Source organism: Eleutherodactylus coqui, chromosome 2, assembly GCF_035609145.1.
Source record: "Eleutherodactylus coqui strain aEleCoq1 chromosome 2, aEleCoq1.hap1, whole genome shotgun sequence".
In the NCBI taxonomy this organism is placed as follows: domain Eukaryota; kingdom Metazoa; phylum Chordata; class Amphibia; order Anura; family Eleutherodactylidae; genus Eleutherodactylus; species Eleutherodactylus coqui.
Genome location: NC_089838.1, coordinates 172,306,387 through 172,450,565, shown reverse-complemented (window position 1 = coordinate 172,450,565; position 144,179 = coordinate 172,306,387). Strand labels below are relative to the sequence as shown.

The following is a 144,179-nucleotide window of genomic DNA, read 5'->3' as shown; positions in this document are numbered from 1 at the left end:
TATGTCTGCGGCTAACATGTTACTATGCCGCCCTGCACGCATATTAACATCTTCTAATGCACTTATGCACGCAGTTTACAGCAGTCTTCACGCTCTACGTCCTTTCCTCGCATCACCAGCGTCCCACGCGGCCTCGGACGTCCACAAGGTATCACGTGACGAGCATCCGTGCGCGGACTACATTTCCCAGGCTGCACAGCGGCCGCCACTCCCATTGGCGCCTGCGCAATTTCTTGAGTCCTTGATTGCAGGAAGTCCAGACAGGGAGCAGAGTGGGTCACATCTACGAAAGCAAAATGCACAGTTGGAGCCGCGTGTATTGCACCTTACGCAAGGTAATGCAAGAAGGGAAGGAACCGATGCTGGATGACCTTTACTGTGCGGATACAGCGCCCCTTCCGGCTCCTGTCAGTCACAGTATGTGACAGCTGGGCCTAGAGCACTAGTAGTACCTGTCCCGGAGCCCTGGTCACTGCTGACCTTCAGTACTTGTGCTCTCCGGTGCTGCAGTGACTGGAGTGAGTTCTAGTCAGTGACAGGCAGCAGTGGATGTGAGCAGGGTGCAGGCTGCATGGCTGCTGTACTCCATAGTGACGAGCTGTGACTATAGCCCAACTATTCCTTATTGGCACCCCACGAATGGTTTTTCATCCTCTCCGTATCCGCCGCTGACGCGACCGTTCGCCGCCCTGACGTCTTCGGATGTTCTCTTCAGCTTCATCTTGGGCCGATCTATTAGAAAATTGTGTGCCGCCTCCTTACGGGATGACTTAAAATGAAGGATGGCTCCTTAGAACCAAAGTGTAGGTCACATGGTCTGCGCACGAGTCATGTTGTATCCCCCCGTTACACCTTCGATTCTCCCTTCTTGTTTTTGGAGCTGAGAAGCGGAATTAAATGTTTACCGTTTCCTTCCCCCTCCCCCCCCCATTGATTAAAGAGAAAAAAGTTTTCTTTGCTTTCTTTCTGTTCGGTTTCTGTCTATTAAACAGAACAATAGCGCGGTCTGCAGCGCCATTTGTTTTATTAAAGGAAACCAGACAGAAATCTTTTTTTTTATTTTTTTTTAATAAAGCTCCACTGAAATCACTGGGGAGAAAACAGAAATGTTTAATTCCGTTTTTCTGCTGCAACAACGGAACAGAGAAACGGAGCTCCGTACCGCTGGTGTGAACGAGCCCTCACATCTGGGTGGTAGATTGTGTGAGGCGGACTTCACGCAGGGCGGTACGCTTAGACACGACTTTGCTCTGGACATCCAGAGTGACGAAATCTGCGGCTGGCGAGACGTAACGTTACGTGTATAGCAGAGCGTTTCTCTGCCTTCTGTACAACTCTGAAGTCACACAATCACTCCGTGAGCGATCTGTGGTCACTGTGTGCGCTGGCTCATTATATCTCACGCCTTCCCATTGTACGGTCATACATGTGTGCGCTGCGTACTGGAAGGCATTGTCTCACCTCTAGAGCCCCCAAAGGTGCGATGACCGTAGAACGGGCTGCTGCTATAATCAGTAAGGCCGTTGGTATCTGCGCAGTACGTGCTGCATCACCCCACACCGCCAGGTACTCTGTGCAGAGGGACCACCATCACCTCTAAGCTGCTGTAATGAGATCTTTTGTTGAGTAATTAATTGTTCTTGCTGTAACGCTCATCAAAAGAATCTTTATTTCTGTGTGCAGCACTAAAGGCTGGTTTAGACACAACGCTATCGCTCAAAAAATCTTTTGAGCGATAATCGTTGTGTGCTTTGCAGTGCAAAGTGATCACTCAAACGTTGAGCAATCGCCTTGCGCTCCGAGTGGAGGATGCAGAAGACAAGCTAGCCGCTTGCCTTCTGCATCCAGCTGTTCCCCACTCGGAGCGCCTGGTTGTTATACAGCCGAGTGCCCTGAGCGGAGAATGCCGAAGACAAGTGGGGCTGCTTGCCTTCTGCATCCAGCTGTTCCTGCTCGGAGCGCCCGGCTGTTATACAGCTGAGCGCTCTGAATGGAGGATGCAGAAGACAAGCGGGGTGGCCCCGCTTGTTTTCTGCATCCAGCTGTTCTCTGCTTGGAGCGCCCGGCTGTTATACAGCCGAGTGCTCCGAGCGGGGGATGAAGAACACAGCTCTGTTCTTCGTACCCCGCCTATCTTCAGGGAGCGGGATACAACTTAAACAATAGTATCAGCTGTATCCCGCTGTGAATTCCTGATAACTGATCACTTATCTTTCAGTACGCTGAAAGACAACGATCAGCGACTGCTTAACGAAAACTGCAGGATGTCAGTGCAGTTACATGCACCAATTATCGCTTAACAGATCGTTTTGAGCGAAAATTGTGTCTAAATCAGACTTTAGAGGCCCTCTTCGCTGTCTGGAGGTGTCACGCTTCCTCATAAAATCCCCATTTTGGAGCTTCTTCTTCGATCTCCGCGTTGTACTGTTGTTGTTGCTCTAGTATATGTAAATTGTATACGGTTACTATTGGGGAAGCATTTCCCTACACACTCAGGCTGCATTTACATGGGCGAGGGTCGTGTCCGTCTGAGACACTTGGACCAATATCGCACTTGTACGCCAGCAATTTTGCGGAAAAAAACTGACTTATTTTACTTTCTCCTTCCATCGGAACTGATGGGCACTGCTTGTGCAAAATTTCTCAAAAATAGGTAAATCATAGCGTATCTTATCTCGGACCACTGGTCCAAGAAAAAATATTACTCCTGTAAATAGACACATTGAAAGGAATGTGTTATTTTCACATTTGCGTTGTGCCCAAATCGCTATTGGATAGGAGTTGCCCGTGTTAGTATGGCCTTGGCATACTGTCACAGGAACCGTCTTTTTGCAGTGTGTTATGCGATTGTGAATTGCCAAGGCTTCACAATCCGATCTTCGCTCGGCCCACGGCCACAAAGCCATGTCAGTTTGTGGTATTTGGCCATACGTATCAAAGTGCGCTTGTGTTGTGCCGTCAGATCCTGACAGTAGCAGCGGTGTAGGGACACAGCCATATTGAATAGGGAATGGTAACAGCCAGTCGTCAATTTATACATACATTTCACAGAGGAGTAACAGAGGAACAGCAATGTGGAGAACTTTGAAAAGATGCTCCAGTATTGTGAATGGATAGTAATGCAAGTATTGATGTAAATAGAGTATGCCTTTCTGTTTAAGCCCCATAAATTGTTATGGGGTTCAAAACTGAGGGAATGAGGAGTCCAGAGAGCTGCTTTTTATTCTCACTTTGGCCCCCATTCCAGCACTGTGACCCTGAGAAGCTGCACATAGCATGATCTTCAGAAGGCATGTGCTCGTCTCTTGGGGCACAGTGCTGGAACGGGGGGCCCGGGGAGAATAAAAAGCAGCTCCCCAGGACTCCCTGTTCCCTCATCTTTGAGCCCCATAAGATAGTTTATGGGACTCAAAGGTGCTGATAGGTTCCCTTAAAGGGATTTTCTGGGATGTAGATATTGATGACCGATCATTTGGATAAGCCATCAGTATGAGATCAGTAGGGCCAACTCCTGGCACTCCCATCAATCTTCTGTTTGAAGGGGCTGCCGCGTTCGGTTGATAACTTACCCTAAGGCTAGGTCATCAATAGATAAGTCCTGGAGAACCCCTTTAAGCATGTATGTAATAGATGGCACATTGATATTTTTATATTTGTGTATTTAGAAGATTCACGTAAGTCACGTCAGCCCTGGATTGAAAAGAATCTGTGCGGTGCCGCTCCGAACCTACACAGACCAACCAGGTAAGCTCTCTGAAGTTGTCTTATGATCCCAGCTAGAAGAATGTATTGAGTAGTAGCTTACATAGCAGTCCCATAATGTCACTAACAGCATTTTTCCTATTTAAGCTACATTCACACGGGCGAGCGCGATATGTGGCCAAGAAACTCGGCCTGATATGGTGCTTGCCAACGTTCGTTTTTCACATGGATGCTAGGCGTTTTTGATTCAAAGACCCCTCGCATCACTTCTGTGAAAATGCCATCCTCAGGCGAATCGGAGGATCGCAAGTTTTTCCTTTTGATTTCAATGGGAAACCTCACATGTCTTTTAAGGTCCCATTGAAAACGGTGGGGAGGGCGTTCCGAGAAAACGACAAAAGATAGAACATGCTGCAATTTTTATCCTCACAGCATCGCTATGAGAAAAATAAATCACACGTGTTAATAAGTCCATTCAAAAGAATGGAGTTTATATTCATGCATCTTACCCTTTATCAGGCCTGAGCAAGGTACAAAAGGTGGCGGAGGGGACCCGTTGTTTATGTAGAAGTCCAATGGGCTGCAGTTACCCTTGTACCTCACTCGGCTTCTCTCAGCTTACTGGATCTTATATACCTGTTGAAGGGTCAATGCACCCGAGATACTAAATATATGTCTGTGAAATGCCTGAAGATCACTTCTGGTGGATTTCTTAAAGGGCCGGTCATATCTACTCAAATATCCGTTTTAATAATCCTTCACATTCCCAATCAGATAGCCGCTCTGGAGCATCTTTTCTGATAAGATTGCGCCATTCTTTTGTTATGCTTTCTGCAAAACAACGGTTTATTCTCACTGTCATTGGGGTTTGGGACAGTATAGTCTGACACTATATATGCTTTCAGTGCTGACGGTATAGGGAAACTGCATTTTGACAAGGGGAATTTTAACACCTAGTTGTCAATTTATTCATAACCTTTTCAGAAGGAATATTAGAGGAACGGCACAATTCTGAGTACTGAGAAAGGTGCTGCAGAATTATTTCACGAAGTATGCAATTATTTACTTAGACAAGCTTGTCAGGAGGTGACGGGTCCTCTTAAGCGATCCAAACCCAGGGTTCTATGTTGCAAGCTTGGGTTTCCAGTTAGGATACATGCCGGGCCATTGGGAATAACTATGGTGACCGAGTTTTTGTGTCAAATGAAACGTGCTTCGATATAATTTTTTTTCTTTGCCTTAAAGTGGATGCTGATATCACAGTCATTGGATCTGGTCCGGGAGGTTATGTCGCTGCCATCAAAGCTGCCCAGCTGGGCTTCCAGGTGAGTTTTGTATAGTGGCACATGTATTCCATGGTACACAGATATGTGATGGGGTGTGCTTGAGCTCAGTTTGCTCTTAAAGGAATTGCCTGTGACATGTATGAAAGTAATAAAAGTATTACTCACCTTGGTAAATCCCCTGCCACATCAGTGGACCCTCCGGTCTTTGTTGCTGTCTTGTAGTGATGCTGATCTGACTGCTGCAGCCAATCACAATCTTCACCGTTGATGGTAGGACTGTGTGCAGGACCGCTGAGGACAGTGGTTAGCTGCGGTGGTATTGTGTGGGTAGTCAGAACATTGTCTGTACAGTACAAGGAGCGGCTGGATTAGCGGGCAATTTACTAGATGAGTAGTACTTTTGATATATTATCACATCCCCTGTTTTCAGCCAGTTTTAAATGTCCCTGATAAATTCTGTAAAGGCCCGATGATCACTCAAACGACGGTTTTAGTGACAGCTTTGAGCAATCATTTTGCATAAACTTTTAAGTAGCTACTTAAGAGCAATTAAGTGTGCAAATGAAGCCTTAGCTGAAAGCAGTTAAGAGCCCTAGGCCTCTTATCTGCTTTCAGTTCCTTTGCTCTCAGACGGGAAACAATGCTATCAGCACTACCTACAGAGAACTACTGATAAGGCTGAAGGATGATTTTTAGGTTGGACTGAATTTATCCATCAACTAGCAGCCCGAAAAGTGCATGATGGCCGCGCGTTTAGACGCATGGATTATCGCTCAAATTATTGTTTTTTAGCGATCATCGCTCCGTGTAAATGGGCCTTTAGGACCACAAACTGCTTAATTTTTCTATTTTGGCATTTAGACTTTTTTTCTTGCCTTGTAAGGAAGAGAATCAGTCCATCCTTTCTTAAAACTTTCCCACTGATATCATGGGGCCGTGTCAAAAGTTTGGATTGCTGGAGGTCCAGCTGCCTTACCTGTCACTAGAACAAGTCAGCCAAATCGCTCACCTCAGCACGGTCACTGCTCACTCGCTGAAGACAAGCCCATAGACATCCTATTAAGCCTGTCTTGTATTGATGCGGCTGTATAAGGCCCTCTCTGTTTTGTTTAGAAATCTGTATACTGAGATCTATACATTATATACAATTTTACATGTATAATTTTTTATAGCCTATGTTGTTGTAGTTCTTCGTACACCGGCTTATGAGAGTTATTTTTATGAGGGTTATTTTGATCTGTTAAAATGTCTCTCGACCCCTTCTGACGTGCTGTTTATGTACGATGTAAGTTGCCGGAGAACGCATGGAGCCGACACCCACATGGAATGGCTTTAAAGGGGTTCTGACATGAATAATTTTTTTATGCTTTAGCAGCCATTGTTCCCTGGTCTGCCTAATGGACCCAGGGAACCCATGGGTTAATAGCTGCTAAAGCATAAAAATCTTATACTTACCTGTTCTCCTGTTGTTGTTGACATCGGGGGGTCATCTCCCGGCAGCATATTAGCACTTTCTGCTTAGGTTAAGCAGCCTGACTAGAGCCACCTGATTGGTGCACGCTGTGCAGTCACGTGGTGCCGAAGAGCCAATCAGGTGGCTCTAATCAGCAGCGCTGCTTAACCTAAGCAGAAAGTGCTAGTATGCCTCCCGGCAGGCAGTCTTCTTCCTCCAGCAGCCGCGCCGCTCCGGGATCGCGCGCATGCGCAGTGGAGAGGTGCCCTCTGACAGGAGTCAGGACGGGCCGCGTCTCCACTGCGCATGCGCAGCACTCCGGAGTTCAGCCAGGACGGACGGGCCGCCCACAGCAAGCACTGCTTGTGACGTGCTTGCTGTGGCGGTCCGTCCGTTGACCTCGGAAGTGCCTGACGGACGGACCAGAGCAGGAAGCGGTCTTTTTGACCGCTCCTGCTCTGCTTTAAAGGCACAGAAGAAGATGCCGGCTGGAGGGGACATGCCTGGCGATCGGGCCAGGCCAGGCGAGTACAATTTTTTTTTTTCATGTCAGAACCCCTTTAATAGGAGTGTACGTAAATCCTGGCCATTTTACTCTTCAGATGCAGCTGTCACCAGCGATTAAGCTTGTAGGGGGCTTCAGCTGCCACTCCATTGTGCCCCCTCTCCTCTGTGACATGATTGTGGTTTGTTGCTGGGTTGTAATGGCAGCGGGAGGTGCTTAATGTCCCCAAGGCTGCTATAATACTAGTATACCAAAGGTAGGTAGCTAACTCTGATGGCACCATACAGTGATCACATGCTCGAGTCTACTGGTGGGACCAAAAGCCAAAAAGTGAGAAAAGGATAAACCTCTTAACAAATTATGACTGATATAGCTGCCATAGTCACAAAAGGTTGTATGAAGTGAGCTGTTTATGACAGCTGGCAATGTCTGTGGTTAGCTGTGCTCATGGCCATTTAACTGCTAAGGTACTAGGGGGCTGACATGACAGCCCAGAGCCTCGTGAAGGCTCCTATTGCTGCCATGTATTGCAGTTTATTAAATCCTGTCAGAGGGTTAATGTTAATACAATATACTGAGAACTTGATCAGACAATCACAAGATTCAGTGCCCTATAGGGACTTTAAATTTTCAGTAAAGAAGAAGAAATAAATATGACCGCTTCAACATGCCCCTTTTTGCAGTTAACATGTAACAAAATCAAATAAAAGGTCAAAATCTAGTATTTGAATGGAACTAATAAACTGGCAGTGGCGAAGGCATCACACTCCAGGTTAAAGCAAATAGGAAGTGAGCAAAGGTTTGGGAAACTCCTTTTATTTAATAAAGTACGTGATTAGCTTATGAAAACGCGTTTCGGGGATAACCCCTTCGTCAGTTCAGCTGGTGTTTAAAACATACAAGCTATAAAATACACAGAGGGCAGAGGGGGAGGTAGAGGGTGGGAGAGTAGAAGAAAAAAAAGGGACAAAAACATATTCTATATATTTGTTATATAAACGCATGCGGGTGAAAAGTGTGTGTGTGTGTGTGTGTGTGTGTGTGTATATATCATACAGTCCTACAACACCTTAGTACATTGGTATATGTAGAAAAATCATATATGCATAATGCTAGTTGAAAAAAAAAAAAAAAAATCGGTCTAAAATCAATGATCCTGGGTATAGTAAAAGACTTCTCCAAAACTATGTGATACGGTGGAAGTACATAGAAATTATGAATATATAAAAATATTATAAAATAAACGAAACATATAATATTTATATATGTATACATATTTTCTATGTACTTCCACCTTATCACATAGTTTTGGTGAAGTCTTTTACTATACCTAGGGTCATTGATTTTAGACCCCTCTTTTTCCTCCTCGTCCACAAAATCTAGTATTTATCATTCATGGCGATGCTGTCACAAGAGGAAACAACTTAATTCGGAATTTATTTTGTATCCCTCCCTCGCACAAATTATTGAATGAAATGTGATCCAAAAAATGTATGTATTCCATGTTGATGCTAATAAATCTACACGTTTTGCAAATTATCTCCTATTTGGTTTATCAACCGAGAAAAAGATTCTAGATAAAGACTTAGAGGCTATGTCAGGATAACTAAAATCTCAAATAATTAAGTGCCCCATTATTTTGTTCAGCCGCTTCAATTTTTTGCAACATGTCATCCTCAGTCTGTTCAGCTATAATTTGCGGCTTATAACAAATTCCTGTTAGTAGTGTCCTATTATTGCCCGCTGCATGGATATTTACTAGAGATGAGCGAACGTACTCGGATAGGCACTACTCGTCCGAGTAATGTGCCTTATCCGAGTACCGCTGTGTTCGTGCTGAAAGATTCGGGGCGCTCCGCTGCTGACAGGTGAGTCGCAGCGGGGAGCGGGGCAGAGCGGCCGGGAGAGAAGGAGAGAAAGATCTCCCCTCTGTTCCTCCCCGCTCTCCCCTGCAGCTCCCCGCTCCGCAGCACGTCCCGAATCTTTCAGCACGAGTACAGCGGTACTCGGATAAGGCACATTACTCGGACGAGTAGTGCCTATCCGAGTACGTTCGCTCATCTCTAATATTTACCCATATGTTCTCCACACTGTCACAGCTTTTCCCAATATCGTCCTTCAGTACAGGTCTTAAATTGGATTTTACAGAGACAAACCCCTCTCCCTTTCTACAGTGTTACCCAGTCATGGCTCTCATCCAGCCAGGTTTCAGTTACACCCACTGTATAACTGTGGTCAGTTTATAAACTCAATATATATATTTCTTTCCCCTAGGGATACTTTCATAAAGATCAACAGCTAAATGGGTATTGAAAACGAGTATATATCACTTCTATCACTGTGGTCTGTTTGATGGCAGGTTCCCTTTAAATTCACTTCCCATTTATCCGAGCTGTTTCATCTGTTGGTAGTCATGTAGGCATATTCTTGACTTACACTGAATAAATCTATGAAATTTGTTTTAGACTGTTTGTGTGGAGAAGAATGAGACTCTTGGTGGAACCTGTCTGAACGTGGGATGTATTCCATCTAAGGTATGGCTAATTATAATAAGTAACATATATTCAGATTTTTCTGTGAATTTGCAAGAAAACCTGTGATGGAACATATCTATCACTTTGAGGCATCAAATTTCTGGCTTGAAAAATATATAATTTTTTTTAACCCCTTAAGGACTTGGCCTATTTTGGGCTTTGGGACGCAACGATTTTTGGCGGATTTTCATCTCCATTTTTCTAAAGCCATAACTTTTTTATCTTTCCATTGACATGGCCGTATAAGGGTTTGTTTTTTGCATGGCAAACTGTATTGCTGCCCTTTTTAGGTACATAGACTATTGTAAAACTTTTATAAATAGTTTTTTTATGATGGCAGGGAGAGAAGACAAATCAATTCTGCCATAGATTTTTGGGTTTTTCTTTTTACAGCGTTAATCATGCAGCATATATGACACAATACATTTTTTTTCTGTGGAACGGTACAATTACAACAATACCCAAATTCTTTTTTTTTTTTTTTTGTAGGTTTTTCCACTTTTTCACAATAAAAACCCCCTTTTTGGAAATATTTTTTTTCCTAAATTGCTGCATGCAAAGTCCTATAACTTTTTTGACCACTTTTATTGTGTTTTTTTTGGGAGGCAAAATTCTAAAAATTAGCATTTTTGCTAGGTTTTTTTTTTTTGCTTTTTGCCATGCAGGGTAAAAAGAGTGTTCAGCTTATTGTTCGCGTCGTTACAGATACGACGATACCAAATATATGGGATTTTAATTTCTTTAAAACATTTTTTATTATAATATGAGAAAAAGCACAAAAAAAGTGTTTTTTTAATATTTTTATTTTAATACATTTTTCTTCCCTTTTTGTCCCCTTCAACAAACATTGCCAAAGTTCTGCAACACTCCACCCACTTTTCAAAAGTGCTGTGAGGCATAGAAATGCACAAATACAGTATGAAACATTCCAAAAAAAGTGGTGTAAATGCTTTGCTGAATTTCCCTCCATCTCTTACAGGCTTTGCTGAACAATTCCTACCTGTATCATTTAGCTCATGGCAAAGATTTTGCAAGCAGAGGAATTGAAGGTTGGTTAGATCTAATGGTTTTGGTAGCATTTAGACTGATACACCATTCACATTGTGCTGACTAGTGTCTTACAGTATGAACACCCTATACATGGCATGTTTAATAGTTTACGTCTTTTTCTTTGCAGTGACTGGGATTCATTTAAATCTGGAAAAAATGATGGAACAGAAAAGCGGGGCCGTGAAGTCCCTTACAGGGGGCATTGCTCATCTGTTTAAACAGAATAAGGTCTGATTATTACACCTATTATATATGCATTTATCCATTTTATGAATATACATTGAAAGGGAGACTGTCGGTAGTTTAGTTTGACCCGGGTACGAGTTGGCGGTGCTAGATAGGAGACCCAGCAACCTGCTTGAACATATCTCAGTTAATGGTTTTAGCAGCAACCTTACTGAGAAAGTTAACTTTTAATCCAGCTTGCGCCTGTCTGCAAGTTTCTGCTCGGCGGACCCTCGCACTCCTCTGCTTTAGTGATTGGGTGCCAAACTATGTGTTCATATCCGTACTCACCAGCTATGTATCTTGTGCAGGTTACACATGTTCAAGGCTTTGGAAAAATTACAGGGAAAAACCAAGTCACTGCCACAAAAGCTGATGGCAGCACTCAGGTCATCAACACAAAGAACATCCTAATAGCGACTGGATCCGAGGTTACTCCTTTCCCAGGAATTGAGGTATTGTAATTTTAACATGCAAAACGGATTAAAATGTTATAAGTACATTATATATGGAGTTTAATGAATGAACTTCCACAGATTGATGAAGAAACTGTAGTATCATCCACTGGTGCATTATCTCTGAAGAAAGTGCCTGAGAAGATGGTGGTCATTGGTGGTGGTGTAATTGGAGTTGAATTGGTATGTTAAATCTTGTCTGTGTGTGTACACTTTATTTATTTTATATAGTAGTTACATACTGGCAACCGGCGTCTTTAACGTTTGCTAACTTCTTACTACAGTCAAACCTCTAGTTTCGTTGGTAATCCGTCTGAAAGCAATCGGCTAAACTTGAAACCGATGAAACTCGAGGCAATTATTTCCATAGGAATTAATCTAAATCCAATGAATTCATTCTAGACATTCCAAAAAAACACATTTAACCCCTTCCCTCCCCATGATGTAAGGGTACGTCATGGGAGCGGGGTACTTCCCGCAAAATGACGTACCCTTAAGTCATAGGGATAGCGCGAGATCATAGCAGATCTCGCGCTATCCTGCAGCGGGAGGCGGCTGTCACTAGTAGACGGTCTCCCGCTGCGACAGCGGGGGGCCATCGGAGATGCGCCCACATGCTGTCACCCGCTCCCTCTGTGACTTCAGCCGGCTCTCGTAATATAATCGCGAGAGCCCGGCTGGTTGCTATGGCAACAGGACGCCAGATACCAGCGTCCTGTATTGCCATTGACTAAGATAGCTATAATAAGCAATAAGGCATGGCAGAAGAGAAGTCCTGCCATGCCTAATCGTAGTGATCTTCAGTCTTGCAGTGTAAGTCCTCCAGAGGGACACAGAATGTGTAAAAAGAAGAGAAAAATAAAGTACAAAAAATAAAAAATGTTAAAAAAAAAGCTAAACCCTTTTTTATGCTTTCTCATATTGGTATAAAAAAAAATAAAAATCGCACATATTTGGTATAGACGCATCCGTAACGACGTGTGCAATAAATTGAACACACTTTTATCCTGCACGGAAAAAAGCGTAAAATAAAAACGCTAAAAAACTAAGACAAAATGCAAATTTTTAGCATTTCGCCTCCCAAAAAAACGCAACAAGGGCTCAGTCAGACGGGCGTTTTTTCGCGCGATTTGCGCATGCGTCCGGCGATTTTATAAAACCACTAGCTTACCCGTCACTCGTTGCTGCGAAGACAGACATACATGCATTTGTTTTTATATATAGATGACATCAGGAGGTGAGAAAATTAGATTCCATACATAAAATTTGGACGCCAATTCTTTTGCGCTTAGAATTAAATAATCAATGCTCGTGCCAAATTTCAAGTTTCTATGACATTGGGAAGTGAGAAAATTAGATTCCGTACATAAAATTTGGATGCTCATTCTTTGGTGCTTAGAATTGAATAATCGAGTTGGGACCCTTGAACTTTTCCTATTTATGACATAATCAATGGTCGTTCTAAATTTCAAGTTTCTATGACATTGGGAAGTAAGAAAATTATATTCCGTACGTAAAATTCGGACGCTAATTCTTTGGCGCTTAGAATTAAAAAATGGAGTTGGGACCCATTAGCTTTTCCTATTTATGACATAATGCTCGTGCCAAATTTCAAGTTTCTATGCCATTGGGAAGTGAGAGAATTAGATTCCGTAAGTACAATTTGGACGCTAATTCCTTGGCGCTTAGAATTAAATAATCGAGTTGGGACCCATTAACTTTTCCTATTTATGACATAATCAATGCTCGTGAGTAATTTCAAGTTTCTATGACATTGGAAAGTGAGAGAATTAGATTTCGTACGTAAAATTTGGACGCTAATTCTTTGGCGCTTAGAATTGAATAATCGAGTTGCGACCCATTAACTTTTCCTATTTCTGACGTAATCAATGCGCGTGCCAAATTTAACGTTTCTATGACATTGGGAAGGGAGAAAATTAGATTCTGTACGTAAAATTCGGACGCCAATTCTTTTGCGCATAGAATTGAATAATCGACTTGGGACTCATTAGCTTTTCCTATTTATGACATAATCAATGATCGTGCCAAATTTCATGTTTCTACGACATCGGGAAGTGAGAAAAATAGTGGCAATGATGGAAATCGAACGATCTACGTGGGGGGGGGGCGTAACTGTCGACGACACTCACATGCGCGCCATTTATCATAGCATAAATGTACTATGCCTATAATCTTCCCAGGAGTGTACTCAACAACTTCCCAAAGTTTCATGGCGATCAGATGAATGGTGTAGTAGCGCATAAAGGACAGACAGACAGACAGACAGACACGCACGCAGACAGACATACATTCAATTTTATATATATAGATTGCTTTGCAATGGTATTGGACACATGAGCGCTTCTTATGCGCTCGTCCGATAAATTATAGAACAGAAATCGCAGATCGCACCGATCTGCGATTCCTGTTCCCTTCTCTATATGCGCTCAATGGGGCCGGCGGCAGCAGCGCCGACCCCATTGAGAACATATAGTAGACAAATCATTCTCCTCTGCCACAGCTGTAACAGCTGGGGCAGAGAAGCATGATGTTTGCCCATTGAATTCAATGGAGCCGGCAATACAGCCGGCTCCATTGAAAGCAATGGGCTGCCGGCGATCGCGGGATGAATTTTCGGGAAGAGCTTAAATATATAAGCCCTTCCCTGAAATTCATCCAGAAATGTGTAAAAAACAAACAAAAATATATATACTCACCTTGTCCCGGCAGACGGAGTTCAGCCGCGGCCGGCGGCAGTTCTCCTGAACTGCTCAGAGTAGTATTCAGCAGCCGGGGATTTAAAATCCACGCCTGCTGAATGAGCTGCCTCTGATTGGTCACAGCCTGACCAATCAGAGGCAGCTCTCACTCACACCCATTCATGAATTCCTGAGTGAGTGCTGCCTCTGATTGGCTCAGCGCAGGGACCAATCAGGGGCAGCTCATTCAGCAGGCGGGGATTTTAAATCCCCGGCTGCTGAATACTACTCTGAGCAGTTCAGGAGAACTGCCGCCGGCCGCGCTGAACTCCGTCTGCCGGGACAAGGTGAGTATATATATTTTTTCTGTTTTTACACATTTCTGGATGCATTTCCGGGAAGGGCTTATATATTTAAGCCCTTCCCGAAAATTCATCCCGCGATCGCCTGCAGCGCATTGCTTTCAATGGAGCCGGCTGTATTGCCGGCTCCATTGAATTCAATGCGCTGGACAGCTCCGGCCCGTTTCTATTGAAACGCGGCTAGGAGCAGTATTTTCGGGCGATTTTTTTTTTTTTTTTTTTTTTTTTTTTTTTTTTTTTTTTTTTTTTTTCCCCGGTCACGCGATTTGCGGATGCGCATCCGTCATGCGATCCACAAATCGCGGGAAAAAACGCCCGTGTGACTAAGGCCTAAAAGTGATAAAAACGTATGTACCCCAAAATGGTACAAATAAAAATTACAGCTTGTCTCGCAAAAAATAAGCCCTCAGAGCTCCGTCCATAGAAAAATAAAAAAGTTACAGTACTTTGAATATAACGATTTGGAAAAAAAATAATAAAAAAAAAGGGGTTTTTAATTGTGGAAAAACATAAAAAAATAAGAATTTTGGTATCGTTGTAACCATACCGGTCCGCAGAAAAAAATGTAGTGTGTCATTTATGCTGGATAATTAACGCTTTAAAAAAAAAAAAATATTGTAGAATTATTGCATTTTCTCTCCCTACGATCATCAAAATAATAATAAAAGTTTTACAATATAGTCTATGTACCCAAAAAATGGTTCTACTAAAAACTACAGTTTGCCACACAAGAAACAAGCCCTCACACGGCCGCGTCGACGGAAAAATAAAAAAATTATGGCTTTTGAAAAATGGAGATGAAAAAATACCAAAAATCGTTTGGTCCTCAACGCCAAAATAGGCCGTGTCATTAAGGGGTTAATAGAGACTAAATATGGTTTTTAATAATGAATATAAGACTACTGTAAAGAATAAATATACTTTAACATGTTACTGTGTTTTATCTGTCCTGTTACATAGGACTGCAGATGACCACCACTACATTATCTGAATAATAAAATGTAGACCAGGCAGCATCAGTTGTGGTTTTAAATAATCTTCAAATCTTTATTCCTCCATGAACAGAAACCCAGCGACGTTTCGGCCACTGCTTTGGCCTTTTTCAAGCTTGGTTAACCAACATACAATGACACATATATATACCAATACCTTAATAACAAATGCTAATCAGGTGCAGGCAACACATCTCAGCAATTACTGAACTATTTAACCCTATACATACATACACATACATACCTCACAGTGTTACAAACCATTCAGGTTCAAATGGAGACATCCAAAAGACAACGCATGGGTTAAAATGGGTTGGAATTAACTATCGACACCCAATATAGAGTATCATGTGACTTGTTCATCTTTTATATACAAAAAATTTTTTTGATCTATCTTCACATCCATCAATATATTCACATCCCCTAAGGGTCCATATAAGCACTAATGTTATCATGCCTTTGGCGTGATGTTTATCACCATATTGTGTGCGATATGTCCGATTTTTACATGGGGGTGTATCCATATCAGTTACCGGTGAGATCACATTCAAGCGCATCACAGCGCCCACAGAGTGACGTGTATAGTCATATTCAAAACAGCTGCTCATTCACGTGATCACCGACGTCCTCATGTACGTCACCTCGCACACATTCCCGTGATCAATCACGTCGACGACGCACTATGCGTCATCACGTAATGAATCTCACATTCAGTGTTAATACATCTAGTCCGTGTGATAGAGCAGGGGGCGTATCATTACACCATTTCACATCGTGACGCGCCTAGTCACGTGTACAATCATATTCAAATCAAATGCCCACCCATGTGATCGCCGATGTCACAACGTAACCATTCACGTGATCCAAGCCGTCATCACGTCCATAACGCATTATCCTCACCCTTATAGTGAGTGTTACACTCAATGTTAATGCAACAAGCCTATATGATAAGCCAAGGGGCGTATCCCTTCAGATGCCTTAACCCTAGATGTAATCCTAATGTTATGCATCATAACGCTCATATAGTGATACACATAATCCTGTGGATAGCCATATATCTAATCCTATTCCCTCTTAGGTATAGTTGTCTTTATATCTATAATTACCAATTTCAAGGGGAAAAGATCCATCATACACCATTTCCTTATTTAAGTACTGATCAAGCTATCAATGCTCATGGGGCATATAAAGTATATAGTTCAGGTCTCCAATAAGATACTATAGCCAATATGTATGATGTCATGAAATTTAAATGTGTATAAAGTAACTATCAATTAAATCCTTAGTCCAGTTATCAATCTATCCAGCTATATTTACCAACTATTAATATCCAATTCCAGGGAGTACAATACCTAACAACCAATATAGTGAAGGGGGAGGGACATTCTCCCCCGAATGCCCAATAAAAAAACATTCCTAAAAGGAAATATTATTTTGAACCCTTTAAGGAACAGAATCATCGACAAATAATGTCAAATGCCACATTTTATTAATTACTCAGGTCATCAAGACACAAAGTCACAGCAAAAAAAATATTATTCTTTCATATAAGCCAGCACAGTCAATGAGAATGTCACCATATGGAGCAGGAATAGTCCAGCAACCTTTGAATATGTAAAAAACATGAAATTGAAGTTACTTTTATGAAGTGCAAACAGTTAAAATAATCTAAAAAATGTATAATCCATCATCATACATTGGTAAATACTCCAATTAAGAACCTATACTATATCAATGTCGAGGATCTAGAACCCCTTATATTTTTCAAAGTTTTTCATGATCTTATATGTGGGGTGCTACATGGTATTCTATATTCAGGCCTTTTGGCTGTAAAGTGTCTAGTGTGTAAATCCACTTAAGCTCCTTCTTTTTCAGTAACAATTCTGTCACCTCTCCTCTCGAGTGGGGGAACATGATCTATAATTTTATATCTGAGTTGGCTCACGGAATGTTTATACTCAAGGAAGTGTTTAACAATGGGTAAATCTTTGACTTCAGTTCTAATTGTACTTTTATGTTTATTTATCCAAGAACGTATTTCTTGTATCGTTTCTCCAACGTAAGCTTTCCCGCAAGGACAAGTAATCAAATAGATTACAAATCTTAATCTGCAGGTAAAAGGTTCTTTAATTTTAAACGTACGACCTGTGTGGGGATGTTGAAACATGTCACCTTTAATAAGGTTGCTACAATTCGAACAATTCAGACATGGGTAATTCCCCGGTCTGAGGGGTCCCAAAGTTCTTTGTATGGTCCTTTCTTTTGTTTTGAACAATGGTGTCACTTGTTGATCCCGTAAATTATGTGATCTCCTATACGCCATTATTGGGAAATCTGCAAATTCTGGTACATTTTCACAAGTCCTCGTCAGAATAGACCAATTCTTATATAGGATATCCCTAATTCTTCCACTATCAGCCCTGTGTGTCGAGACAAAAGGAACCCTTTTTAATTTACTATCCCTAATCCGTGGAGTCAGAAGCTCATCTCTCTGTTTCAATAAGGCCTTATTCATTTGGTCACGGGTTAGGGAAGGTGGGTATCCCCTATCTACAAATTTTCGATCATTTCCTCCATCCTTCTCTGTACCTAGGTGTCATCCGTATTTCTCCTCACTCTCAAAAATTGACTAAATGGCAACGACTCCAGCATCCGTCTAGGGTGATCACTGTCAAATCTTAAAAGATTATTTCTACATTATCTGTCCTTGGCCTTATCACTGTTCTCTGTGCTGTTACATAGGACTGCAGGTGGCATCCACTACATTATCTGTCCTTAGCGTTATCACTGTTCTCTGTGTGTTATATAGCACTGCAGGTGACCTCATTATCTGTCCTCAGCCTTATCACTGTGTGTTATCTGTGGTGTTAAATAGGACTGCAGGTGACCACACTGTGTTATCTGGGTAAACATGGCCACTTACATTACACTACAGTACTGTTTTACTAGCGCCCACAGCGATGCTGGAAAAGGGTGAGTAGCGTTTCAACATCAAGAGATCACGTGGGTCGCGTCAGCAGTGACGCCATGTGGGCCGGCGGCCGCCAGTAAAACTAGAGGCGAAATTCTGGCTTGAAAAATCTGAAACTGGAAACCGGCTAAACTAGAAGACAATGAAACTAGAGGTTTGACTGTATTTGTATACCATCCCACACATCAGTGTATCCTGCAGGGCTGCAACATGGTGTAATTAATAATCTGATTGTAGCTGAGGTTTCCTACTCTTCTCCTTTCTCAGGGATCTGTGTGGCAACGATTGGGAGCAGATGTTACAGCAGTTGAATTTTTAGGACATGTTGGTGGAATAGGGATTGACATGGAAATCTCCAAAAATTTCCAGAGGATTCTTCAAAAACAGGGCCTGAAATTTAAGCTGAACACAAAGGTCACTGGTGCAACTAGGACATCGGATGGGAAAATTGATGTTTCGTAAGTGTGGCTTAATGCTATAATAAGCATCAGGATCACTGTAGAATGAGATTCAAAAATGGATTTATTGAAATATAACATGGTTGCCCATCTGTACTTTACGGCATGAAGAATGGTGTATGCTTTTAACCCTTTGAGAAAAAAAGCCACATCCTTATTTTTAGTTATTCCTCCCCATTTTCAAAAAAATCATAACTTTTATGTATCTATCAACGTAAATGTCTGAAGGCTTGTTTTGTATGCGGCTTCCATGCCTTTACCTCAGGATGTATTGCTCTGGTACTGCAATTTTGATCCTTTTTATTTTTCTAATCTTTTTTTTTTTTCCTTGGCTTTAACCCCTTCCCGCTCCAGGACGTACATTTACGTCCTGGAGTGTCGCGGGGTATGTATGTAGAGAGGTCACGGGGCGACCTCTCTTCATACAGTGTGGGCGTCAGGTGTGCATTACAGCTGACACCTGCAGGCAATAGCTGCAATCGGCCGTATGGCCGATCACGTCTTTTAACCCTTTAAATGATGTCATTTCTGACAGCGGCATTTAAATCCCCCAAATGATGTTTGGGGGTCCCGTACGGCCTCACCGTGGTGAGATCGAGGGAGCCGTGCAGGTTTCATGGCAGTCGGGGGGGCCTTCTAAAAGGCCCCAGGGCTTCCTTGGAAGTCTGCCTATCAAGCCATACCCGTGGATGCCTGTCAGAATACTGCCTGTCAGAATGCAGTATGACGTAATGCTATAGCATTACGTCATACTGCAGGAACGATCAAAGCATGGCATGTTGTAGTCCCCCAGGGGGGCTTAAAAGTAATGTAAAAAAAATCAATAAATTTTTTTTAATTGTAAAAAAAAAAAGTAATAAAAGTTTAAATCACCCCCCTTTTGCCATATCTGTAATTAAAAAATCTAAATCCTAAAATAAAAATATATATTTGGTATCGCCGCGTCCTTAAAAGTCCGATCTATTAAAGTAGCACATTATTTACTCCGCACAGTGAACATCGTCTGAAAAAAATAAAAATAAAAAAAATGGCAGAAATGCACTTTTTGAATCACTCGGTCTCCCAGAAAAAAACGCAATAAAAATTAATCAAAAAGTCGTATGTATTCCGAATTAGTACTAACGGAAGATACTGGACATCCCGCAAAAAAGTGAGCTCTCGCTGAACTACCGACGACTGAAAACTAAAGTTATTGTGCGCACAAGATGACCACAGAAAACATTTTTAAAAAATTAAATCCCTTTGAAAAAAAAATTAGTATAGTAAAAAAAAAAAAAACTATACAAGTTTGGTATGGTAGCAATACCATAGAATAAAGTTATCATGTCGTTTTTGTTGCAGTTTGTACGCCGTAGAAACGAGACGCACTGAAAGATGGCGAAATGTCTGTTTTCTTTTTCATTTTACTCCACTTACAATTTTAAAAAAGTTTTTCAGTACATTCTATGATACATTAAATAGCCCCATTGAAAACTACAATTCGTCTCGCAAAACACAAGCCTTCGTACAGTGACGTCGATGGATAAATAAAGGAGTTATGATTTTTTTTTTAAAGGGGGGGTGAATGAAAATGGGGGGGGAGGGAGGGCCGCGTCATTAAGGGGTTAAAACAAGACCAAGATGGGTGCTCTAGCTTTGATACAGCCTTTTAGCTATTTGTAGAAAGGACATATCTCAAATGTCCCTGGCTACCTGGCTATTCTTTTTTTCCCCTTTCTTTGCAAGGAGAAACATCCTTAGCTGGGAAAGGGTTAAATTCTTCTGCCTAGCAATTTCTTTTCTAACTTCATTTGGAAAGACTTGTCCACACATATATGACTTTCTTTCTCCTTTTGGGCTAAGGTTCTATGACAATTATTTTTGCAATTATAAAATTGTGAAAAAAGTTGCGAGTGACTTGCCATTGTTGCACAACCTTTACGATAATGCTGAGGTTGTGTGCTGGTTGACGTAATTTGTAGTCATTACCTTTTAAACACAATTTGCAGTGCAGCCTTGTCCTTAGTAGGGAAAATTGGGATGGGATCCATTACACCACCCTTTACTCAATACATTCTTGATCTTGGAATTGCAATTGGGCAGATTGCATCACCTGGAATAAGGAAATAAGAATTGTAGCAGTTAAGTTGGGAAAATTTTATCCTCCTTCCATTTGCATGGAATTTTTTTTAAAAAGGGGGGAAACTTGAATGTTATGCTGGTAAACATGAACTCTGCCTCAAGGCTTTTTGTTTCTCTCTCACAGATATGTTATCTCCAGAAGTAAATACCTCCTTATCACTGTTATTTAACAAACATGAAATAAATGCATGATGTCTGCTGACTTATCAATTATGTTGACAGCATTGAAGCAGCAGCGGGTGGCAAGGCTGAGGTAATAGCCTGTGACGTTTTGCTTGTGTGCATTGGCCGCCGTCCCTTCACTCAAAACCTTGGTTTGCAAGAGCTTGGAATAGAGCTGGATAACAGGGGGAGGATTCCAATCAACACTAGATTCCAGACAAAAATCCCAAAGTAAGTAAAACAATGGCGTTCAGAGTTACAGGGATTAATTAATGTAAAAGACACATGTAAACCTCTGGCACAGTAAACGTTCATAGGAGCCTGATACAGGGCAACTCGTATTAAAGGGTGTCCTTATTTTAGACCACCTGTGGGACCTATCCCTAGGTGCTTCATCAGGGCAGAGCGCGAATAGAGAGGTGACAGTGAATGTGCGCAGGTTTCTCTATTCAATCATTTAGAAGCTGCAAAAAAAAGATGAGTTGTGACTACTTTAAACGTGAATGGAGAGTCCTGTGCACACGTGTAGCCGTCTCCCCGCCGCCTCTTCATCTGCATGCAGTGGCTGCTTTCCCAGGGAGTTGGGGGAATCCCTCCTCTAGAGATGGATGCAGGTTCTACTCTGGGACCCACCTGTATCCGACAGATATGCCACAAATATCGAAGATGGGAACATCCCTCTAATCTAAAAGTCGAAAGATAAATGACTCTATACTTCCTGTCTAATTTTTGTCTAATGGAAAAGTAAGACCAATTTAGTTTTAACAGATATGAACACCAAACATGTTGTATTGAATTAACGCTGAAATTATTGATGCGCACTAAAATGTATCGTTTATTTTCAACAGTATATTTGCAATTGGTGATGTAGTAGCTGGACCAATGTTGGCCCATAAAGCTGAAGATGAAGGTATAATCTGTGTTGAAGGGATGGCTGGTGGAGCAGTCCATATTGACTACAACTGTGTGCCATCTGTGATCTATACTCACCCTGAGGTGGCTTGGGTTGGAAAATCAGAAGAGCAGTTAAAAGAGGAGGTATTGTTATAAATTACCTTTTAAAGGGATATATATTTATTATATTTTTTTTTTTACTAATTAACCCCTATCCAACAAGTGACGTACATGTATGACACAAAGACAGTAGTCCACATCCCACTGTACAAGTATAGCGCTAGTTATGAGGCTGCTCAGAAACTGAGCGCTCCCCTGTAACCATAGTGGGGATTGAAGTTAAAGGGCTATTCTTATCTTAGCCTTTCATGGCAGAGATGGGAAAACATGGAGGCTTTGTTCCACTCACTTGTCGGAAGGAGCTGTGTGCGTAGTGCAGCGCTGTTTCTGTAGCATTGAAGTGCGTTTGAAGCATTGAAGTTCTATGCTGTTTCGGTAGCTCCCGTTACTTCAATGAGCACCATGGAAAGAGTGCTGCTCTAAGCATTCGGCTCTCTCTAAAGGCTCTGGTCTTTAACTCTGATTCTCACCACTTAATCCCTTAAAAGTCATAGTCCTCATTGACCCCTGCATTTAAACAGTGTGGAGCACCCTACTCATTCAGTTGACAACCTCATCCCCCCCCCCCTGCAATGTTGTTGCCATGGTCGTATGCCACCTATAGTGGTTGCCATGGGGGCGGAGCCTGACTGGGGATGTGAGCGGACACACCTCAGCTTGGCTCCGCACCTCATCCTGATTAATACCCTGCAACCGGGACTTTAAAAAGCTGGAAAGTGCTGTGCGCAGAGCCCACACACAGTGGAGTCTAGCGGGGGCAGACCAGGTGACAGTAACAGTTATGGCGCGTGGGAAAGACAGGGGAAAGAGCGGGGAAGACAGCGGTCGAGTAATCCAAGATGGCACCGGTGCGCGAGAGCAGAGGATGCTGATTCCCCGGCACCACAGCAGCAGCGAGACAGTAAAGAAACTTGCAAGGTATGCCAGGGGGGACAGGGAGAAGAGGCAATGCATACTCATGAGGCAAGGGAGCAGCACGGTGATGCAGGAAAGATCTCATGTAATGAAACAGCTTACAGACACAGCAGAAGGGGAGGATGAGATACCCTGTGGAGCAAATCAAGCAACAAGACAGAGTGAAGAACGTGACAACCATATACAAGACAGCAGCAACAGTATAGCTGAGCCTACTCTGAAAGATATCTTTGGTGAAGTTACTAAATGCAATGCAACTCTGGATACCCTCAACACTCAGATGGGATCGATGCAAGCAAATATGAGACTGTTACGCGATGATATGCAAAAGATATCGGAATGCCAGACGGAAATACGGAGTGATATGGAGGATGTGGTGCAGCCGCTCCAGCGAGAGGTTGTAAGTACATCACGCAATATGCTAGCTCTCCAAAATAAGATTGACTATTTGGAACAACGTACGAATAGTGGGAATCCCTGAAAAAGCAGAGGGTAACAATCCATCAGAATTTTTTGAAACCTGGCTTCCTGAGATCTTTGGCAAACACTCGTTTACAACTTTTTTTGCTATAAAAAGAGCCCACCATGCGCCTGAAAGACCCCCCCCCCCCCCCACCACCCACCCTGGAGCTCCCGCAAGACCCATATTTCTTAAACTGCTGCATTTCACAGACCGCGATGTTATCCTGCAAAAAGCCCGCGAAAAGGGCAAAATCTGGTTTAATGGGGCCAGAATTTCATTCTTTCCAGACTTCTCGACTGAACCACAAAAGAAGCGTGCGACATTCATTGAAATTAGGAGGAGGCTACGGAACATGCATATCCCATACGCAATGATATACCCTGCTAAATTCAGGGTTGCTGCCTTAGGAACAACGCACTTCTTCGAAAGCCCGAGAGAAGCTAACTCCTGGTTAGAACGCAACGAAGACCAAATCCGAATTAAAAGGTCACCACGCGGATCTCCAAGCAGAAATGATATCAATTGAGGAAGAGGGATCCTGCTGAAATACGGTTCTTGTTACCCGGGATACTATAAGGAGCAGCGGAAAGATGAAGCGAAAATCATTTGAGTTTAAGATTTACGCTACGTTCCCTGGACTATGGAGAACTGGTACCCCGGTCTGTTGGTGATACGACGGATCTGTGAGTTTTTTTGTTGGGGATGTTCATTGTTTGGTCTCTCTCTCATGTATATTAACAGTGGTTAGTTCACGGATAGGAGGGGAATGTCGTTTGGTGGAAACACCTCAAATATTATGTTGTGTGCAGAATTTGTTCTTTCTCAATTATTTACCTGCACCAAGATCGATTGTTTATTACAGATAGTGTACGAGGACTTTACCCTACAGGTGAGATTTAAAACAAATAGCCAAATCACTGATTGGTTACGTTGATCTCGAGGCAAGCTAAATATAACAAATCTAAATATGTTTGAGATGAAAGGGAAAAGAGGTGCGGGTGCCATGTCATCCGACCTGTGTAATGGTGGAATTGCAATATTTGCGTACGTCTTATGTACGCCAACTGGGGTCACTGACCCCCATCCTGATACTCCCATCACGTATGGGCCCATGGTGGGGGGAGGAATTGACTGACAGTGCACAGTACGGACGATACCGCAGCAATAAGCAAAGAAAATAGATCAAGAAAAAACCCACCGCGTGGTTATTCTATTATAAAACTGAAAAAATGTGAAAAATCAAAACAAGAGATTTTACACTTATGCATGATCTGTACTATTTTTCTCCATACATATCTATATATCTATCTATCAACCTGGAAGTGGTAATCTGTATTGTGCAGGCGTGCGGTGTCCCTCCTGATATTGATGGGGGATATGGATTCTCCCAGTGTGACTGCCTTGTACGAGCAGTGGATACAAGATTTTCTCGGAGCGTGTTAATTTTGGGTAATGTAGTACATAACGAAAATGAGTAGAAAGGTTAGATTTATCTCCTGGAATGTGAGGGGGCTGGGTGACCTGGTAAAGCGTTCAGCGGGACTCCGGGCAACTAGAGAGCAGGGTCCAGTGTTTTTATGTTTACAGGAAACTCATCTGTCCATAGAGACCTTTAAAGTGTGTGTGTGTATGTGTGTGTGTGGGACGGTTTGTCTGCCTTCACTCCAAATTATATAATTATGTTTGCGTCCTTATGTCAGTGCATATATACCACCCCCATATAATAGTGTGGTTGTGCGCCAGGTACTGGGGTTCGGGGCTGAAACACCAGATACCCTGGTTCTTATTATTGGTAACTTCAACTGTCATTGACCCATCACAGGACAGGATGCGCACAGACAATATTCCCGGAGAGAGTGGTTTGACACCACTAGGTCGTCTATTGGGGGAGGTGCTATTGTTAGACTTGTGGCGGACAAGTCACCCTACGGATAGGCGCTACTCCTGTCACTCTACCACATACAATCTCTATCAAGAATTGATCTGCAGTGGGGAACACCAAATTATACAATGACATGGTGTCAGGGCTTAGTCACATGGGCGCATCGGCTCCATTGCCGGTCATGTGTTCTTTCTTCCGGCGCTGCGGAGAGACGTCCGTCTTGAAGTGCGGCCGTCTTCTTCGTGCCGATGCGCCCGTGTGACTAAGCCCTCAATCAAATATTTGCCAAGGGTCGTGTCTGATCACTCCCCATTGCTGCTGGATATACAACACTGTAGTGATAGCGGTTATATTTATAGGAGGTGAAAATTAATCTCACATTGGCTAACAATATTAGATAAAAGTATAAAGGAATTATTAATAGAATATTTTAAATTAAACAGGTGAAGAACAAACACGATTATGTGCTGGGAGGCCATGAAAGCTTATATTAGAGGGATGTTTGTGCAGAAAATTATTCAAGCCAAAAACCGACATAGAGAAATAAGGCAAGTGTTACAGGAGTGATTGATAGATACTGAAGCAAATTTGTGGAAGAAGGTACCATAGTAGCCTTAGATACATGGAAAAAGGCCCAAGAGGCACTTAACACATATTCCCTAGATACAGCGGCCACTAAGAACGGATTTCGTAAACAAGCTTACTATGAGGAAGGGGAGCATACGGGACACATGCTGGCCGAATAGCCCATGCACAGAATAATCCTACTTATATCATAGAATTGAAAAATGCACAGGGCAATATTATTAGGGATACACCCTCTATTAGAGAAACTGCTCGGAAGTTTTATGCCTTCCTGTACTCCTCCAAGTTAAACAAGTCAGCTGAGCAAATTGAACAGTATTTGGCAGGAACAGTGACACCCTCTCTGTCGGATGAACAGCGGGATTTACTTGATGCACTGCTAGAATTGCAGGAAGCGGTAAATGACATGCAGAATAATAAGGCTCCTGGAGATGATGGGCTCCCTATGGAATACTACAAACATTCTCACCCCCCCCCCCCCCCCACCGCCTAACATGCTCCCATTAACCCCCCCCCCCCCACTGCCTTACATGCTCCCATTAACCCACCGCCTAACATGCTCCCATTAACCCCCTCCCCACCGCCTAACATGCTCCTATTTGGGGGGTTATGTGTGTATTGTGTACATATGTCTTCGTGTGTCTAAAGACGTAAAAATGTTTAATAAACACATTTAATTAAAAAAAAGTGGTTGCCACGTTTCGCTAAAAAAATGGCACTACAAGAAAAAGTAAAATTGGTATGAAAAATGCTTTTATTGTGCAGTAGTTACTGTAGTAAAAAAACGATATTACCTTGGTATTGCTGTAGTCATACGTGCCCACAGAATAAGGTTACCCTTTATGAAGGCTCTACACCAGAATTCTTGTGTAGAAAAGTTGCAAATTGTTGCGAAAAACCCACTTGCACAAAGATTTTACAACTTTTCCTCTTTCTTCACCAGCCTCGCAACTTTTCTGACAAGTGAATGGTGCTGGTCAGGAGAAGTGGCTGCTGCCCAGACCGATAGATTTATGTATAATTTATGCCAGAAACTGGTGTAAATTTATATCAGAAATGTACGCTAGGTCGGACCTGGCATATGTTTCTGATAAGGAGCATGGGGGTGCTGAAGATGCCCAAATACATGAAGAGATTATTTAAGTGCACCGTGTGCTGGGGTAAATTGTACTAAGACCAGTGTTGGAAATGGCGGTCTTGGCAAATTTCCCCCATTGTTTATACTGCACAACGAAAGACGGATGAAAAAGAACTTTTAAAAGAGAAAAAAACAGCCCTGGGCAGAGTTGCGATGTTTTGTACAGATGGCAAAAAATGCAATAAAAATTGATTTACAAAGCTGTACATCAAAATGGTACCAATGGCACAAGTGGTGCGTCTAACATTGATTTTACAATTATCGTGCCTCAGCAAGTTAGCAATTGAATTAATTTGCTTGCCCAACCCTATTTACAAAATGCTGTGCAGATGAGTTAAAATTAATATTTCTCTTCACTTTTCAGGGGTTTTTATTCTTATGGCGTTTAGACCTCTGATTTAGGCCTCCTTCCCACGAACGGATTTCCGCCGCGTAATTTGCGGCGAAAATCCGCTGCGTTGCCCGCAGCTATTAGGTTCTATTGAACCTAATAACTCAGGGCACACAGTGCAGAATTCCACCGTGGAATTCCGCACCGTGAAATCTCCCGTCCTCACCCGCGGCATGCTCTATTTGCCGCGGGTGTACGCGCCGACTGCTTCCATTGCAGTCAATGGAAGCCGTCCGTTCACGCTATCTCCCGCTGTAACACAGCGGAAGATAGCGTGAAAACGCTTTGCCGCCTACCACCGCCGTTATATGAAGCGGCTGGCGCGTCACATGACACGGTCGCCTGCGGGGAAGGATCATGCGGGAGCGAAAACGCCGGATCCGCTGGTAAGTATGGGGTCTCTGGGGGGCGCCGTGACTGGCTTCGCCGCAGAATATTCTGCGGCGGAGCCAGTCACGCTCGTGTGCAGCCGGCCTTAGTGTAATCTGGAATTCCTCTACTGAATGATCTAGTCTCCTAATCTTGTTTCCATCTATCCATGACGTCTGTCATGGTTTCCCCTTGATCCAGCTGACCAAATATACCATGTTAATGTTGATAGTTTGTGACTTACAAGTTTTTGCAGTTCACATTTCCTCTAATTTACTATTGCTTCTAGTCCTTTGCCCTGCCAGTGCCCAGACATTCTGAGAGGAATATGAAGAAAGTGATTTAGGTAATTGGTAAACGTTTTACCGTTACTTCATACTAGATCACTTTACCATTTTATATGCCTCCTTAAAGGGGTTCTGACATGAAAAAAAAAAAATTGTACTCACCTTGCCTGGCCTGGCCCGATCGCCAGGCATGTCCCCTCCAGCCGGCATCTTCTTCTGTGCCTTTAAAGCAGAGCAGGAGCGGTCAAAAAGACCGCTTCCTGCTCTGGTCCGTCCGTCAGGCACTTCCGAGGTCAACGGACGGACCGCCACAGCAAGCACGTCACAAGCAGTGCTTGCTGTGGGCGGCCCGTCCGTCCGGCTGAACTCCGGAGTGCTGCGCATGCGCAGTGGAGACGCAGCCCGTCCTGACTCCTGTCAGAGGGCACCTCTCCACTGCGCATGCGCGCGATCCCGGAGCGGCACGGCTGCTGGAGGAAGAAGACTGCCCGCCGGGAGGCATACTAGCACTTTCTGCTTAGGTTAAGCAGCGCTGCTGATTAGAGCCACCTGATTGGCTCTTCGGCACCACGTGACTGCACAGCGTGCACCAATCAGGTGGCTCTAGTCAGGCTGCTTAACCTAAGCATAAAGTGCTAATATGCTGCCGGGAGATGACCCCCCGATGTCAACAACAACAGGAGACAAGGTAAGTATAAGATTTTTATGCTTTAGCAGCCATTAACCCATAGGTTCCCTGGGTCCATTAGGTAGACCAGGGAACAATGGCTGCTAAAGCATAAAAAAATTATTCATGTCAGAACCCCTTTAAAGGTCCTTAATTCCCAAGTTACTTTGACCGGCGATGGGAGAGTTGGCCTTGTCCTAGGAATATCACAAAATTTTAACCATTTTGTAAATTACAAAATCGACTTGATGTTTGCAATGCGAATATAAAATGTTTGGGAAAATGGTTGTAAATGTTTTAAGAGCTGTCGGGCCGAGGATTTGGCTTGAACTGTACGCCGGCCACGGCTTGGTCTTCTGTGTTTTGGGGACATGGCAACAGTTAAACTGGTCAGCACTTCCTATCAACGTCACTTGACTTTCCCTGGCGCCGCTGTTGGCTGAAGCACCGCTAGACTTAACATAGGAACTTTTGACCTGGCCTGACGGGTCACTTAATGTATCAAACTCAAATGTTATGATTTTACGGCAGTGGTGAGGTTGTCACAAATCTAACGACACCAAAATCATCCATCAAAGGGGTCAAAGTGTGGTGCAAGATTAGAGGTATCTAGATTTTTACAAACATGATTCTAGCTTATCAAAGTAATTTTATCATCATTAGATGTTAAAGCTTTCTTGGAATTTCGGGCTTCAGCATATGCAGTAACATGCTTAAAGTATGGGGTCTTACTATGGTCTGTTCCTCTTCAATATTTCTCTTTTTTTTTTAGTGGAAATTATTGTAGGTTGATTTGTTTTCAAGTAGAAAAAAAACTTCTAGTTTAAGATTAATTCGATGTTTTTTTTTTGTACAGGGTGTAGAATATAAAGTTGGCAAGTTTCCATTTGCTGCCAATAGCAGGGCTAAGACCAACGCAGACACAGATGGTTTGGTGAAAATTCTGAGTCATAAGTCAACTGACAGATTACTGGGAGCGCATATTCTTGGATCGGTAAGTTTCCTTCACTCATATCACAGTTCATTGCGACTGGAGGTCTAGCAGATTGGTTATAAAGAGAAGCCAAAGTGTTTGTCCACTTACTACATATTCTTGGAATGTCTGAACATAATAGCCCTTATTTTTGAATGCGTTTGTGACAAATTTGTGTCTAAAACTGCGCCAGAATAAAGGTGCATAGAGTTTTAGATGAATTTATAAATAGTTTGTGCCAAAAAGAAGAGACAAGTTTATTGATTTTGTTTTCTTCAAAAGTGCGCATGACAGGCATTCCATCTATCTTTCTGACACATTTATGAAGCGTTACAAGATAGTTGTTCGTTTTGGGGTTTTTTTGGCTAAAAAGTACTGCAAATAAAACCTGATGAAAGTTGGTGTACATGAAGAGGCATTTGGTGCAAATCTTTGGTGCGCACTTGTTTTGATGCATTTTTTGGCACAAATCCAACTATACCACTTACTATTATAATATAGTGAAAGGGATTGGAGTTGGTCACAGGTCCTAAACCAGCAGAGCTGGACAGCAGCTGTGTGCTTACAGGAACTGAGGATCTCAGTCATGTGATCAGTTACCGGGGCTTTGAGCTCCTCCCCTGATAACATGACGGGGACGTCATCACAGGTCCTGTAAATACACGACTGCTGTCAGGCTCTGCATGTTTTAGGACCTATAATGACTAGAGAGGAGCGAGCACCAAAATGCTCGGGTGCTCGTTACTCGGGACGAACTTTTCGCGATGCTCGAGGGTTCGTTTCGAGTAACGAACCCCATTGAAGTCAATGGGCGACCCGAGCATTTTTGTATATCGCCGATGCTCGCTAAGGTTTTCATTTGTAAAAATCTGGGCAATTCAAGAAAGTGATGGGAACGACACAGAAACGGATAGGGCAGGCGAGGGGCTACATGTTGGGCTGCATCTCAAGTTCCCAGGTCCCACTATTAAGCCACAATAGCGGCAAGAGTGGGCCCCCCCCCCCCCCAACAACTTTTACTTCTGAAAAGCCCTCACTAGCAATGCATACCTTAGCTAAGCACCACACTACCTCCAACAAAGCACAATCACTGCCTGCATGATACTCCGCTGCCACTTCTCCTGGGTTACATGCCGCCCAACCCCCCCCCCCCACGACCCAGTGTCCACAGCGCACACCAAACTGTCCCTGCCCAGCCTTCAGCTGCCCTCATGCCACGCCACCCTCATGTCTATTTATAAGTGCATCTGCCATGAGGAGGAACCGCAGGCACACACTGCAGAGGCTTGGCACGTCTAGGCAGCGACCCTCTTTAAAAGGGGCGGGGCAATAGCCCACAATGCTGTACAGAAGCAATGAGAAATCCAATCCTGTGCCACCTCCATCAGGAGCTGCACACGTGGGCATAGCAATGGGGAACCTATGTGCCACACACTATTCATTCTGTCAAGGTGTCTGCATGCCCCAGTCAGACCGCGGTTTTTTATAAATAGTCACAGGCAGGTACAACTCCGCAATGGGAATTCCGTGTGCACCCACAGCATGGGTGGCTCCCTGGAACCCACCGGCTGTACATTAATGTATCCCATTGCAGTGCCCATCACAGCTGTGGTAACGTCCGATTAAATGCAGGTGGGCTTCGGCCCACACTGCATGCCCCAGTCAGACTGGGGTTCTTTAGAAGTGGACACATGCAGTTACAACTCCCTGTGGACCCACAGCATGGGTGGGTGCCAGGAAGCCACCGGCGGTTCATAAATATATCCCATTGCAGTGCCCAACACAACTGAGGTAATGTCGTGCTTAATGCAGGTGGGCTTCGGCCCACACTGCATGCTCCAGTCAGACTGGGGTTCTTTAGAAGTGGACACATGCAGTTACAACTCCCTGTGGACCCACGGCATGGGTGGCTCCCTGGAACCCACCGGCGGTACATAAATATATCCCATTGCAGTGCCCAACACAGCTGATGTAACGTCAGCTGTAATGCAGGTGGGCTAAAAATTCATTTGATTACACTGTAGGCGAGGGCCCCCAAAAATTGGTGTACCAACAGTACTAATGTACCTGAGAAAAATTGCCCATGCCCAACCAAGAGGGCAGGTGAAATCTATTAATCGCTTTGGTTAATGTGGCTTAATTGGTAACTAGGCCTGGAGGCAGCCCAGTTAAAATAAAAATTGGTTGAGGTGAAAGTTTCAACGCTTTAAAGAGCATTGAAACGTATAAAAATTGTTTAGAAAAATTATATGACTGAGCCTTGTGGGCCTAAGAAAAATTGCCCGTTCGGCGTGATTATGTGAGGTTTCAGGAGGAGGAGCAATATTATACCCAGATTGATGAAGCAAAAAGGTCCCAGTTTTTGATGGGGATAGAGAACGATGCTTCCATCCGCGGGTGCAGCCTACGTATTGCTTAGGTATCGCTGCTGTCCGCTGGTGGAGAAGAGAAGTCTGGGGAAATCCAGGCTTTGTTCATCTTGATGAGTGTAAGCCTGTCGGCACTGTCGGTTGACAGGCGGGTACGCTTATCTGTGATGATTCCCCCAGCCGCACTAAACACCCTCTCTGACAAGACGCTAGCCGCAGGACAAGCAAGCACCTCCAGGGCATACAGCGCGAGTTCAGGCCACGTGTCCAGCTTCGACACCCAGTAGTTGTAGGGGGCAGAGGCGTCACGGAGGACGGTCGTGCGATCGGCTATGTACTCCCTCACCATCCTTTTACAGTGCTCCCGTGACTGGGGAGCGGTGACAGTCTTGCTGGGGAGCCATAAAGCTGTCCAGGGCCTTAGAGAGTGTTCCCCTGCCTGTGCTGTACATGCTGCCTGATCTCTGCGCCTCCCCTGCTACCTGGCCCTCGGAACTGCGCCTTCGGCCACTAGCGCTGTCGGATGGGAATTTTACCATCAGTTTGTCCGCCAGGGTCCTGTGGTATAGCATCACTCTCGAACCCCTTTCCTCTTCGGGTATGAGAGTGGAAAGGTTCTCCTTATACCGTGGGTCGAGCAGTGTGTACACCCAGTAATCCGTAATGGCCAGAATGCGTGTAACACGAGGGTCACGAGAAAGGCATCCTAACATGAAGTCAGCCATGTGTGCCAGGGTACCTGTACGCAACACATGGCTGTCCTCACTAGGAAGATCACTTTCAGGATCCTCCTCCTCCTCCTCCTCCTCCTCCTCAGGCCATACACGCTGAAAGGATGACAGGCAAGCAGCATGTGTACCCTCAGCAGTGGGCCAAGCTGTCTCTTCCCCCTCCTCCTCATCCTCCTCACCGCGCTGAGTTATAGACAGGAGGGTGCTTTGACTATCCAGCGACATACTGTCTTCCCCCGGCTCTGTTTCCGAGCGCAAAGCGTCTGCCTTTATGCTTTGCAGGGAACTTCTCAAGAGGCATAGCAGAGGAATGGTGACGCTAATGATTGCAGCCTCGCCGCTCACCACCTGGGTGGGTAGACTCCTCAAACTTTCCAAGGACCTCGCAGATGTCTGCCAACCAGGCCCACTCTTCTGAAAAGAATTGAGGAGGCTGACTCCCACTGCGCCGCCCATGTTGGAGTTGGTATTCCACTATAGCTCTACGCTGCTCATAGAGCCTGGCCAACATGTGGAGCGTAGAGTTCCACCGTGTGGGCACGTCGCACAGCAGTTGGTGCACTGGCAGATTAAACCGATGTTGCAGGGTGGCAGCGTCCGTGTGGGACTTGCGGAAATGTGCGCAGAGCCGGCGCACCTTTCCGAGCAGGTCTGTCAAGCATGGGTAGCTTTTCAGAAAGCGCTGAACCACCAAATTAAAGACGTGGGCCAGGCATGGCACGTGCGTGAGGCTGCCGAGCTGCAGAGCCGCCACCAGGTTACGGCCGTTGTCACACACGACCATGCCCGGTTGGAGGCTCAGCGGCGCAAGCCAGCGGTCGGTTTGCTCTGTCAGACCCTGCAGCAGTTCGTGGGCCGTGTGCCTCTTATCTCCTAAGCTGAGTAGTTTCAGCACGGCCTGCTGACGCTTGCCCACCGCTGTGATGCCACGCCGCGCGACACCGACTGCTGGCGACGTGCTGCTGCTGACACATCTTGATTGTGAGACAGAGGTTGCGTTGGAGGAGGAGGAGGGTGGTTTAGTGGAGGAAGCATACACCGCCGCAGATACCACCACCGAGCTGGGGCCCGCAATTCTGGGGGTGGGTAGGACGTGAGCGGTCCCAGGCTCTGACTCTGTCCCAGCCTCCACTAAATTCACCCAATGTGCCGTCAGGGAGATATAGTGGCCCTGCCCGCCTGTGCTTGTCCACATGTCCGTTGTTTAGTGGACCTTGGCAGTAACCGCGTTGGTGAGGGCGCGTACAATGTTGCGGGAGACGTGGTCGTGCAGGGCTGGGACAGCATATCGGGAAAAGTAGTGGCGACTGGGAACTGAGTAGCGCGGGGCCGCCGCCGCCATCATATTTTTGAAAGACTGTTTCCACAACCCTATACGGCAGCATCTCCAGGCTGATAAATTTGGCAATGTGCACGTTTAACGCTTGAGCGTGCGGGTGCGTGGCGGCGTACTTGCGCTTGCGCTCAAACACTTGCGCTAGCGACGGCTGGACGCTGCGCTGACAGACATTGCTGGATGGGGCCGAGAACAGCGGAGGTGAGGGTGTGGGTGCAGGCCAGGAGACGGTAGTGCCTGTGTCCTCAGAGGGGGGTTGGATCTCAGTGGCAGGTTGGGGCACAGGGGGAGAGGCAGCGGTGCAAACCGGAGGCGGTGAACGGCCTTCGTCCCACCTTGTGGGGTGCTTGGCCATCATATATCTGCGCATGCTGGTGGTGGTGAGGCTGGTGGTGGTGGTTCCCCGACTGATCTTGGCGCGACAAAGGTTGCACACCACTGTTCGTCGGTCGTCTGCACTCTCAGTGAAAAACTGCCAGACCTTTGAGCACCTCGGCCTCTGCAGGGTGGCATGGCGCGAGGGGGCGCTTTGGGAAACAGTTGGTGGATTATTCGGTCTGGCCCTGCCTCTACCCCTGGACACCGCACTGCCTCTTGCAACCTGCCCTGCTGCTGCCCTTGCCTCCCCCTCTGAAGACCTGTCCTCAGTAGGCGTAGCAAACCAGGTGGGGTCAGTCACCTCATTGTCCTGCTGCTCTTCCTCCGAATCCTCTGTGCGCTCCTCCCTCGGACTTACTGCCCTTACTACTACCTCACTGATAGACAACTGTGTCTCATCGTCATCGTCCTCCTCACCCACTGAAAGGTCTTGAGACAGTTGCCGGAAGTCCCCAGCCTCATCCCCCGGGAACTTTCCAATGGTTGGGCATCAGTCACGATAAACTCCTCTGGTGGGAGAGGAACCACTGCTGCCCAATCTGAGCAGGGGCCCGAGAACAGTTCCTGGGAGTCTGCCCGCTCCTCAGAATGTGTCATTGTAATCGAGTGAGGAGGCTGGGAGGAAGGAGGAGCAGCAGCCAGAGGATTCAGAGTTGCAGCAGTGGACGGCGCAGAACTGTTGGTGGACGATAGATTGCTGGATGCACTTTCTGCCATCCACGACAGGACCTGCTCACACTGCTCATTTTCTAATAAAGGTCTACCGCGTGGACCCATTAATTGTGCGATGAATGTGGGGACGCCAGAAACGTGCCTCTCTCCTAATCCCGCAGCAGTCGGCTGCAATACACCTGGATCAGGAGCTCGGCCTGTGCCCACACCCTGACTTGGGCCTCCGTGTCCTCGGCTGCGTCCGCGTCCTCTAGGCCTACCCCTACTCCTCAGCATGCTGTATTACCAGTAATGCAGAAACAGAATGCTGTAATTAAATGTGCCGCTTATTGGCCTGTGTTTGGAGGCTGACTTCGCTTACCGAACGCCAGGAAATAATTTTGCGCAAGCCTGCTGTAACACTTAGCTGGCTGCGTATGAATTTGGAGGACTACTACACCCAGCAGAGACCCAGAACACTGAGGACACTCACAGGCAGCCCAAATAGATTTTTTTTCCCCAAATGTTTTTGCAAAGGCCCACTGCCTATATTCAATCAATATGTCTTCTGTCCCTGCCTAAGCACCACTTCTGGCCCTGGAGTATTACTGCAGGGCGCAATGCTCTGCACGGCCGATATACAAAAAAAAAAAAAGCGCAACACCGCAAAAAGCAGCCTCCACAGTACTGCACACGGTTAGATGTGGCCCTAAGAAGGACCGTTGGGGTTCTTGAAGCCTAAAATACTCCTAACACTCTCCCTATAGCAGCTCCACCAAGACAGCACTTTCCCTCCTCTGTCAGAACAAATCTGTGGCGAGCCGCGGGAGGGGCCGATTTTTATACTCGGGTGACACCTGATCTCGCCAGCCACTCACTGCAGGGGGGTGGTATAGGGCTTGAACGTCGCAGGGGGAAGTTGTAATGCCTTCCCTGTCTTTCTATTGGCCAGAAAAGCGCGCTAACGTCTCAGAGATGAAAGTGAACGTAACTCGAACATCGCGTGGTGCTCGTTACGAATAACGAGCATCTCGAACATGCTAATACTCGAACGAGCACGTTCGCTCATCTCTAATAATGACGTCACCATTATGTGATCAGGGGCGGAGCTCAGTCCCGATGACTGATCACATGATGGTGACATCATCCCATGTAACTCAGTCACTCATCACTCAGACAGGTGGCTGTTAGTATTTTGATTTCATATTAATAAGTGATGCAGAGTAAATTTAGGAGACAAAAATATTTCCAAATGCATACTGCACCAATTTTTGTATAACACTACTACTTGCACCAAAATTGCACGAATTTGTGGCGCAAAATAAACTACATGATAGGGTGTGTTTTTGTTTTTGTTTTGTTTCTCATTTTATGTGTTACAAAATTAATAATTTGACTAATTTTCTTTTTATGTTGGTACGTAAAGCAGAATTTAAGTTGTACAAATTGACAGACTTTTGGTGCACGCAGCACTGCTATGCAATAATTGACACATACTTCCTATTTTTGGTGCAGTGTAAATTGTGCCAAATTTACAGGTCTGTTTACCACTTCTGTAAATTTGGGGCAGTTTAAGATGAGTTATTTAAAAGAGTTGGTGCATCTCCTCTTTTTTTTTTTTTTTCCCCCCAGTAATGTTTTTATCTACAATGTAATCTTTAACCCCTTCCCTCCCTATGACGTAAGGGTACGTCATGGTAGCGGGGTACTTCCCGCAAAATGACGTACCCTTACGTCATAGGGATAGCGAGAGTCATAGCCGGCCTCCTGCTGCAGCAGCGGGGGTGCATCGGAGATGCGCAACCCCCCTCTCCCGCTGTTAACCCCTTCCGCGCTCCCTCTGTGAAGTTGCCGGGCTCTCGCGATATAATCGCAGATACCGGCGTCCTGTGTTGCCAGAGCCTATGATCGCTGTACAAGCGATAAGGCATGGCAGGACAGAACTCCTGCCATGCCTTATCACAGCGATCATCAGTGCTGTGCCTTAAGTCCCCCAGAGGGACATAGGTGGTGTAAAGAAAAAAAAATAATAAAAATGTGAAAAAAAAAAACCTTTTGTATGATTTTTTTCATATTAGCATAAAAAAATTTAAATGGCACATATTTGGTATCGACACGTTCATAACGACGTGTACAATAAGTTAAATACGCTTTCTATTCTGCGCGACAAAAAGCGCAAAAAAAGAGGCAAAATGCTAATTTTTTGCATTATGCCTCCCAAAAAATGCAATAAAAGTAATCAAAAAAGCCATATATTCTCCAAAATGGCACCAATAAAAAGTACAGCTCTTCTCGCAAAAAATAAGCCCTCACAGAGCTCCGTACATAGAAAAATAAAAAAGTTACAGGACTTTGCAGATTTCCAAAAAAAGGGGGGTTTTATTGCAGAAAAGTGGAAAAACCTAAAAAAATATAAAAATTTTGGTATCGTTGTAACCGTACCAACCCGCAGAAAAAATGTATTGTCATTTATGCTGCATGATTAACGCTGTAAAAAAAAACTATGGCAGAATTGATGCGTTTTCTCTCCCTGTTATCATAAAAAATAAAGTTTTACAATATAGTCTATATACCCAAAAATGGCACCATCAAAAACTACAGTTCACCACGGGAAAAAAGCCCTTATACGGCCGCGTCGACGTAAATGGAGATGAAAATCCGCCAAAAATCGTTGCGTCCTTAAGCCCAAAATAGGCCGTGTCCTTAAGGGGTTAATTGTGCAGTGAATGCGTCCAGACTATGTATTATGATTTCCTTTGTTTCCAGGGTGCTGGTGAAATGATTAACGAAGCTGCCCTTGCCATGGAATACGGAGCCTCTTGTGAAGATGTAGCCAGAGTATGCCATGCTCATCCAGTAAGTACTGAGCACTTTGTTTCTTTTGTGTTATGTTATGTCATTTTTCTTTTGTCTGTTTTTCTACCCAAATAATACATCCGTTGTTTCCTTCTTGCAGACTGTATCAGAAGCCTTCAGGGAAGCCAACCTGGCTGCATCATTTGGGAAAGCCATTAATTTTTAAGTGGATAGAGGAAGCAGTTGTGTGTACATAGGTTTCTTGTAAGAGGCAGCGGCAGACTGCTAGATCTGTCAATGTTTGATACTCAGTTCAATGGACTCTTGTCAAATCCAACTATTTAATGTTCAGAATTTGGAATGTATATGACTAAGACCCTTGTACAATGCACTTCAGATAAATGTGGACTTTACACTCAACATCGGAAAACACTATTGTGGAAGCCATGTCTTCAAAGTGTATCTTTGACTGGAAAGAGCTATAAACTAGTTATGTCATCTGTCTAATGGAGATATAGTCACACTTTGACATGAGTCTGTCTCTTTTATTCTTTGCTAAAGCAATGATCTAACCTGTTTTTTATTTTTGCGTTCCAGTTCATTTTGGTGGAACCATGTTCTGCACCCCTTCAAATTTAGAGTTCTTTTATGGACTCTTAACATCCGCATCCCTCCTTTTATATTTATTTTGTAGTGTATGGTAGGTTTCTAGTACCTTGGTTTCTATTTAAATGGCTTGCTGTTTATAAGATAATTCAATTGATGAACTGAAATTTATATATATATATATAAATATAAATTTCTAATATAAAACCTGTCCCATGACTGTGTTAAGGACCGTTACACATGACCGGTCACATTAACCTTTCAAGCCTTGGGTTCCAAATTAGTTCATACCTGGATGCATCAGAGAGGCCGAAAACTATATAATTTATAGTAATTAGCTCTCACAGATATGTAGAGATGAGCCGCGGCAAGTATACAGCCCACTCTGCTTAAGGCGCGTACACTGAATCTTTATTGACCGAGTATAGTTCTAATACAGGAAAGGAATACGTCATTAGTCACGAGGTTCATCTTATTGGGTTAGAAAAACATCAAGAATTGTGCTTTGTTGAACAATCAGCGCAGTGAGAATAAATATGTGAAATGTCCTTCAAATGATTATTCCTCCCTTGTGAGTTTGGATGATCGCAGCGTCTTATCAGCACGATTTGCTCTTTTCCAAAGCTCAGGACATGGGGGAGGTTTTTCTGATAGCGGCTGTACCAGGCAAATGTTCTCGGATGAATAGAAAGAAAAAAAACAAATCATTAGACATTGCACCGAATACCCTGCTGTAAAGTTATTTCTGCTTTAATTATTGTTTCACTACACACAAGCTTATTTACATCTTATAATGCTCCATTTTGTATCTAGCGGCCATTTTGAGACAGATTCTTCTATTTTATGGACCTGTACCTTCTCAACTGCAATATATAAATATATAATATCCATGCTCTGGAAAATAATTCATGGAATTAGGAATAATAGTTATAATGCAAAGTGTCAGCTATACACTCAAAAAAAATCAAGCACCTAGAAGGAGTTGTCTTTTTGCTGCAAATAAGGAAGATGGAATTACTGCCTTTGCAGCGCCACCTATTGGATGGCAGCATTCCTTCATATCAACGTCGGACCCTTTATAGAGGTCTGTGTAACAATGATTGGGAATTGGAAACCAAGCCAGAAAACCATACACAGACAGCTGTTTCGGGGTACAGTAGGTTTCTGGCTTAGCTGGTGAGAGGCCTGTGACGTGGGTCAGGAGGGGTGTCATGTCTCCTAAAGGAGAGCACCCAAAAAATGTGTGGAGAGACCTAGAGGGTGAGTGGGTCGAGGAATGGCATAATCTCACCCCCTTGGTGTCTCGTGTTCACGAAGCCTTATGTGCATTGGGTCTAAGGAAGAATACCTCTGTACACACTCCATCCAATGCACTATGCCATGATTCTTTTTGTCTGATTCCTATGAAATCCCACAGATAAACTCTCTTTGCCGCCTTATGAAATCAGAAACATACAGAGGTGTATAGTAACACCCCTATGCACCTTTTTCCATGGCCAGGTGCATGAAAATGATGTTTCAAAGGATCCAGATATTGTTGCATTGAGGAGCAATTGTGCACTGCGCACGACAGTGTATCTCACGCACGATGTGCTGTTGTGTTTTTTTTTTTTTACTTTATGCTTTTTCATCTGGTCAAGATCTTTTAAATTTACTACTGTAATAATTAAACAGCACAGTAATATGGCTTAAGAGATTGATACCAGGTGTCTATGGACAGAGAAAGGACTCGGCAACAATCTATTACAATACAGGTGGAACTATATCCATGAGGGCTCCTTCACACTGGCGATCGCGATATCTGTGCGAGAAAATTGTGACTTTTTCCTGCATTTTTTTTGAGCGTCAGTGCTGCTTTCTCTCACGAAAACGTTGCTGCCACTTGCATTTTTCTCGTATTTTTTTATTGCAATTTTATTTTTTTAATGCAAAAGTCAATAGGACTTTCTAATGTTAAAAATGCATCGCACAAAAATCACAAGTTTGCGCTTTCCGATGCGATAAAAGGAGGCTTCATAGGAAAACATGGGAGATAAAGAAAAAAATGCAGAAAGCAAAAATCGTAATTGTAAAAGCCATAATATCAATAGAGTAACATCAAGAACATAAGAGATCATAGCGAAGAGAGGTCGGAGGGTGTGGGGAAAAAGAAAAGAGCAAAAAGTTCTGTATATTCCCAGACCCTCCATAAAAATGTGCTGATTTGATGTTTAAATTGAGGGATGGCATCCAATTTCCTGTTCTAAATACCAAAGGTTATCCTGGAAGTGAGATTTGATTCTAAGTCTACCTACACACAGGTGAGCACGACATGGGTGTGAAACTAGCCCCAATATTGCACTTGTGAACAACCAAGCTACCCACGGATGTGAGGTGATTTTTAAGTCACAAAAATGCCTTCCATTGGTGAACTTCCGAATCTTGCTCAAGTTGTACATGCGATAGAGGATCAGAAGTGTTTCCCATTGATTTCAATGGGAAACCTGGCATGCACATCGCACCGCGTGCAAGGCATTAAAGCTCCCATTGAAATCAATGGGCGATGCACTCCGAGGAACATGAAAGTTTAGAACATGTCATATGACTCCATTCAAAATAATGGGCTTTCTTTGTGCAAGATTTGTGCTTTTCGCGATGCACACCTTTTGCGCAGTTTTCTCTGCTATGTGAAAGCGGCCTAACCTGTATTCTAAGAAGGAAAATGGTGATAAGGCTTTCCCATGTGTTTAATTTTTTTTCACTCATTATGTAACTATAATAGCCCTTCACTATATATAAGATCGCTAGTATTACATTGGTTAGTTAAAGGGGTTGTCCCGCGAAACAAAGTTGGGGTATACACTTCTGTATGGCCATATTAATGCACTTTGTAATGTACATTGTGCATTAATTATGAGCCATACAGAAGTTATTCACTTACCTGCTCCGTTGCTAGCGTCCCCGTCTCCATGGCGCCGTCTAATCTTCAGCGTCTAATCGCCCGATTAGACGCGCTTGCGCAGTCCTGTCTTCTGAATGGGGCCGCTCGTGCCAGAGAGCGGCTCCTCGTAGCTCCGCCCCGTCACGTGTGCCGATTCCAGCCAATCAGGAGGCTGGAATCGGCAATGGACCGCACAGAAGACCTGCGGTCCACCGAGGGTGAAGATCCCGGCGGCCATCTTCACAAGGTAAGTAAGAAGTCACCGGAGCGCGGGGATTCGGGTAAGTACTACCCGGTTTGTTTTTTTTATCCCTGCATCGGGTTTGTCTTGCGCCGAACGGGGGGGGGGGGGGGGGGGGGCTATTGAAAAAAAAAAAAAAACCCGTTTCGGCGCAGGACAACCCCTTTAATCCTTTCTATTGGAAACTTCCTGTAGTCCTACTCTAGTGGGCCACATGATCTAAAACTGACACCTGAGAGTTACTTGACTTGATGTACTTTTAGGGAGTCAGTTTTCAGTCAGCATAATTCCTATATGATATACTGCTGGATTGTACCACACCCGCTCTGCGTGGGGAAAGGGGACGGAAACTTCTATCACTGCTAATAAAGATGATCTCACACGTCTAATCAAGGAGATACAGAACAGTGATAATCAAACTGTCCTACCTGCAGGCAGACATGGTACTGGCTCTAGCTGTTCGTGTGATTCTGTGCTAATACATCATTATATAACTAGCATAGCATGGAGGAGATAAAGCAGGGAGAAATCTCAGCATCAAGATGGTTTCTGATCAGCATCAGACAGGAGGCTGCACTGCATGGAAGCAAGTGCAAAATACATAGGAGCACTCCAATATATGTTAGGCAATCAGGTGAGGGGTGCAGTGATGTACAAATGTGTTTTCGCCAGAGTGGCCCTTTAACAGCATTTGTTTGAATTTGCTCTGTAGAGTTTGAACCAAACTAGATGACTTCTGGACACGCAGATATTTTTTTTATTGCTTGCAGTAGATCGTGGATTGCAGTTTTTTTCTGCGTGGATGCACTGCGGATAATTCGTGCGGAAAAAATCTGCAACTCCCCTCCCAGCCTTTTTCCCACCTCCCCACTTTATTTTAACCTTCAAATACGCAAATGTAGTTGCGGATGCACAGCAGATCGTAAGCTCCCATAGAGATGAATGGAGCACATACGCGCATAATCCGCTGTAAAATGGAACATGCTGCAATTTATTAGATGCTCATGGCATCTGCAAATCAAATGAAAGCAAGTCTGCAGGTGTTTAATTAGTGCGGACGCCCAATTCTTCCCTGTGGGTGACTTGACTTACGGATCTCACGCGGATTCCACAAATCAAATCCACCCGTGGACATTGGCCGAAAGGGGGTTATGTCATGATTGCAATTTATTCCCTATCCATAAGATAGGTGATAACTTTACAGATTGGTGAGGGTCTGATTGCTGGACAGCCACAGACCCTGAGAATAGGGCCCTGGCAGGACCCAAAATGTGAACAGCAGCGGTTTCACGTGTGTGCCGCTCCATTCACTTCAATGTGACTGGTGGAGAAGTACTCCGCTATCTCTGGCAATCCTACTGAAGTGAATGGAGCTCCAGGACCCATTGGGACCCCTGTTTTATGGATCCAAATCATATGCCATCTATCTCTAGACCCCATCCTGCCTCCTCTCATCATGCTGGCTGCCACATCTAGGCTCCTGGAGATGACCTGGTTTTATGGGAGCAGTTGTGTACCTGTGCTATGCTGTGTCTGTATCTCCTGTTTCGGTGAATGGGAGTTATGGAAACAGGATAGCAAGCTACAATGTTTCTGTACATCACACGTTAGACTAACCGCATGGCACAGGCTTCCATAAACCCCAGCTGCCTCTCCTAGCCTGGATGGGATGGTGTCGAGGGCCAGGTAAAAATACCTCTTTAATCAAAACTGCCTGCTACTTACTAGCTTCACCCATAGACATAGAGGCTCATCCCTTGCTTCAGTCAATTTATATGCTTGCAATAGAGGGAAACCGTGGGAGAATGCACATATTAAGGCCAGTTTCCTCTATGGTTTCAGTAGAGCTGTGGGCCTTGCTACCACCGTATAGGTGTCAGAATATCCCTCGTCTGAGACCAGTTTACCAGTATGGATTACAGTGGGACTCCTTGTCTGAAGGAATGTTGTGCGTGTGTAGCGAGTGCTACCTGATGTGGCCATAATGTGATAGCTGTGCTATACTGTAAGTTCCAGCCAACTTTAACTTGATCTAACTTTGTAGATTAGAAGTTTCTTTTTATAAAATACTAGCTTACCCGTCGCTCGTTGCTGCGAAGACAGACATACATGCATTTGTTTTTATATATAGATGACATCAGGAGGTGAGAAAATTAGATTCCATACATAAAATTTGGACGCCAATTCTTTTGCGCTTAGAATTAAATAATCAATGCTCGTGCCAAATTTCAAGTTTCTATGACATTGGGAAGTGAGAAAATTAGATTCCGTACATAAAATTTGGATGCTCATTCTTTGGCGCTTAGAATTAAAAAATGGAGTTGGGACCCATTAGCTTTTCCTATTTATGACATAATCAATGCTCGTGCCAAATTTCAAGTTTCTATGACATTGGGAAGTGAGAGAATTAGATTTCATACGTACAATTTGGACGCTAATTCTTTGGCGCTTAGAATTAAATCGAGTTGGGACCCATTAACTTTTCCTATTTATGACATAATCAATGCTCGTGAGTAATTTCAAGTTTCTATGACATTGGAAAGTGAGAGAATTAGATTCCGTACGTAAAATTTGGACGCTAATTCTTTGGCGCTTAGAATTGAATAATCGAGTTGGGACCCATTAACTTTTCCTATTTATGACATAATCAATGCGCGTGCCAAATTTAACGTTTCTATGACATTGGGAAGTGAGAAAATTAGATTTTGTACGTAAAATGTGGACGCTAATTCTTTTGCGCATAGAATTGAATAATCGAGTTGGGACTCATTAGCTTTTCCTATGTATGACATAATCAATGATCATGCCAAATTTCATGTTTCTACGACATCGGGAAGTGAGAAAATTAGTGGCAATGATGGAAATCGAACGATCTACGTGGGGGGTCGTAACTGTCGACGACGCTCGCATGCGCGCCATTTATCATAGCATAAATGTACTATGCCTATAATCTTCCCAGGAGTGTACTCAACAACTTTCCAAAGTTTCATGGCAATCGGATGAATGGTGTAGTAGCGCATAAAGGACAAACAGACAGACAGACAGACACGCATGCAGACAGACATACATTCAATTTTATATATATATAGATAAAAAATAATCCTCATATAAATGAAAGATAAAACATGAGGTTCTTTCACAAAGCTAGCACAGTATTTGGGGTTTTGTTTTCCCCTTTTGGAGCCAATTTATCAAGGCATTTTCGTGCAGACTTTTTTTAGCGCAAAAATTAGCAAATGAAGTGACAAATCCCATTTCCTGCTGAACCATATGGGTGGCCGGGTCCGCATCTGGCCTCAACAGCATGAAGTCATATCCTACGGGTGCACCATTGGGGTTCAACAGGTTGGTAATGATGGTATCATCATCTGGGGAGTGTTCTCCTGGCGTGGCCTAGGACTGTTGGTCATCATATGAAAATCTGTGAATGGGGAGTGCTCCAGGAACCTGTTAGCTGACCATCTGCACCCATATCTTCAGAAAGTCTTCCCCAACTGCAGTGCTGTCTTTCAGTAAGGACAACACTCTGCGTTATCGAGCTCAGATCACTAGGGGTTGATTGGAGAAACATGACAATGTATTCTCCACACTGCTTTGACCCCAAACTCACCAGACTGTAACCCTTTTGAACATGATTGGGAAGTGCTGTGAAATTGTCTCCCATTCATCCACAACATGTGCACTAACTGATGGAGCTGTCATGGTGGGCAATGGTCCACTTGAGTATGGAGGATGTTTGGCACCTTGTGGGATCTGTTTCCTGACGTCTGAAAGCCATCATCGCCCAAAAAGGTGGACGAGTTCGTGTTCCTAATGCAGTGATCATTCAGTGTGTATATAGACAACTATTACATTGAAAAAAAATGCATATAGATATATAAATCAGGCCCTAACCTGGAATGAATTGAAAGAGTTACACACCAGAGCTAAAGGGGGTTTAAGGGTGCATTCACACGAACGTATATCGTCTCGGTTTTCACGCCGAGTTGATATAAGTCGTCCTCGTGTGCAGGGGGGTGAGAGGATGGAAGAGCCAGGAGCAGGAACTGAGCTCCCGCCCCCTCTCTGCCTCCTCTCCGCCCCTCTGCACTATTTGCAATGGGGAGAGTCGGGACAGGGGCGGGGCTAATTCTTAGCCCCGCCCCACCCCCTCTAATTGTAACTAGTGCAGAGGGGTGGAGAGGAGGCAGAGAGGGGGCGGGAGCTCAGTTCCTGCTTCTGGCTCTTCCAACCCCCCCCCCCCCCCCCGCAGAGAGAGACAACGTATATCGGCTCGGCGTGAAAACCGAGCCGATATGCGTTCGTGTGAATGCACCCTAAAGAGGACATCCTTATTTGTGAGAATAATAAGATTGTATTATCAAGAATCATTACAGAAAACATTTATCTCCCTTCTTACATAAGGGCAAATTAGTATTACCTCACAGTTTTTTTTACCTTTTACTTTCCTCTGGATCAACGTAACCAAAGACTAATTGGTTCAACTTCGTGCACCTTTGGATAATCTGCAGTGGAAGATTTTCACCACCGATTTCATTCATTCATTGCAGTGAGTGAATTTTATGGTGAAAATGCATACATAGATTTTGGTTGGATTTAGGGCTCATGTTCACGACTGTGTTTTTATCTCGTGTTACGCGTGCGTTGCGTGATACGTGGTGAGTGGAGTCAATGACAATCAATGGGCTTTCAATGATCCATGCACACCGGTGTGTGGACACTGCGTATCTATATGCAAAATAAATAACTTGCAGCATGCTCTGTTTATCTGCATATGTACACAGGATGAACCCTATACATTATTATAGGCTGTGTATCATATGCTGTCCATACGCAATACCTTCTTGTCTATGGGCAGCGTTTTCATATGCATTCTTGCTCAGAAACAGCGAGGAATTAAAAAGAGAAGAAAGGTCATACTGCGCATGTCCGTGTGTGAGATACATGGGTATGCGCAGTGCCATACGCAGCCATGTGCGGTCTCTGCTGGCAGAGCATATGGTTATAAAATGGGTAAAATGCTGTATTTTATGCATATGCCTGTTGGCATGAGCCCTTAGTCTGTAATGTGTGATCGTGCCCTAGTTACTTCTGTTGTGGTGGAAGCCCAGTATATATCTATATGGATCGGTGGGCCTTGGCAGTAGACAGTTGTCAATTTAACATTCTGTATACATATTTGCTTTGTGTCTTGCTACAAATATAATGTTCTTACAGTTATGCAATAGGTACTTCCGCTCATATGAAAATATCTGTTTTATAACTCTGCTGACATGGGGAAGCCAACATGAAACTTCTGTTCTCAAAACGCTGACAAGATAATATATAGTATAAACACGTTACATTTTCCATCTGTTTTGCAACTTTGGAAGACAGTATAACTCAGACATGGACAACCGCAGTCTGAAACAGCTACCGCAGAAATTACCCAAGCAATTTTACTGGAAACGTATGCAAATAACATGGGAGGTCTATGCTATTACTAACTCATGATGTCACAGCCAATCATATCGAAGGAACCACACGTGGGCCTAAGACAACCCAGTCATTTCATCCACCACCTGATGGCCAATCACAGATGACCGGAGGATGGAAGAATTGCAAGATGCTTATCCAATAATTAAACAATACGTTGTATCTATGTAATCTTTTGACCTGCCCAGATGTTAAACTCTTAAAAGAGGCTACACGCCCAACATTAAAGTTAGAATTGAGGAAGCTATACATGCTGAACCTCGTGTCAGTGTGAAAACTTCTTATGCGCATTATCAATTCAGAATTAATATGGAAGGGTGTAAACATTCCAAATTGAGTAAGCCGTGGTTCCGCAAAGGAATTCTACGACAGTGGCACCCCAGATGGGACTGTGATCGATAGGCTCCGACGAAATCGGACACAAGGCACGGACATAGACAACCTTGGACTTAGCGGGCCCACCAAATACACGGTAAGATAAATTAATTATCTATACCTGTGTGGCTAACTCCGGGCTTGCCTATGTGCCGTGCCAGGCCGATAGATTTGGAGCCGCACGACGACAGGTACTTCTTTAAGTCTCGATCACGTGATAAGAACCTGTCATATGATAAAAAGGAATGTTTACATGCCTGTTGTTTTGAGAGTACTGGTCGAGTGGCGAGGTCAGTAGCTGCCTTAAGGGGGGGGGGGGTTGACCCTGCGCAGGTGTCCCGATTACTCGGGTCAGGTTTGGTTACAAAACCTAAGAGTAAGGGACCTGTGAGGGTAGTTTGTCTGAGGTGTTCCTGCTCTGGTCCGGTTTGGTTACAAAGCCTAAGGGTCAGGAAGCCGTCAAACGTCTGGGCAGGTATCGCTACTTCGGTAAAGTCTGGTAAAAGGCTTCCGAAGAAAGGGAACTGACAGACCGGATCCCGAGGGGCAGTAAGACTAAAACCAGCCGTACCGGTACTCTGTCTATTTGTTTGTCTAATTGTGTGGGTATACCACCCATCTCTTGCCCAAATTGCCAAAAAGGATTGTTATTGATGAAAAGTACCCTCGGATGGGAGATCTGTAGTCAGAATAATCCCTACCCCGCCCACCGCTGTGGTTACGGTCCACTGTTTGAGGATGGTGGTCCACAAATATTTGTTTATCGTTTAAATGTCCACGAGTAGATCCCTCCGTCTGAGGGTAGATTAATAAACTGTGTAGCGACAGAAATGCTAGAGACTCTAGGGCTGGACATACTGTGTCCGGCGTCTGAGGAGACTTTTATAATCATGAATCTGGCAGCCATGATTGAAATTGAAAGGCAACAAACATTATACTGAGGTCTATTCTTACACCCTCCAGAAAAGTGTGGAAGGGGTGGAGTTATCATTGATTAATCAAGCAATCTTTCTGTGTGTTTAAAACGTCCTACCTGTCCTTTATATAAAGTTAGTGTGCTTGTCTGTTGTGTAGAGCTAATCCTGCTGACTTGTTATATAGGAATAGTTTGTTTGTCTGTCATATAGAAGTAGTATCAGTCCTGCTCAACTGTAAGAAGAGATTGTTGGCAATGAGAACGCATTGGCTGGGTTATAGCCAAGATTAATGCACCGTACACAGCGGCTCGCTGTGGGTTTGGACTTTGTAGGTTGCATGTTCATTATTGGATCCCTTCTAGTAAGACAGACTACTAGACTGTGTTGCTGTTGAATTGTTAAAAGTTGAAAGTATAGGCTTGTGCCCGTAAGTGAATGTATAAAAAGGGTTAACTGAATGTGTTTAGGGAAAAAAAAAAAAAAAAAAGGCTGCTTACTTCATTTAAAAAGAGGAAGTGCCATAACTCTGAATAGAAGCGGAGCAATTCATGTGCTGTACTAGAAGTACATACATTCCTGTGCTGTAATAAATAACTACTGTTGGATGTTAAAACTACTGCGGATGGCTTGTTATGTAATCTAATCCTTGATATACATCCGTCACACAAATGTAAAAGGTTATATGCCACTCACATCCTGAGGGGGCTCTTAAGAATACAAACTGTAACAGACTGCGTAGCCCATCATGCCCACAAGAAAATACATCTATGTTTGCCAAGTCCCCAATTCAATTGTAACCACATACAATGTTAGGTGGTCACCGCTGTGACAGTAAAGTTACAACATAATATATGTAATTTATGCATTAGACGTTAGAATTTCCCTGAGTGTCAGAAAGAGGAAGAGAAGGTGGGCTGAAATGGCGTCTGTATCAGCACACGCCAAAGACACCAGCGTTCAATATAACAGTTTAGTAAATAGAGAGAATTGCAGTACATTACCAATCAGATGGAGATGCCCGGCATCTAAGACTGCATCTGCCCAGTCGCCGGAAGTCTCGGACAAAAACTGTTGTAAAAGTAAAAATTAGCCACGTTCTCCCTTGTAATCCTGTCGCTAGGCTGTCACGGGAGTGAGGCTGTCACGGGAGCGAGAGATTTTAAAAAGAGGAAGTTACTAGCCCTGACAACGTCCCAGCACCAGTAAAGTACATTCGCAGACAATATAAAATAAATAAATAAACTACAGGGAGTAAGAGAAACTGTAGAGAAGCCAAGGAATAGGAAACAAGCAGGTAACGATAAGGCCAGGTATCCACAGGAGGAACGGGGCAGATTGACCCGTAATTTGTAAAATGTAAATTGTGTGGTGCATAAGACTTTATCTTTATTGGGTTGTGATGTGTATCCAAGGACTGCCAACCTTGAATGAGAGAATAAGGAAGTAAGGGATTAGCCTGATTCAGGGGGGTGGAGCTAGATGATGCAAGAACATGTCTCTTATCCAAGGAGGGGGTAAGAATCATAGATAGCCAGAAGAAAAAGTTTTCCACGGTTCCTGACAAATTATGGGACACCCACAAGACAGGCATAGGGAAATTGAATATACCCACCATGATAATATATACGAGACCCAGATACACACCCCTGGGTCAAACAGTATCCCCCTAGTTAAAAAAAGAAAAAGAAAAAAAAGGGGTGAAGGGTCAGCCACACATGTTAGGTGCTGTGTGCTGATGCTTTGGAAAAACTGCCAACCGGCCACAATTTCACTGTTAATTTCTCTTGCAGAAGGCTGTAAGGCCTGGAGGCCTCCAAAGACTAACCAAGTTCTGCAGGCCATACCTGTACATACACTGTTGCCAAATTCCGCACCTTTCTGGGCCTTGTTTCATACTGCCACCCATACGACAGTATTGACACAAAAGCACGGAGGACAACCACAGCCATGAGGTTAGATCCAGTGATTCGAGGAGCTCCCTCATCTGCTTGTGCGGTGGCAGCAGTACAGGCAATGGTTGACAAATCTTCTAAGTTGATATTGGACTACCCCCTAGTGGTCCACACCCCAAATGACACCCAGAACATACTCATGCAAGTGCAACCCAAGCACTTATCTCTGGCCTATTAGATCCGGCTACAATGTGCTCTTTCCATGCCTCCCCCAATATTTCTTCCCAATGTTGTAATACCTTGAATCCGGCTACTCTTCTTTTAATCAGGTATTCCGGTTCAAACGGGGGAGGGGAGGCATAGGTGATCTGAGTATGACAGATCAGCTATTTTTTTTTAAGTTTTTTAAGATTCTGTGCAACAAAAATTCTGACAAAAACTGTTATTAGAATACACTGTTAATGATGCATATTTTGAGTTTTCTTTTGTAGATGGTACCAGGGTGAGGATTGATGACTCCAAACCAGATATGCAGAGGTCACATAACAAGATGTCCTAAACGCAGAAGCTCTTCCTCCGCATGTCTCAGGGCAAGAAGCGGAACCGGAGGCCCTCACTGAGGCGTGTGGAGTGGTAGAAGGTAAGTCGGCAACTCTTTACACTGACTCCTGGAGTGCATTTGGCATAGCTCATGATATGGCCCAATATGGAAGGCCAGACAGCTTGTTATCTCAGTAGGACAGCCAATTAAGAATGGTGCAGCGGTGCAGAGTCTCATGGAAACCCTACTACTACTACCTGGCAATGGAGAATTCACACCGATTTCTACAACGGAGAAGCGAGAGATGACACCCTCGCCGACAACACAGCAAAGGCAGCGGCCCTCAAGCCGTGGAAGAAAGAAGAATAGATACTGGCAGCATGAGTCAGTGATAAAAACTTTGGACTTTGATAAAAAACTTTGGACTTGATAAAAACTTTGATAAAAACTTTGGACTTTGATATGTCAAGGACTTTACAGTTACAAGTCAACGAGGAAGGAAAGCAGATGGGCTAAAAGACGGGAGCGACAGAACAGGACGGCGTATGGCGAACAATCAACAGTACTTGCCTACAGAGGTCCCTGTCCCCCATGATAGCCCAACTGGTACACAGAATCAAAAGCAGCGATGACGTCGACACTGAACAAGAATGGGTGACGCCTGGGTTCTCTGTAGCTGCTGCATCATTTGTCCAGTTAGCATGATCTTTGCCATATGCGAGTCCGGACAGAAGTAAGGTGGCCATATAACACTTGCCTTGACCACTCTACCCATTTCAGAGATTGCCAATTTGACCACATTCAGCTCACATCTGTTGGGGAGTATGAACATGTGCTTGTTGTTGCTTGAGTCTTTTTCAGGTTGGAGGCCCACCCTGATACTAAGGTAAATGAGCAGATAACCACACAGAAGCTCATGAATGAGGTAATCTGCAGATACAGGGTACCGGAAGTGAATGAGGTAAACGAAGGTACACACTTCATAGGTGAAATAATGTGACATCATGTCTGGGAAGTAATTGGACAGGGGAGTGTGCCTTAGTAAAGCCCTTATGTTCCTCCACATCCTGTCAGACAGCATTGAGGATAATGAGGTTACCCCCCATAGTTACTCTATCTTGATCCAACTCTGCTGTGTTCTGTAGTTATCCTGTCATGTTGGTCTACCCTTGTTTTCTGCATAGGTACGACGGCTCTTTCCAGTCTTGTCACTAGGTAGTGTAGGGACAGGGTAGGCGGCCTGGACTTGTTCACCATCAGGACTATCTCCAGGAGGGACATTGGTGTGGGTGAAGATCAGGGAATCCCAATCCGTGCGTACCTGTGCACACTACTAGTATTGTAACAGCACATTAGAGTGAGAAGAGAGGCTCCTGGTGATAGTTTTGACCCACACATGTACGTTGACGTCATAAGACAGCCAAGGGGGGTACCTGACGAGTTTTTAAAAATTTCCTGATTTATTATGGTAAATAAAATGTTGACCAGATTAATTATGTTTATTACAATTAAAAGTGATTTATAAGTTATACTAGAAACGCCTTATAGGGACTAGTCGACCAATAGGACCTACCTCGACTATGACTTTTCAAAATAGAATGGCACTAGGTACGATTTTAGCAAAAAAAAGGGAGTGTCTGTAAGATGATAGGGGAGACTTGTACCTACATTCCAGACAACACGTGACCCGCGGGTAAAGACGCAGTTGCCATTAAGAAGCTGACCGCACTAACTAAAAAGAGCTAACCTTAGTCTGTTTTCCTCAGTTAGGTACCTAACAGGAGAAGGGAAAAATATATAAAATAAGTTTTGAAACATTGTGTATTTAGAACACTGTGATAGGTTTTCGCTAAGATTTTGCTTTATTTTATCTACAGTGCACTCTGCTTATGTCCACGCAACATACCGGTGTTACAACGCCCGTGGTCCTGTTACCTTGCCGCCTCTGGAAAAGGGAAGTGGGAATAATCACCTTGTAACTCTTTCCAGATTGATATTTATGATCATGCACTTACTAATGAGACAGGGGTTTAGTCATATTGATCAGTAATTAGATAGTTCTGATTTTGCACTCTTGTTGATGAATCGAAGTAACGTCAAGAAGGCGGGGTTCTATACAAGTTATGCAGTGTTTACCTGAAATAGTAAAAGTCGCACCTCTCCTAACCTAATTATATTTGTCACCTTTATAGTCATCCTAATTTCTGTTTGTCGTTGCATACAGTGTATTCCGACCCTGATGACTGCCTGGTCCACCTGTCCCACTACGATGTCCAACAAAAAGCCCACTATCAGCGCAAACGTCGTCATCATGGATCCAGAATGTGATGATGTCGAACCATCCTATACCCCCATGACAGCAATAGCTCCAGTGTACAACACAATGCGAGTCTAGGGTCAGCGGTGGGGGTGGGACGGAGCAGGGCGAGTTTAGTGAAACAGATAGTTTCAAGGGGGGTCTGTGGTGGAAGCCCAGTATATATCTATATGGATCGGTGGGCCTTGGCAGTAGACAGTTGTCAATTTAACATTCTGTATACATATTTGCTTTGTGTCTTGCTACAAATATAATGTTCTTACAGTTATGCAATAGGTACTTCCGCTCATATGAAAATATCTGTTTTATAACTCTGCTGACATGGGGAAGCCAACATGAAACTTCTGTTCTCAAAACGCTGACAAGATAATATATAGTATAAACACGTTACATTTTCCATCTGTTTTGCAACTTTGGAAGACAGTATAACTCAGACATGGACAACCGCAGTCTGAAACAGCTACCGCAGAAATTACCCAAGCAATTTTACTGGAAACGTATGCAAATAACATGGGAGGTCTATGCTATTACTAACTCATGATGTCACAGCCAATCATATCGAAGGAACCACACGTGGGCCTAAGACAACCCAGTCATTTCATCCACCACCTGATGGCCAATCACAGATGACCGGAGGATGGAAGAATTGCAAGATGCTTATCCAATAATTAAACAATACGTTGTATCTATGTAATCTTTTGACCTGCCCAGATGTTAAACTCTTAAAAGAGGCTACACGCCCAACATTAAAGTTAGAATTGAGGAAGCTATACATGCTGAACCTCGTGTCAGTGTGAAAACTTCTTATGCGCATTATCAATTCAGAATTAATATGGAAGGGTGTAAACATTCCAAATTGAGTAAGCCGTGGTTCCGCAAAGGAATTCTACGACACTGTATGATTACATTATCAGGATCCAGTACTTCTTTATATCATTATGTTCTGGAGCGGAGGATTCAGAATTTTAGTCCGTCCTTCAGTTAAAAATCTCATGCAAAAAACTTTGGTGAACTTTCCTGATATTTTATGAACCGAGCCATTGTTATAGTTGCAATTCTTTGTGCTTTATTTAAAATATATGATCGAGGAGTGTATAAATGTGTAGATCCTTGTGCAGACAGATATTTGGTACAAGAGGTTAGGTAACATGCATATACAGTATTTGTCTTCATGGACAGATGATTTAAAAAAAAAAAAATATATATATAACATTTTTTCAAATTAGTACAAGTCACCCATTGCACACAACGGAGGAAGCCATTTAACATCCAAAGATTCTATAAAGCTGCCCAGGTCACAATGAACAAGCCGTATTAATGGGGCAAAATACACTGTAGTGTATGCGCCAGTAAGCTGCGGCTTTTTTGGGTGCAAATCAGTTTAGACAAATTTATTGCTGATTTGCACCAAAAAGAACACAGGTTATGACTCTATCTCTGCTTTTTAAAAGCAGTGTGGTTTTTGGACAGGTTTAAGAATTGTGACTTTTTAAAAAGTTGCTAAATTTATGGCAGTCTTACCCCAGTAGGTAAATGGCATAAAAATTGAGTCCACATCTCTAGACCTTTTAAAAGTGCGATAACTTTTTCAACATTTTTAGATATTTGATAAATTTGGCATATTTTGCACTGGAGAGGAAAATAAAGCATGCCAGAAAAGTGCTATTATGTTTGCTGTATCCTGCAGCCCTCATGCTTTGTTGGCATGTGAGATATACACCTCCATTATCAAATGTTGCATATTAAACTACAGCATGAAAAAAAAAGCACATTAGAAAACTGGCATGAAAAATTACCTTGACGATAAAGTTCCCACACTTTGTGTGAAACTCTTAAGACTTCTGGGAAATATATTTAGTTCTTATGAAATTAAATCTCCATTGTGTGGTCCTGGTTCTTTACTATTAGCGAGCGCTGTTAACCCTCGTACAATAGCGCTACTTGCAAGTGCACCCTGGAAGTTATCGGAAAACAAATGCGTACACTAGCAGCAGCCGCAGCTTGCGCACATGTGATGGCACCCTTAGAATATTGGTGTGCATGAATGAATTCCTGCATTTAGAGTCATGGCTATAAAATGCTAGATAATAGTAAATTGTTTTCTATTAGTATTTGGCTATAGTAAAATGTTAAAAACACCCATTGGTTTCCAAAATTATTACTCAAATCTTTATTTTATTTCAGAAAATAGAGAATTAAAGGTCTTTACTTTGGTACCACTAACATCCAATAAATTAGAGAACCATTGGTCCCACTTGGTCTCTATTGTCAAAACTTGGTTTACAAGCATGTGCTGTATACTGCTGCTTTTTGGCTGATGGTTTGTAAGAGACTTCTGACTTCTTCTTCCAAAGCCATTAGCGCATTGGCTTTTTCTTCCAATATTCTTTGGTTATCTTCATAAGACCTTTCTAAATCTGCAGAAAAAAATGCATAAAGTTAGATTTTTTATGTACAGTAAAATATAAATCAATATCTTAAAGGGAATCTGTCACCATACAGTATATACATTAATCTACCTGAAGGCAGCATGGGTAACTTGTGTTTTAGCTCCCATACTTTGTATAAAATCACTGTAGTCATGCTAGGGCTTATTTTCGGGGTAGGTCTTATTTTAAATAAGGGTATCTGTGAGCACATTCAATCCTATTTACCAGAGTCATAGGTAACAGCACTTTCCCCCCGTGCTTATAAATCATGGAAAATCAGCGAAAATAACATTGCAAATGAATCAATCACATTTCTTCCACAAAACAGCTGTTTGCGTCACCTAAATGGTGAACTGGGCTTAAAAAAAAAAAATCTTGGCCCACATGAAGCAAATCTAAGGCTACTCTCATACAGCATATTTGCCTCCCCATCTTGGGTTTCCGTCTTCTATGCAGAAAACTACATAGGAATGAAAACTGGGACAGAACCGTAGGGTTTAATATTTGAGATAGAGACCACTTTGGTCTCCGTTTTACGAGATTACTATCCCTGTCAGTCTTTATAGCTAAATATGAAAGTGTTGTCCACTAAGGTGTGATGTGAAATGAGCCGAATATTCTATAGGCCTTTCCACAGACAATGGAATAAAGAAATAGCACTTCCATATTAAGAAGCATGTATATAATCCAATACCATGAAATAACCCCAGTTAGTTCATGATCTATGGAATTGCATCTCCGAAACGTTAAAGTGTCATTTCAATCACAGCACTTTATCCTTCATCCACAGGTGATAACCCCACAGATCCTGAGATTTCGGCCCCAGCAGTCCTACTGAAGTGAATGGAGTGGAGGTGTACATGCATTGCTGCAACTGCCCATACTTGGAGACGTGTAAGGGCTGAAATCTCAGAATCGATCAGCAATTAATCGCTTATCTTGTTGACAGGGTATAACCTATTTTAAATGGTAAAAAGTGAGTAATGTTAGAATTTTTTTCCTACCTTTTAGCTGGTTAAGTTTCTTGTTTGCCTTTGATAGCAAGGCTTTTGCTTCATTCTGAAGTTGCTCTGCTTTCCTTCTAGCTTCTGACGAATCCTCAGCTTTTTTTGCTATGATGTCTTCAACTTTCTTATATTTGTTACTGAGTTCATCATCAAGAACCTGCAATATTGGAAATCACCATTAGAGGACATCAGCATTCCACTGTTTGATGCATTGCATTATCATTAATAGGCAGACCACATGAACTTGTAATGCAATGACATTGCCACTTAAAAGTTCTGGATTGTCACGGCTTCTTTAAGTAATTTTCTTATCTATGTCTGCTCCCTTTTGTTTTTCCATGTTCCTACTCTGTCTGTCTGTTCCCCTCACTGCAAGGTAGCCTAGTGGTGGAGCAGTGATGAGACAGCTGGTATGATGCAGTTGGTGAGAGGTGTTTGGTACCGAGTGTGCTCTCATCAGTGATTGCATAAGTCTGCCTGCAGTACATCATTCTAAAACATTTTACAAAATTTGACATAGCTCGGAAAAATGATCTTCAGTGGGTCCACAAAGGAGTGATAGATTTAATTGGAGCAAGTTCAGAAAAGAGCTACCAAGATGGTGAGCAGTCTGCAAATTATTTCCTATGAGGAACGGTTAAAGGATCTGGGAATGTTTAGCTTGCAAAAAAGAAGGCTGAGAGGAGACTTAATAGCGGTCTACAAATATCTGAAGGGCTGTCACAGTGTAGAGGGATCAGCCCTATTTGTATTTGCACAAGGAAAGACTAGAAGCAATAGGATGAAACTAAAAGGGAGGAGACACAAATTAGATATTAGAAAAAACTTTTTGACTGTAAGGGTGCATTCACACGAACGTATATCGGCTCGGTTTTCACGCCGAGCCGATATACGTTGTCTCTCTCTCCAGGGGGGGGGGGGAGGATGGAAGAGCCAGAAGCAGGAACTGAGCTCCCGCCCCCTCTCTGCCTCCTCTCCGCCCCTCTGCCCTATTAGCAATGAGAGGAGGTGGGATGGGGGTGGGGCTAAGGTCTGAGCATTAGCCCCGCCCCCACCCCACCTCTCCCTATTGCAAATAGTGCAGAGGGGCGGAGAGGAGACAGAGGGGGCGGGAGCTCAGTTCCTGCTCCTGGCTCTTCCATCCTCCCCCCCCTGCACGAGGACGACGTATATCGGCTCGGCGAGAAAACCGAGCCGATATACGTTCGTGTGAATTCACCCTAAGGGTGATCAATGAGTGGAACAAGTTACCACAGGAGGTGGCGAGTTCTCCTTCAATGGAAGTCATCAAACAAAGACTGGACAGACGTCTGTCTCGGATGATTTACCATATCCTGCACTGAGCAGGGAGTTGGACCCGATGACCCTGGAGGTCCCTTCCAACTATGATAATTTTTTTGCTCAGTTACCCTCATGATATGTGCCATGAGTATCTCCTAATTCTCTAGTGTCAACAGGCAGCACAAAATGGGTTAATATTCCTCATGAACCCAGCTAGAACAATGTATTTTCCTTTACAGGCTTTTTTATATATATTTTCTCTCATGCTCTGGAATCTCTAGAAGGTACTCCGTACTTGTTCCCCCTATGGTGGATAGGCATTATGGTTATTTCTCTTGCCGTCAGAAGAGCTAATTGAGTACACTTTTTCAGTCCTCTCAAGGTCGCTGCCTATCACTGCAGCTGTTTCACGGGTGCAGGGCAGATGAGCAGGGACTAGCTGCTGTTGCATCAGGCTTGAGATTTTGGGAAGTCTCATGAGATTTCGAAACCTTAAGCATCAGGGCTTTCTTAGCATGGAATCGGTACACTTGCTAGGCTGTACCTCTTCCCAGCTGTAAAGGCAGGTTTATGTCATATTCTCTGCCTTATACTTACCTTGCTGTATAGGTCTCTCCTACGTCTCTCTCTGTCTATCCTACAATTTCTTCAAGATGCCTTTGATTTAGATCTCAGTATAATACCCTCAAAGTGTATTTCATAGCCATTAATGCTCTCATTTAGACCAAAAAGATTTTTTAGGGGCATCAGAAATTTGAGGCATCTCCTGCTGTAATCCTGGGATTTTTCTGTGGTACTGAAGCAGTCAAGCTTCTCGTCCTTTTGAGCTATTGCAAGATTCCTCTCTTCAATATCTGACTTGGAAGACTCTCCCGTTAGCTCCTGTAACGACTACGAAAAGAGCTGGTGAGTTGAAGGCACTCTTATCTGAAGAGTTTCTGTTAAAGGTAGCATCTGAAAGCAACTTTAACCAAGAGACATTTTTGCCTAGCTTTAAATTTGGAGGATTCTTCAGATCGTCATCCACTAGATGTAAAGAGTGATGCAAAAATATTTGAGAGATCTAGGATTTTCAGGAAATCGGAATCTATTCTTCCTTCAGTGTCAGGGCCCTTGTAAGGGTCAAGAGTAACTAAATCCTGCCTTAGTCATTGGATCAGGAACACAATCACCGGTTATGAGTTATGGAATCTTCTGAGTCCTGGAGGTCTTTGAGGTCACTCCAAGAGGACCATAGCAACATTCTGGGCAGAGAGGAAGCATGGATGAGATCTGTCGGGCAGCCTCTTGGCCATCAGTGTGTACCTCCGCAAGGAATTACAGACTAAAGTCCCTGGCTGCGGGTGAGGCATCCTATGGCAAGAAAGTTCTAGAAAGTGCTGTTATATAGCTTTCCCCCCTTTTTAGTTATCACTTTGCTTTTCCCTTCTCTGCTACCTGAGAATGATAGGGAAAGTTTACATTTACTCACTGAAATGTTTCGCTGCTTACTTATTCTGGTTTTCTGTCTCGGAGGATACTTTATAATATGGAATGTTGTGATTGGTTAATTGTTTGAATTGATGCTCTTTTTTTATTCTGTCCTAGCTGGGTTCATGAGGAATATTAACGCTCTATGCCACCTTTGGACTCATGGAAAGGAAACATTAATGGACTGGATTAAGTGGCTGAACACAGTAGGACAACTGTATCAGGTGCCAACCTCCCACTAGGCAAACTGTACTCTCAACTATGACCAAATACGCTGAACTAATATCGGAAACATGTCAGCAGAAGTGATTTTGTCATGGGTTGCTGTCAAATTGGACTTTAATTTGTAACTAATAAAGTGAAGTTTTTAAATTTTGATTCCCTAGAAGTGGACTTTTCTCTTTTTCCTTCCATGGTTTTCCTGTATATGTCTAGTCAGGTGTTGCCTGTGCGGTTTCCATGAAGCGTGGATCAGGCTTGTGAGCTGGTTTTTCTTTTCTCTTTATCTCGCTCTCAATTTCCCGGAGGGTAATGTATGGCTGGCAGCATTGGAGACGCCAACCACATTACCTGACATCATTGCTGCCTAGATTCCCTGTCCAGAGAACCACCTCCGTTACAGTCTCTGCCTCTCCTAACCTGGAATGTGCAGGACCTACCATGTCCTTGTTCTGTGTAAGTCTGTCTGTTAAGGAGCGCTCCCAGATTGTTCTTCACTACTCTGTGGGATTCCGTCTAGGAGTTTCATCATAGGTGCTGAAAACAGCATTATGATGGAACCCCAGAATTAAAATGGATGAAACGTCTGAACATCCTTCAGCCATTGTTCATATCAGCGTTTTGTTTGCAGTTTTCCTGTTCCATCTTAAGACCAGAAAAATTAAAAAACAAAAACTGATCCAGTAAAATCCCAAAGATTTCAATGGTACTTATTTTGCTTCACTTTGCTTCAGTTCCATCTGGTTTCTGTTTTTTGATGGAAAAAAAGACAAACAAAAAAAACAGAATGGACTTTCCCCCCCCCCCCCCTTTAACATTGTACTCTATGGGGGTTGGACACAAACTGAGGGTATTCCTAATTGTGTTCCATGTAACAGTTCTGTATAATACAACTGTGCATATGCAGTTGCAAGCATTTTTCAAAAGGTTTGTACAGAATAAAAAAAAAACATGGCTGCATGCTTCCTAAACAAGTAGCACCCATGTCCACAAGCAATGTTGGGGTATTGTATCTCTGTGCCATTCACTTCAGTGGAGCTGACATGCAATACACAACCATGGACAGGTGGGGCTCTGGTTCTGAAAGAATGCAGCCATATGCTTCTAAAGTTAGAAACCCATTTGAAGGTAAACTCTGTCCTTCTCCCTTCTCTTGCATCCATTCACATTTTCCTAAAAAAAAAACAAACAAGCAAATTCTAATGAAAAAAAAAACATTTTTGTAGTGCTCTAACCTTCTTTACGCCATCGGCATTAGCTTTTGCATCCTTTGAAGATTTCTCAATTGAATTTAAAATGGCAGAATTGGCAGCTGACTTTTTCAGGAGGTCTCCAAGACTTTTTTCAAGGTTTGCAATACGCTGGTTTGCATTAATTAAGGTTTCTTCTGATACTGAAGCTTCTGATTCAATCTGTAAATAAAAGACAACTTGATTAGAAACCGTAAACTGATTAAATTACGAAATACTCATTTTATTTTAAAATATTAGAAATGCTAAAAAGAGTTCTATGGTATTACTGAATTAAGTGGACTGCATTTCCAAGATATTATGATCTATTGGTGGTACCACGCCTTATTTCTCGTGAAAAACTAATCATTCGGTACATTAATTGCTTTAAATTTGGTTATTTTTAACTTACGGAAGTGAGTAGGTTGTTTGTTCCTTTTATGTCATCATCAGCCTGTTTAATGGCTTTTTCAGCTGCAGTTTGGGCTTTGTCAGCTTCCTCCAGGGCTTCTTTCACCATGTCAGCTGTGGCCTTAATATCTGATGCTGATTTGCTGTGATCACAAATCAACTTTTAAGTTAATTACACGGGAAAAAGCTGAAACTATTATGGCTTTCCTCTTGATAAAAATATCCTTTAACAGCAAGAAAGGATAAACTATTGTTCTCCAGTTTCCTAGTATTTTTACCATTCAAATCAGCTTATGACTCTACATCTGTAATTGTCAGTGTCCCGTAGTTATCACTATCCTTGAAGTAAGGGAATAGGAATACCAAACTATTACCAACTCCATTTTTCCATTAACATGAAAGAATCACATTTCTATGGGGAATAGTCCATTGTACCTCAATGATTACTACTGGACAAAATAGGTATTGGACAAGTTGGGTTGTTTTCTTTCACTAGCTTAAAGGAGATGTCTCGAGGCAGGAGTGGATTTTTTTTTTTTGCCCAGTCCCCCTAATTAAGCATACATTACTAAGCCCCCCTGTAAATGACTTTTCTAGCTGGTTTGTACTTACCGTTCCAGCGTTTCAGCAACTTATAAAAATTTTCCCAAGATGGCCGCCGGCTCTTTTCCCATCGCTTGCTGTAGCCCGACGTGCGCGCTCCCGAGACGCTACCAGCTGTGTCTCCCTGACAACCAGACGCCCCGCAGCCGCCGACCGGACCCCTGGAGTGAACACGGCCGACCAGGCAGCAGGTAACCGGCGCAGCCCCCCCATCGCAGCGACAGCCCCCCCCATCAAGCGACAGCACCCCCATCACAGCGGCAGCCCCCCCATCACAGCGGCAGCCCCCCCCCATCAAGCGACAGCGCCCCCATCACAGCGACAGCCCCCCCCATCAAGCGACAGCGCCCCCATCACAGCGGCAGCCCCCCCATCAAGCGACAGCGCCCCCATCACAGCGGCAGCCCCCCCCATCAAGCGACAGCGCCCCCATCACAGCGGCAGCCCCCCCATCAAGCGACAGCGCCCCCATCACAGCGACAGCCCCCCCCCATCAAGCGACAGCGCCCCCATCACAGCGGCAGCCCCCCCCATCAAGCGACAGCGCCCCCATCACAGCGGCAGCCCCCCCCATCAAGCGACAGCGCCCCCATCACAGCGGCAGCCCCCCCCCCATCAAGCGACAGCGCCCCCATCACAGCGGCAGCCCCCCCCATCAAGCGACAGCGCCCCCATCACAGCGACAGCCCCCCCCCATCAAGCGACAGCGCCCCCATCACAGCGACAGCGCCCCCCCCCCGGCCCATCACTTACCTGGGCGGCAGGACGGCGGGACAGCTGGGCGGCTTCTCGGGACAGCTGGGCGGCTCTGCACCTTCCTCTAACAGAGGATGGTACAGAATGGCCGCTCCAGCGCGCTCCCGAGCAGTGACAGCTCGTCTGCGCATGCGCAGAAGAGCTGTAGCGGGGAGCACACTGAAGCGGCTTGTGCTGAAAGGAGAAGAACGGACTGCGCAAGCGCGTCTAAAAAAGCAAGCTGCCAGCGATTTTAGATGGATCCATGGAGACGAGGACGCTAGCAACGGAGCAGGTAAGTGGATTAACTTCTGTATGGCTCATATTTAATGCACGATGTATATTACAAAGTGCATTAATATGGCCATACAGAAGTGTATAACCCCACTTGCTGCCGCGAGACAACCCCTTTAACAAGTAACAAATTTACCAGACATTTTTTGTTCACATCGCAATCAGTCTTAAAGATACAGTAACTCATTATTATACTGTTAGAATTCCGTTTATTAATTTACTAGAATTTTGGAAACCCCTTTCTGGCTAAATTAAGAAAGTCATACTGTCACAGCACTGTGGCAAAATTCTAGCTTTGTTAATGACTGTAATCTTGTCCTTCAGGTTAATTGGCATGCAAAAAGTCCTGATGACTTATTATTGCAAGTAGCCACAGCAGTTCTAGTCCCAATAATTACCTGGACTCTTTGGCTTCTTCTAAAAGAGCCTCTGCTCTGGCTATATCTCCAGCACTTTGTTGAAGAATTGTTTCCACTCCAGAAAGACTTTCCACACGTTCACGAATATCCTCCGTTAAAGCCTGTAACTGCTCAGGAGTAGTTGGCATCTCCATTTTAAGAACCTCATTAGCAACAGCTTCAATACTCTTTAGGTCAGCTCCATCCTCTGTTAGTAAAAATATAACAAGAAACAAGCAATATTATCTATTGCATACTTTAATAAAAGTGCTGAGATAGCCCATTATGCTATCTGCCTGGAAGCACTATATATTGTACCCTAGTACAATGCTTTCCAGTGTCTATAGGGCTTATCTGATATTTAAGTCCCTCACCTGTCTACAATGCTTTCTGGCTTCATGTTTGAAGTTTGTCAAGTTTGAAATTAAAAGTATGAAAACATTAAATTGAACGCCCACCTTTTAACATCATGGCATTCCAACATACTATTCCAATGAATTTCCCAGTATATCTTGATCTGAATTGTACCTCTGTTTTACTGATAAAACTACAGTGTTTCCCAAACTCCAGTCCTCATGGACCCCCACAGGTCATGTTTTCAGGAAATCCTATAGTAAGAACATCTGTGGCAATGTCTGAGGCACTGACAATAGATACATCACCTGCGCAATATTGAGGAAATGCAGAAAACATGACCGGTGGGCATCTATGAGGACTAGAGTTTGGGAAACACTGATTTAGGTCTAAGGCCCACGGCCGGATTTCCACCGGGTTTCACCGCAGCTATTAGGTTCTATTGAATGTGAAATTACCCGCGGCATGTCCTACGCGGGCATACGCGCGGACGACTTCTATTGTAGGCAATGAAAGCCGGCCGTCACACTATGAATTTTTGAAAGTGAGGAGGAAAAAGTATAGTTATTCACAGTATGATTTGTATTTTTCAATGGTAATATTTAATGTAGCATATAATGTACTGAAAAACTTTCAAAGATTTCTAAGTGGAGTGAAATTGATAAAAACCTGCAATTTTACCATCTTTGTGGGGGGTATTGTTTTTATGGTGTATACACTATTATAAAAATGACACGACTTTCCAAAACTTCTATCTCACAGCTCTAATAAGACTGACTGAACTGCACTTGTGCATATGAAAGGGTTAACCGTTTGTCAGTGGAGGGGGGAACTGAGCTTACTGAATGCAGAGAGGAGAGAGCAAAGACACAGCCTGCTCTGCACATGCTCACCCTATGTGCTGAAGGCAGGGACAGGGCTATTACATAGAAGGGAAGGCAGGATGAACTTAGCTTGCTTGGCTAGAATGAAAAACTACTGGAGGACATATCTAGGAGCAACCAAAAATAAATGCGCGACAGGATGTTTATGGGGGTGAGAAGTATTTGCAAAGCTTAATGATTTTAGGTTTAGGACACATTGAGCAACCAATGTGATCTTGGGAATACCCCTTTAAGAATTTAAAGGGGTTGTCTCGTGAAATCAAGTGGGGTTATACACTTCTGTATGGCCATATTAATGCACTTTGTAATATACATCGTGCATTAAATATGAGCCATACAGAAGTTATTCACTTACCTGCTCCATTGCTAGCGTCCCCGTCGCCATGGTTCCGTCTAATTTCGGTGTCTTCTTGCTTTTTTAGACGCGCTTGCGCAGATGGGTCTTCTCCCTTCGGCTCCGCTCGGCAGCATCGGCGTTTTGGCTCCGCCCCCTTGTACGCGTCATCGCGTAGCTCCGCCCCTGTCACGTGCCGATTCCAGCCAATCAGGAGGCTGGAACTGGCACACATCATGGGGCGGAGCTACGCAATGATGCGTACAAGGGGGCGGAGCCAAAACGCCGATGCTGCCGAGCGGAGCCGAAGGGAGAAGACCCATCTGCGCAAGCGTGTCTAAAAAAGCAAGAAGACACCGAAATTAGACGGAACCATGGCGATGGGGACGCTAGCAACGGAGCAGGTAAGTGAATAACTTCTGTACGGCTCATATTTAATGCACGATGTATATTACAAAGTGCATTAATATGGCCATACAGAAGTGTATAACCCCATTTGATTTCGCGAGACAACCCCTTTAAGCAGCACAGATAAGTTCAAAGGTGAGCGCAAGGAAACATCTGTAGGCATCTTTACAATTGCTATTGTCCATTTTGCATGTAGAGAGAAAATATACATACGATTTAAGAAGTCTTTAATTTGTTTAATGAGATTTCTTAGATCTTCATTGCTTTTGTTAACTTTTTCCTTTGTTGCATTTGCTTTATGAAGAACATTTTGGGCAGTTTGTTTAGCCTCTTCTGCCTTCAGCTTCGACTCAGCAACCTCGAAAATGGTAAAAAATACACAAATGACTTTAGTTCAGAAATCTTACTGCAGTGTGAACAGTGTGAAGGATGGTAGCTGTTTGATACATTGCTATTATATGTATTGTTTGACACACTTCACAAAGTGTCCTGAAACAGTGTGATTAATACTACTGATATCAATATCGTTCTATTTCTTAAGCCAATGAGCTTTAATATATTGATGGGAAATCAAAATAATTCATGGTTTTATGTTCAAACTGTCAAGTTCACAAATGTGAAACATTCATTCCAATTTTATGTTTGGTTATTCACTAAGAAAGGGATTAGTGTGAAACTTGATAGTTTGTATTCACTTTTTGCCAATTATTACTAGACACAACAACTGAATATGAGAAATAGTTTTTTATGGTGCATTTGGCAAATGTAAGTCCTACAAAAGCATAGCTGGACTTTTTATCAGAATTATAATGTTGGTCATATCATTTACCAGTTTAGAGAGTTCTTCCACTTCTGCCATAGCACTCAGAATCTCTCTATCAAACTTCATAGTGGTTTTCCAAGCAGTATCAGCAGTATGAACCAAACCATCACAGCCTTGCCCACCACATTTCCTTTTGCCATCTTCTGTTGTGCAACCAAGGCCTCCACATTGTGAATCTTCACATGATACGCCAAATGGATTTCCACAAGTCTAGAAGAAAATCAGTAGACTCATACCATCACATCTAGTAAATACTACTCAAACATAGTCTATAAATACCATACATACAGCTACAAAATCACAGGAACCTGTGATAGTGTATTTTGCCAATGTGTTGTAGTGCAAAACTGTTTGCCTTTATGATAGTTTATGGATATATGATATGCACATTTTTTGAGATCAAGACCCGAGCAGAGATAAAAAAAACAGCTCAGCAACATAGAAAATCAAAAGGCCACAAGACATCTCTGCTGTAGATCTGCACACTATAGGCTGACCCAAACTAAGTGTGGATGGTTTGTCAGTTATTTGGAATTTTGATTTTGCTTTGCTTCTCTGTTCTATTGGATAATTTATAGCAACTTTTTTTTTAATCTATTCCACTGAAGCAACCTTCCAGTTCGAAATAAAAATTTCACTATGCATGCAAAATGTATAGTTTATATACCAGGTTCCCTCTTTTTCAATGTTTGTCCCATTTCTGATCCTCTCTTCATGTATGTAAAATAGCCAGATTCCCAGACTACCCTTTATACAATGTACTTCCACAGTCTGAGGCACTCCTCCGGCTCTTGAATAGACCAGGGCTGATAATGTCAAGAATCCTCCTATATTTTATCTTCAACTGCAGGCCCCTTGCCTCAAGAGCAGGGAAGAGTGTCTCTGACTACTGGTCCATCCAAAAGCAGGGAGGAGTGTCTCAGACTACTGAAACACACTGCAAATATGGTAATCTGAGAATCTAAACACCATTTTATGATCATAAAGAGGGGCGAGATGGGACAAATTGTAGCAGCAGCCTTGAAAAGGAAGGCCCCAGATATGTTTACTAAAGATTCTGCATGTATAGTGAATAGAGTTGAGCGAACATGTTCGTCCGAATATTAGCATACTCGAAGGTGCTTGTTACTTGAGCGAGTACCACTCCATGTTCGACCCCTCCCCACATTACCACTTCCTGCTGTGAAGTGAGAGAGTGTGAGAGAGAGAAAGAGAGAGAGAGAAACAGACAGACAGACTCCGATTGACTTTAACCCCTTGAGTGGCGGGTTTCCTACCACCCTGTCGTGCCCACCAGGGCAGGTTTTTTAAAATGGTCTAATCATTGAATTTCAACTAATTTTGCAGTTGCGTCTCAAGAGCCATAACTTTTTCATTTTTCCATTGACATGGCCATATGAGGGCTTGTTTTTTGCGGGACAAGTTGTGATTTTTTAAACAGGAGGGAGGAAAAAAAGAAATGGGGAAAAAAGAAAAAAAGGGGCCATGTCATTAAGGGGTTAAATAATGTATTAACTTCCTTCTCTGGGTCATTACGACGCACGGATACCACATGTGTGATTGTATTTTTGATTTTTTACAAAGTAAAGGGAGACAAGTGTTTTTATAATTTTTTTTAAATAATGTTTTAACTTTTTTTTTTTTAAACTTTTTTTTTTTACATAGACTGCAGCATGTAAAGGGTTAACACAGCAGAGATCGGAGGTTTTCTCTGATCTCTGCTGTAAGAGCAGGTACCTAGCTGTCCTCTCACAGCCAAGCACCAAGCTCTCCCTGCCACAGAGACCATCGGCTTGCTTCTGACAAGCCGATGGTCTCTATGGCAACCTGTAAACAAAGCAGGACATTGCCGATATGCCGGCAATATCTTCTGCTGGTTTTTCAAAGCCCTTGCTTTGTTCTTTGTGGGTCTGTGCAGGCAGAGCACACTGTCACAGCTTGTGGCATTGTGCTTTGCAGCTCCCATAGTGATACATAGCCCGGAAATCTTCCGGGCTATGTCACTATGAGCAGTGGAGCTCGTCCCAGAAAATTTCCGGGCGTGCCACTCAAGGGGTTAATGGGGTTCGTTACTCGAATAGAGCTCTCAAATATTACGAAAAGCTCAACTCGAATAACGAGCACCTGAGCATTTTGGTGCTCGCACGTGTCTAATAGTGAATTTTTTTTACTGTGAACTGAAGGGTCACTTTACTATCATATGAAGAATTTATTATTTAAGGCAATTATAATTTAAGATACCTTTTCAGACACAGAAGAAAGGTCCAAATTCTGGATCTCACCAGCAAGTTCATTCAACATATGTGACTGTTCATTTTGTATTCGCTGAAAAATATCCTCCTTTTCATCTATAAGACCTTCCACTTCCTTCCGTGTAGCAGCTGAGTGCTCAAGAATGCTATCTACGTTGACTGCTGAGGCATTGACCTTTACTTCTGCATCTAGAGACATCTGGAAATATTCATTGATGCTGTCCATTGCTCCTGCAAACATAGTATAGTATACATTTGTGTATTACATTCCCAATCACACTCCAAACAATACGGACAACTTGACAGTTTTATTAACCCCTACTTTTTGGGAAATAAGTGTAGGACAGGTTGGATTTTCATCATTCTAGTTCTGTTTCCTCTGAAGCCAAGTAATGCCAGAGTGGTTTGGTAGCCACTAATAACCTTATTTAATAGAACATGCATGCTCAGATGAGGTAAGCATGCCAATCAGAAAACTTCTTTGAGTTTGTAGCAAGTTTTGGGCATTGCACATATTATACTGGTCTTTTTCCATTAAAACAGGTGCAGATAACAAACATAGGAGGGTAGGAAGGGGATGTATAGATGAATCAGGTATATTTTAGGCTATGTTATTTTCTAATTATTCATACTCTGTACCACTGCAGGTTAAGAGTTAAATTAGTCTTAAACTAAATAAAACTACAACTGCTATATGCATACTACATACGATTTTATAAATCATGGGGTGTATCAAAAGAAGTCTAGGGGCACATAACGAGAACATTGATCTTCCTCTTTACAAGTCACTGGTCAGACCACACATGGAATATTGTGTACAGTTTTGGGCACCAGGACTTAAGAAAGGGTTCAAAGGTTGGCAAATAAAGTAACAAACGGAATGGTTGGACTACAATACCAAGAGAGGTTATCAAAATTGGGGTTATTTAGTTTAGAAAAAAGATGGCTGAGAGGTGACCTAATAACTATGTATAACAATACAGAGATCTCTCCCTCGATCTATTTATACCAAGCACTGTGACTGTAAAGAGGGGGCAGCCTCTACATCTAGAGGAAAGAAGATTTCTACACTGACATAGAAGGGGGTTCTTTACTGTAAGAGCAGTGACACTGTGGAACTCTTTGCCTGAGGATGTGATGATGGTGAACTTACTAAAAGAGTTTAAGAGGGGCATGGATGACTTTACAGTATAGAATTACTCAGAAGAGTTGTTGATCCAGGGATTATTCTGATTAACGGATAAGGCGTCGGGAAGTAATTAGATTTTCCTAAAATGAGGAAAATTGGCTCCTGTCTCATGGTTTTGTTTTGCTTTTGCCTTCCTCTGTATCAAAACTTCAGGATAATAGGTGAAACTGGATATAAATGTCTTTTTTCCAGTCTTATATACTATGTTACTATGTCTCAATCTCCAACTGGAGACTATTTTGAGTTGTCCATAACCGGTCACCATGTATGTGATTCTGTCTGACAAGCACTAAGGTACATCTCGTTCCGCAGTGTGCTGTCTGTTTCTGGTACAAATGGCCAGTGTAACTTGCAAGCAAATTGGTTGTTGCCGCAGTGGTAGAGTGTGCAAATAATTCTTAGAACTCTGTCGGAAGAGGTTGGGTCAATCTGAATTCATAAAATCCCTGGAGCCTCCTGAATGCATTGTCGAGGATATTACAGTTGTTTACCTGCTGTATTGTTGAGAGCGTGGAAGTCTTTATGTCATTGAAACGATTAATGCATGCCCTAGTAATCTGTCATGTGCTTCCTCGGAGCCACGCCTGACTGGCTGGATCTATAAGAGACTAACTTGATTCTGCAAGGGCTAAAAAGCTGTGACAGATTTGCCAAGTACCATAATTGTGTTGCAAATTTTTGAAACTGTGTGTCAAGTTAAAAGGACTGCACTGCTAATTCTGCTGCCAAGGAAAGACTGTTTGGCTACAACATGTTTTCCGCTTCCTAAGCTATCTGTGGGACCCACACATTATCAGTAAATGCTGCAGATTTTCTGTGTAGAAAATTCCACAGTATTTACGGTATATACTAAGTAAAAAATCTCATCCACATGGTGTAGGAAAAAAAAAAATCAGCACAGAATCTGCAGTGGAACCAGCATGCAATGTGGATTTTGATATCCACAGCATGTCAATTTATGGCACGGATTTCATCGCTTTAAATAATGTGGTGGTATATGCATCAATACCCACGTGTTACATGAGGATTTTAGTGCAGATTTAGACACAAATCCAGACCAAAAGCAGCAGCAGTTTTTCTACTGCTGCATGTGAATATAGCCTCAATGTAACACAGCCAGGAAAAAGCTACATATGTGTTGATGTTAGGGTGATTGCCATTTTTAGGCATGCTGCTTTTCTAGCAAATAATTAAAATGTAACTGTAAAAACTTACCTCGAACATTAGAAATCTTCATGTACTCCAATTGTTCTCCAAGCTCTTTCATTGCTTTACTGACACCATCAGCATCTGCCTGCAGGGCAGCAAGCTTTTCTGAACCATTGAGGTTGATCTCTGCAAGCTTCTGTTCTACTTCTGCAACTTTTTCCAAAAGCTCTGATTTTAGTTTCCTAGCAAAATAACAGAAAATACAGCTATAAGTTAGCACAATGTTTTTGATATCAAGCGGATCTATGAAACAACATGGTGAATGAAGTATAAATACCTTGGTCATGCAATATGCTAAACAGCAAAATTTAAAGGGTTATACCAGAATGCACATTTATCATCTATTAACAGGATAGGTGATAAATATCTGATTGCTGGAGGCCCCACCACAACCACAAGAATGTGGGTCCTGAGCGCTCCGTTGCTCCTTACTTCACGATCACAATGAGAAGGAGTTTAAATAGAGAGGCAGACCAGTATGTGGACCGCTTCACTTTAACGGAGTCTGCCATAGGATTCATGCTGCCTGGACTATGGGCAGCATGAAGCCAGAACAGGAATGCCCATTACTCCCATGAGTGTTCAATCCTAAAATGCTGCAGTGTTTCAGAATAAATACAGTTTTAAGTTTGACTCTGAGCTGAACTCCGACTCACAGGGGCGGGCCATTATGGTTTCTTCTCTCCTGCTGCATGCAGAGCGACAGCTCTGTCTCTTTGCAAGGCAGAGAGAGGAGCAGTCAGTCTTCATGCAGTGGGCGAGAAACCAGCACGGCCCGCCTCCATGACAGAGCTTAGCTAAGAGTCAAACTTCCAACTGTATTTATTCTGAAACATTGCAGAGTTTCAGACTAAAACAGCTACTGGGGCAATAGGCATCTCTTTCTCGGGTTCATGCTGCCCATAGTTCATGCAGCATGTCAGAAGGGCTGAGGAAAACAACCCAAACCCTATACTTACAGTAGCTGTTTCCATTCGCTTCACCATTCAACAGGGCAGTTGAGATCCCTGATCTGGAGGCCCCAGCAATCATACATTTACCCCATGGTTAGGTAATAAATGTTGATTGTGGCTGAACCCTATTAAGCTGCCCATATACTTACTGTAAGATTGACTGCAGATGTTATACCTGGCCATATATGCCACCTCTTCAGACAGGTACTACTGAAAATGTTATATATAATTACCTTTTTTAGCAGTTAACATTATCAGGTGAGCTGGTGGAAAATACAAATTTGTATCCAATGAATTCTAATCTCTTCTTGATTGCCATACAGATGCCACACAACTGTTCAAATTAGAAAGGTCACTACTAGAGATGAGCGAACGTACTCGTTTAGAGTAATTACTCGATCGAGCACCGTGATTTTCGAGTACTTCAGTACTCGGGTGAAAAGATTCAGGGGGCGCCGGGGGGCGGGGGGAGGCGTGGCGGCGCGGGGGGTAGCAGCGGGGAACAGGGGGGAGCCCTCTCTCTCTCCCTCACTCCCCGCTGCAACCCCCCACTCACCCACGGCGCCCCCCGAATCTTTTCGCCCGAGTACGGAAATACTCGAAAATCGCGGTGCTCGGGCGAAAAAGGGGCGTGGCCGAGTAGGCTCGCTCATCTCTAGTCACTACATATTTCTCAACCCATATGCCTATCATTCTGTCATATCTATCATATACTTACTCTGCCTCTTCAAAAAGATTGTCAATGTTCTTAAGTGACTGTGCAGCAGGATTCTTGGAGATAATGTTTTGAATTTCCTCCAATTTTTCCTGGACTCCACCGATGGTTTTCTGATACGGTCCAATAACTCCAGTGACTTTCAAAGCATTGGCATGGTCTAAAAGTTTGTTTGTCTTGTTGGAGAGCTCTTTGATGATGACATCCCAGAGGGCAAAACACTTATGACAGGGAGCACAGTTTGGGAAAATGCCCGAGTAACCTCGTGCACATTTATCACAACGCACTCCTTCCATTCCTTCATTACAAATGCAGTGTCCATCGGACCGGTCACACTGAGGGGTCTGTATACCTCTCGAGTCACAGTCACAAGCTGCAAAAAATACAAACCTGATGTAAAATTCATGACACATCCCATTTGACTTATACACCTAGAAAAAAATGCCTGCATAATTCTTTAACAAAAAGACAAAATAAGTAATATTTATACCTCTGCTCCTCTTATTCAAAAGAAAAAAAGTCTGAAAATTCTGAATGTTTTTTACATTTTATTTTAGGAGAGATTTTAAAACATGATTGGCAACACATACTTTAGATACATTTTTAATGTTTTTTCTTAGTATAGAATATTTATCCTTAATAGAGATGAGCGAGTATACTTGCTAAAGGCAATTGCTCGAGCGAGCATTGCCTTTAGCGAGTATCTCCCCCGCTCGAGACTGCAGGTTCGGATGCCGGCGTAGGGGAGCGGTGAGTAGCGGCTGTCAGCAGGGGGGAGAGAGGGAGAGAGAAATCTCCCCTCCGTTCCGCCCTGCTCTCCCCCGCAGCTCCGTGCCCGCTGCCGGCACCCGAACCTGCAGTCTCGAGTGGGGGAGATACTCGCTAAAGGCAATGCTTGCTCGAGCAATTGCCTTTAGCGAGTATACTCGCTCATCTTTAATCCTTAACAAAGACTCGTATCTTTTTCTATTTTGTTGATTAGCTTGTATGAGAGCTTAATTTTTGCATAGTGAGCCGTCATGTTTATCAGTACCATTTTGGGAAACATATCGGTTTGCTAACTTCCTATTCAAATTCTGGCATTTGTTTTTTTACGGCCTTCAACTTGCAGGATAAATATTGTGATATTTTAATAGTACAGAATTTTCGTACACGTGCAGGACTATATAGCCAACTATGTATGGCAACTCTGGATTTCTTCAGCAGGGTCTGGGCTGCCATACTAGCCAATAGGCACCCCTTGATCACGTTGTGGGGGATGCCAATGAGGAGTGGAAAGGGGTCCCCCCCTCCCGCTGACTGTTTAATGCACGATCAGCTTTTTAAATTGATATCTAAAGAGTTAACTGTCACGATCAAAGCCAACTCTGACCACGGAAGCTTGTAGCCGTTGGGTACAGAGTAGACTCAGGCCCCAATCTTGCTCCATAGACACTTTACTCGCCTAATGAAAATTTATGTCAGGCGGGCGTAAAGTGGTTCCAGGGTGTGGGTAAATATAAAAACTACATCACCTTGCTCCCTGTCACCTGCCCTAACAGCAACATTAAGGCCCATTTAGACACAACTATTATCGCTCAAAAGCCGTCTTTTGAGTGATAATTGTTGTGTGTAACTGCACCCATCCTGCAGTTTTCATTATCCTGTCGCTCCTCCTTATCTTTCAGCGTGCTGAAAGACAATGATGAGTCTTATCAGGGATTCACAGCGGGATACAGCTGATACCATTGTTTTAGCTGTATCCTGCTCCCTGATAACGGGTTGAGTATGAAGAACAAAGCGGTCCAGCTCTGTTCTTCATACCTGGCATGGAGTGCTTGGCTGTATAACAGCCGGGCGCTCCGTGCAGAAAACATCTGGATGCAGAAGACAAGCGGGGACACCCCACTTGTCTTCTGCATCCTCCGCTCCGAGCGCCGGGCTGTTTAACATCCAGGCTCTCGGAGCGGAGAACAGCTGTATGCAGAAGACAAGCGGGGACACCCCACTTGTCTTCTGCATTCTCCGGTCCGAGCGTCGGGCTGTGGGAACTGTGGATGCAGAAGACCAGCGGGGACACCCCGCTTGTCTTCTGCATCCTCTGCTGGCAGCGCAAGATGACTGCTCATCTTGAGCGATCATCTTGCACTGTAAATGACACAACGATAATTGCTCAAAAGTCGCTTGAGCAACATTTTTTATGCGCTTATCGTTGCGTCTAAACCAGCCTTAACTTAGTTCATGTTGCTTTAGTCAGCTGACAGGTTCCCTTTAAGCGTCTGTCAGTCATCTTATGTAAAGAGCTTTCTCGCGGAAATCTCGCAGAATGTCTGATGCGGGACCACACGCGGATTTGAAGTGTCTTTTCCGGCTGTATTCCACTACAGAAGTCTCTCCCCATAGAGAGAAGAGAGCCCACAGCGGAACTGGCGATACAATTGACATGTCGTGGATTGGAATTCCATGCCGCATGACAGTTTCCACGCGGCTTATCCGAAGCAGACTGTCGGCAAATCTTGTCCACTCTGCTGTTTAGTCTCCAGTTTAAAAATTCTGCAAAAATTACGCCCCGTGTGAACACAACCTTACAAGGTGGGTTTTCCACTTATGTGCAGAATGGATCATATGCATATATTAAGAACAGTAGTGTTGATTAATATGGTCTCACAGACTCCACAATAAGCATATTTTCTTTTTGTAAAAAGAACAAACTGAAAGATCTGTGGAAATGTCTGCAGTGATTAGGATCTCCTGTGGTGTCTTTCAAAGAGAACTATTTCCTTCAGTGCACAACAAAGATTCTTCCAAGGAGGGCCACAACTTATTTTACATAAAGATCAAATCCAGGAAGGAACACCAAACAGGAGAGCCATTAAAATCTCAATGAAATGAATGTCCAGCTAAAATTAAACATAAGAGATCTTTTGATATTCAGGAAGCCCTAAAGTTATGTTCTGCTATTTAACTCATTATCTGTTCAATGTCAGAAAATGCATTTTATTGCAAGAAAGGAAAACATAATTTACTTTCAATAACTGGAAACTATGCATTTTAATATACACAAAAACTGTATTAGAGCTCATCTTTTAGTGGCTATCGATAATTAATCCAACGTGAATTTCAGTGAAAATCTACATCAGAAATCTGTGTGCTTGTTGCAAACTTCTGATGCAGCGCAGACATGTGAACACACCATAGGAAACCATTGGTTCTAGCAGACATGCTCTTTTTTGCGCACATAGGTATGCGCAAAAAAACACACATCTGACTTCGCCCTAAATGAGGGGGTGAAATCAGTGTCAAAATCCGTACCAAATACGCATCAAAATATGTACATGTGAATTTTGAAGAGGATTTTGAGAAGTGACTCATCACCAATACACCTTGCCTTTTATATAAGCATACATCCATGATGTATATTATTTCTACATTACTAAAAGTGTGCAACAAGCAGAGTATTTTTGGCTATTGCATGTTGGATCTGCCATAGTAATTCATGACAGAAATCTGAGGCTGAGGACTTATTCCCATGAGCGTGGGCAGAACTATGCTCGGCAGCACGGGGGGAATTCATTCCCCTTTGCCAGGTTTCCAAACTGCATGCCAGAGTGCAGGAGTTTGAAAATAACCATGGGAAGATAAGTGCCGCCTGATGGGGCAGGTCCTATCTTTTCTCAGCCATACAATTAGCACCTGAGAAAAGAGGTAATGAAAGTGAGATCAGTGGTTTCGTTTTGCCCCATTATACGTCCATGATAATCACAGCCGTATAAGAAAAGAAAAGCACGCTCATCTAAATCCACCCTGAAATTGGAGTTCTGCCATAAATTTGCATGCACATGTGTATGAAAATTTAGCTTTAGATAATGTGGCAAAACTGCTTGTGGCCAATTGACATAGCTTTTGTGCAGAATTCACACAACTTTTTTTTTTTATATATATACATATGAAGCAGATTTACACTGCATTTAACTCAGGGCTTATTCACAAGAGTGTATATCGGCTGCCGTTTTCACAGTCGGCCGATACACTCTACCATGTGATGCATTGGATTCCAATGCATCAGATCACACAGGCGTATTCCTGCCATGTAAAAGCGTCCGGCCAATATAGAGCCGGGCACTTTTACGCCGGGCAGCAAAGATAGTCCTGGAACTATCTTTTTGCCTGGAAGCCAATGAAAACGGCCGGAGAATGGAGGTGGGAGGGAGTTTAGCAGTGACACTGCTAAACTCCCTCCCCCTTTTCTTCTCCCCTCCGGCTGTTTGCAACGGGAGGGTGCGTGGTGGAGATAAGCTTTCCCCTGCTCGACCCCTCCTATTGCTGGCTGCAGACAAAGGGAGCTTAGCTCTGCCCATGCCCTGCTCCCTCTCATTGCAAACAGCCGAAGGGGAGCAGAGAGGAGGTGAGCCGGCAGGAGGGGGAGTGTGTGAGGGGGAGACAGCTTAGCAGACCATCCGGAAAACAGAGCATGCTGCATTTTTTTTGCACAATTGAAATGCAGAGAAAATGAATGGGTTCTATTCACTCTATACTGCTTGCACACATTTTGCGTGCGCAAATATTGTTGTGAGAATCCGGTCTTAAAAGTAGTCTCCTACAAAATAATAAAATTAGAAAGTAAAGAAATGGAAAGAGGCCAAATGCAGTAAGACCAGCTACAAGTTGTTCTTTCTTTCAGCTAAACCAAGCATGAAAACATTATCCTTGACATGCAAGCTAGAAACAAGTCATCCTTGTAACGCTTAATAACCGAATATAGGAGGCCAGGTTGAAATATCTTTTTAGCTACATATAAATGTTTATATTTGGACAGTTTGGGGAAATCTAATAATTCAGATGCTTTTATCAAACAATTCATCATGATTGGTCTAATATGGCACAGCAATGCTTTCACACAAGCAGTTCTCAAAAACTCAAAAACAAGAGTGAATAAAAGAGGATGGAAAAGTAGATAGCAAGGAATTACACTTCTGTATTTGTATCCAGTTGTGACTTTTACTAAAATAAAGCACCAAAAATTGAGTTAAAAACTGCATGTGTGAACCTAGCCTTTGGGTAAGTAAAAATTAATGTAAAAACTTATAATGTAAGGTAGGCACTCTAATTATGGCGCCTAGATCTTTTTGAAGCCTATGTAACAAAAGAAACAGTTTTTTATGAATCTTTAATCACACTGTCGTTATGCTGTAACGTTTCTGGCGATGTATACACCCACACCTCATTTATTAAAATAAAATAGGCCTATTTCTAAGCGAACAGTTAAGACTTTGTTCATGCTTGGCATGCCTTCAGTGCTGCGCTCTACAAAGCATTATCTGTTCAGTGACGGGTAGACTATAAACAATTCACAATGACTCCAATTATCAGCAGTGACTAAATCACTATAAGCACCAGATGAATATTATACTTTCATACCAGTGCCAAACATGAGAGAGCACACGCCATCTTGTAGGTAAAAGTTAGATCAAATGGATTCAAATGTCTAATCAACTGAGTGGCATTTACTACCTGCTAAAACCCCCATCATTTATAGGTTGTTGAAAACATTGTGTATTTACATACATTTCTATGGAAAGGATTAATGATTTGTTTAGTTAGTAATTCTAGGAAAGACTTCTGTATCCGGGGGGTGGGGGGCACAAACTTAAAGGTTAATGAGCTTTTTAGTTAAATAATGCAGCTTTGCATAAAGAAAATGCAGCTTTTTTTGTTCTTCTGGTTAATCCTTAGTGACAAGGATGAACTACTTCACTTCCCAGCAAAATCACAATGTGATAAGAGCCTTTGATCTTATGTCACCATGCCAATTCCTAAGATATGTGTTTTGCTCATTTACTCTTATTATGTTTGTATAATCCTACAATAGATTGTGGTGATTGTCTAAACCGGCAGGACAAAGTTCAGTGCAGGTCATGGCCTAGATTTCTACAATAGAAATGTAAGGGGTATGCCATGTAGATGGGTTAGTAAGCTCACAGTAATGTTCTCTCATGTATTCCTGCATATATACAATTGTATTTCTGCTATTTGTTGTAGACCTTGAGTGTTCCTGTAAGGCAATTGTTTAAGTCTCGCCATAGAGTGTAATAGTCTGGGTTGTTATTGGCTGAGGTGGGTCACAAGGGACATAATTTCAGGTCCTTGCGTTTACTAGGACATCAGAGGCATGCAGGAACCATTAATAGGTGCCCTGCACTATATATGGCATAGTTCACACATGAAGTTGTTGCAGTGAGGATGTAGCTGCCAGCTGGGTGCTGTAGCATGGCCTGTAGCTATCTTGCCTATGGTCTATAACAGGAAGCTAAAGAAGAAGATATGCAAGTTCAAGAGTGTCTCAAAACCGACGAAAGACAGAGTTTCAGCCCCAGATGTCTGTGACTACGTGCTTGCCCGGCTGCTGCCATCACCAGTGCATGTATCACATCCTCAATGCCGAGGAATTGCAGCTGGCATTGATTTCAATGAGAGCCGTGCCTGCAGTTACAAACGCCACTACACAGTGGTCGGTGCGGAGACTTCTGCTGCTTCCGCTTTGACCTCTGTGTATTTGCAGTGCTGACAGCATGACCTGTCGGAGCCAGCACATCAAGGTAAAGGCACACCTTGTAACAAGAGGTTTTTCCATTATTTCCTATGGGCAAGTTAAAAATTGCAATGCACTCGCAGGTACACACAAGTGCAATGAAATGTTTAAATTTTCCTATTGGAAAAACGTGATTATCACACATGCGATTTTCTTGCAAATCACATTGCACTTAAACATCGCAATTTTACAATTGTGATATTGTTTCAGTTTCTAAAACTGATATCGCACTTCTCTGCATAAATACAGCCTAAGGGCTCAGTCAGACGGGCGTTTTTTCGCGCGATTTGCGCATGCGCATGCATCCGGCGATTTTTTTAAAACCATTGCTTTGCAATGGTATCGGACACATGAGCGCTTTTTATGCGCTCGTCCGATAAATTATAGAACAAAAAAATCGCAGATCAAACCTATCTGCGATCTGCGATTCCTGTTCTCTTCTGTATATGCGCTCAACGGGGCCGGCGGCAGCAGCGCCGACCCCATTGAGAACATATAGAAGACAAATCATTCTTCTCTGCCACAGCTGTAACAGCTGTGGCAGAGAAGAACGATGTTTGCCCATTGAATTCAATGGAGCGGCAATACAGCCACTCCATTGAAAGCAATGGGCTGCCGGCGTGCGCGGGGTGAATTGTCGGGAAGGGGTTAAATATATAAACCCTTCCCTGCAATTCATCCTAAAATGTGTTAAAATAAAAAAAAATTGTATACTCACCTTTCCGCTGCAGCCGGAGTCCAGCCGTGGCCGCTGTCAGTTCTCCTGAACTGCTTCTTGGCACTATTCAGCCGGCGGGGCTTTAAAATCCCCGCCTGCTGAATGATCTGCCTCTGATTGGTCACAGCCCTGACCAATCAGAGGCTGAAAACACTCACACACCCATTCATGAATTCATGAATGGGTGAGTGACTGCTGCCTCTCAGCACTGAGCCAATCAGGGGCAGGTCTGACTCACATCCATTCATGAATTCATGAATGGGTGTGAGTGAGGCATGCCTCTGATTGGCTCAGCGCTGAGCCAATCAGGGGGCAGGTCTGACTCACACCCCCTTCACACCCACTGCAGGACGGCCGCTCGGAGCTCCAGCTGCCGGGAGAAGGTAAGTACATATATATTTTTTATTTTTACACATTTTAGGATGCATTGCAGGTAAGGGCTTATATATTTAAGCCCTTACCGACAATTCATCCTGGGCTCGCTCGCAGCGCATTGCTTTCAATGGAGACGGCTGTATTGCCGTCTCCATTGAATGCAATGCGCTGGACAGCTCCGGCCCGTTTCTAATGAAACGCGGCTAGGAGCAGATTTTCGTGCGATTTGCGGGTGACTTGCGCGCACCGGTCACGCGATTTGCGGATGCGCATCCGTCATGCGATCCGCAAATCGTGCGAAAAAACGCCCGTCTGACTAAGGCCTAACAGAGAACAAGCCCTTTGAACTTTAATTCTGCAGTTATACTCTCTTCTATCTGCAAGAAGTAGGGTACAGATGGATGAAAGTATGACTGCTAGATCACACTACACATGGTTTGTTTGTTGTGTGTTACCATGAAGACTCATAGATCTGCATAGCAGCTGTAAACAGAAAACGGTAGGAAACAATAAAGTCTGTTTCCAAAACTGCCTCCTTTCTCGAAAGTGGATGTTGCCTTTAGAGGCTTCAATATGACATATTATCAGACATCAGGATCTTGTAAATGTCTTTTGACTATCTCTAGTTCACAATGATAGAAAAAATGAATGTCATGTACCTTGGCACTCAACATCTGGATTACCCCAGAAAAGTTCCTGGCATTCATTGCAGTTTCTTCCACCAAAACCAGGCATGCAATGACACTGCCCAGTAAACTGTAAAGAAAGTCATAAAACATGAGATTCACATACGTCAGCAGAATATATATACCGGTACTGTATATCCAAAATACTACTGAAGTACTTACCTGATTGCAAGATGAAGCTAGAGAACGGTTAGGATCGCAGCCACATGACTCACAGCCATTTCCACTAGCTAGATTCCAGGTATTTGGTGCACAATGGTCACAGCTCTGTCCAATAACATTGCGCAAACATGGACACTGGCCCGTGGTAATATTACAGTGGCAACTGGCGTCTCCCTGGCAGTAATCCTGATCAGTACCCAAATAATTACAGACACACTCTGAAATAAACCAAATGTTAAAACGGTTATCAAAAATGATTAAAAAGCACAGCCAAAACATAGCAGTAATTTTAATTACATTATACATAATGGGATTTGTCAAGTTTCTGGGGGTTCCCAAATGTTTTTTTTACTCTGTAGAACAGTGTCCCAGACTACACTATTATGTCCATTAAAGGCAATGCGAGTTTGACAGATGGAGCCATGATGCAAGTCTGAAAAGAAGCTAGAACTAAAGTTAGCAGAGGATATTTTGTGATTCCTATAAAAATACATGCTTCAAAATCTTCATCCATGAGTCAACAGTGTGATGTAGCAAAAAAGGCAAATACAAATCTGGCATGTATTAAGAGAACCATAGAGTCTAGATCACGTGAGGTCATTATTTCCCTGTACTCTTCCTTAGGGCTCATTCACACGGGAAGCTAGGCACACAGAAAAAAACTAAACAAAAAAAACACACACTTAAATAACACAAGGCTATTAGAACCAACAGTTTTCTATGGGAACGTTCAGATTCCTTCATCTGAACGCTCCCATACCAACCATTGGTTCTAATAGCCACATGTTTTTTAAGCGCGTGATTTTTGTGTGCCTAGCTTCCCGTGTGAAAGAGCCCTTAGTCAGACTTCATCTTTAATACTGTGTCCAGTTCTGGGCACCCCAATTTAAAAAACTGGAGCAAGTTCAGAGAAGATGTTGAACGGTCTGCAAACCATGACCTATGAGGAACGGTTAAAGGATCTGGGAATGTTTAGCTGAGAGGAGACTTAATAGCGGTCTACAAATATCTGAAGGGCTGTCATAGTACAGAGGGATCAGCCCTATTCTCATTTGCCCAAGGAAAGACTGGAAGCAATGGGATGAAACCAAAAGGGCGGATACAAAGATTAGATATTTACCTCTTAAAGGACCACAATATTTTAGTTATTTTCCTGTGACATATTGGTCTATTTTTTATTTCCACTGATTTTTTTTTCCTGATTTTTTGTTTTTTTAGGGGTAAAAAGCTAAAAAAAAATTATAAAAAAAAATAAATTTATAGTTGTTTATTTTTACAATTTGTATATTTATGCTAAAATAAAGCATAAGAATAGGTTCCTCATTTTGTTTTGGACATTTCAATCTATAGTCTTGGATTACAGGGCGCATATGGCGACGGTTTTGGTTGGTGTCGACGGTGGGTCATTTTTGTATAGATATATAGTTTTTTTTCTAATTTATTCTGTCATTTTTTTTTTTTTACAAATTTTTGTAACTATTTTTTTCATCTATGTCCCCCATGATGTTGTATAAGACCTGTGGGGGTCATTCACATAGTATTTTTTTGTTTATATTTCACACTTTTCCACTGTAGCTAAGGCATCCATAGAAGCCCAAATTATAGGGGAAAAGATACCCTTGTAGTGACAGTAGTCACTAACAGAGCTGATCTGGGTCTGCTATGACTCAGGAGCTCTGCCGTGGCAAGGGGCACCCAGTAGTTAACAACAGCTTCTGCCTTCTCCTCCTGGGTCTTCTGCTGTGACTGACAGCCAAGGACCCAATCTGTTCCTGCTTCATTGCAAGAGCTGTAGGCTGCCTGTCCACGGGCGGGTTTGAATTGCGTTCCCCGCGATGATAATCTGGCTGCGGGGAATGAAGTGAATGCTCTCCATAGTGTTGCTATGGAGAGCACAGTCCCCCTGTCCACTAGCGGAGAATCATTGTGATTCTCCGCTTGCGGCCGGCAAATTGCAGCATTCTGCAATTTGCCGTGGTCAACCTATTTGTGAGATAGGCTGACAGCAGAGATCCGTCTGCCGACTCCTGCTCCCGGGCGGCGGCTCCCGCGGCAGAGATCTGCCGCAGGATACCGCAACGCCTGTGGACAGGCAGCCTTAATCCCTCACCACATTTTTTACTATTATCTGGGATTAAAGCCCAAGAACAAGTACTGTAAATTTACAGTGCCTGGTCCTTAAGGGGTTAGAAAAAAAACGGAAAGACATCTGTCTGGGATGATTTAGTGATCCTGCATTGAGCAGGGGATTGGACCCAATGGCCCTGGAGGTCCCTTCCAACTCTGCCATGCTATGATTCTATGTTCCTGAAGTCAGACTATTAATAGTGTATCCTATGGGTAATCACTGTTCTGCCTGAAGACAGAAGCAGCAGGAAATTGGAGTAATATCCTGGTGCTAAGAAAAAGGAAATATAAATAGATAAGTTTTCTAGAGCAAATAATCAAAGAATGCGTACAATGTCAGAAGTATTCTGCTTCACAGCACATTCATGGTAAACATATGATGAACATATAGGTCATTCCGTTGCTAATAACATTAGTGAAAGAAGACCCCAACCCTGAAAGTCTACAATGAAACAAGAATGTCTCAATTCATACAATGCAGAGAATTTCTAAAAATGTGCTTCTATTAGTAGTATTGTTTTTTCAATTGACAAGAACACATATTTTGTACTGCTAGGCACTCTCCTCAGCCTGAGAATATGTTAGCAGATTCAGGACATGATTTTAACTTGGGAATTAGATTTGTAGAATTTGGATACAATAAAATGGATTCTGGGTTCTAAAATGGATTCTTTATAAAAACATGTATTATTCTTTGTACCATAAAACAGCATGTGGTGGTTCCTAAATCTAAGGGTGACTACCCACTACAGTTTTTTTTTTTCTACAGGGGTCTATGGGACTTGTATTGTTAAAATCGCTATCGCGCAAGATTGCGATTTCAACATTACAAGTCCCATAGACCCCTGCAGAAAAAAAACCCTGCGAATTTCGCAGTGAAAAAAAAACTGTAGTGGGTAGTCACCCTAAAAGAGATTTTTTAAGGGGTTGTCTGACATTAAATTTATTTTTATAAAAACAGGTCCCTCATTCCATAAATTAATAAACAGTCATACACTCACCTCTCCCGGCTCCCTGAAGTTTCAGCATCGCAGCTTTATTCTTGGCCCTATGTCTGTGCTGACAGACTGCAGTCAGCTTGTGTATGGGTTGTCACAGGCTTCTGCAGTCAATCACAGACCTCAATGTTTGAATGCTGAGGCCTACGATTGGCTGTAGCAACCTGTAATCTCCCATACACAAGCTGCTGCAGGCTGTTAACACAGTGCCATAGCAGGAGACCCGAGGATGTAGTGTTGTGGCCAGGAGAGCGAGTATGGGATTGCTTATTATTTTTATACATGGGGAGCTCAACTTATTTTTTTAAATGTTAACTAGAGAACCCCTTTGTCATGTGTCCATATTTACTACTTAGGTAATATATAAATAACCCCCTGTGCTTCATGGTCTACTCTTAGGGGAGGCTAAACTGTTGACACTCTAGATAAAAAAAAAGGACACAAACCTTTATAAAGAGGAAAATTCATTGATATAAAAGAATTTGTCCTAGGACTAGAAAAAGGGTCTGCTGTTTTTCTAGGAACAGTACTAGGTCTGTTCATGGGTTGTGTCAAGTATTGCAGTTCAACTCCATTCACTCAAGTGGGGATGAGATGCAATACCAGACACAACCCAAAGACAGTCACTGTTCCTGGTAAGATAACACCCCCTTTTTCTAGTCCCAGACATACCCCTTTAAGTAAGGTAAATAATTCTAACAGTATACACTAATTGAATGTATGTATCAAAAAAACAGAAATAAAAGAAAGTTCTTACTTTTGCAGTCTTGTTGGAAGGCATTTCCATAGTAACCCAATTGACACTGATGACAGTTTTCACCTTCTGTGTGATGGAGACACTTCAGACATATTCCGCTACGCTTGTCACAAGCAAGTGGATCTGACAGATCTATGTTATTGTTGCAATTACATGGCTGACATATTCCTCCTATCTCTTCTGGATTTCCAAAATAACCAGAGGCGCACTCATCACACCTTATACCTAAAATGAGAACACAAAACCCCACTTTGTAAGTATATAATCATGAATATTAGTGTACAAGTATGGTCCTAGGAGATCCTTTGCTCTAGTCAATAGACCCTCTACAATTATCCAGACATCACTAGGGACAACTGCTGCTCTAGTAGAGTTGGCATGACCAAGTATTACATAAATACATAGTCTGTAATACTACATTATCCCCAGAGAGGCTGAAATCTGGACCTCAACAAGAGTTGTGACTTGCATATTGAGAATGCTTACCTGTATAGCCTTTGCTGCATGAACATACGACATGCTCAGTTGAAGGATCTTTGTAACATCCACTGGCAAATTGCCGCCCACTACCAGGTCCATCAGGGCATGGGCAAGACCTGCAATGATCACCTGAGCCTAATCTGGGATCACCATAATATCCAGCTGTACACCTACAAATAAGCATACAATAATTAATTAGTTGTAATTAAAAGCTAATGATTAGTTGTTACTTTCTACAAAGAAAATAAGAGCCAAGACAGGGTTAAAATTCATTCAAAGCCAGTCCAGATTACACCAAAATCAGCTCTGGTGTGGCAGTATTTCTGAGAGATAATTTTCTGACATACCCTTTTCAGTGATCAGGAACTTCTATACTGCCAAATAAATCAGGAAATTTGATACATTTATTGTAATATATGCACTGAATTCCGCATCAGATATTAAATATTTACATACTAGCTTCCAGCCAATATCAGCTGTTAATGGGGAACTCAGCTGTGGCACAAAGACTATCTACATTCAACACCACACTGGCTGTAAGGAAATAATAAATGTAATTTGAACTAATCGCAAAATAATTTAAATATACAATTTAAAAATGTTTAATTCATTTCCACAACAGAAAGATATACCTTTCACAGCTGTAACCTTCAGTGTGATCTCTACAGCTAGTACACTCTCCAGTGAGTGTGTCGCATTCATCTGTATGCCCATTACATTGGCATTGTTGACAGTTAGGAAATCCCCAGTACCCAGGCAAACATTCATCACACTGACGTCCAAAGGCACCATGAAAGCATGGGCACTGACCAGTCTCAGTGTGGCAGAAGGCATGATTTGATCCTTTCAGGTTACACTCACAAGCTGTAGAGATGAAGGCAAATTGAAAAGGCATCTTAGACAAGGATGAGAGAGTACATATTGGTGCATTTAACGAAAAGCACAAAATCTAAACACAAAGAAAATTAGTGCAACAGAAAAGTACAAATCAGGTGTGGTATCAATGTAAGTAAGCCCTTCCATTTTTTAATCCGTGATAATGTAAGACAATGCCAGCAGAATCTTTCAACAATCTATAATAGAATCTTGACTTTTTTCAAAGATAGAAACAAGGATCTGACTGTTTGAATTGCAACATGTCTGATCCTTCATTTCCAGGATTTCCCACCCTCTCCTTACTGTATAAACAAAAGCTCAGCTATATCTTATATGTTTGTCCAGTTTGGGATGACACCCATTGTCCTTGCAATCAACCCTCTTTTGCTTCTTCTAATCTAAGGGTTCTTTCAGACTGAAATTCTCAACTCAATCTAACGAGTTCCGATCAACATGCAGGTCAATTGGTGCTTGTCTTCTTTTACAGTGCTGAGAATCTGCTTACCAGCCTACATCATACAATTGCTATTATGATGTAGGCTGGTTGTACATCTCCCCATTCACTGGGGGAGAAGTATAGCTAATCAAACATTTTTATGCTTGTTAACACTGAGCAATCAATGTTAGCTCATTCGTCAGCTGATGATTGGTCCTTTTACATGGCCAATGGTTGGGTGACCGTGTGTTTTTAGAAACATTTGGCATGATAGCTTGCCTGTGTAAAAGGACCTTAAAGCATACCTGAGTTTTCAACAAGTTTTCTAAAATATACTAGGTTCTCCTTATCCTCTTATTTGCTGCCGTTTGAACTCCATTTCTTGTATGTAAGTTCTGATTTTCAGGTGTTTTTCCCCATTTTTCTACTGTTCTACTGTTTGCAATCAACTTTCAAGGAGGAGGCATATAGCAGGCCTAGCATTCTGCCGATAGTTCACTGAACTGCACTTCCTTGCCCTGACTTCCCCTGCTGCATTGCATAGTTTGTGGTCCAATCAGCGGAGAGGCAGTATCTGAATTCCCACTGCTCTGCTTTCCCAGTATGATTCAGGCATTCAGAGACATTCTGGCCAAATGGTTACTAAACTCACTATTATGTGTGCAAAGGCATACAGATGCTGTAACAGCAGGAGAGGCAGAGATTGTGGAGATTATCACAGTGTCTGCTGATCTGTCATCCTGCAGCCTGTAAATTCAGGGAGCCACCTATTGCTATAGAAAGATCCCTGTTTGCTTGTTACCAAGGAAGCTCTGTACCTAACGACAGAGAGTGAATTGCAAAGAAGCTGGTAGTGGTAAAGCAAAAACATTTTTAAATCAAGTATATTGCAGAAATGTTGAGACTAAAACAAGCCAGTAGATGAGCATATCTTGTTTGAAAAGTTGGCGTTCCTTTACCAATACTGGAGATCTTTATAAGTACAATAAATCAATAAATAGCAGGAATGTTGGTTCACAACTATAAGTGAATTTTTTGTCATATTAGTATAACATTTATTTCAGCTAATATATAATAATACATACGTTTACATCCATTAGGTCCAAATCCATAGGTTCCTGGGGCACATTTATCACAGTTCCTGCCAACAACGTTGGGACGACAATGGCATTGTCCTCCATTTGGGTCACATACAGAACTCAAGGAGCCTTGTGGGTCGCACTGGCATTCTGAGCAAAAGGAAATCGAAACTGTAAAAGTTGTCTGTTTTTCCATATCAATACTTCTGCCTTTATATTTTTTTCTGCGTGTCACCATCTTGTCTCACATAGATAAAACCCATTCAAGTTTCTTTCAAATACAACCTTTGGTATCAGATTTTTATCTTGACAGATTATTGTAAATGGGTTGCTTACGATATATTAACATTTCATTTTTTTCAAATAGTCTATTAATTGAATGTATGGTAAGGTTTACTATGAGAGGTTGCGACACCTTTGATTGCTAGAAAGGCATAATATGGAGAACCCCAAGAGACCAAGGACGTATTTGCATTATAAGAGCGTTCTATCATATTGCCATAGGTTCTCTTCTAAATGTAAGCCATGATATGCAAGTGTGAACAGCCTTATATGCATATTCTAAAATTAATAGACAAATACAGCATTCTGTACTATATTTTCCCAACCACAACTGTGCAAGGAAAATAAGTGGTTCACTATGACAATAAAGAAATACAAGACCACTAAATAGGATGCAAGTGTATACATACCCAGAGCACCTTCATGTAGGATTGCAGAAATACTTAGGAGGAAGTCTTTGCAGACCTCGGTCAGTGGAGTTTTCACAACACTCTGACTGTTTTCTGCACATCTGTATCTCTGATATGTCTGCCAAGCACTGCTGACATCCTCTCCTGAGCCTCCCGTACTGAATAAGTCAAGGGACTTGACATGAGGCAGTAAAACAATCTGCAGAAAAAGTTTTACAGATTCAAATCAAGATTCCACTCAGATCAGTATATACTGGCATTACAGGTTACAGAAACATATCCTCATAAGTTAAATTTAACACTAAAACCACTAAATGACAAAGTATAGGGTACAGCACTCTAAGCATAGTTTACTTTTCCGCTTCTCAGTAAAAGAATGTACTTCAAAGCATAGTAAGCAATGCTTATGGCTTAAAAAAAAAGCACATGATCAGTAAAGTCATGTAAGAATAGGCCACGATCGTCCAACTGAAAATATGTACTATCAACTGTAGTGAGATTCCTACTCAAATGTAATGTCAGTGATATAATCTGATCCTATGCAAGGACAAGAGCAAATGCTGAATATGAAGAGTATCTAACAATAGAAGTGTCCACTGTTACCTTGGTTTTAATTTTAATTACCCATGACTTAAAATTGCTTCCCAAACACTTTGTTCTTCCTTGTTGCTGCGGAATAGGTCATGTGACTGCTGCAGCAAATCACCGGCTATAGAAGGTCAGTGATGTGGCCAGTGATTGGCTGCAGCAGTCACATGTCCTGGTCAGCAGGAACCAGGAAGGAGAGAGTTGCTGTGAAACAATTTTAAGCCATGGGAAAACTCCTTTAACCCCCATGCCCCAGGACATCCAGTTACGTAGTTTGCGTGGAGCAGGATAGGGATCTAATCCTGCTCCATTTGCAAGCTGATGTTAGCCATAATTGGCAGCTGACACCCGCCTGCAACAGCCACGATCATAGTCATTAACACTTTAAATGCCCCGATCGGGGCCTCATATGGCACCCACCCATTGATGAATTTGCCAGGTGCTGTCAGGTTACTATGGCAGCCTGGAGTCTTCTGAATGCCCCCAAGGGCATTGATTGTGGCGCATCTTGATAGACTGCACATCAGAATGCTGTATAATGCAATACTATGGTATTGCATTACACTGTGTGAGCGCTCAAATGATCACAAGCTCAAGTCCCCTATGAGGACTAATAAAAAAAATGTAAAAATAAATAAAAGAAAGTTTGATTATTAGGAAAAAATAAAAGGAAATAAAAGTTTTAAAAACCCTTTTCCCCATATTTATAATTAAAAAAAAATCAAGACAATTCCCCGAAAACATATTTGGCATCGTCGCATCTGTAAAAGTCCGATCTTGCCCGATCCAGTAAAAATTTATAAATTAAAAAAATAAGAGAAAATTTACTGAGCCCGGCATTTCCAACACCAAGCTTAATTTCCCCAGGCACACAGTGTTGCCCTGGCAGCTCCATGTGCCTTCATAGAAATGTATACCTGGACCTGGCCAGACGTACTTTTCTGTCACAATTTACGCCAGTTTCTTGTTTATACATAAATCTATCGGTTCGGGGCAGTTATGCTTCCTCCCTACAAGCCTTGTCAACTTTCCCTGAAAGTAGCGAGGCCAGCGCTGAAAAGTTGCAAAATTATTGCACAAACAGCCCTTGCGCCAAATTCTTTGACTTTTCTTCGCCAGCTTTCAGGGGGAAAGGCCTTCTTAAATGTCCCCCATAGTTTATTTGATTTTTTAACATGAGAACTTATGAAGGGGCAATGGATAGCACCTGTTGGATGAATGTATCAGACATAAAAAAAATTTTTTCATCTCACACCCCGCTTCTAGGAATACATTGATCCCTCGCTATATTGCGTTTCAATGATTGCGGCTTCAGTGCATTGCGGATTTTAGATAGACCACATATAATTCTGTTTACACTGAGTCTTTCGCTATATCGCAAAATTTTGCGGTACTTACAGGAAATACAGTACGCCACTAGTGCTTGCAAATGCAAGATTGTACACGGCATATTATTGGCTGATGGAATGTGTTCTGTATCCTGAGCGCTGATTGGCTCACTGATCGTAGCATCGGTCTGTTTATTCACTTTTGCGATTTTTTGGCAGTTTACCCAACAGATTCATTTGTGTAAATATTACGCTGTTACTTTGTGGATTTTCACGTATCGCAGGGGTCTCTGGAATGTAATCCCCACGATAAACAAGGGATCACTGTATCTCGAATTATGGCCAGGTTAAGGAGGACACATCTGTTTTCATAAAAATTTGCATTCATTGGAGACATCCACCACAGTCACCCAATAAAAAGCTTGCATGTTAAACATTTATTTTTTAAGCTTGGGATCCTATAGTGATGATGGCATTGTTTAGAGACATTGGTCTGATATACAAGTTCTTTTTTCATCTAGCACTATATATGTTGGGACAAAGTGAGTTAAATGCCAAATTAAGGAAGAACCCATCTGAATTTGTAAAATGTACACTTACCGAGTCAATTAATGTATAAGGACTCTCCACATTAGAGTTAACCGAATACCGAGGCAGTTCTAGTCGGATTGTGTAATTCAGGCCTTTTTCAAAGCATATAGGACGAGGAAGTACAATATACCTATAATTATAGAACAAAGCACATTTCATAGAGTGTCCAACTTCTGTAGCTTTATGTAGAAGGTATGTTTATATTAAGTGCCCTAGTGTACCTTGTGTGGCCACAAAGACAAAAACATTAGGAATTCAGTGGACATACAAAGTAATGTGTGATGTTTATGTAGGTACTAGTTATCACCCTCCCATTTATTTTGTTAGATTAATATTGGCATGTTTGAATACATACATGTAAGAGAACTGGGCAGGGACGTGAAAGCTGAAACAGTCAAATCTAATATTATGCATAGCAACTCTATAATATTTAACATGTATTTAAATCATTCTGTACAAATTAAAATAAAATGTGCTATGCTTCCTGTGACAGAAAGCAGGTACTGTAAGTACTATTACTACACTGCTGCTATGGACATGCTGCTAACAGTACAGAACTGTGATTTCCTTGCACCCTGCTGTTATGTAAATTGCTCTGGCAAGTAAAGGAAGCATTTTGGATATGTATGTATTAAAGAGGTTGTTCATCGCTAAATAGCTCATTGTCGGTGGTCTGCCACCTGGGACCTCTATTGATCAGCTGTTAACCCACTGCTCTGTACACACTGCAGTGGCCCTATATGGTTGTGCCCACAATACCACGCTGGGTGACTGCAGTGTATACAGAGCTGTGTTCTTCTGGTTCCATACATTGACATAGTGACTCAGAGAACAGCTAATCCATGGGCGTTGGCCTTCTGCTGATCAGCTATTGAGGACCCATCCTAAGGATAGGTCATCAAGTATTTAAAACCGGACAATGCCTTTAAGGAATTGCTGAAAATAGAATTTCTTGATTTTCAATTAAGTTTTACATCTGCCTTAAGGCCCATTTACACGTAACGATTATCACTCAAAATTTGTTCAAACGACCGAATTTGAGCGATAATCGTTACATGTAAATGCAGGCATCGTTCACTTATCGTTTGAACGATGATTTTAAGGTGAACTTAAAATTCATCGTTCAGCTACTGGGGATAAAGCAGTTTGCATTTACCTCCAGTAGACCGCAGGCTGTTCTCTCCACGGGGAAACCAGCAGATTACATTGTATTCTGCTGGCAGCCCTGACAAGACTAATACAGCTGCTGCACAGCTGGGTGTGTGGCTACTGCACAGCTGGCTGTGTGACTAATTACATACTGGGCTCTGCAAACAGCTCCTGGAGGCCCATTTACATGCAAATGAAGATGATAAAGTGTTTAATGGACATTACTGCCCATTAACACTTTCTGCAAAAAGATCGCTAAAACTTTCAATAGTTTGAAAGATTACCTTTGCGTGTAAATGGGTCTTTAGAGACTGACATTTTAGGTGACATATTGGATCTCCTGAAAACCAGTTGATCATTACTGGACACATCTTGAAAAGTGGCAAGAAAATGAGTACTGACAGTCATTGATATTTTTATGCTATTGGGTGCAGGATTGCTAACCATCCAGAAACTGGATAGTATGTAAAAACAGGATACTTTTTCCACTGTCTGTAAAATAAAAAAAATAAAAAAAGATATGTCTATGTTTTTTTGGAGGCTGCTGGTACTTGAGCAAGTTATTATCACTGCAATTATAATTTTACAGCACACAGTAAATTCTAGTAATAAGTTCATATCAGTATCTAAACTATATACATGTATTATATATTATCTTTATCAACCATTATGGTTTTCCAATGTGTCCATAAAAAATGCTGGTAATCCTTGATATTCGGATATGTTGTCCAGAAAAGAAAAAAAATTCAGGATGGCAACCCTGCCTGGGTGGACCCTAAGATTAAATGTCAACTTCAGGTCATACATGACAAGCACTACACAGAATCAGACCTTGTATTCCAATAAAGAAGGAAAGATAATATGTCTTCAAACATGCGCATGCTCACGGATATTAATATGTGTTTTAAAGCCAAGTTCTGTAGGAACACTAACATGCTCTACGATGAATCTACTCACCGGGATCCTGGTGGTAATGCTACATTCTGGTTGTCATCGTTGGGCACAGTGTTACCACATCGGCTGCTTGTGGCAATTCTTCCTGGACGTATAACTGTAATCACTGCCTCTTCCCATTGTTCTGGAAGCTGACACATTTTAAAAACACCAAATTAAACAGATTCGAGTGTTGTCAAACAGACATCAGACATCTGGCATCTGAAATAATATGTCTGATTGTCAGCAGAAGACTAATGTAAGACAATATTGACTATTACCCCTCATCACAGTGTTCTCATTACTTAAAATAGCATTAAAGGGGTTGTCCCGCGCCGAAACGGGTTTTTGTTTTTTTTAAACCCCCCCCCCGTTCGGCGCGAGACAACCCCGATGCAGGGACGTACAGAAAGCTTACCGGAGCGCTTACCTTAATCCCCGCGCTCCGGTGACTTCTATACTTACCTGTGAAGATGGCCGCCGGAATCCTCTTCCTCCGTGGACCGCAGCTCTTCTGTGCGGTCCATTGCCGATTCCAGCCTCCTGATTGGCTGGAATCGGCACGTGACGGGGCGGAGCTACACGGAGCCTGCATTCTGCACGAGCGGCTCCATTGAAGAGAGCAGAAGACCAGGACTGCGCAAGCGCGGCTAATTTGGCCATCGGAGGGCGAAAATTAGTCGGCACCATGGAGACGAGGACGCCAGCAACGGAGCAGGTAAGTATAAAACTTTTTATAACTTCTGTATGGCTCATAATTAATGCACAATGTATATTACAAAGTGCATTAATATGGCCATACAGAAGTGTATAGACCCACTTGCTGCCGCGGGACAACCCCTTTAATACAGCGCAATAACTTCTTACCTGTGGTTCATAACGTATCAAAAGGTCATATTCCATAGAGGTTGGAATATTGTTGATATGAAATTCCAAGTATGCCCCTTCTGGAACTTTGGCAAAACCAGGACCTGTCCAGGAAGGAGTACGATCTTGAGGGAGCAACCTCTCCACAGGTCTTACACCCTGTTGGGAAACAGCAATAACTAAACAAAACTAATAGATGGAACACAGAATCTTCCACTAAGCATTTTAATAACTCTTTATCAGCATGAATTTATGAGGGCGCATTCCTGTCAAACTACTCTGATTAACTATGAGGAGGTACATTTTAGACCAGACCAGGGAGTCACTGAATCTTTTTTATCTTGATTTTTTCAAAGTGTTTGATTCTCTGCTTCATAAAAAGGTTGGTATATAAAATGAGAATGCTTGGTCTGGGTGAGTGTGTGTAAGTGGGTAGGTAACTGGCTCAGTGATAGAAAGCAGAGGGTGGCTATTAATGGTACATACTTTGATTGGCTGACTGTTACTAGTAGGGTACCACAGGGGTCGATATTGATCCCTATTCTTTTTAATATATTTATTGAAGACCCTGTACAGCGATGGCACAGTAAAATATCAATTTTTGCAAATGTTACTAAACTATTTAAAATAGTTAACACAAGAGATGATAGTATTCTAATACTAATAAACATAAAGCTATGCACTTTTGAAGTGGCAAAAATATCCCAAGATTTCTTTTTAAATGGGAAAACACATTGAGACACTAGTTATACCTAGCACAACAATAGTGTATGAGCTTTCAGAATGGAGCGTGGACTAATATGAAAGGAGACGATGCCCAAGTGTGACCCTGTGCGCCCCAAAAAATGTGCCAGAATTTTGGTGCAAAAACTCATGTAAAGTAAGGCAACCAACAAGTGGCACAAAGTCAGACAAAAGTGTTTAAAGGTGTGCTTTATTTATCATATAACATGAACCACTGTGGTTACCTTATGCATTTTAAGACTCTTTGAACTAAAGACCCATTTAGATGGGATGAATGTTGGGCAAACGATGCCCAACACTCGTCCCTGCAAGTACCTGCTTATGTGCTTTTGCTTCACAGCGGGGCGGATGCAGGAGATTTCTCTCCTTGCTCTCCCCCGCCTCTCCATTCACTTAACATAGCGGCTGTTCAGTACTGAACAGCTGCTATTTAGACTGAATGCTCATCGTTCAGAATTTTAGGCTGCATCCTGAGTGATGATCGTCCCATCTAAATGGGCCTTTCATTTGCATTGTCTAACTAGTAGAAAGGTTTAGCAAATCTGCCCCAATGCTTACAGTTTGGGGCACTAATGCACTGGAAAGATATAGTAGAGCTTGAGCGAGTACAAAGTCAGGTGACCAAAGTAATGAAAGGAATGAGTGGAGTACAATAAAAAGATGATGGATAAGGGGCGACCTAATAACTATGTATAAATACATCAAAGGTCAATACAGAGATCTTTCCCACAATCTATGTATACTAAGAACCGTGACAAGGAAGCATCAGCTACATCTAGAGGAAAGAAGGTTTCTAAACTAGTATAGAAGGGGGTTCTTTACTGTAAGAGCACTGAGACTATGAAACTCTTTGCCTGAGAATGTGGTGATGGCAAACTCACTAAAAGAATACAAGAAGAGTCTGGGCGTCTTTTGTGAGTGTAATAATATTGCATGTTATAGTCTATGATTACTTCAGAAGGGTTGTTGATCCAGGGATTATTCTGATCACCATATTTGGAGTGGAGTAGGAATTTTTTTTCCCTAACAAATTTTGCTTCTACCTCATGTTTTCTTTTTTTTTTTGCCTTTCTCTGGATTAACATTGCAGGATATCAGGCTGAACTAGATGAAGTGATTTCTTTTTTCAGCTTTGCAAGCTATGTTACTGTGCAAATACTTACAGGTCCAAAATCGGCATCCTCTGCTTCATAAATGTAATGGTCTAAAGAGATGAAATAGAAGCCAGATTGTACTTCATTGCACTGGCGGCCAATCATGTGTGGTCTGCAGCGACACTGGCCAGATTCTGGAGAACAGCTGTAAACAGCAAAAAACAAGCCTAAGAAAACAAATTTACAGCAGACGTTTGACATAACAACAAGATATACAAGGAAACAATCCAGAATAGACAGCTGGATTTTGGAACAGCATTTGAGCAATATTTAGAGAATACTTTAGCACTCTTTCAATAATGTTCATTTCCTGTCCAAGAATTATAATATGTAAATGTGAACGGTATATATTTATATAAATACTGGTTTCAGAATTGTTTGAAAAGATTCAATGAACCTGGGATTAATTTCCCAGAAACACATTTATATAATTTATTTTGTGCCCATGTGTCACCTCTTGTGTATTGTAGAAATATTCAGCAGACTAATTGCATACCAAATATACAGTGGATCCACAAGTCTTCAGACCGTTTCACTCTTTGTACATTTTGTTACCTGGTGCACTCAATGCCCCATAATGACAGAGAAAAGGCTAGAAAACATTTCTGCTGCCCTGTAAGTTCCGAAGAGCATAGTGGCCTCCATAGTTCTTAAATGGAAGAAGTTTGGAACAACAAGGACTCTCCCTAGAGCTGTCCAACCCACCAAACTAAGTAATCGTGGGAGAAGGGCCTTGGTGAGTGAGGTGACAAGAGTCCAAAAGTAACTCTGGCTGAGCTCCAAAGATCCTGTGCGCAGATGGGAGAAACTTTCATCACAGCAACACTGCACCAATCTGGGTTTTATAGCAGAGTGGCCAAAAAAGGATCTCTCCTCAGTAAAAGACACATGAAAGCCCACCTGGAGTTTACCAAAAAGCATCTAAAAGACTATGAGAAACAAGATTATGTGGTCTGATGAAACCAAGATTGAAGTGTTTGGCCACAAACCTAAGCATTGTGTCTGGAGGAAACAAGGCACTGCTCAGGCATCATACCCAAGAAGACTGTAGGCTGTAATTCCTGCCAAAGGTGCTTCAACTAAGTACTAGGTACAGGGTCTGAATACTTATTTCAATGCAAAATGGTAGTTTTTCATTTAAAAAAAAAGGAAAAAGATTTGTATGATTCTGTTTTCACTTTGTCATTACGGGGTATTGAGTGCTCAATAATAGAAAAAAACTTGCATTTTTTTAAATCTGCACAAGGCCATAACATAGTCAAATGTAAAAAAAAAGGATCAGAAGACTTTCCAGACCAACTGTATCTAATTTGTATGGTCTGTTTGCCTCAACTGCTTTTTACCAGTTTGCAAGGTTTACAAGCCATTGGTTGCTTGACTTACAGTATGCACATGAAATGCATTGCTTCAGTAACTCGTTGGCATGTTACAACTTACAAGTAAATGATTACAAGAGAAGAAATTAAGATTTCACTTACTCATTGTCATATGATCCACCACGGTCACAATCACAAGCCCGACAACCATCTAAATCATTGCTCAAACCCCAAAATTCAGGCTGTACAAAAAAAGAGGAACAAACATTACTCTTAGCTGTAATTGGTCCTTTGCAAATACAAGCAGCCATTCTAAACATGCTTTATATTTATTGCATTAGCAATTTTGCAAAAAGCAATAGACTAGTAGTGTCATGTCCAACCAGGACGAGACAGGAACCACAATGACTTGAAAGGGGACAGAGAGCCAGAAAAAAGACCAGGGCGATAGACTAGGAAGGGACAGAACCTATACATGTTGTTAAAGTGATCAACCTGCCTAACAAGCTGAGCCCTGCCCTGAAAATGGCAACCCTGCAGCAGTAGCCTGGGGCTTCCCTGAAGTGACTCTGGATGAATATGGAGTAGAGACAAGCACCAAGTATAAGCCAAGTAAGATAAGTTAAGATACACAAGGAATGCATGAAAGCAGATACAATAAAGGAGCAGAACTGAACACATGGAGGAAGGATACAAACTGATGCAGGATGATCATGCCCAGAATAGCCTCAACACTCCACACTGCCAACTCCACCAACACACAAGACCAGGATACCAGATAGTACAAACAGCATGCTCTACCCATAGGAGTCTGTTTAAATAATGAACAAAGTTACTGACTAGCTGGCTGGGCTGCTCATAACCAAAGCCAGGCAATCAATTAATTAACAGCAAGGAACTGTTAACCCCTTGGCATCCGAGGCCGAATCACAAAGAACATGTGCTGGCTTGGCGCATCATGTGGGCTGAGGCTGACGCTGCCTAGCTTTTAAGGGCCATTGCATCTCAACCATGTCACAGTTTAGTTGCCGCATAGGAATTAGATGTAACTACTATACCCTGTTGCTAGTAGTATGATTACTTTCCTGTATAAAGTGAGATTACAAATTCTTGAGTACTGAAAAATCTATGAATTTTATAAGCAATTGGTTATTTAATTAAAAACAACTATATTTTTCTATCCTGCATAAATTAGAGTTTTGCATAGTCACTTTCAAGTTTGTCCATTTTTACAGGGAGAACATGTAGTATTGTTTATTAGAGCATAGTGTAGCATTTAAGTAAGGTAATGTACGAACAATATTAGTTGAGGTTAATATTACCATGCATTGGTCACACTTCCTTCCCGACACAAACCGCTTGCAATAACAGTTGCCATTTTCAGAGTCACAGGAATTACCACCGGGTATAGTTCCCAGAGGATTGCAACCGCAAGCTGCAAGAGATAGAAAAACATTACAAAAATTGAATTAGATGGTCATTAAGTAATAAATTACGTATATATCACTGTGAGATATTTCTTACGTTGACATCCATCTGGATCTTCAGCATTTAATTCATAGTGCCCTTCCTTGCACCGATCACACCGTTCACCTTCAACATTTGTTTTACAACGACACTGTCCAGCGATGAGGCCGACTGAGAAGTCAGTATAGCGGTCACATATGCCCCCATTTTGAGAACCAGCTGGGTCACAATTACAAGCTGAAAAAAATTTGCAGTATATCTGAATTATTCTTTATTAATATAACACCAATATATTCTACAGCTTGTATCCAGGTGACAACTCCTCCAAAGAAATGCGTCAATTGGAAAATTCTAGGCAAACAACACTGTTCTGAACCTAGAGCCTTATAAAGTCATATAACACCTCTCTTGAGACATCACGAATAATAAAAGAAACAATAGCTGCTGTGAGCTAGAAATGATGGACGTCTGCCAGAAACAAAGGCAGCAGAGTAAAGTCTTTCTTTTAACGATACTTACGCTGACATATATTTGGGTCTCGGATGTCTTTGTCCGGGTGCTGATAGAAGAATGGCTTGCACTGCTCACAGTTCTGTCCCATTGTGTTATGCTGACACTCTTCACATACCCCACCGCTGGTATTACCATTTGACATGTATACAGCCATGTCAAAATGACAATGTGCGGAGTGTCCGTTACAATTACATTCTGAAAAATGAACCAAAATATATACGTTGTATATACGTAGGACAGAAAGCTAATACATAAGTACATGGCACATAAAGACAAAGGATGCAATAAGTGTTCAGAGACCTACACTGCTATTATTCTGTGTCTGACAATGCAACCTTGCAGCGTACTGTGTAACTGATTATGATGGTTTAGGGTTTTGACAGTCTTAAACCTACTAGCCACAAACTGGCCATGAATGATGTTCTTTACTAGACTGGACTAATATGACCATAAGTAGTGGCGCACCAAGCGTGCAAGACACTCGTGTAAGAGAGGCCTTAGGTGGTCACTTACTTTTACAAGCATTGCTGCTGCGACCTTCTGCTGGTCTCCAAGGCAAATCATGGTAAAAGTCCATGCACTGCTCACAGTTTAAACCTTTTGTGTGATGCCTGCAAACACAACGGCCATGGACCTCAAATACAAGAAAAGACTTTGGTTAGAGGGAAATCCTTGACTGACTTTATGTTACATTTTATTGTGTGAACACAACAGGAAAGCATACAAATTCTTAGCTTTTCAATTTAAATGCTAATTAAATGACAAATTACAGTATTGTTAATCAGTGGACAAACCAACAGAGAAATCTTATGCCATTGAAAAGCTCTTTATGCTAAAATCTTGCTTTTGTCTGTACCCTCAGAATTAATATACTGTGCAGAGAACTACAATGCAGCTCCATTCGGTATAGCGCTTTATAGCACAGCGGTTGGTTGCTGTGCAGAAGAACCGCAGAAGCAACTGTGATTCCTTTTTTTCCAGATTGGTAGTGGTCTCAGAGGTCAGACCCCCACTGATCAGAATGTTATAGCAAATCCTACCAATATGCCATACCATTCTAAAATGGGAATAGCTTTCTAAACATATTAGTAATAATCCAATATTAAGTTAGATTCAAGGAGTTACCTACAGAAGAGAAACAGCTGCACAGTTACTCTCCATTTAAAAATATGGCAAATGGAAAAACAGTCAAGTGAACTTGCTTGTCTGTTTTGTTCTGCCCCATAAATTTGAGAATGTAGACAGTACACCCCCTCCTCAGCAGGGATGGAGGTGGATATGCCATAAACGTCTGTTGTGGGAAAGCACCTTTTTAGCCAACAAAGGCAAGGATGTGGTAAGCAGTTTAAAGGGTTTCTAACAGAAGGTTATTAAAAACGTAACAAAGCTGAATTTGTCACTTAAGTCTACTGCTACATCATGGGTATAACTGTAGTGGGTGCAGAGGGTGAGGATGCACCCAGGGCCTGGAGCCTTAGGGGGCCTGTAAGGTCTCTCTTCCTCATATGAAGAGAGATTATATTTGGGGGTCCTGTTCCAGATTTTGCAGCTTCAAGTTATGCCCTGGGGCCATACAACAATTTTGGCTGCGATGGGGTTCATGCAACTGCTGTGTAGTCCAGTGGCCTGGCATTGACAGAAGGACATTACAGTGCAAGTTACTGGTTGCCGCAGCCGCAATGTTGCAATCACAACAAATCCAACCAGCTTATCCCTTTATTCTTTTATATAGTACTTACAAATTCTGCTGTGCTACACAGAGACTGTCATCACTCACATCAGCACTTGCCTTAATTGGGGTTTACAATCTAAAAACCAAATTCATCTAGCAGAATGTTTTTTGGATTGTAGGAGCAAACTCAAGCAAGTACAGGCAGAAGATACAAAGTCCACATAAATGTTAATGTTGCACTTGGTCAGATTCCAGCCGAAGACCCAATTGCTGTCAGGTAAAAATGGTAAGCACTGAGCCACCAGCTGCTTAAAGGCAATGTATCACCTATATTTTTTTACTAATGAAAAACAGATAGAGACATTTTTCATTTTTCTAATCTATTTTTGTATTGCAATTTTGCTGCAGACATACACTTTGGAGAAGTTTCATGAGCTATTCACACAATGGTCCGGACAGGAGTCATTGACTTCTATGGGAGATTGTTATAGATATGCACTGCAACATTTGCTGAGGTCATTGTGCAGGGAGGGGCAGTAGATTAGCTGTGACCATCACCTATTGTCATGGTGAATCCTGTGTTATCTATATATAAGTATTACCTTTCATTTTAATACTGCCTGTGATGATAATGAGATGATTGCTGAAAATTTTTCTCTAAGGAACAGGGAAGTATCAGACTATTAGTGATCAATGTGAAAACTGCAAGACTTTGGGACTTTTTTATAATACAGATTGAGACATCAAAAAAAAAAACATTTTTGGAAAAGTGATTTAAATAATAGTTCATTTCCTGATGAAACATTCCCTTTAACTGTACATTCTGATAACTAAATTAAGCTAATGGCATCAGCTTTCCCGCAGTTCCATGGAAACCACTATAACATAATATCATGGTTCATCAAATCATGAAACACGAGGGCCAAATAAACGCAACAATACTACAATATCTGACAAATACTGGTCTGCAAAATCTAAATCAGAAGAAATAAGGACGAAACCATCAGGGTGGGTTATTGTTCATGTCTGGAATAATGAATTTATAAGTAATAAGTACATTTTGTTTTACATGAAATGAATGACACAAAATGCTAAGTGCTATAATTACCATTCCTTCAACATTGTCATTGTAGCCTTTCACTGGGGCACATTCACTGGCATGTCCATAGCAGAAGCAATTACCACGAACAACCATATCATAAACAGCGTAGTAATATTTTTCTTTAATTTCAACTCTTGAATCCAATAGGTTGTCACCCAAAGTGTGGAGCTTCAGGAATTTAATTCTCAAATTTGTAATTCTCAGCATACCTTTAAAGAAAAGACAAAAAGAAAAACACCAATAAAACATAGTGTTTCAGATTTACCAATCTTGTCTGATAGTAGACTGTATAAATTGAAATTGCGCCAAATTTATCATCATGGCTAATGCTGGATAATACATTTGGCACATTTTTAGATACTTTTGCCTAAGCTTATATTGCCTATTGTTTATACCACCTATGCGTTTGTGACAAAATATTGGCCCACAATTTCGGTGCACATTTTCACATTTAAACTGTGCCCATTTCTAGATAAATGACTACCCCTATAAGCCACACCCTGTCGAGTATGGTGCAATGTTTTTTTTCTACTTTGTACATTTGCTTCAGACATAGGTCTAAAAAATGGTCTGACATTATGCACCAGAAATGCACAAGAGCTGTCGCATTTTACACATTACTAAACCAGCTCCAAAGTACATGGAAACAGAGCCATAAAGTAATGGAAAAGTGTTATTTGTAGAAAACATCCCAGAAATGATATGCTGTCTCTATGGATGCATTTGGTTTTATCTGTAAGGGTTTATAACAGATGCATATATTTAATACTAAGAACATATTCTTGTATTTTCTCAGCCCAGTGATTTGCAGACATAAAGTCTGGCAGAGATAGTACCAACAATCACTGATTTGTCTGGATGAAAAGTTTTATAAGAGGAAAAAAAAGGCAATTAAATTGTTCTTCATCTGATTAAAACAACCACACTACATATTTGTACTAGATCATTTTTCCAATTGTAAAGCGCCAGTAAAAGCATTTACTTGTGATGTTGTGTTTTGCCTTGTCTGTACGGATTGTTTTTTTCTCGACATGAGTTTCTAAGTTATTTTTCCTATTTAACTCCTATTAAAAAAACATTTAAGGGTGGTTTTACATCTGCGTTGGGGGTTCCAGTTTTCTGCTTCGTTCTGAGAGCAGGAAAGGGTATCCCCGGGCCGAACGGGTTTGTCTTATGACAGAACTGCATAGTGCCGAACGAACTCCAAACACTATATTCTGTTTGGTTTCCGTTCAGCTGCTGCATGCACCAACACAGATGTCAAACCACTCTAAGAGTAATATAATGTGAGGGGTTAAATGTTAAAAAAAGTACTTTTCCTAAAGGCCAGCTTACAATGGTCAGTAATATTTAAGGAGTTATCATAACAATCATTGACCAGTTTTAATCAATCAATCATTGCTTTTCATAGGTCAGGCCACAGCGAAATCCATATTTAATTGAGAAACGGAAATGCTTCTTGTAGTGAAATTTACAGTAAGCATTGGTTTCTAGCACATGGCTTTCCTGGGGGAGCCATCACTAAACAGCTACGATGCTACTCACCAGCTGGAGAGGATTTTTCTCTCCACTGGAAGCAAGGATCCTCCTGATGAAGATGAACATGAGATCTCTGATATACAGCTTTTCAAACTACCAATTTGCCTGTGGTTTGAAAACTCATGTAAAGTTGGTTTCAAACGAGTGGAATATTTCTGCAAGATGCATTGAAAGGCGCAGGAAACTCCTCACCAAAATGCTCATGTAGACCTGTAGGTATTGGAGCAGAATTCCACAGCTGCAGATTAAACTGTGTTTTTTTAGTCAGTTTAATGGAAATATTCCGCTTATCTGAAAGCATCTCAAAGGGACTTTTACCAGTAGATAAAAATGCATGCCTTAAAAAAAGCAACGTGCTATACTATACAGTCCACATATTATAACTTACTTTGAATTCTACGACTGTATGGATCATCAATGCGGAAAGCTGGGTCTAAGACACGATAAATAACCTAGATTATGAAATAAAAACATGTAAAAATGAAAACTATATATTCTATATAACAGATAAATTATTGTATATTAGCATACAATAAAAATGTAAACAATGTACCTCTCCCTCAGTAGACGGTTCAATATCGGAGTATCGGGAGTCACAAATTATGTCATCAACTTTTTTCATTGGGCCGACTGAGATTCCAGGAAAGGAAGATTCGCAATCATATGCAAAATATCTATATACGTTCCATGTTTTCCCAAAATCTGACGATCTTTCAATTAACATTGCACCTGGACGGAAAGTCTGCAAAGAGCGAGAGAATTTCTTATAACAGACATCTGCTTGTAGAACTGAACTATTGAAATTTATAGTTTGACCAACAAAAAAGCTCTTGGCAAGATATTCTCAAACATGAAAGCCTGCCAAAAAATAGAAGAGCACAACTAACATGTAGCAATGGAGCACGGTATGTACATTAGGAAGCATATGTTATTTCCTGACATCTGTCTGGATCTTAGACAAAGACACTTGTATGCAGATGTTGTGCCTCAATAAACACGCAGCAAGGGGATTAATACACTCCCTTGACTAAATGCACAGAAATCACTTAACAGCGGAGATAAACAATGTAGCACAGATCACAATAATTCTATTCTGAAGGCATTTCCGCTTTGTAAGTTCCCCTTCACTGGTTGCAATGCATAATTGTCTTAACAATAGGCCCTTATACTGTACAAGTAAATCACATACTAGTAGCTATTGTATCCACAAGGAGAAGTCATGGATTCCTAACCTTAAAGGTCATGATGAGATGAGTGAAATGGAATTCTGCTTCAAGATCCAGCTGGACAGTGACATTTTCCAGACCTTTGTAAAGAAACAGAAATATATCTTATCTTCTGAGAACCAAGTGATTATTTTGTGAATATCTTGCTTAAAGTTGTCATATAAGAAACAGTAATTTTTATGTGCACAGTGAGTTTATGATGAAATGTACGTCGAAGAATCTTTGTGATCAAACATATTTATCACTTATCCATAGAATAGATGATAAATGTATGATGGCTGAGGGATCCGCTGCTGGGGTTTTCATCACTCAGTAAAATGGGGGTTCTAAGTCTCCCCATTCCACCTCACCAGCATGACCACAGTAAGAGGAGTTTGAATGTATCATCAATGAAGCTGTTGCTTCCTTCAAGCTCTATGACAGTTGTGGAAACAGTTTGATGAAAGTAGAAAACCATTGTCTATTATTAAAGAAAATGTGCAGATAAGTTCCTAAAAATAATAGTATATGTGCAGTACACCGTAGAGACAGAATAGTGCAGAAGGAAATAACTCAATGACAAAAGCACAAATACTTCATTGTCAAAAGGTTTAGAATCTTTATTATAACAGATCACAATAATTTACCATTTTCTGACTGCCACCAAAGATCAAGGCGATTTGGGTCGAATGTAGTGACCACATTTTCTATACGATGACTCTCTGCATTAGTCTCAGAGTCATAAGGTGTTCTTGAATCACATATGAAGCATTTCTTTTCATCCTAGAAAAAAAACACATAAATAAAAAAAATAAAAAAAATCTTGGTATTTGTATAGCGCCAACTTATTCCGCAGCACTTTCAGGTAATTATTACTTATTACCCCCCACCAAGCTGGGTTCTCATTTTACCGACCTCGGAAGGAAGGAAGGCTGAGTCAACCTTGAGCCACATACTATAGTTTATACGTTTTTATCAAAGTATACATTTAAACAAGGCTTTAAGTTGAAGTCTCTACTTTAATGTTATTCTGCAAACAAAAAAAACCAAAAACAGCACATTCATCAGCTATAAATTCACATACATAATATGATAAACAGAAAAAGAATGATGACATGGGAGCAAGCTAGAATTCATTGTAATTGCTTTTATCGGATTAACACATGCAGATTTATGATCAATCAGATCAATATCCTTAAAGGGGTTGTCTCGCGAAAGCAAGTGGGGTTATACACTTCTGTATGGCCATATTAATGCACTTTGTAATGTACATCGTGCATTAAATATGAGCCATACAGAAGTTATTCACTTACCTGTTCCGTTGCTAGCGTCCCCGTCTCCATGGAGCCGTCTAATTTCAGCGTCTAATCGCCCGATTAGACGCGCTTGCGCAGTCCGGTCTTCTCCCTTCTGAATGGGGCCGCTCGTGCCGGAGAGCTGCTCCTCGTAGCTCCGCCCCATCACGTGTGCCGATTCCAGCCAATCAGGAGGCTGGAATCGGCAATGGAACGCACAGAGCCCACGGTGCACCATGGGAGAAGACCTGCGGTCCACCGTGGGTGAAGATCCCGGCGGCCATCTTCGCAAGGTAAGTAAGAAGTCACCGGAGCGTGGGGATTCGGGTAAGTACTATCTGTTTTTTTATTAAACCCCTGCATCGTGTTTGTCTCGCGCCGAACGGGGGGGCTATTGAAAAAAAAAAAAAAAACGTTTCGGCGCGGGACAACCCCTTTAAGATCTGTTTGTTGTGCCACACAGATATGTTGCTGGGATGGAAGAAATCCTTGTCCTTCACATCTTCTATGATCTTTCTAGAATAATATTTTCCACAAAGGAGTTGTCATTCAGTGTACACGCTCCAAGCATGGTCATAAGAATAATTAGTAAAGATTTGTAACCCTGGAATACTGCTCTGGGTGAAAATTCACCCTATTAAATTGTCAAGAATTTCTAACTGGAAACAGCACCAGAGTGCTATTAATTTAATTAATTTTATTACAATAAAACTGTATTAAGCTCCTATATGCATGATGTATTTGGCAATTGTTGTACAACTACTTGTGAAAAATAAAGTGTTGTAATAATGTCTGTCCGGGATGATGTAGTATTGCAGGGTTAAGGCCCATTCACATTGGATGAATGTCAAGCAAGCGATGCCCGACACTCGTCCCCACACATACTCGCTCCCGTGCTGTCACACAGGAGCAAGTATCGCTGGCTTGCTCACAGAGCGGCCAGCAGGGGGCAGGGCGGCTGGAGGAGATTTCACTCCTTGCTCTCCCCCGTCCCTGTCTGTTCACTTAACACAGCGGCCGTTCAGGACTGAACGGCTGCTTTTTACACTAAACGATCATTGTTCAGGATTTTAAGCAGCATAAAATCCTGAATGATCATCGTTCAGTGTAAACAGCCACTGTTGGAACGGCTGCTGTGTTGAGTGAATGGAGAGCAAGGAGTGAAATCTCCTCCAGCTTCCCTGCCCCCTGCTGGCCACTCTGTGAGCGAGCCAGCGATACCTGCTCCTGTGTGACAGCACGGGAGCGAGTATGTGCGGGGATGAATGTTAGGCATCGTTTGCCCGACATTCGTCTACTTTCAATGGGCCTTTAGGCATGTCACTTAAGGTTTCTGTTCCAAGAGACAGATGATTTTTAATTTGGTCAACAACCATTTACACACACCAATTTAGACTGACATTAGTCTGATTGTATTAACCAGTGATTGTTAACTTTAATGCAGTATGGGAACCCCTGAAAAGTGTTTCCAATTCTGAGGAAAGGCTAATGCCATACCAGCCTCAAAGAAGATTGGTGTTGGGATGGGGAAAAGCGTTCTAATTCTTGTCCAATGTTCTAATCTATCTCAGGATTTCTGGGGAACCTCATTGGGAAACACTGGCATAAACACAGGACATAAATCCTAAAATAGTTATAGAGGCTGCAGCAACATTGAAAGTTATCCCCTATACACAGGAAAGGCGATAACTTTCTGATCGGTGGGGTGACTGACTACTGGGAACTCCACTGATCCCAAGAATGGGGTCTCTGAATAAATGGAGTGGCGGTTGAGCTCTGGTCCTTTCATTTAAATGTGACTGCTGAAAATAGACGGGTATAAGCACTCAGTTATCTCCAGTAGTCCCAGTAAAATGAAAGAAGCAGTAGTAGTGCAACAGGAATGATGGGGGTCCCAGTGATCAGCCCTCCACTGATTAAAATGTATCTCCTATTCTGTGGAAAGGAAATAAATTTAAATGTTGGCAAAATTCCTTTACAAGCAATGGTACAAGTGTTGATTATGATTGATATCTGTTTTCCCTTAAGATCCACTTATGCAGGACGAGTGTCCGGCAAACGATGCCCGACACTCGTCCCTGTGTGTCCGTGCTCCTGCACAGGAGCTAGTAGAGCTGGCTGGGTCACGGAGCGGCCAGCAGGGGGGGGCGAGGCAGTGCACGAGATTTCTCTCCTCTCGCTCCTCTGCCCCCTCCATTGAGATAACACAGCGGCCATTCGCTACTGAATGGCCGCTGTTTAAACTGAACGATGAGCTTTATCGCTCCTTTTTAATGCTGCATAAAAGATCAGTGATGAAGCTCATCGCTCATTGTACAGTTTAAACAGCGGCCATTCAGTAGCGAGCGGCCGCTGTTTTATTTCAATAGAGAGGGGCGGGGGAGCGAGAGGAGAGAAATCTCCTGCACTGCCCCGACCCCCTGCTGGCCGCTCCGTGACCCAGCAAGCTCTGCTAGCTCCCGTGCAGGAGCACAGGGGCAAGGAAACACAGGGACGAGTGTTGGACATCGTTTGCCCGACACTCGTCCTATTTAAATGGGCTCTTTATCCTAACAGAAGCACAACCAACGTCTTGTTAAATCCTATTGGTTGTGCTACTAGGGGAAGTAAGGGAAGTGTTGATTATGATTGATAATCTGTTTTCACTTATAGCCCATTTACATGGGACCATTATCATTCAGAATCATTTAAATTCCCACGCTTCCACTGAAATTGACTGGTAATCATCCCATGTAAAGGCATCCTGTAAATGAAGGACTGAACAAAAGTTGTTCACCCGTTCACTTTTAAACGAGAGTCTATTTATGTGAATGGAGGCAGGAGGGGGAAGAACACTCCCCGGCCCCCTCCACCTTCATCTAGCAGCAGTCTGAGCGATGTCCAGCCCGCTCTGCCTCCATTCACTTAACGATGCCCGTTTCTGTGTAAAAGCATAAGAACAATCATTGGTGAATGACCTGTTGGGCATCTGGGCCTGACAGGTTGTCCAGTGTAAAAGGACCCTTAACTGTAGAGAGATCAACCACAGTTTTTAAACTACAATGACAGAAAACAATGTGCTCTATGTTCTATCATTAATGACTAGAGATGAGCGAACACCAAAATGTTCGGGTGTTCGTTATTCGGAACGAACTTCCCGTGATGCTCGAGGGTTCGTTTCGAACAACGAACCCCATTGAAGTCAATGGGCGACCAGAACATTTTTGTATTTCGCCGATGCTCGCTAAGGTTTTCATGTGTGAAAATCTGGGCAATTCAGGAAAGTGATGGGAATGACACAGTGACGGATAGGGCAGGCGAGGGGCTACGTGTTGGGCTGCATCTCAAGTTCACAGGTCCCACTATTAAGCCACAATACCGGCAAGAGTGGGCCCCCCCCCCTCCCAACAACTTTTACTTCTGAAAAGCCCTCATTAGCATGGCATACCTTTGCTAAGCACCACACTACCTCCAACAAAGCACAATCACTGCCTGCATGACACTCCACTGACACTTCTCCTGGGTTACATTCTGCCCAACCGTCCCCCCTCCCCCCCCACAGCGCACACCAAAGTGTCCCTGGGCAGCCTTCAGCTGCCCTCATGCCACACCACGCTCATGTCTATTTAGAATTGCGTCTGCCATGACGAGGGACCGCAGGCACACACTGCAGAGGTTGGCACGGCTAGGCAGCGACCCTCTTTAAAAGTGGCGGAGCGATAGCCCACAATGCTGTACAGAAGCAATGAGAAATAGAATCCTGTGCCACCGCCATCAGGAGCTGCACACGTGGGCATAGCAATGGGGAACCTATGTGCCACACACTATTCATTCTGTCAAGGTGTCTGCATGCCCCAGTCAGACCGGGCTTTTTAATTCATAGACACAGGCAGGTACAACTCCCTATTGTGAAGTCCCTGTCGACCCACAGCATGGGTGGCTCCCTGGAACCCACCGGCGGTACACAGAAATATCCCATTGCATTGCCCAACACAGCTGAGGTAGTAATGTCGTGCTTAATGCAGGTGGGCTTCGGCCCACACTGCATGCCCCAGTCTGACTGGGGTTCTTTATAAGTGTACAGATGTAGTAAAAACTCCGTGTGCACCTACAGCATGGGTGGGTGCCAGGAAGCCACCGGCGGTACATAGAAATATCCCATTGCATTGCCCAACACAGCTGAGGTAGTAATGTTGTGCTTAACCCTTTCCAATCCAATTTGTATATGGTTTTCCTAGGGGGCTTACTCTTTTTCTGCTGTTATACAACGGCGCTATATGCTGGCTAAAGCTAGTACTGCATGAGCTGACACGTAGGATAGGCTCCGACAGCAGAGAGGCTGGCAATATACAGTAAGAGAACCCCGACGGACGTCTACCAACAACGGAGCTGTACAGCCTTAAACCCTAATGTCTTCACAGGTCACACAGTGGACTGGAAAGGGTTAATGCAGGTGGGCTTCGGCCCACACTGCATGCCCCAGTCAGACTGGGGTTCTTTACAAGTGGACACATGTAGGTTAAACTCCCTGTGGACCCACTGCCTGGGTGGGTGCCAGGAAGCCACCGGCGGTACATAGAAATATCCCATTGCATTGCCCAACACAGCTGAGGTAGTAATGTCGTGCGTAATACAGGTGGGCTTCGGCCCACACTGCATGCCCCAGTCAGACGGGTTCTTTAGAAGTGTACAGATGTATTAAAAACTCAGTGTGCACCTACAGCATGGGTGGCTCCCTGGAACCCACCGGCGGTACACAAAAATATCCCATTGCATTGCCCAACACAGCTGAGGTAGTAATGTCGTGCTTAATGCAGGTGGGCTTCGGCCCACACTGCATGCCCCAGTCAGACTGGGGTTCTTTACAAGTGGACACATGTAGGTTAAACTCCCTGTGGACCCACTGCCTGGGTGGGCAACACAGCTGAGGTAACGTCAGCTGTAATGCAGGTGGGCTAAAAATTAATTTGATTACACTGTAGGCGAGGGCCCACAAAAATTGCTGTATCAACAGTACTAATGTACATCTCAAAAATTGGCCATGGCCAGCCAAGAGGGCAGGTGAAACCCATTAATCGCTTTGGTTAATGTGGCTTAAGTGGTAACTAGGCCTGGAGGCAGCCCAGTGTAACGAAAAATTGGTTCAAGTTAAAGTTCCAATGCTTTTAAGCGCATTGAAACTTATAAAAATTGTTCTGAAAAATTATTTGAGTGAGCCTTGTGGCCCTAAGAAAAATTGCCCGTTCAGCGTGATTACGTGAGGTTTCAGGAGGAGGAGCAGGAGGAGGAGGAGGAGGAATATTAGACACAGATTGATGAAGCAGAAATGTCCCCGTTTTGGATGGTGAGAGAGAACGTAGCTTCCATCCGCGGGTGCAGCCTACGTATTGCTTACGTATCGCTGCTGTCCGCTGGTGGAGAACAGAAGTCTGGGGAAATCCAGCCTTTGTTCATCTTGATGAGTGTTAGCCTGTCGGCACTGTCGGTTGACAAGCGGCTACGCTTATCTGTGATGATTCCCCCAGCCGCACTAAACACCCTCTCCGACAACACGCTAGCCGCAGGACAAGCAAGCACCTCCAGGGCATACAGCGCTAGTTCAGGCCACATGTCCAGCTTCGACACCCAGTAGTTGTAGGGGGCAGAGGCGTCACCAAGGATGGTCGTGCGATCCGCTACGTACTCCCTCACCATCCTTTTACAGTGCTCCCGCCGACTCAGCCGTGACTGGGGAGCGGTGACACAGTCTTGGTGGGGAGCCATAAAGCTGGCCAGGCCCTTAAAAACTGTTGCACTGCCTGGGATGTACATGCTGCTCGATCTACGCACATCCCCTGCTACCTTGCCCTCGGTACTGCGCCTTCTGCCACTAGCGCTGTCGGCTGGGAATTTTACCATCAGCTTGTCCGCAAGGGTCCTGTGGTATAGCAACACTCTCGAACCCCTTTCCTCTTCGGGAATCAGAGTGGGCAGGTTCTCCTTATACCGTGGATCGAGCAGTGTGTACACCCAGTAATCCGTAGTGGCCAGAATGCGTGCAACGCGAGGGTCACGAGAAAGGCATCCTAACATGAAGTCAGCCATGTGTGCCAGGGTACCTGTACGCAACACATGGCTGTCTTCACTAGGAAGATCACTTTCAGGATCCTCCTCCTCCTCCTCCTCCTCCTCCTCAGGCCATACACGCTGAAAGGATGACAGGCAATCAGCCGGTGTACCGTCAGCAGCGGCCCAAGCTGTCTCTTCCCCCTCCTCCTCATCCTCCTCATGCTCCTCCTCCTGTACGCGCTGAGAAATAGACAGGAGGGTGCCCTGACTATCCAGCGGCATACTGTCTTCCCCCGCCCCCGTTTCCGAGCGCAAAGCAGCTGCCTTTATGGTTTGCAGGGAATTTCTCAAGATGCATAGCAGAGGAATGGTGACGCTAATGATTGTAGCATCGCCGCTCACCACCTGGGTAGACTCCTCAAAATTACCAAGGACATGGCAGATGTCTGCCAACCAGGCCCACTCTTCTGAAAGGAATTGAGGAGGCTGACTCCCACTGCGCCGCCCATGTTGGAGTTGGTATTCGACTATAGCTCTACGTTGTTCATAGAGCCTGGCCAACATGTGGAGCGTAGAGTTCCACCGTGTGGGCACGTCGCACAGCAGTCGGTGCACTGGCAGCTTACAGTGATGTTGCAGGGTGCGCAGGGTGGCAGCGTCCGTGTGGGACTTGCGGAAATGTGCGCAGAGCCGGCGCGCCTTTACGAGCAGGTCTGACAAGCGTGGGTAGCTTTTCAGAAAGCGCTGAACCACCAAATTAAAGACGTGGGCCAGGCATGGCACGTGCGTGAGGCTGCCAAGCTGCAGAGCCGCCACCAGGTTACGCCCGTTGTCACACACGACCATGCCCGGTTGGAGGCTCAGCGGCGCAAGCCAGCGGTCGGTCTGCTCTGTCAGACCCTGCAGCAGTTCGTGGGCCGTGTGCCTCTTCTCTCCTAAGCTGAGTAGTTTCAGCACGGCCTGCTGACGCTTGCCCACCGCTGTGCTGCCACACCGCGCGACACCGACTGCTGGCGACATGCTGCTGCTAACACATCTTGATTGCGAGACAGAGGAGGAGGAGGAGGAGGAGGAGGGTGCTTTAGTGGAGGAAGCATACACCTCCGCAGATACCAGCACCGAGCTGGGGCCCGCAATTCTGGGGGTGGGTAGGACGTGAGCGGTCCCAGGCTCTGACTCTGTCCCAGCCTCCACTAAATTCACCCAATGTGCCGTCAGGGAGATGTAGTGGCCCTGCCCGCCTGTGCTTGTCCACGTGTCCGTAGTTAAGTGGACCGTGGCAGTAACCGCGTTGGTGAGGGCGCGCACAATGTTGCGGGAGACGTGGTCGTGCAGGGCTGGGACGGCACATCGGGAAAAGTAGTGGCGACTGGGAACTGAGTAGCGCGGGGCCGCCGCCTCCATGATACTTTTGAAGGACTCAGTTTCCACAACCCTATACGGCAGCATCTCAAGGCTGATGAATTTTGCTATGCGGACGGTTAACGTTTGAGCGTGCGGGTGCGTGGCGGCGTACTTGCGCTTGCGCTCGAACACTTGCGCAAGCGACGGCTGAACGGTGCGCTGAACTACACTGCTGGATGGGGCCGAGGACAGCGGAGATGAGGGTGTGGGTGCAGGCCATGAGGCGGTAGTGCCTGTGTCCTGAGAGGGGGGTTGCATCTCAGTGGCAGGTTGGGGCACAGGGGGAGAGGCAGGGGTGCAAACCGGAGGCGGTGAACGGCCTTCGTCCCACCTTGTGGGGTGCTTGGCCATCATATGTCTGCGCATGGTGGTGGTGGTGAGGCTGTTGGTGTTGGCTCCCCGGCTGAGCTTTGCGCAACAAAGGTTGCACACCACTGTTCGTCGGTCGTCAGGCGTCTCTGTGAAAAACTGCCAGACCTTAGAGCACCTCGGCCTCTGCAGGGTGGCATGGCGCGAGGGGGCGCTTTGGGAAACACTTGGTGGATTATTCGGTCTGGCCCTGCCTCTACCCCTGGCCCTGGCCACCGCACTGCCTCTTGCAACCTGCCCTGCTGATGCCCTTGACTCCCCCTCTGAAGACCTGTCCTCCTGAGTAAGCGTTGCACACCAGGTGGGGTCAGTCACCTCATCGTCCTGCTGCTCTTCCTCCGAATCCTCTGTGCGCTGCTCCCTTGGACTTACTGCCCTTACTACTACCTCACTGCAAGACAACTGTGTCTGATCGTCATCGTCCTCCTCACCCACAGAAAGTTGTTGAGACAGTTGGCGGAAGTCCCCAGCCTCTTCCCTCGGACCCCGGGAACTTTCGAATGGTTGGGCATCAGTGACGATAAACTCCTCTGGTGGGAGAGGAACCGCTGCTGCCCAATCTAAGCAGGGGCCCGAGAACAGTTCCTGGGAGTGTTCCCGCTCCTGAGCAGGTGTCATTGTAGTGGAGTGAGGAGGCTGGGAGGAAGGAGGAGCAGCAGACAGAGGATTCGGATTTGCAGCAGTGGACGGCGCAGAACTGCGTGTTGACGATAGGTTGCTCGAAGCACTTTCTGCCATCCAGGACAGGACCTGCTCACACTGCTCATTTTCTAATAACCGTCTCCCGCGTGGACCCATTAATTGGGCGATGAATGTGGGGACGCCAGAAACGTGCCTCTCTCCTAATCGCGCAGCAGTCGGCTGCGACACACTGGGATCAGGAGCTCGGCCTGTGCCCACACCCTGACTTGGCCCTCCGCGTCCTCGGCCGCGTCCACGTCCTCTAGGCCTACCCCTACCCCTCAGCATGCTGTATTACCAGTGATTTGATTTCACAGGCAGGAAATAAATTGGCGCAAGACTGCAGGCCAAATATAATTTTTTCCCTTTTTGGAAAACGAAAGGCCCCACTGCCTCTAGTGAATGAATAATCTAAGTTTAATAACTGTGCTGTGTCCCTGCTAATGTGTCACAGAACGTGAGGGTAGCAGAGTTATTATAACTCTGGCAGAGCAGGTATTTTTTTTCCCAATTAAGGAAAGCAAATGGCGAAGCCAGCAGTAAAGCGTAGCTGGGTGCGTATGATTTAGCAATGTTTTTCACGCAGCTCACACGTGTCCACCGCCCGTAAGGACGGACAGAGGCTGGACAAATAGATTTGTTTCCACTTGTTTTTCCACCAAAAGGCAGCACTGCGTATATTCAATGAACATGAGAAGTTTAATAACTGTGCTGTGTCCCTGCTAATGTGTCACAGAACGTGAGGGTAGCAGAGTTATTATAACTCTGGCAGAGCAGGTATTTTTTTTCCCAATTAAGGAAAGCAAATGGCGAAGCCAGCAGTAAAGCGTAGCTGGGTGCGTATGATTTAGCAATGTTTTTCACGCAGCTCACACGTGTCCACCGCCCGTAAGGACGGACAGAGGCTGGACAAATAGATTTGTTTCCACTTGTTTTTCCACCAAAAGGCAGCACTGCGTATATTCAATGAACATGAGAAGTTTAATAACTGTGCTGTGTCCCTGCTAATGTGTCACAGAACGTGAGGGTAGCAGAGTTATTATAACTCTGGCAGAGCAGGTATTTTTTTTCCCAATTAAGGAAAGCAAATGGCGAAGCCAGCAGTAAAGCGTACCTGGGTGCGTATGATTTAGCAATGTTTTTCACGCAGCTCACACGTGTCCACCGCCCGTAAGGACGGACAGAGGCTGGACAAATAGATTTGTTTTCACTTGTTTTTCCACCAAAAGGCAGCACTGCGTATATTCAATGAACATGAGAAGTTTAATAACTGTGCTGTGTCCCTGCTAATGTGTCACAGAACGTGAGGGTAGCAGAGTTATTATAACTCTGGCAGAGCAGGTATTTTTTTTCCCAATTAAGGAAAGCAAATGGCGAAGCCAGCAGTAAAGCGTAGCTGGGTGCGTATGATTTAGCAATGTTTTTCACGCAGCTCACACGTGTCCACCGCCCGTAAGGACGGACAGAGGCTGGACAAATAGATTTGTTTCCACTTGTTTTTCCACCAAAAGGCAGCACTGCGTATATTCAATGAACATGAGAAGTTTAATAACTGTGCTGTGTCCCTGCTAATGTGTCACAGAACGTGAGGGTAGCAGAGTTATTATAACTCTGGCAGAGCAGGTATTTTTTTTCCCAATTAAGGAAAGCAAATGGCGAAGCCAGCAGTAAAGCGTAGCTGGGTGCGTATGATTTAGCAATGTTTTTCATGCAGCTCACACGTGTCCACCGCCCGTAAGGACGGACAGAGGCTGGACAAATAGATTTGTTTTCACTTGTTTTTCCACCAAAAGGCAGCACTGCGTATATTCAATGAACATGAGAAGTTTAATAACTGTGCTGTGTCCCTGCTAATGTGTCACAGAACGTGAGGGTAGCAGAGTTATTATAACTCTGGCAGAGCAGGTATTTTTTTTCCCAATTAAGGAAAGCAAATGGCGAAGCCAGCAGTAAAGCGTAGCTGGGTGCGTATGATTTAGCAATGTTTTTCACGCAGCTCACACGTGTCCACCGCCCGTAAGGACGGACAGAGGCTGGACAAATAGATTTGTTTCCACTTGTTTTTCCACCAAAAGGCAGCACTGCGTATATTCAATGAACATGAGAAGTTTAATAACTGTGCTGTGTCCCTGCTAATGTGTCACAGAACGTGAGGGTAGCAGAGTTATTAACTGTGGCAGAGCAGGTATTTTTTTTCCCAATTAAGGAAAGCAAATGGCGAAGCCAGCAGTAAAGCGTAGCTGGGTGCGTATGATTTAGCAATGTTTTTCACGCAGCTCACACGTGTCCACCGCCCGTAAGGACGGACAGAGGCTGGACAAATAGATTTGTTTTCACTTGTTTTTCCACCAAAAGGCAGCACTGCGTATATTCAATGAACATGAGAAGTTTAATAACTGTGCTGTGTCCCTGCTAATGTGTCACAGAACGTGAGGGTAGCAGAGTTATTATAACTCTGGCAGAGCAGGTATTTTTTTCCCAATTAAGGAAAGCAAATGGCGAAGCCAGCAGTAAAGCGTAGCTGGGTGCGTATGATTTAGCAATGTTTTTCACGCAGCTCACACGTGTCCACCGCCCGTAAGGACGGACAGAGGCTGGACAAATAGATTTGTTTTCACTTGTTTTTCCACCAAAAGGCCGCACTGCGTATATTCTATGAATAATAACTGTGTTGTGGCCCTGCCTATACAATTCTTTCCCTGCAGTATCAATGGAGGGTGGAATGCTCTGCAGAGGCGATTTTGAGAAGCCCCAAAAAAATGCAGCACAGCTAACAGCAGCCTGGACAGTACTGCACACGGATAAATATGGCCCTAGAAAGGACCGTTGAGGTTCTTGAAGGCTACACTCACTCCTAACACTCTCCCTGCCTATGCAGCACTTCTGTCCCTAATGCCAGGTGCAACGCTCTGCAGAGCCGATTTTGAGAAAAAAAAAATGCCACTGCTAACAGCAGCCAACACACAGCTATCAGTGGCCCTAATAAGGACCTTTGGGGGGTCTTGAAGCCTACACTAACTACCAATTCTTTCCCTACAGCAGCTCCGGTATAAACAGCACTGTCCCTCATCTAACTCACCAGGCATCTGAGGCGAGCCGCGGGAGGGGCCGACTTTTATATTAGGCGAACACCTGATCTCGCCAGCCACTCACAGCAGGGGGGTGGTATAGGGCTTAAACGTTGCAGGGGGAAGTTGTAATGCCTTCCCTGTCTTTCAATTGGCCAGAAAAGCGCGCTAACGTCTCAGGGAAGGAAGTGAAAGTAACCAGAACACCGCATGGTGTTCGTTACGAATAACGAACATCCCGAACACCCTAATATTCGCACGAATATCAAGCTCGGACGAACGCGTTCGCTCATCTCTATTAATGACCAAAAGAGGGAACAAAAGAGTTTGCTACATACTGCATTCAGTAAGCTCATATGCTCTCTATAATGGCAAGAATGTATTATAGCTATGTCTATGCCGTAGGATTCTAGGCTTAAAATAAATATTTGGAGCACTTTTGGCTACTAAGTTTAAGGAGCATTAAGGAGCTGTAGCATATTTTTTTGTCACATTTGCAGCCTTTTTAGTCACCAGCTGGGGCGCTGTTCCAACTCATCTAGCAAGCTTTTGATTATCTTTCATTGTACAAGGATTTTAGAGAAATGCATAGCATTCAGCTAAGGCCAGGATGTATGTACATACGTATCTTGTCACGATAATATCTCAGAATTAAATACATACTCTCCTTGCTCTTACTTGTTTCTGTCATGAGAAAAAAGTTTGCCCCAGTATAATCATGGGTCACTAGGTCACAAATAATCTACTTTAATTGACGCTCTGCTGTGCTGCACCTCCTCCTTTCCTGCTCACAGCACCATGACAGGCTTTATTACAGCAGCTTGTCTCTAAGCAGACAATCTTTGTCACAGAAACTACAATGGATTAAACTGCTGTGGGAGTTTATGCCAGAAAATTAGTCATAAGAAAAACGTATTTACAGAAATACAGACATAAGCCACTTTCAGTCAAGCGTATTTTACCTCCGTATTTGGTCCGTGTTTTGCAGACCGTGATGCAGAGCTAATAAAGCAATGTATCTATTCACTTGGCCGTATTTTTATGGCAGTATTTTGAAAACGCAGCATGACCTATTTTTGTGTATTTGCCTCTGTATTGCTATTCTTTTCTATTGGGCAGATACTGATCCGAGTTACGGACGTGTTTCTATACACTTGTCTAAAAGAAGTGAGTGAAAAAATGTACAAAGACACAACTCACAGAAAAGGAAGCCAAACATGTTTACCAGACATGTTTCAATATGACAAGGCAATCCAACTCAATAGATGATTGGAACTAATAAAACCTTCTAAAAAACAAAATATAAGTTCCCTTGCCAAAGCTACTTATGGACCTAACTTTTTGAGAGATCTTTAGTATCCATCACCTAAAATCTACAGAAAAGACTCCTATGATTCGCTCCTGAGAGGGACGTGCGAGACATGGGACTCCCTGTGAGAAGAGTTAGGTCGCCTGCAGACGGCCGGGCCATATCCCGCTGCGAGAATTCTCGCAGCTGGACCAGACCCGAACCTCTGCAGGGACCAGCGTGGCACTCACCTCTCCCGCGGCTCCGGCTCTTTGATGTGGTGGCAAATAGAGCATGCCGCAATTTGTTTTCCGCGCATGATTTTCTAATGCATTCCTATGGCAGAGGCCATGGGCAGAAATTCTGCGGGAAATCCTGCTGTGGAATTTCCGCCCGTGTGTAAGGGGCCTTAGCGCCACACCCATCGTCTACAACACCCCTGAATCTAATCCACAACATTATAGGTATAAAACGTGATATACACACAGAATTAATCTGGACATACCTTAAGGACCTCTTGGTATCTGATATTTGGTTACAGTGTCAGAAGGGAAACACACAATTAACAGAATGGTTACTTTCTCAAACATCATGCCTCTTCCTTCAACCATTGCAACCAATAAATCTCTCCAGAATACTTACTAAATTCATTTAAGCATATCCATCAACTTGCCCTCTTTCCCAATTAGACTCCGGAGGGAGACACAACACTCCGTTGACACTCACTCAGAACACTGCATGGTGTTTCCCAATTGGAACACAATTATCACTTGACAGTGTCATACTAGTAGAAGAATTGGGATCCTTAAAAGGAAATTTATCAACACCCAAAAGACCACCAAGGCAGCATATATCCTCTCGTGGTAAAAGGAACTTAATATTCAACTGTCGGACAGAGACGTTAAATACATTTTGGGGAATTCACATGGATTTTCTAAATGTATTAGGTTGCAAGAAAACCATTTTAAACTTTTGACCAGATGGTATAAATCACCAGGATGGCTTTATGCTTACAAATTAGCTGACTCCCATTTATGTTGGCAATGCAGCAGTCAAATTGATTCTTTAATACATATTTGGTGGCACTGCCCAGATATACATCCATTCTGGGACCAGATTGAAAAAAAAAAGATACGCAACATATTAAATGATAGCTTCAGACTCTCCCCCGAAAATGTGATCTTATCTAAACCCTCTTCAAATTATAGACCCTCAAAATCTAGAGGCCCATTTACACAGGATGAATGTCAGGAAAACGATGCCCAACACTCGTCATTGTGTGTACTCACTCCCATGCGGTCACACAGGAGCGAGTATCACTGGCTCGCTCACAGAGCCGCCAGAATGGGGCTGCGAAAGCTAGAGGAGATTTCACTCCTTGCTCTCCCCCGCCCCTCTCCATTCACTTAACATAGTGGACGTTCAGTACTGAAAGGCTGCTGTTTACACTGAAGATCATCGTTCAGGATTTTATGCAGCTTAACGACCGCTGTGTTAAGTGAATGGAGAGGGATGGGGGAGAGCGAGGAGTGAAATCTCTTCCAGCCGCCCTGGCCTTTGCTGGTCGCTCTGTCAGAGAACCAGCGATACTCCCTCCTGTGTGACCGCTCAGGAGCGAGGAGCTAGAGGAGATTTCACTCCTTGCTCTCCCCCGCCCCTCTCCATTCACTTAACATAGTGGACGTTCAGTACTGAAAGGCTGCTGTTTACACTGAAGATCATCGTTCAGGATTTTATGCAGCTTAACGACCGCTGTGTTAAGTGAATGGAGAGGGATGGGGGAGAGCGAGGAGTGAAATCTCTTCCAGCCGCCCTGGCCTTTGCTGGCCGCTCTGTCAGAGAACCAGCGATACTCCCTCCTGTGTGACCGCTCAGGAGCGAGTACACAAAGGGACGAGTGTCAGGCATCGTTTGCCTGACATTCGTCCGGTGTAAATGGGCCTTAACCTTGTAAGCCACTGAATTTCTGCTGCAAAGTCCTTGATCAATACCATGTGGAAGCAGACAGAGGCACCTACATATAACCAATGGGTGTGTAAATTAAATTAAATTAGGAGACTTGAGGAACTAACAAGTTGGGCTAATAGAACCCATGAAAAATTCAGGATTACCTGGGACCCATGGTCTAAACTGATCTAGTCCTGTATACATTTTTTTAGAAGTAATAGAAAAATACTTTTTCGCACTTAATTAAACAATCTCTATGTCCGTATGCGTATTGATTCATCAGGGTGTACCACATAGGAGGATTCCTTTTTAAAAGTTCTAAACCTTTCCCTTTTCACTCTTGAACCCTTCCTTCTCCCCACCCCCACTTCCTACTGAGAGCAATCTAGCATTTATTTAATAATATGCAAAAGGTTATGGTTAATGTTTTGAACATGCATTCATCTATCTTCTATTATTTTAAATCTAATAAAAACCAAATTTACAACAAAAAAAGAAAAGGAAGCCAATTAAGCACCACCTGAAACTACAGGGCAGGCTCAATAACCATATCCCCTAGTAGCATGCAGAAAGCCAGATTGCAATATGAGGGAGCTAAATGTTCATTGCAGACTAATGAGCAGCCACTCAACTCAATCCAGATTAGGCCATACACTGTAAAATTAGAGTGTTCTTAAAATAGTATAGGGAAAAGCAAATTCCACGCAGATCATGCAGATATTTCAATTGCCGATTAAAGACCTACATGCCAAGAACTGCAAAAAGGCTGATCAGAACTGACCTACCACCATAGAGCAAAGAACTATCAGTTCTGGCTCAATTGCAAAAAAATTGACACATATTGCAAATATTTAAGAAAAGTCAAATTACTTCACTTTTTAAAAGGAACAAATATGAATAGGTATGACTGGGCCTGGCACGACCATGATATATTCTCCTCTAAGCAAGAACATACATGTACATAGCCAGCGGGGTTCCAAACCTAAACCAAAAATGACATCCCCATAACATGTAAGAGAGAAGGATGGCATGAACCATTTCTGGTTATTTTGCCCTCACTTATTTAGTATTATTATTGTGCTTATGGATATGGGAGGCCCTGGTCAGATTCACATAGCCTATAGTAAAGTGAGATGAGACCAGCCTGAGCTGGGATCCCTATTGCCATGGGCTGTATAGGAGCCACAATAATATGTACACTGTTACCATTAAAGATATTAACCGTGCTTCAGTAAAAAAGGAAGTTACAGTGATTAGGAAATGGTCTAGACACTGCTATCTTGTGCACTGGAAAACTCAAGTTTTCTGGAATGTACTTCAAAACAAAGCAGGAAATATCAAGCCACAAAGCATACTCCAAAAATCTGTTTTGGTGTGACCCATTGTTAGTTGTTAATACTACATTTTTGGAACAGAAAAAATTAAACTTCTACATTGCAGAATTCCTACAGTGATAAAACCCAAATGAATAATCAACAGCTTCTTTAGCAACCTGCATTTTCTATGGAGCATTGACGAAATTGAGAATAATTTTTGCACCCACCAAAAAAAAAGGAACATATTGATGAAAAACAAGCAAATACTGGAGCTCAATACAATAAGGCTGCCTGCACACGGCAGAGCCGGATTCTGCATTTGGGATCCCACAGCGGAATCCGACCCTGACAGCAGCTGCGTCCCCGCGTTCCTGTAATTTCTCTTCTTCATTAGTACTGCAGATGGACCCTGTGGCTCGCCACTGGACATGCGTAGTACCAATTTTTTTCTATTTTTTCTTTCCCAAGCCTTCGCTAGGCAATGACGCAGAATCCATGACATTTCACAATGTTAATTGACTTCAATGTAAGCCGTCCATGCGGACACCGCACAAAAATAGAGAATGCAATGGACAATATTTGCTGCGGATCCGCGGTGCGAACACCTGCCGCGGATTCCACAGCAAAAGTCTGCCTATGTGCAGGCGGCCTAACACAAACATTAAAAATCAGCATTGTTTCAAAATACATATAGCGTACAGAACATGAAATTAATGTACCTTGACAGATAACCATATTGGAAAACATAGTAACAATACATAGTAACATACATAGTAACATAGTATACTAGACTGAAAGAAGACAATGTCCATCTAGTTTAGTCTATTTAACCCCCCCCCCCCTTGTTGATCCAGAGGAAGGCAAAAAAAAAACAATGAGGCAGAAGCCCATTTAGCCAATTTCTTGGGGAAAAATTCCTTCCCGACTCCATACTGGTAGTCAGAATAATCCCTGGATCACGTATGAAAGTTCCTACCTGACCCCAGGGCAAAGAACCCAGCTGGTTATTTAATGTCTATATCTTATAATATCATAGCACTTTAAAAAAAGGCGTCTAGTCCCCTCTAATGTAGATGTTAATCAAGGAATTATTTCTTTATACTGTTTTATACTGAATTGAAGCCTTAACTCCTTGAGTGGCGGGTTTCCTACCACCCAGTCAGACCCACCAGGGCACGTTTTTTAAAATGGTCTAATCATAGAATTTCAACTAATTTTGCAGTTGCGTCTCAAGAGCCATAACTTTTTCATTTTTCCATTGACATAGCCATATAAGGGCTTGTATTTTGCGGGACAAGTTGTGATTTTTTAAACAGGGGGGAGGGAAAAAAGAAATGGGGGGGGGGAAGGGGGCCATGTCATTAAGGGGTTAAATAATGTATTAACTTCCTTCTCTGGGTCATTACGACGCATGGATACCACATGTGTGATTTTATTTTTGATTTTTTACAAAGTAAAGGGAGACAAGTGTTTTTATAATTTTTTTAAAATAATTTTTTTACTTTTTTTTTTTTTTTTTGGTCCCTTTAGGGGACTTCCACAGGGACCCATCAGGACCCCCTGATCACATTCCGGGGGTCCGATGGTGACAGCTCTTTACATGCTGCAGTGACAGCCCTTTACATGCTGCAGTCACATAGACTGCAGCATGTAAAGGGTTAACACAGCAGTGATCGGAGGTTTTCTCTGATCTCTGCTCTAAGAGCTGGTACCTAGCTGTCCTCTAACACCCAAGCACCAGCTCTCCCTGCCACAGAGACCATCGGCTTGCTTCTGACAAGCCGATGGTCTCTATGGCAACCTGTAAACAAAGCAGAAGACTTAGAAGCAGGAGATTGCCGGCAGATCGGCAATATCTTCTGCTGGTTTTTCAAAGCCCTTGCTTTGTTCTCTGTGGGTCTGTGCAGGCAGAGCACACTGTCACAGCTTGTGGCATTGTGCTCTGCAGCTCCCATAGTGATACATAGCCCGGAAATCTTCCAGGCTATATCACTATAGGCAGTGGAGCTTGTTCCCGAAAATTTCTGGGCGTGCCACTCAAGGGGTTAAAGGGGCATTCCCATCTCTGGTTCGAAATTGCAAAACAATGCATTCACCCACAATATGTTTATTTCCAAAATACTCTGTTCTCCAGATATTGGAGACATTGATTCCTCTGCCTTCTGGTTGTTTACTGCTTGCTGCTAAGAAAACAGACCATCTCTTAGAAAGAAACTAGTAATTATTAGGAAATTATATAGTACCAGTGTTTCTGGGGGCCAATGCGCCACACAGCTCTGCTGCATGCATGTCACGCACACACAGCTCTGCTGCATGCACATCTCACACACACACACAGCTCTGCTACGTTGCTTTCACATGAGCTGCACGCTATTTACGAACTTCAGCAGCTCGCTAAGGAGACATGTTTACTCGTAGCTTTTGCATATCTGCTGCACAAGATTTACAAACTTTAGCTGGTGGCTGAGGTGAAATTGTGGCTTGTCGCTGTGTCATGTAAGCTGCATTAGCTTCACGGCGACGTTAAACCCTCTGTGGTGAGAGGTTTGCACGACAGCAATGGTTAGTTCCAACATAGGACAACGGTTGATGATTAGATGAAGGCTGGACTGGTGTTGGTGGCATTAGCACTTGAGATGACAGCATATCACGTTCAGGAGATGTGAAGATAGTGGGGAAGGACTATGCTTCAATGTTGTTGGTCAATATGCACTGCAAGCTATGTATGTGGACATTTGTGAGGTCTCATTTTTGGAGTCTCCACACAGGTGTCCAGCTGTCTCAGAACCAGCTACAAGCTGCCAGACTGAGTACTGCTATATCTATAGCAACTGAGGCCAATGGGGTTGTGGGGGATGTAGTCCACACATAATCCCTCATACAGTACACAAGGAGGATAAAGGACCTGTGATGACATCATCATCATGTGATCAGGGCGTCAGAGCTAAGAGCTAGTAACTGACATTCACAAGTGCTGTCAGACTCTGCATTCAACTCACACACAGACGACAAGTGGTCATTATTAGTTTGACAACAGAGGATGACGGCGCTTGCGCACTTCTACTCCTTTCTTTCACTTAGTCTGGTGGCTGGGATCTCAGTAACTCATGCACACTAGCTCCCGGTCCAGCCACCAGTTACCATTGTGCTCTGCTATTTATTTTCATAGAAGAGATGGTCTGTTTCCCTGGCAACAAAGCAGTAAACAACCAGAGGGCAGAGGAATCAATAGCTGCAATATCTGGAGAATGGAGCATTTTGGAAACATACATCTTATGAGTGAATACATTGTTTTGCATTTTTAAAACACATTGACGTAGGATTCCTGAGATGGAAATAACCCTTTACATGACATTTAGATCTGCAGTATTTCAAACTGTAACCAGACAATGTAGGCTGCAATATATTGTGGTGATACAAAGTAAACTAAGGGTTAATGCAGGAAAGAAAATGGTCTTTTAGTCAAAAAGCAGAGTAAACAAAGTCAGGAAACACTTTGCAGATGCAACTGTTCAAACAATGCGTATGTGTGTGAATGTCCACATTACACCCAGCCCACAGCCAGATGTTTTCTGTTCAGTGGGAATGTTGAGGGGGAGAGCTGCATCCATGCCTGGGAAGATCTACATATCCCCCATAGGACACATTGCAATCAATCTCTATTGCTCAAATTTCGTGGGAAAAGAATTCTATTACCAAGTGTGCAGACAGTAATGGGAGTAAAATTTAAGAGGATCTAAAAAGGGGGATTACCTGGAGATGGCTGACAATACAGAAGGATTCAGGTTTCTGGATTCCACACGTAGAAGATGCAAAAAGTTGCTCTGAGCGTCCTATTAACAAGTCTCCAGTGGCTGGATAGCAGCTGCCTTCAGCACAAACATGGCTAAAATCTGGCTCTTGAGAGAGGGCAACTCCCACAATGATAACTAAAAGAAGTGAAGTAAAGACAGTTATTCAATAAATGAATATATTAAGTCACAAAACCTAATAAAAAAGCTGAACAGATGGGCATGTTTTAGCCCCGGTATGCAGTCGGGAAAATCGCGGCTGCATAATAGGATGACATTAAACCATTGAGTTCAATGGTTCAATTTCCAGTATTGGGATTTCCGCACATTATCACTATGCACGACAAAAGATAGGACTTGCCCGATCTTTCTTGCATGTAGTTAATACGTGAAAGAAAGATAACGCTGGACCTATCTTCTCGTTTTTTCCCCCCTCAAACTCGCTGCAAAATTCTGACGCAGCCATGAACAGGGGGCCTAAAGGAAATTCATTTTCTCTCCTTCTACTTTCTGTAAACATATGGTCATATCTCCCGAGGCACTGGGTATTTTTTACTCATTTTTATCCTGTACTTCATGCTTCCGAGATTTCTATCGGTGTCCCATTGATGCTCTCCTTTTCTGGATGCTTGTATGACCATTGGCTTTATGACCAGGATCCATCAGATAATTTATAAGCAAACGGGGACTTCAGATCTGACAAACTGCCCCACCCTAGGGCAGCCCGATCACGCCAAGAAAGTCACCTCTATTTTACTGGTGCATTTTGGAATCTATCTATCTTCCTACTCCAGAGGTGCTGCTCTTTTTGATTATCTCTCTAATGGGATTTATTCCTGTTTTGGGAAAAATAGCCAGATGAAATATTAAAAATATAGTTGAGTGAAATTTCCTAAAAAGGATGGTTTTTAATACCCAATTAATTATCTAATGTATGATCAGGTATAGCAGCTTATACTGGCCAGCATATGGCTGAAGAGATGAATCACAATTCTATTTTATAAAGCTGTGAAAATTCTGTTCATGTAACAGCAAAGTAAAGTCCCTACCTTCACCACACAAAAGCACTCAACACTGATCAGTTAACCATACAGAATTCCACAATGCAGTCAACTTCAAAGACTAAAACAAACATTTGGAATCAATAGTGTTCCTTTTCTCAGATGTTGAATTCCTGAATTAGTGGTTCTCCCCCAGGGAACTCTGAGCACGGCATGAGTAACTTATATACCATGTTAGAGAAGTACAATGCAATGTTTTCTGTACATTCCCGAAGTGAGAAATGAAAATCAAGGTCCATCATTAATAAATTGGATTAAGAATTGTAATTTATGGCTTAAATTAGTAGGTTTGTTTGGTTTCAATAGCTTCTTTAATCAATAATAAAGTGAATTTGAGGATACAGTATAAGAAGCATCTCAGTCCTGTTGGGTTTACAATATAAGCTGTGTGAACCATAGTTACCAGCGCTGTTCAAATTGAATCATTTACCCCATTTATTACAAAACAAAAGAGCCCCAGAAATGGGGTACAAATTTCTTGAATTGTCCACTTTTGTCAATTCATTACAGTGCTTTTATGAGATACAAATGAATAAGCCTAAGTTGCAATACCAGACACAGCCATAGGGCTCATGCACACGAGCAATGCGGAATATGTCAGCGGATTTCCGTTGTGGGAGTACTGAGATTCAAAATAAAAAAGTGCCAGTAAGTGATTGTGTTTTTCTGCGGCCTCCATTCTTAGATATCAATGGAGCCCTCCCGCTCCAGAAATCCGCAGTAAAATAGAACATGCCACGATTTTTCTTCCACTCACGGAAATCTGCGGTAGAAATCCACATGTGTGTGTTGGCAGGCAGAAAGCCATTAGCTTCAATAGAACCTTGCCACTGCAGGATTTTACGCGTGGATTTCCACCGCGGGCAACGCGGTGCAAATCCATCTGTGGGCATTCACCCATAGACTTGAGTGATGCAGACATTTTTTTATAATTTCATGAACGCCTTTTGCCTTCAAGTTAGGACAAAAATTTATGACCGCTGGAACACAAAAAGAGATATGATTTACTGGCTCTTAAGGTTGCATTTAGTTATATCCCTAAGAGGTTAAATGCACTTAAGGCAACTGAGTTCTGCGTCAAATACATTTACATGACACATAAATTCAAAGTCTACAATAAACGAAAAAATACTTTTGAGGTTTTTTTTCCAATTTTAACATGACTACTGGGGCACTTAAAGGGGTTCCGTCATAAGGAAAAAAATCCTATACTTATCTATTCCTCCCCAGACAGTCTTCTTACCGCATCTTCTCCTCACGTCCCCCGGTTGACCTTACCGCAAGCCGTCCAGAAAACTCCTCTTTCTGTGATGTAGCATACATTGCCGGCATTCTGCTTCCTGCAGGGCAATGTATGCTAGTGTTCATATAGTATATGAATAGTATTAAAAAAAAACACTTGTGGCAGGACAATGCGCAGCTGCAGCAACAGTCGGCACCTGCGTGCTAAAGGAGGCTTCCGGGGGTTCGGCATTCCCCCCTAAGCAGTGAACACTACGTCACCAGTGACGTATCGTACATTGACCCGCAGGAAGCAGAATGCTGAGACTGTATGCTACATAACAGGAAAAAGAGGATCCGGACATCTTGGGGTGAAGATCGATGAGAAGATGCATTAAGAAGACTGACGGGAAGGTATAGGCAAGTATAGGATTTTTTTTTCTAATGACAGAACCCCTTTAAGTATTCTGTTCAGTTATTCCTCAGTTCTATCATTTTCCATGTCCACAATTACACTCAGCTTTCCTAGAGACCTAGGGGAACATTTATCTAGACAAATTTACTGATTAGATTTGTGCTAACTACAACAGATGTTACGCCTCTTACTCAACTTTGCAAAAGTGTCTTCAAAAGGGGTTGGAGTTTGAATGGAGTGAGCTTTTTAGACAAATTTAAGATGTTTTAAATAGTTTAAATAGTTGCTAAATCTTTCCAGTATGTGGGTGGTGTACAAAATGACTTCACATGGCTATACATATTTAAAGATGTGACAAATTTATCAACATTGTGCGGCATTTGATAAATTTGCCACATTTTAAACTAAAGAAAGGGGGAAAAAAGTACGTCAGAAAACTGGCATCACTCCTCTGATTAGGATCCTGAATGGTAAATGTGCTTAGTTATATAGTGATCCATCTCATGCTTCAGAATCATTGGAGATTTACTATTATTTATTTATTTTGCTCATTTACATAGCACATATATATTCTGCAGAGCTGTACACGGACTGTCATCACTGAAGCAAATAGATATGGCATTTTGATGGATCCATTAAACAGATCCTTAAGGTAATAAAAAAAGGATAGTTAGATTTTGTTTACATCCATTTCTTATCTGTTGTGTGTTTTTAATGGATTCATTGTATTTCTTTTTTACCTCTGGTTTATGCAGTGTGATTTAACAGTTCCGTTAAATGGAAGACCAAGAGGACACAAACTGAATAGTTTCTGCATGCATCCCTCATTGAGTACACTGTAAAAAAAGAAAAGGGAACTCCATTCCATCCTTTTTATTCTGTCAAAAAACAGAAATCAAATGGAATGGAAGTAAGCTGAAGCAAATTAAAACAAACAAAGTCCCATTAAAACCAATGGGGATTATATTGGATCTGGTTTTTTTTTCATTCTTCTGCTGTTACATCAAAACAGAAAAAAAAAGAAGCGCTCATGCGAACTCAGCCTAAAAGTTGCCCTTTGCCAAAACACTCATAATTAGTTAGTGCCAAAGTAACTCCCTCATACATTCATATATTTGCCATTCTGATGGGTGATGTACTGCCCCTAATTGTTATGCTCCTTAGGTGGGAGGTTACAGAAAAGGGTAGCTTTGATTTGAATACAAGAGAGTCCCCAGAGCCTGTCTCTACATACAGCTGGCAACCTTCAGAGCACTCCCTGCTTTTCATTCCTATTTCCTCTGCTGGGGGGAATTAACCATCTTTATGCTGCAGGATGTGAATCCCTTTTGTTGGAGTAGGATTTAAACTCTTTTCAGTGTTACTTATGAAGCAGGTAATGGTTAGAGATGAGCAAGCGTACTCGTCCGAGCTTGATGCTCGTTCGAGCATTAGGGTACTCGAGATGCTCGTACTCGAGACGAGCACCACGCGGTGTTCGAGTCACTTCCATTTTCTTCCCGTTTTCTGGCCAATAGAAACACAGGCAAGGCATTACAACTTCCTCCTGTGAAGTTCCAGCCCTATCCCACCCCCCTGCAGTGAGTGGCTGGGGAGATCAGGTGACACCCGAGTATAGAAACTGGGGCCGGGCGCGGCTCGCCACAGATGCACGCTGAGAGACATTAGGGAAAGTGCCGTCCTGCTGTAGCTGCTATAGGGAGAGTGTTAGGCTGTTATCTTCGTCTTCAAGAACCCCAACGGTCCTTCTTAGGGCCACATCTGACCATGTGCAGTACTGTTGAGGCTGCTTTTAGCAGTTTTGCACATTTTTTTCTTTTGTATATCGGGCGTGCAGACCATAGCGTCCTCAGTCTGCAGTCATTTTACTGAGTATAGGGGCAGTACTGGTGAGGCAGGGACAGTGGTACAGGGAAAGAGATATACTGGCTATATAGGCAGTGGGCTTTTTCAAAAAAATTGGAAAAAAAAAATCTTTGGGCTGCCTGTGACCGTGTTCAGTTTACTGCGTGTCTGCTGCGGGTAGTAGTCGCTCATTAATACCCAGCCTTGCGCATAATTTTTTCTGGCTGCACTGTGCTTTCAATAACCACAGTCATCCTCCAACAGGGAAATCCATATACAGGCTATATAGGCAGTGGGCTTTTTCCCAAAAATTGGAAAAAAATACTATATTTGGGCTGCCTGTGACCGTCTTCAGTTTACTGCGTGTCTGCTGGGGGTAGTAGTCGCTCATTATTACCCAGCCAAGCCTGTGACCGTGTACAGTTTACTGCGTGTCTGCTGGGGGTAGTAGTCGCTCATTATTACCCAGCTAAGCGTTACAGCAGGCTTGCGCATAATTGTTTCCTGGCTCTGCTGTGTCCGTTACATGATCGCCGTCATCCCGCCAGAGGGAAAGAGTATACATATATACGCTGCATACGGTGTCTGTCTGGTTTTTCACCTCACCATTTTAAAAAATTGAAGCAAAATACTTAAAGGAGATGTCCCGAGGCAGCAAGTGGGGTTATACACTTCTGTATGGCCATAATAATGCACTTTGTAATGTACATTGTGCATTAATTATGAGCCATACAGAAGTTATAAAAAGTTTTTTACTTACCTGCTCCGTTGCTAGCGTCCTGGTCTCCATGGTGCCGACTAATTTTTGGCCTCCGATGGCCAAATTAGCCGCGCTTGCGCAGTCCGGGTCTTCTGCTGTTCTCTATGGGGCTCCGTGTAGCTCCGTGTAGCTCCGCCCCGTCACGTGCCGATTCCAGCCAATCAGGAGGCTGGAATCGGCAGTGGACCGCACAGAAGAGCTGCGGTCCACGAAGATAGAGGATCCCGGCGGCCATCTTCAGCGGTAAGTATTGAAGTCACCGGACCGCCGGGATTCAGGTAAGCGCTGTGCGGGTGGTTTTTTTAACCCCTGCATCGGGGTTGTCTCGCGCCGAACGGGGGGGGGGTTTAAAAAAAAAAAAACCCGTTTCGGCGCGGGACATCTCCTTTAAGGCCTACCACTGGCCTTTGGCCACTTGACTGGTTCTTCGCTGTGAATTCCAGTAGCTCAGTCATACGCACCTAGGTCTCACTACAGGTTTATACATAATTGTTTCCTGGCTCTGCTGTGTCTGTTACATGATCCCCCTATATTGTGCTCCCCCTATACTGCTGCTAGTGATATGTAACTGGGGCCTGTCTAGACTGCTACTACTACTGAAATGGAACTAATACTGTGCTCCCCCTATACTGCTGCTAGTGATATGTTACTGGGGCCTGTCTAGACTGCAACTACTACTGAAATGGAACTAATACTGTGCTCCCCCTATACTGCTGCTAGTGATATGTTACTGGGGCCTGTCCAGACTGCTACTACTACTGAAATGGAACTAATACTGTGCTCCCCCTATACTGCTGCTAGTGATATGTTACTGGGGCCTGTCTAGACTGCTACTACTACTGAAATGGAACTAATACTGTGCTCCCCCTATACTGCTGCTTTGGAATTGTTACTGGGGCCTGTCTTGACTGCTACTATTACTGAAATGGGCGGTTGGGCAGCATGTTACCCAGGAGAAGTGGCAGTGGAGTGTCATGCAGGCAGTGATTGTGCTTTGTTGGAGGTAGTGTGGTGCTTAGCTAAGGTATGCATTGCTAATGAAGGTTTTTCAGAAGTAAAAATTGTTGGGGGGGGGGGCACTCTTGCCGCTATTGTGGCTTAATAGTGGGACCTGGGAACTTGAGATGCAGCCCAACATGTAGCCCCTCGCCTGCCCTATCCGTTTCTGTGTCGTTCCCATCACTTTCTTGAATTTCCCAGATTTTCACAAATGAAAACCTTAGTGGAGCATAGGTCCCATACAAAAATGCTCGGGTCGCCCATTGACTTCAATGGAGTTCGTTACTCGAAACGAACCCTCGAGCATCGCGGGAAGTTCGACTCGAGTAACGAGCACCCGAGCATTTTGGTGCTCGCTCATCTCTAGTAATGGTGTTATGGATGGCCGTGACAAATGGAGACGGATGCAGTACATTTTATAGTAATCAAACTTTACTAAACAAACGGGAATTATGCATCACTCCATCAGAGGGTATGAATATGTTTAATGTTACATATAATTAACCGGAATTTCACACATATATCTCCACAGAACATTCTCAGTACTCCACTCATGCAAGTTTCAATGCCCCATAGGTACAGGTGAGATCTCCTCTACTTCCCTCGGCATCTCTTGCCATCATGTCCATTACACATAAGGGTATTACCTTAGCAGGACAAAGCACTTCATACTTGTACTTATATCCATCACCACTATCCACTGTCCTCATGGTACATACTACTCATCGTTATACTCCATATTACTGAAGGTCCATAGTGTGTCAGCCTCACGGTCTAATGCACTGTAGGTTCCAGGATACATTACTGAATTTAGGAGCTCTCTGTCACTGTGGGCTCACATGCCCCATAGGTGTGAACATCATTTCGAGTAACGCTGTCAGCAGGGAGAGCCAGTACATGTATCTCTGGGGAGCTGTGTGAGGGCATCAGCCAATTTGCAGCTGTGTAGGTCAGCCCGGGCAACCCATGTCTCCACCGGTATTAGTATATCTTCACGCCACTGGTAGCTAGGGGTTTGACAGGGCTTCTGTAAGGAACACCCCCTGTCACACCCCTAGCTCCCTATTGGCTCAAGAGCTGAAGGTGGTAGAAGGAGCTCAAGTGCATGTCGCTGAGCTGTAGTGCTGTGACATCAGTTACCCGGCTCCCCCTTTCCACACCACAGACCGACGCTCTGCCCTCCGCCCTCCCTGCTGTCCTCCTCATGCTGTCTTTTGCCGCTGCGTATGACTGACAGTCCTACACCTGTGTGCCGGGGAGGCATGTCAGTCAGTGTTCTGCGGCGCTGTTGTCCCCCCGCAGTGACAGCCTGCATCGTGGGGCCGCCCGCTGTCACTGTGTGTCCCCCCTGCCAGCGACTTTTCAGTTCCATGTAGGGAGGCGGGCGCTTGTTGCCAAAGGCGCTTAATGGCCACTGTGGGCTCCCAGCTGCCGACCACGCTCTGCGCATAAACACTGAAGGGGGTGCCGGCTTGTGCACCACCGCAGACGGACAGGACGCTTGGACTGGTAGATGGGCAGCTACAGCTACAGGCACTGGTTGTACGTTACATGAATGAAGCTGTATGGTGTATGTTACTGGGCTGCCAGGACCTGCAGCCCAGGAAACTATGTGGCCAATCAGCATGAGGGGGCGTGACCCCCCTGTCAATCTTGACTCCACCAGGAATTCCTGGTGGCTTTAAGATACACTGATACCGTCTACACCCTTACTTCTAGTGGAGACATATTATACCAGTACCAATCATGTGACCTCTATCTCTGAAGGTCCTTCTATCCCTGTATAAGCAGGCATATCAAAAAGGGATTTAATTAGAGATGAGCGAACGTACTCGGTAAGGGCGATTTCGCAATCGAGCACCGCGATTTTCGAGTACTTCACTAGTCAGGTGAAAAGTACTCAGGTGCGCTGTGGGTCGGGGGGTTGCAGAGGGGAGTGGGGGGTAGCAGCGGGGAACAGGGGGGAGCCCTCTCTCTCTCCCTCTCCCCCTCACTCCCCGCTGCAACCCCCCGCTCACCCACAGCGCACCCGAGTACTTTTCACCCGAGTAGTGAAGTACTCAAAAATCGCAGTGCTCGATTGCGAAATCGCCCTTACCGAGTACGTTCGCTCATCTCTAGATTTAATCCATTACACTTATGTCTGGCATACATTTATGTTTTCTTACTTGCAAAGAGCAAAAAAATGAACAGGTGAACGCTACATCATTAGTAATTAGATGTACAGTTTTCCCTAGAAAGTGCATTAAATAGCCCAATGCCTGAATATAGAATAGTAAATGTATTAATCTTATGACATTCAGATGTCACAATAACACAGGCTTCAAAGCAACATAATGCAAATCACATGTGCCACAAGAACAAAGAAGCATTATGCTGTGGACTGACTTGGTGCAGATCTGAACGGATTTGTAATTTTAATCTATTAGCTTTCTATAAAAGTAATATAACTCTAAAAGAATTTGGACCATTGAATTCCATGCAATTCTTAACCCAGAATGTGCAGACTGCTGCTTCTGAAAGACAGACTATTACCTTTTCCCTTTTGGAGAATAAAGTAGTGTCAGCAAATTCCAATGGAGTCTTTCTGATAAATTAGAAGAGTTCAACTAGAAGTCTTCATTATCATGGAGATAAGTGGTGCAGTATACTCTCTGCTAGCACAGGAATCCAAGAGCCCCATGTGCTTCAAACTGGAATTATTTTAGTATGGAGTTATTCACTTCAGTTTACAGAATTCTGCTTGCTGTAGAACTACAGAACCCAGGAAAAGCCTAGTCCTATGTTCCATCACTGATATAGACAGACAGCCCAATAATGGTTAGGTTTTTGTATTAAATAACTTGCATAAAGTAGCTGGAGTTTCCTGTGGTAACCATTAACTGTGCTCTCAAGTTATAAATGGCATCCGCATAAGGAATTCATTAGATATTAACTTCAGGAACTTAAATCGTACAACTTTGTTTGGAGGACACCTCTAGCAGAAATATACTTTGTAATATTACTGCAAAACTGGCCATACATGGTATAATGTTTTATGAAGTGTCCAGCAAAATGTATTATCAAATCATAAAACTATGGCATGCAAAGTTCTGCTCAAGCAGTGATATACAGTATATCTTGGTGCAAAGGAAATGTAGCAATAATTGATTTGTGAAGAGTGTGCATGACCAAACATAAGCAACAAAAACTTCATTAAAATTCACTAAATTGTTTTCATCATGTCATTTAGAAGTTATTACATGTAAATTAGCTTCAGTCATATACAACAGCTTTTTTTCAGTGTTCACTCCTAGAGAATAGAGAATAGAGATGAGCGAACGCGTTCGTCCGAGCTTGCTATTCGTGCGAATATTAGGGTGTTCGGGATGTTCGTTATTCGTAACGAACACCATGCGGTGTTCTGGTAAATTAAACTTTCTTCCCTGAGACGTTAGCGCTTTTTTTTGGCCAATATAAAGACAGGGAAGGCATTACAACTTCCCCCTGCAACGTTTAAGCCCTATACCACCCCCCTGCTGTGAGTGGCTGGGGAGATAAGGTGTCCGCCTGATATGAAAGTCTGCCCCTCCCGCTGCTCGCTATGGATGCATTCTATATGCGCTCAATGGGGCCAGCGGCAGCAGCGCTGACCCCATTGAGAACATATAGAAGACAAATCCTTCTTCTCTGGCACAGCTGTAACAGCTGTAGCAGAGAAGAACGATGTTTGCCCATTGAATTCAATGGAACCGGCAATACAGCCGACTCCACTGAATGCAATGGGCTGCCGGCGATCGCAGGATGAATGGTCGGAAAGGGGTTAAATATATAACCCCTTTCCTGCAATTCATCCAGAAATGTGTTACACTAAAAATATATACCGGCGTATAAGGCGACCGGGCGTATAAGACGACCCCCCAACTGTCACCTTATACGCCGGTAATACAGTGGAGAAAAGAATAAAAAGCATTACTTACGTTTTTAGATGATCTGCGGCGCTCCTGCAGGCTGTCGCTCCCTCCTAATCCACGGCAGAGTATTCCTTTCTCCACGAAAGACTTTAAATCCCTGCCTCCAGAAAGACACGTGCCTTCAGCCAATCACAGCCAATGACAATGATGTCATTGAATGGCTGTGATTGGCTGTGTTTCTGGAGGCGGGGATTTCAAGGCTTGAAATCCCCGCCTCCAGAAACACAGCCAATCACAGCCATTCAATGACATCATTGTCATTGGCTGTGATTGGCTGAAGGCACATGTGCTTCTGGAGGCAGGGATTTAAAGTCTTTCGTGGAGAAAGCTTGTCTGCCGTGGACCAGGAGGGAGTGACAGCCTGCAGGAGCGCCGCAGATCATCTAAAAACGTAAGTAATGCTTTTTATTCTTTGCTCCACTGTATTACCGGCGTATAAGGTGACAGTTGGGGGGTCGTCTTATACGCCCCGTCGCCTTATACGCCGGTATATATTTTTAGTGTAACACATTTCTGGATGAATTGCAGGAAAGGGGTTATATATTTAACCCCTTTCCGACCATTCATCCTGCGATCGCCGGCAGCCCATTGCATTCAGTGGAGTCGGCTGTATTGCCGGTTCCATTGAATTCAATGGGCAAACATCGTTCTTCTCTGCTACAGCTGTTACAGCTGTGCCAGAGGAGGACGATCTTTATGCTGACAGTGGGGGGGGGGGGGGGGGGGGGCACTCTTGCCGCTATTGTGGCTTAATAGTGGGACCTGTGAACTTGAGATGCAGCCCACCATGTAGCCCCTCGCCTGCCCTATCCGTCACTGTGTCATTCCCATCACTTTCCTGAATTGCCCAGATTTTCACACATGAAAACCTTAGCGAGCATCGGCGAAATACAAAAATGTTCCGGTCGCCCATTGACTTCAATGGGGTTCGTTGTTCGAAACGAACCCTCGAGCATCACGGGAAGTTCGTTACGAATAACGAACACCCGAACATTTTGGTGTTCGCTCATCTCTAATAGAGAACCATCATGGTAACTAATATTGTAAGTCCCAACTGCTGGACTACTGAAATGATACTGCAACACTTTCAAGAATCATTCATTCATAGATCCCTTAAAGCTATATTAGTTCTAAGTACAACCTATACGTCCAAAAGCACACAATGTATCCCAGGTTTAAGCAGATCCTTTGGAATGCCCATTTCAAGCATGCAAAATTAAGTAAAGACTTTATCAGCAGCAACATCCTGCAGTAAAGTACATGGGTCAACACAAAAGCGTCACCATTTAAGTTCTTAGTTGCCTATATACAACAAAGATGAGACAGGAAAGAGTTAAATAGTCTTTTGAAGGTCACATTGCAAGAAATCCTCAGTTATGAAGTTTCGCTCTAGGATCTACATCACTATAAGCACTAAGGAGCAGAGATCACATGAAATCATAATACAAAGACAACGTCTTGATCATTACCTAGAATAAGTGCGGGCACATGAAGCTGCCCCATTGTCCTCCTGGCTGGGGCTCACTCAGTATCAGTTCCCTCCTGTAAATGAAAAAGAAAATGAGAACACACAGCTGTACGCTGAGTATTACAGAGAAGAGGAGGAGATCATGTCTTACAGGCTGCACTTCTTCTCCTGTCCCCTGGATGACTGAAGAATTTCTCTTTTCAGACCCAAAAAAGTTGAGCCTTTAACTTTTTCTGAGCATGCTCACTGTAGAGTACACGACCCCCACCCCCTGTGCTGCACTGGAGGCACACCTCTCTTTATCCTGAGCACTGCTGTGTCCTCCAAAGGTGAATTTCTCAGAGGAATGAATGAATGAAAGAATCCTGAAGATCTGCTGAGATGCCTATATACTATTACAGTGAACTCACAATGGATTACAGCCTGTCACATTTGTGACAGTTTGTGTTCTTGGGTCTTGAGGGCTATGCACTGTCATTAGCACTGTCCGGAGTGGGCTGATTTGGCTGGCTACTGTGTAGATTGCCCCAACCAGCTAATCTCCTGGGGTATGTGCACATAAATATCAGCCCCTCTTGCTAGAGAGTGCTGGTCATTATACATATCCTTGCATCACCAAACTGAACCCTGGTGATAGGATGAATGCTGAGTATATCTCTGCGTGCTCCTGGTGTTTAGTCCTGTTCGTCTGGTTTGTGGTTTGCATGTATGCGGTTCTGTTTGTATTCACTTCCTGTCCTTAGGTGTGATGAAGCTGGAATTCCCCTCTGTCTGTAGGTGTGCAGACCCCTGGTCTGAACTACGTCCTGTCTGAATCCCTTTCCATTCATAAGTTAGCGGACGCCTGAATTCCACTTTGTCCGTAGGTGTGCGGAAGCCCGTGTCTGAACTATGTCCTGTTTGGTTTAGGGCGCCTACCCACTGGCGTTGCCGATTTTCGTGCGTGAGAAACGCAGCGTTTTTCGCGCGTTTTCCGCGCCTTTTCGCGCCGTTTTTCATTAATTTCCATTGACAATCATGGGTGCATTAAGAGAAAAATAAGGAGACATATGCAACTGACAGTTCCTATGTGAAAAATTGCAACAAAACGAAAAAAAAAACCCAAATGGACAAGAACACATTCTATGCTAATTGCTCTTCAGAAAAAACGCAAAACGCAATTTAGCATCGCAGGAAAAAAAATCGCCAGTGGGTAGGCACCCTTATGTCTGAATCCTCTCTGTTCTTAGGTGTGAAGGTGCCTGAATTCTCCTCTACCCATGTCTGAACTGTTTTGTCTGATCAGTTACCTGGTCTTGGGGGAATTTGCCTGGGTTTCTGGTTCATGTAGTACTATTTGCTTGAGTTTGTATTACTAGATTGACCTGATGTTCGCTATGTGAACATTAAATGTTTCAAAAGTGGTTGTTGTGAACTTCTAAATCTGCTTGGTCAGGTGATTATTTAGGCTACCTGTCCATGGGCATTGCGGTATGCCGCGGCAGATCTCCGCCGCTGGAGCGGCCGCCCGGTAGCAGAAGCCGGCAGATGGATCTCTGCGGTGAGGCTATCAGACAGATAGGCTCACCGTGGAGAATCGCGGCAACTTGCAGCATGCTCCAATTTGCCGGTTAAGAGCGGAGAATCGCGATGGTTCTCCGCTCGTGGACAGGGGGCTGCGCTATCCATAGCAACTCTATAGAAAGCGCGCATTGCGTTCCCTGCGGCCGGATTATCGCCGCGGGGAACGCAATGCAATAACGCCCGTGGACAGACAGCCTTAAAGTCTCACTGTCTTTCTGTCTATCTCTCTCTGTATGTCTCGCTCTCTGTTTGTCTGTCCCTGTCTCTTTTTTTTTTGTCTGTCTCTCTCCCTGTCTCTCTTTCTATCTCGGAATCACTCTGTTTCTGTCTGTCTCTTTAATTCTTTCTCTCTCTCTCTCTCTCTCTCTCTCTATTGCTCTCTCTGTCTTTCTATTGCTCTCTTTGTCTATCGCTCTTGTTCTGTCTCTCTATTGCTCTCGTTCTGTCTATTTCTCTCTATTGCTGACTCTGTCTCTATCGTTCTCTCTGTCTCTCTATTGCTCTCTCTCACTCTGTCTCTCTATCGCTCTTGGTTGGGCAGTGTATGCTGTGTTGCTTAGCAATGCTTCACTCATTCCAGCGCATGCCTGAAGCCCAGCAGCGCACGCCCATAGACTTAACATTGTAACTTTCAACGCACCTGACTGGTCCCTGAATGTATTAAACTCTCATTTGATGATTTTACGGCACTGGTGAGCATGTGTGTCATCAAATGACACCAACACCATACACCAAAGTTAAAGCAAAGGAGGCAAAGTATGGTGCAAAAAAAGCATGCAGGCTTATTTATATTAGATGTGTCATCTGTGCCACTTCTCCCTGCTACATTTTATGGAGAGGGAGTTCAGCCCTAGGTCCCTGATGTGGGGTCGTCCTTATCAGGATGATAACCCTGCTTATAGGCAGGTGTTCCCTCTTGGTGTAGACCAGGGTCAGATGTTTCCCTGTTATTGATTTGTATTTGTATTCCATACATGTCTAATAAAATGATCATGTGTTTTCTGTATCCTAATTTTGTGTATTTATGTCCAGATACGTATTGTACTATTTGAACCTTAGGGTTTTTTCCATGCAGATTGAGGATATTTGTTCTCCATAGTAATAGTATGCAGTCTATTGTGGACGCTATATGGATGTTCATGGAGGCAAGCTGAGTAAGTCCGCAATGAACGTAACACAGCCCTTCTCATTCAGTACACGATGGTGATTTCCATCTGTACTACATGTAATGCTATACAGCTGAGGAAAAACTGCTTTGTAGGTATACAGCCTCAGAGATGTAAGCATAACGTAGACACATGTTCAGTTAGTCTATAGGAATATTTCCCACAAAGATATCTTGCTGCAGTGAAATGATTTTGTCTTGGGAAAATTGCACTAAAATTGTCAAAGGTCATATGATTGGATCCCAACAGGGGAAGAAGTAAAAGCTTTCCCAACATCCTTCTGTTGCTACTAGCAATATATTACAAACAGCAATTTCAAGGAGCCCTAATTCTGGATTCACACTGAACAATGTTTTTTTTTTCTTAACTGCATCACCTATCCTACCAAAAAAGACAGCAAAAAAAACTAAATTGTATCTCAAACTAAACTGTTTCTAAGTCAAAATATTTTATTTTAAATGGCCACTGCACTTTCAACAAACTTGTAGTATCTATGTGATTACTAGCAAAAGTACTATTCGCTTCATTTACCTAAAATTATATTTTTGTGCTGAAAAATCACTTTAAGGGCTTAAACAGACAAATGTGTTTCTCACATGTTTTTGCACGCATGAAACTCATGCCCATAAAACATAAGTCAAATTGATTTTAATGGGTTCGTTCTCATGAGCGTTTTTCTTACATGCAAGAAAAGATTGGTCCTACTCTATCTTTCTGCATGTTATGCGGGAAGCTGCCATAGAAGTCCATGGTAGGTTAAAAAAAAAAAAAAAACAAGGGGAAGGGTGTGAGCCTTCGTTAAATGCAGGGAAGAGACAGCTGGCCCTTATTTGGCTTTAAATAGCCATTCTATTCCCCAGAAAGGGAGTTTGACGCGCGTGTGTGAACTGGCATTGAAAGTGCAAAAAATACCGGAATCCCCCGCAGTTACGATGTGCTTCCGCTCCCTCACTGCGCCGTGTGGCCACTTTTTTGCACTTGGTGTACCAGCTCTCTGTTCTGTCCCGACCGCTGTCTGTCTGACGATGACAACTGTTTGCCCCGCTCACTCAGTCTTCTGTTCCGCTCTGCCGCTGTCCTCCCTGCCGTGTCAGAACAGCACTAATCAGAAGTTGGGGGTGTTACTACATGTGAAGACTACTTCAGCCTATCGGGAGGTAGAGGTGTGACAGGGGCATTCCTCTATGCAAGCCCTGTCACACCCCTAGCTTCCAATGGTGACAAGGTACAATAGTACCAGGCCTCCCTTCCTTTTAATTTACTGCTATTCATAAGTGAAGTCCATCTACAGTAGCAGAAACACCAAGAGGGATAACAGGAAGTGTGTGTTTAAATAAATAAATATAAATAGGGTTAAGGGGTCTTTGCTTACTGATGTATAAAGCTCCATTTAGACAGGATGAATGTCGGGCAAATGATGCCTAACACTAGTCCCTGTGTGTCCTCGCTCCTGTACAACAGCTAGTAGAGCTGGCTCATTCACAGAGCGGCCAGCAGGGGGGCGGGGAGGCTGCAGGAGATTTCTCTCCTCACGCTCCCCCTCCCTTCTCCATTGATTTAACATAGCGGCTGTTCAGTACTAAACGGCTGCTATTTACACTGAATGATCAGCATTCAGCTCATTGTTCATCGTTTATGCAGCATAAACAATGGATGATGAGCTGATCACTGATCGCTCAGTCTAAATAGCAGCCGTTCAGTACTGAACGGCTGCTATGTTAAGTCAATGGAGAGGGGCAAGGGAGTGTGAGGAGAGAAATCTCCTGCAGCCTCCCCGCTGTGGGCCAGCGATACTTTCTCTCGTACACGAGAGCGAGTATGTGCGGGGACGAGTGTCGGGCATCGTTTGCCTGACATTTGTCCAGTCAAAATGGGCCTTTATGCTGTCCATAAAAGTCTATGAAGAGGAAAGAGGGTAGACGGAGGGAAATGCTGGAGGGAGACAGAGGCTTAAAGGTTCACACAGAGATATGCTGGTGCAGCTAATGGTAACTGTTTTATTTTCACCTCATTGCTGGTATCGCTGCTGCTCTACAATGTCTTCCATAATGCTATTGATCAGGAACGGACTAGTCCAGCAGGCCCTGGACTTCAAAGTGTATGCCTTTCGCTGCATTCTCATGCACTACTGGCACCATTGTACTGTTGCCCTTCCATTCACACACTCAATAGCGCACCCAGGTATAGATCTTCAGAGTGTAGGGGAGTAGCAAGTACCAAGCCTTGACATCTGAGGGTTTGCTGCATGCACAGACCTGACAGAGACAAAATCCTATATGTCTTTTGGCAAAGAAAGCCACCAATTATGCTGAGAGATGAAATCAGTACCTCTCCAGATATCAGGCTGACAGCAATTTGGAACGATGTCCCCAGGACACGATTCCCAGCCTTTGTTTAATGGGAACAAATGTCTTACCAGTAGGGATGTCCCGAAGGTGAAGAGCATTGATAGACACTATCTTCTCAGGTTACAATACCAAACTTGGCCACTGCAGTTTGACTGGAGCTGTCTGCTTCCTGCAAACATTAGCTCAGTGCATGAGCATAACGGCCAGGAAAACAGGTGACTGATAGGGATTCTGGGCAGCAAACCCCCAACAGATCTTTTATTGAGGGCCTATTCTACAGATAGACCCACTAATACTTTGCAACTGGACAACCCTTTGTTCTTGTTCGCAGGCTGGAAATGAAGCAGAAACATTTTTTGTGAAAAACAGAGAGCAGCAAGGTCATGGAATATATCGTTAATGATGTTTTGAAATACTATTGGTGCATTAGATGGACCAAAAAGCATGACTAAATCCTCATAATGCTGCCTTCCGTTCATCAAAAATTGTAAGCATCATCATAGAGGTTACTGGTGATGGAACTTCCATTCTCCCACACAGACATAGGCCAGGCAAATGCCTCTCCAGTCAATAGTGAAATTATAAAGTCAACAGTGAAGTTGGTAGGAAACTAAGCAGACTATAACACAAAATTGATCAAACATAAATTGATGAAACCACGGCATATCTTGGGATACAATTTATACTGAGATGGCAAAAGAAAACGTGGATCAAGAGGAGGCGCTAGAGCCACAGGGCTAGGCTGCAGGAGAAAAGAGAGAGAAGGAATGTGATCGAAACTTTTAAATATGTTAACAGAATAAATAAGGGTTAGGAGAGAAGAACATTAGAACAAGGGGGCACAATCTGAGATTAGTTGAGGGAAAAATCGCATGCTGCGAATTGCCTCGATTCTCCACGATCAGCCTATCTATTAGATGGGGCTGACCGGCGGAGATTGTGGCGGAGCTTTGCCGCGGGATACCGCATCGCCCGTGGACAGCCGGTCTAGAGAAAAATAGAAATAAAATAATATAAGGGCAGACTAGATGGACCATGTGATCTTTTTCTGTTGTCAATTTACTGTTTCTATTAGGCAACACAGTAACTTGAGCAGTAAAATGCACGATAAACTGAATCATGGCTTGTGCACACACCTCAGTAAAAACTTAGTGTAGCAGCTTGAATGGAGACTTGGTCTGCAGCTTGCACCATCTGAGAGAAATCCATAGAATCCAATCTGGTAGAAAGTTGCTGGAAACACTGAAGCACATATTCTTGAAAGGGGCATTGAGGCGCAGTCAGATCCTGTTTACTACCCAGAGTGCTAGGAACATCCATTGCTGTCAGAATCAGAGGACCTGCTGTGCAATACATTAGTTTGACTTTTAGGCAAATTCTAGAGGCAACACCTAAGGGACCCTGGTCTTCATCTTTCACCCCAGCATGCAGTGAGGATCTGGGCTTTACTGCGAGGTCCCCAGGCCCTTACACTAGAAATGGTTCCAGTTATGTGTCAGCTGATGCAACAACAGACTAAGGTGCAGTACCTGAGCATGTGAACAGAGGCGTAATCAGAGGAGTCCGGGATAAAGGCAGATAGTGTAAACATGAGAGACAATTCAACGCCCAAGGCACATGGACTAGGTTCAATACGGTACAAATAGGCCAGGTGTTGGGGTAGGCAGTAGA

The 144,179-nt window shown here is 43.3% G+C and overlaps 2 protein-coding genes across 2 annotated transcripts; one reads left to right on the top strand and one right to left on the bottom strand.

The window, feature by feature from the left end:
* The first annotated feature begins 182 nt into the window (after positions 1-182).
* Positions 183-38,449, top strand: DLD (dihydrolipoamide dehydrogenase). Its single transcript, XM_066591919.1, has 14 exons — positions 183-335; positions 3,666-3,744; positions 4,948-5,027; positions 9,412-9,480; positions 10,460-10,529; positions 10,658-10,758; positions 11,067-11,210; positions 11,292-11,393; positions 18,502-18,692; positions 21,036-21,206; positions 21,824-22,013; positions 29,543-29,680; positions 37,891-37,980; positions 38,081-38,449. The coding sequence occupies exons 1-14, from the start codon at positions 297-299 to the stop codon at positions 38,144-38,146; spliced, it is 1,530 nt and encodes a 509-aa protein (XP_066448016.1). The 5' UTR covers positions 183-296; the 3' UTR covers positions 38,147-38,449.
* Positions 38,450-54,244: 15,795 nt separating this feature from the next.
* Positions 54,245-137,648, bottom strand: LAMB1 (laminin subunit beta 1). The gene is made up of 34 exons (XM_066591918.1): positions 137,583-137,648; positions 137,433-137,505; positions 125,672-125,847; positions 105,171-105,306; positions 104,551-104,624; positions 103,872-104,060; positions 103,707-103,770; positions 101,786-101,988; positions 99,519-99,639; positions 99,012-99,200; positions 98,550-98,729; positions 98,348-98,460; positions 97,188-97,267; positions 95,719-95,854; positions 93,812-93,970; positions 92,969-93,096; positions 90,872-90,992; positions 88,356-88,554; positions 87,670-87,813; positions 85,905-86,136; positions 85,279-85,442; positions 84,793-85,017; positions 80,911-81,128; positions 80,722-80,818; positions 72,405-72,774; positions 70,740-70,915; positions 68,325-68,566; positions 66,090-66,293; positions 65,474-65,618; positions 63,281-63,488; positions 61,252-61,393; positions 60,846-61,022; positions 56,638-56,797; positions 54,245-55,621 (listed from the first exon to the last, which is right to left on the bottom strand). Exons 2-34 carry the CDS (start codon positions 137,464-137,466, stop codon positions 55,485-55,487), a joined length of 5,343 nt encoding a protein of 1,780 aa, XP_066448015.1. The 5' UTR covers positions 137,467-137,505; positions 137,583-137,648; the 3' UTR covers positions 54,245-55,484.
* Between the last annotated feature and the right edge of the window lie 6,531 nt (positions 137,649-144,179).

Coding starts and splice junctions, on each gene's coding strand:
- DLD (XM_066591919.1), top strand. CDS start 297: ATGCACAGTTGGAGCCGCGTGTATTGCACCTTACGCAAG. Junction 5,028..9,411: donor CTGCCCAGCTGGGCTTCCAG/GTGAGTTTTGTA, acceptor AATTTGTTTTAG/ACTGTTTGTGTGGAGAAGAA. Junction 10,530..10,657: donor TGCAAGCAGAGGAATTGAAG/GTTGGTTAGATC, acceptor TTTTCTTTGCAG/TGACTGGGATTCATTTAAAT.
- LAMB1 (XM_066591918.1), bottom strand. CDS start 137,466: ATGGGGCAGCTTCATGTGCCCGCACTTATTCTAG. Junction 93,097..93,811: donor TGATACGTTATGAACCACAG/GTAAGAAGTTAT, acceptor AAAATGTGTCAG/CTTCCAGAACAATGGGAAGA. Junction 87,814..88,355: donor CCTACATGAAGGTGCTCTGG/GTATGTATACAC, acceptor CCTTTTGCTCAG/AATGCCAGTGCGACCCACAA.